The sequence below is a fragment of the Heloderma suspectum genome, chromosome 4 (genome assembly GCF_057233095.1).
Source record: "Heloderma suspectum isolate Gila_16-S chromosome 4, 16-S_ref, whole genome shotgun sequence".
NCBI classification, from domain to species: Eukaryota; Metazoa; Chordata; class Lepidosauria; order Squamata; family Helodermatidae; genus Heloderma; species Heloderma suspectum.
This window is the reverse complement of record NC_139461.1, coordinates 39,942,942-40,069,545: the sequence shown is the minus strand read 5'-3', so window position 1 is coordinate 40,069,545 and position 126,604 is coordinate 39,942,942. Positions and strand designations below refer to the sequence as shown.

The window sequence follows — 126,604 nt, the reverse complement described above, 5'->3', positions numbered from 1 at the left end:
GGACTCACCACTTGCACAATAGCAATTTAGTGCTTCCCAAAGGAAGCCCTGAACTGAGTGGAAACACTCGTTTCTTGACTGGGGCAGGGTGGGGGAGCTCCTTTATGTGAGCTCTACTGACCTGCCTCATTCCAGAAACAAGCTTTCTCACTCCTTTCTGGTTGCCCTGGAAGCACTAAATCTTCCTTCCACAAGTGGTAGGTCCTGCTTGCAGACAAGAATTGGTGGCACGTAAGGGAATTAGCAGAGGCCTAAGTATCCTGTTGGTTCCCACCCTTTAACTTCCATCAGCATAGCAGTATGGCCAATGCTGGAAGATAATGTAAAAAACATCTGAAGGGCCCCATTTTGGGAAAAGCTGCATTATATAGAGTGATATCCATTATCTTAGTAGTAGGGAATTACTTTCTGGCTTGGACAATTGCTATTATATTTACATATTCCTAACTATATCATGGGTTGGATCCAGGATCTGCCTTCCAAAGACAGAAGGGGTCCACCATTCACAGAAGTGCCTCCCCAGTTTTGGGGAATCCGCTGCACCAGAGCTCACCCCATTCAGCAGGCTCCCCTGGCCCTCTGTGCAGCATTTTCCGGGGGGGGGGGGGCTCTGGAGGGGCTTCTGTGGGGAGGAGGGGGCAGGGAAATCCACTTCCACCAACCCAATTCGACGCACCTAAATCTAGATCCAACTTCTTTCCTGTACTATTGTGCATATTGTCCAAGTCTAACCATTACATCACACAGGCTCTATTTAGCCATATAGTTTGCATATTATGAGCCACCCCGAGAACTCATAGGGTGGCCTATAAATGCTGTACAGAAGTAAAATGCAATCTACATGACTAGAGACTGTGTGGTATAGTGCTTAATGCACTAGGTATCATTTCCATATGCTAGAGGTGGGGATTAGCACTGGAAGCAGCCCATATATATATTTTAGGAGTACAGGAAGAGAGTGCTCGAGTCTTATTACTTACCTGACTCTGCCAGTGGTTCAGAATGCTGGTGACAGGGAAGGCAGTTTTGGCCATGATTTTCTAGATGCAATTATATAATTTTATTTTTAAAGTATTTTAGAACTGTTAATCCAATGTTCAAATAATGTTTTAATAGTTGTCATTGACCCTGAGCTTGGTTCACAGCTCACCCATGAATACAAATTTGTTCAAATCAGGAGCAATGTTCCTTCATTATCTTTCGCTGATTGGTTACCAGGCAAGGCACCAAAGTGCTGTTTTGCCTGGAATGCTAATATGTTTACATTGAAATGGTTCTATAGCTCTTCATTTAGAACTAGAGTGTAATTTTAGCTTTCTCATCCCTTGATCTCTTGTTCATTTCCATCATAAACTGAATTAACCTCAGTCTTGTAGTCTGATACTCAAGATGTGATGTTCAATGAACATAGACATACACTTTCGTGGGATTTGTATTTCATGCACAAAGATGAATACCTTTTCTAGAAAAACAGTTATGGTACCTTAAAGACCAACACATTTATTAAGGCATAAATGTCACAGGATTCTACAAGATTCTTCTTTGTTTTTGCTGCAACAGATTAAATTGTCTGCCCCTCTGGAAATTATTCTGAAACAAACATGTATTCATAAAATATTTTCCCTAAAAAGACTCTCTCCAAGAAAGCATTCAAGAAGTAACCCAACTCTATTTCATTACAGTGTTTTCTTCCAACACAATGGGGATACAGAGGAGAATTAAAGGAAAAATACTGTTTCCCTTCACTCAGCAACTCATAATGACTTGCAACATAAGAGGAGCTGTGCTGGCTCAGACCAAAGGCCTATGTTGTCCAGCATTCTTTTCCTAGTGGCCGGATACCTGTGGAAAGCCCATGAGCACAATAGCACCCTCCACTCATTCTCCAGGAACTGGTATACAGAGGCAAACTGCCCCCAGTACTGGAGGCAATATAGCACCATAATTACTAGTAGCCATTGATAGCCTTATTCTTTATGCATTTATCTAATCCCTTTTGGTGGTGATCACTACATCTTGTGGTAGAGAATTCCACAGTTTAACTGCATGCTGTATGAAGTACAACTCTATGTTACATCTCACTGGACTAACAAACATCAGGATGACATTTAAACACTATCCTAGAGCTTGCTCAAGACTGGGCACTGAGCTGTCTAATCTCAGTATCAGAATGTTTGCAAAGTATGTAATGGCTAGCACATTCGAATACTGATTTTTATCTACTAAAACAGAATGAGAGCTGTTGCACGTTACAAAACCCTGTATGATGTGTAGGAATTCATGTATATATTGTCAGATGTACTAGTCTATTTATCATGACTATGTTGTTTATACATGCAGCACTTAACAGATATGCTATATAGAAACTGGGAGCTGCAACAAAATGCTGTATATCCTCACCTCCCAATAGGAGTGTTTCATTTAAAAATGTTTCTAGTCCTTATACCAACACAGAAAAACATCAAAACTTTCACACAGTGCTCAGTGAAGTCTCAGAGGAGGTTGTTTCAGATAAAAGTTACTAATACTCCAAGGTACAACGTAGTTCATTGTCTCATGCCTTGAGCTAATATTTTCTGTCCCCACATTACTACTAGTCGCTCTATCCTTCCACCAAATACAAAAATAGAAAAGAAATGCACACTTGCAGAGCTTGGCTGATTCTGTCAACATGTTTGGATGCCCTGAGAGTATATACACATCCTTGTTCCTAGAACTATTCTGTTCCACCTAGGTAGCTGACTGTAGCCCTGTGTATTTACTTCTAGCATAGATATTGCAGTATAGCCCAACCACCTCGCTGAATACTGCAGAGACTCGGCTATCTTTCTAGTTCAGGTGGGGCTAGCAGCATGTCCTTTCATTTGGCTAATGCTACTGACTGGCAGAAGGTAGCTTTGGGGAGAAGGCAGCAAACTATTATGCTTTTAAGAAAAGGGGAAAAATAGAAATGAACTGTTCAAACACAGCATAAAGGGAGGCATAGTTCTCAGAATCCCAGGCTATGTAAATGAACTCTAGATTATACAGTCCTACTAGTTCAAGAAGGATTTCTCAAAACAGTAGTTTTAATTGTACAGCTATGAAAAGCAAGTGATGGAAAATACTAAGCTTTCATTATGACTAAAAGAATCCAGATCAAGAATGGCAAGACTCAAAATTGGCACACTCCAAAGGAAATTCCATGACTCCTTACATTTAGTCAGGTGTGGAGTATGAAGAGCGTGCATGAGCTTTTTCCTATCTTGACAGCAGCTTCTTTCCTATCCTGGATCCTGCAGTCACATAAAAGTTTGAGTGAGTAAACAAGATTGTGGAATTTAAAAAAAACACCTGCGCATTATGAAGCTTCTTGTATAAAGAGTTTCTTTCTCTTTAACTGTTCAAGAAGTCAATTTTATAATATGTGGAAGCTGTGATCTTACAAAACAGCACTGTCAGATCAGACTAAAAGATGGCTTCCAGCAGTGGCCAACTAGATGCTTACAAGCATAGCAACAATTCTCATTGTGGCTAATGTTCAGAAGTATGCTACTTCTGAACAGAGATTTTGTTTAGTTATCTTGATTAATTTGTCTACACCCCACTCCCTTCAATGTCTTAACTCTCACACTGAAATCAATGGGAGTCAAAACTGCTCAACTTTGGCTAGATTATACCCATAGTTATGTTGTTCACTGTTGATGTTTATCTGAAAATATCAAAGTAATATCTAACATTTAACTTTAGCTAAACCTGGCAAACCAATAAAAAGTAATTTTTATAGTTCAGAATACTAAGTCAATGCATCACTATGATACAGAAATGAGACCACAGCTCTTTTAATTATCCTTTATTGGGCAAGGAGTTACAGGGTTTCGGTTGTAGCCTTTGGTTCTCTTTTATGCAATGTATTCTCACAAACTAGATTAGTGAAGGCAGAGTCTGAAAGCCAGAAAAGGAGAGACTGAAGAACTATTACTACATACTCAACTGGATATAGATATAGATCTGACAAACAAAGTAGTGTATAAATATGAAATAAGTGTTCAAATGTTGAACCACTGATAATTAACCATTTCTGCTGAATAATTCAAAGTGACAGCTGCAGATTACATCCCCAAATATTTAGATTAACAGTGCTTTTGCTATTACGAATGATACAGAATTATTGCCCAATGTGCTCTAGAGCTTTGTTCCCATCACTGGGAACAAACATCACTGTCAATACATTGAGGCTAAGAGAAGTCATTGTGTTAGCTACAGTCAACCATTTACCACATGGTTGCTGCTTGTAAATTTGCTGCAATGTGTACACAACTATATGGGAAGCTGGTTGTTTCTAGTAACTACATACACAGTAAGGCAATCTTTACAGCAACCCCCTTCTCTAGATCTCTGATTTGCAGAAAACTGGCAGCCATGTGGTAAAAGTTTATGTTCCAAAGTAGTTAACATAATGTGCAAATTAAAGGGTCTTGCATGTCCAGCTGGAGCTTGCTTTTAAGTTCTCTCTGTAATAGCTCCCAAACCCTAAAAGGCAATTCACTGCAGTTTACAAAGCAGCTTGTCACTTTGGGTGTGGGAGCCACTGCAGAGGAATCTCTAAATAAGTCTGGATTGTGTCCACAGAGTTGCATAAAAATTACTTCCAACAGCAGTCTAACATGTAGAGATGCAAGATATACCATTGGTTCTAAACAATTACAGGATTGCTGTATTACAATTACAGGATCCATAGTTATTGTTCCTCAGGTTTTATCTAAACTAAGTTAAAAATTACTCAATGACTAGTATACCTAAGAAAAATAAATTTGCATTTCATCCCCTAGCTTGCATTTATGTCATAAATTCATAGGTTGCCTTCTGTAAGTGGTACAGTATTTTAAACCATCTTTTTATTGAAGCTAACAACTTCTCACATTAATGAAATGTCAAAAATTGACTTGGATTTCCATTTCTTTCTTTTTTACATAGCTGCTCCAATGCATGCAATAATATAATAATGTTGTTGTTCTCTTCTACAAGCACAAATGGAGTAATACCCTTCATAGAACAGAACAGGAAGCCCCTGCAGAAAACTACTGGGGATTGTGCATTTTGTGCACACAATACCTCTACAGTCTCATTTATTCATCCTCACAAGTAAAAAAAAAACTACTTTTCCACTGATAAATGCTTATGGATGTAATCATTCATCCATATCATCAGGCAACGAAGAGCACCACGCAAGCCATGGAAATCTGAACATTTTATTTAAAGGTAGGAACATGGGAACTTGTTTGTCTAACTTGTTAACAAATCAAAATGATCAATAAGATAGCTGTGACAGACAGACAGTCATTGCAGACATTACTGCATACGAGTATTTTAATCCAACAACATACTTAATGGAAATAAGAAAAAATAAAAAGTAAAAACTTTTTGGGTAGGATCCAGAGTTGCATGGAGCAGAAGTCTGCCTCTCTCTGCTTCCTCATGCAGGAGCGCCCAGTTAATAATCTTTGCTGATTCCTCCTGAAATCTAGCTCCAAGGGGTTGGAGGACCCTGTGGAACAGCATGGGAGGTAGCACTGGAAAAGGGGGAAACCAGCGAAGATCATCTTCCTGCAACAGGAACTTCCATTGGATCAAAGTCCCTTCCACAGAGAGAAGAAGCCCTTATAAGTGACCTATTAATCTTTTAAACAGAAATTCTTAGAAATGTATTGTGAACTGTGAACATGAGAAACTGCCTTATACCACATCAGACTATGGTACTGGCGACACTGACTGGCAAGAGGATTTCACCTACTATGGGATTATTTTTGACTGGAGAGGATATTGAACCTGGGACCTTCTGCATGCAAAGCGTGTATGGGGTCCATGGCTGATCTAGGGTCCTTCCCTTGTTTTCATCATCATGAAAAACTTTCTTACCAGGGCTGACTCCCCCACTCCATCAAACACATGCTCACGCACCTTAACTGAGAGCTGAGAGACCACCTAGAATATATTGCAGGGTTTTTTTTTTCCTTTTAAAAAACAAGCAGGAAGAATGCCGTCATCCCTAACAATTTCAAACCGACCTTATGGAAAAGCTTAATTTGGCAGAAGGGAGGGAAAAAATTCAAGATATACTACTTTCAGGTACCATCTTTTGAAACAGCCTTTCACACATAACAGAGAAGTGAGCTCAGCATGCTGCCAAACAAAATTAAAGTCTTCAATGATTATTTGTATTGTTAATAAAGACTCTTTGTTCAATGGAACAAATGGAAGAGGACAAATAAAATAGTACTCAGACATTTATTTTAGGTATGCAGTTTACACACATCACTGAGCAAATTAAAATAGCAAATATACAAATATCATAACAAGTGTTACCAAATAAAGTATCTGGCACTAGTGTTATAAGCTGATTAAAGAAAAAAGTGAGGGGAAGCCACTGAAGAGGACTGCCACTCATGGCAGCCTTCTTCTCATACACCAAAATTTCAGTAGCACCATAATGGCAATACTTACCAAAAAAAGAAAGAACACAAAACAAAAATATTGGAGGCTGTTATGCCAAGATCCACATCTCTTTCTTTTGCGGGAGGGGCAGAGGGCACACATTATTATGAATTGTGTAGCAAACATCGAACAGTGCAGGTGCTGAGAGAGTTTCAGCTTGTGTTTAGCTGAACAACTTCCATAAGCAGGACAACTGGGAAACTCCCCAAATGCCAGCCATACTTGGAGCCCGTTGTTTGAATATGTGCAGGCCCTGCACTGTGCTTTATTTCTGTGCACATGACTCGCAAAGGGATGTCAGAAAAGTTATCCACTAAAAGCCTGAGTGAGTCTTTGGTAGGCTAATACTTCAGTATTATGATACCCATTAATCTACCACAGTCAGTTGATTTCCTGCAGTTTTCCTTTAGATTCCAAAAGTGTGACAAAAGAGGACATTCTGGAAAACTTTACAGCAAAATCATCAGACCAGGCACTTAAAACCCCATTCTCCAAAGGCACCAAGAATTAAACAGCATAACTGAAATCACCTAGTGAAAGGCGACTGTATCAGCTTCTCTACAATGATTACAAATTAAAATGATTTTAAATTTTACAAAAACTTTATACAGCATATCAGTTGCAAGTATAATTACCCCCACTTTCTTGATAAGGAGACGTCACCTTGCTACCTATCATATATCAAGTACCAGGTTTTTGTATTTAAAGGTATGCTAAATGCCATAACCTTGCTCAAAGAATGTATGCCTCAGCATTACTTAAACCAAATTACATTCTGCTCCAGACAAAATTGTCAGTGCTGATACATATTTGGTAGAGTTACAGCAACTCATTTTTACTAGACACTGTTTACCCCCAGCATGGTTAAGTTACTGCTGTGTGCTTGAAATCCACTTACTGTTCACATCACACTTATAATAAATAGCCACTTTAGCATTTAACGTGAGCCAGATTTTCCCCCTATCCAAGTACATCGAATACAGACCTTCAGCAAAGTTATGGCAAGAATACAAAACATGAACATATTGTTTCATTGTAATGCACTTGTTAAAACCTTCATGTCACTTCACATAGTTCTGCAACAGAGTTCCACGCAAGCCTTAATAGAGACATATATAAAATGTAAATTGCATCGAAGCGTTGCTTCTGCTGGCCACTGAAAGTTACCTGACAAGGTTCTTTAGTGGTAAGTACATTTCTGCAGCACTTAACAGGTTTAAATCTCAGTCTGAATTGCAGTGTTTAACGCCACAGCATGCTGTGAATGGTTGTTGTTTGTTTCTTTCAGTGTTTCACCAGTACCCCCATCTGCACCACTGGAAGTCCCATTATATACACATTCTTCAGCAATATAACTCAGCTGTGGAATCTCTGAGTTTGGAGCAGCTGGAACAAGCAAAGAATTGCCACTTTGGTGTGGAGAGTTTTCTAAACGGTCATTTTCTACCTCTGGGAGAATGCTAACTGTAGTAAAGCGAGTATGGTAATCGCTGGAACCATGGCTACATGAGGTTTTCATACTCTCCATATCAGAGCAACTAAACTCAGAAAAATGACTTGAGTGGGAATCAGCTACAGATGGGATACTGTCACTGAGAGAGGGAGAGTCAAATTCACTGGAGTTTGTGCTTTGCTGCTCCAACAACTGAGCATCCATGTCCTCTCTCGTCTCATTTATCTTCATGCTACTCTTTTTTCTTAGTTTACCTTTGCATTTTTTCCCTGCTGATGCATCTTTGGACCACTTGGTGGCACTAGATTTATTTTCCGACAAGCAGGCTGAAGAACAACCAGCGTTACTTCGACCTGCAGCACTACCATCATCAAAACTACTGCTTCCACTATTGTGTCTGAATTTTGCAGGCTTCGATTCAATGTCTACTTGCACCTCCATACTGCTCCCATCTCTAGATAGGAAAAAGGGGACAAAATTCCATATTTAAGAATGTAATAAATTGTGAACTTAACTTGGCTAAATTCAAAGTTGGAAGCAATTTAAATGTATCTTTAAACCAAATGAATTAAAGGTTAAAAAAGACCATGCAACCTGCTGATTCATTCTGCCAATCTTATACTTAATACAATTATATAATACAACACAAATCGTGCGAATTTCACACGATGAAATATTGCTTACAAATATACCCTCATGTGGTGCTGGCATTTATCACATCAGGATCTTTTAGTTATCAATTTCCCCTACCCCATAACGTTGTAAATACCAGCTATCACCACGAAGGGGCATGTTTATAAGAAATTTTTACGTGTAAAAATTGTGGTGTATTTTCTGTTTCATGTTTTCCCATGTGAATTCATAACTCTGGGATGATTGGAACAGTTCACAGAGATTTTTATTAATTGTGTGAACAAGCCTCACAACCACTATCAGCCTTGCAAGTTACTAGCCCACTTTTTTTTTTTTAGTTGCCTGCTTGCTCATGAGTACCAGTGTATTTGGGGCACACTGACAGCCTGGGGGGAAACTGTCAAGTACATCTCTACCCACCTCTGCCCCATCCCATTCACCTCTTCAACACTCCTTTAAAGAAAAATAAGCCAGTATTACTCAAATATAATGTATATTCTTAGAACAGCAAATGCAAAGTCTTGTTAAAACTTTGATTGATTGATGTATGTGTTTGTCCTCTACTTTCATAAAGTAACTCCCTAAATCAAATTTCCAGCTGGACCTATGTACATTATCCAAAATCTTCAGTGTCCAATTCCTGGATGATATTGAAGGAGGGACTTGCCTTGGAAAGCTCTTGTCCCAATACATTTTAGGCCACAGGGACCACAGGGCTTTTTGCTGGTTTTGGTACACACATGGCTACTCTTCCAAACAGCACGTTACAAGAATTCCTTCCTAATTTCAATGTGGCACAGATGCATAAGCACACATGTCAGAGGCCCACAAGCTGGTTTTAGGACAGCCAGAAGGAAAAACATACATGCTTTACCAAGCTAAACAGCCTGGGAGCAGGGGGATAAGGAAAACTCACACCAGCCTGGTCAAGCAAGACAAAGGTTTTTTTTATTTATTATTCTCAAGCCAGAGAGAAACGTGGATGCATCATATGAAGCCAGGAAAAATAAGAGATACACCAATTTGTTTTAACCAAAAAGAAGAGAAAAAGAATGCCCCCTCCCACTAGGTGCTGAAACTACAAAAGGAGGGGGGGAAAATACTTCTTTGCAATCAAGCCATTCAGTCATCGAAAACAAGATACCCCAAGGCAATGAAATTTAAGTAGCAGAGAGAAACAGAATCTCCCTCCAGAAAGTCAGAAAGAAACAAAAATTAGAAACCCATTTAATAATTTATAATCCAAAAATTCTGCCTATAAGAGTCAGAAATGCGAAGAATAAGGCGCCTCTCAGCATATATGCAATATAAAATATACCTTCCCTTCATCGATGGGTAGCTACAGCCCATCACCACAAACCTAGATTTAGGTTGCTGGGTCTTAAAGGTCAATAGCTAGTTTCCACACAGGCTAGATCCACAGCAACTTTTTTTTTTTAAGATATAGAACTCTAAAATGAAAAGGAAGGCACCACTCATCTCCCTGGTCTGTCAGAGTATGGGACTTTCAGGCAGGCTTGAGCCTTGCCATGTAGTGGGTGTCTTTTAAATAGCGGAAGAGCTTTGGACATGAATAACAGAATAGAAGCCACAGGTAAAGTTGCCATTTATTAGCCTGACTATAATCATACCAGAGATATTTCAATGCAGAGGGATTCACTAATCCTATCGTGCCTTCACTAACAATTCCAGGGCTTGCATATAGAATACTTTTGCATTAACCAGGTTCTGCTGGTTCACCAATTATGGCCTCTCCTGGACAGGGTTAGCTTGGCCACAGTGGTACAGGCGCTGGTAACTTCAAGGCTGGATTACTGCAATGTGTTCTATGTGGGGCTGCCCTTAAGACTGGTCTGGAATCTGGAGCTAGTGCAGAATGCAACAGCTTGGCTGTTGGCAGGAGCTGCCCTTTCTCAGCATGCAACTCCTCTCCTGGGGGAACTGCACTGGCTGCCCTTTTGCTACAAGGCCAGGTTTAAGGTTTTCGTACTAGCATACAAAGCCCTAAACAACTTGGGAACAGGATACCTGAGAGAGCATATTCTCCCTTATCAACCGGACTAGTCAATGAGGTCATGCTCCTGGTGGTTCCACATGGACCTATGGCCCGACTGGAGTCCACCAGGAGAAGAGCCGTCAGTGTGGTGGCCCCCTTTCTTTGGAACTCCCTGTTCCTGGAGGTCAGGCAGGCAGGCGCCAACACTGTTGCTTCTGCGCCTCCTGAAAACAGTTCTGTTCCAGGAAGCATTCCTTAAAATGACCAGCCACTGCTTTTATTGGCATTTTTAAAAATAGTTTTAGTATCATGTTTTAATATTTTTTCTTTTTTACTATTGTATTTCTTGTGTTCAACGCTCTGGAATCTGTTTTGGATGGGGAGTGGTATACAAATGTTGTAAATAAATAAATAAATAAATATCACTCAAGTTGAATGAGATGTGTGTGTCCCCCCCACATTTCCACTGCTCCAGTTTTACCTGTCCAACGGGATGTAGGAATTTATAATGGATCCAGCCATTGCTTTGGTACTGGCATTGTCACTAACTGTTCCTAAACTAACGGTGCCCGATTCTCCACTCAAACTACATCTCTCCTTCTGTACATCTGCTTGGACTTCCAACCTTGGGGAGAAATTCAGTATTAGTTCAATAATTATATTTCCGTTTTCATACCACTTTGGAATTAGAGCCTTTTAAAAGTTTACCAACCAGTTTCATAGAAATGACATATTTGGGGGCTTCATTCCTCTTGCTCCTATTTCTATAGCAAGAGAATATAATCAATCCCATAATAAGCTAAGAGATGCCTCCCACCACATGGTAAATGCGAAGAATACTCAAAATGAAGGACCATGAGAAATTGCCAGAGTTATACTTCTTTCCCCTCCAATAATCTAGAGATGACAAATGTTCTCCTATTACTGTAGTATTTCAAAGCTTCCCTGCTACAAGAATCCATGTTCAGACCATTTTTATGGTTCCCCTACGTTTTAAGCCCACCATACATGGGCAAAAAGGCAGAATTCCTTATGCTATCTTTCCACATTATCCACTGTAGTTGAGGGCCACAGAAATCAGAGTTCTCCTTCAATCCAAGTAAATGCTGTCAATGTTTTTTTAGAGTGTACACATACCAAGTTATGATCAAAAGACATAGGTATTATAGCATCAGAATGTACAACGTGCAGGTTCAAGAATATAGAAGTTCATACTCCCAGTGCTAATTGCAGACTATGTACAAAACCAGAAATTAGGGATTAACACTGGGAAGAGATTATTTTACCTGTTAAAGCAGTTGACCATTGCACTTCCCGACAGACTCCCTGTTATACTAGCTCCAGCCAAGGCCATGGTGCTGGCTGTTTCACTCAGGTTGTCTCGAATGGCTCCTATTCTGTCCATGTGGCTGCCACTTGCACTCAGGCTTCCTGTCAATCCTCCAACACTTTCTTCCCCTATGCTAGGGTTATGACGTGCCTCTGCCACTGATGTAGTATCTAAATTTGAAAAGGAAAACATATTTTATTGAACCTCCTTCAATGTAGAGGACATTACTCTTGAAGAAGCTGCAGTAATAGTGACTGTGCTAAGATTGCTGTAAGCTTTTTCATCTCTCCCAAGAACTGCGAGTGGGGTGTTGGTCCCAGACTGATATAACTGAAATGACTGCAGGGAGGAGAGAGCATGTACTCATCTAGTGACTCTTGGTAAGGTTTGGAGAAATTGGAAAAAGGATGAAACAGTCCCGAATTGCATTAAAAGGAGCAGGTATAGTCCCACTCCAAGGATCCTTAATTTTTTCCTTGAAAAGAAAAAGGAAGGGAGAATGAGAACACAACTACTCCCACAACATATGGTCCTAACCTTACTGGTATTCTGGGATTAATGCTGGGAGGAAGCAAAGGTGCCTCTCCAGATCTGGGCTACAAATAAGACTGATCCTAGCTGCTGCTCCAGAAAGCGACAGATAACTAGCTAGTCTCATGTTAGCATTTTTATATTTAAGATTTCTTTACAACCTTTCTAAACTAAGAGAGAAAGTCAGTTAGGAGAAGGACAGGGACAGTTAGAGAGGTCAAGGAAGGGGGGGTGGAGTTTGGATGGCGAGATAGTGAGAGCAATTAGGTGCCAAAATTAGGGCACAACTAACTCTGAAAAATGTCCTACAACTCCCAGCATTTGGCTGGGGAATGCTGGGAGTTGTAGGACTTCTTTCTGTCTAAACATGCATAGGTTTGCACCCTTAGTGTATTTAGTCAGTGTCTAGAAAAAGAGACAGGTTGTAAATGAAGAGAGAGATAAGCCACTGAAAGCAGATGTGATGCTAGGTTTTTAGAACCATTATTACTATTAATTATCAGTTATTATTTGTTCTGAACATTGACCTATTAAATAAATATATGTTTATACTTTTAAACACCTAAGTTCTGGTCTGGGTGAATTTGAAGATTAGTATTATCTCACCTATGTGCTAAGGATATAAAGAGGAAAGTCCTACTGCTCTCTATAAATTAGTAGGCAGCTGGTGTTTTTGAGGAGTCCTGGGAAAAGTCTAGTCTCAGTAGCCTCTAGGGGCCAGGGACTTATAGGGGGGCCCTAGATACATCACACATAGCAATACATTGTCAGGTATCACCGAACAATTTCCCTACTGGAGTCAGAAATCTAGAGTCATGGCAGTTATTTGTAGTTAAGATATCCTCAATAGAGAAGGGGCACATCAATCAGTCTGCAGTTAAGGCTGCTGCTAAATTAAGTGGCTTCAAGAAGCAGAGAACACAACTACTTATCTACTGACTGGGGGGGAATCACCCTGGGTCATGGAACACCTTGGATAGGGAAGAAAAATCTTCTTTCATGTCTGGAGATGACTTCTAATTGCCAAGCAATGAAGACTGTGTATGCACATTATGAACCCCACAAGCCTATAACTGACAACTCCGGGAGCTACCATATATATATATATATATTTAAAGTAACCTCCCTTACCTACTGCTGCATTTGTTCCACCAACAGTTATATCATTTTCATCATCAAATTCTATTCTGACACCCTTTCCATTGCCAGCAGATACACCGCAACCTCCACTTCGACAGAGGGAGATGGGAACTACTCCATACACATAAGCCAACATGATAGGGACACCTATACCTGCAAGGAAATGTAGGACACTACAATCAGTACAGATTGAGCATGTTTTTTTAATGATCACTGTATATTTCCTAGTTATACAATTCAACAGGCTTTATTTAACTAACAAAACAAAGGTAAGGAAAAATGCAAAGTTCCTATCATGAATACAAAAAAGCACTCATGCCAATCCTGCAGACTCCTGCAGAGCAAGAGTTCTTATTTGACATGAAGATCCTCTGCTAGCAATGCCTTCCCCATTCATTAAATTGATGAAGCAGTCCTGCAAGTATACTCCTTTGTACTTATGGATCTGGTTCTTCCATTGACATTCATGGGTCTGTACACGCAGGAGGCCTGCATACAAATCTGAGCTCACACACATTTTGAACTGATCCTAGAAAAACTATTTTTGAAAAAGTAACTGGGAGGAGCACAAGGAAGAGGAATTACGTGTCAGCTTCTTATACTGTTAAACTAGTCATACATCCTTCAAAATATTAGGTTCTTTGCTAGAACCTGGACTGCTAGCAACATTAATATATATTTTGATCCCCACAATTAATTATAATAGCTTATTCAGAAAAATATTTTTCCTGACCTATTTTCCCAGCAACTTTACTTACCTACAGTGACTGCAGCTACAACTGGTGAAACAATTACAGACAAGGTTACACCACCTGCAATGGCTAAGTTTCTCTTATGCTTTGAAATGTCCTTGCCTTCATAGCGATTGTGAATCTAAACAAGAAAGAACAATGAGGATATTTTAGAGCACATTGCACACCACAGCTGAAGTGTTCGAAAACTCAGAAGTTATCTCTACAACAGATTTATCTTTGCTTTTACCATTTTTAAATGAATGCTTTTAAAATATCTTTGGTGAGATGCTGAAAAGTGTCTTAAATAAAGGCTCCAGTACTTCTACCTGGTTTGTATATGGAGAATCTCTCAAGATGTTTTGGAGCCTCTATTTCATGGCAAGTTAACATGTAAACATTATTTTAACAATATGCCACTTTTATTCCCTCCTGTCAAATTTCTGGCATATTTTGTTCAACTACCCTGGCTAATTCTCACCTGTCCTGCCTAAAAAAGCGATTTTCTTCTACCGAGTGCTTCCTGCATGCTAAAAATGTGGAATACCATTAACTGCATATTAACCTGGACCCACCTCTCCCATCCTTACTATTGTTTAACCAATCCTCATTGACCTATTACTTAGATTGAAAGCCCACTGGGCATAAAACATGTCATAGGCAGGAAGTGAGGACAAAGCCACAGATCAACAAGATTACCTGTAAATCAGGCAGGTACCAACACTGCGTTGTTTCCGGTGCTTCCTGAAAACAGCACTCTTCCACGAGTCATTCTTTAATTGACCAGTTACGGTTCTTATCGGCATTGTGTTTTTAAACAAGTGTAATTTTAATGTGGTGTTTTAATATTTCATGCTCTTACTATTTTATCTTTTGTGTTCACCGCTCCAAAATCTGTTCTAGATATGGAGCAGTATATAAATATTGTAAATAAAATAAAATAAAAACAAACAAACAAACAAACCATCCAGAAAACACTCGTTCCTGGGTGGTCCCTAAATGTAATCCATAAATAACTAAATTACAAACCTTCAACAGAAGGGCCACAGGTAGCTACCATATCAAATGAATCCCTAAAAAAGTACTATTTTCTTTTGGATGAGCATACTTGAAACTTCTATCAATCACCTACAGTGGCACTGCTGGGTTCAGAACTGAGATTTAGTCAGTTTCTCTGCTGCAATGGTTGCAGTAGATAACAAGGAACACCACACATGGATTAAAGGGGGAAATGTTATTGAAAAGAAATCATGGTTCAGCTAGAAAAAATATCACAAGATATGAACTGAAGAGATTTTTTTTACTTCTGGTTTATTTTTTTATTTTTGAGATTTTTGCCCTGCGTCTCAGAAATGCTCCCAAACCATAAGACCCCAATGCAATAAAACTTGCTGGAACACACACTATTATACAACATATAGGAGCAGCAACAGCAGGAATCATAAAACAAACAATTGATAATTATTACAAACTCAGCACCAGATCAAGGAAAATCCAGAAGGCAGAAAAGCCTTCCTGACTGGCATAGCCTTCACCATCCTTCAGAATAGCAATGCGTTGACAATATGACCTTCCCTAAGTAAGGAGCTGTAGAGGCACAGAGCCACCACTAAAAAAAGATCTGTCCCTGGTCATCACCAGTCCAATAGTGTTAGGACCTTCAACAGAACTTCTTCAGCTTATCTTGGACTGGGGTGGGGAGATCTGTCTGTCTGTCTGTCTATCTATCTGATGAAGGCGGTCATTTACGGCTTTAAATGTCAAAACGTGAACTTTGAATTGTGCTTGGAAACTAAACTGAGGACTAGGGCAGCTCTTTTAGGGCTGGTGCAATATACTTTGGCTAGTTTTATTAACCCCCTTCATGGACCGCTGCCTTGTTGTGGCGAAGGGGCTTGCGTAACTCAGTGAAGCCATAAGCTATGCCGTGCAGGGCCACCCAAGACGGACAGGTCATGGCAGAGAGTTCTGACAAAATGTGGTCCACTGGAGAAGGAAATGGCAACCCACTCCAGTATTCTTGCCAAGAAAACCCCATGGAACGTATCACAAGGCTAAAAGAGATGACGCTGGAAGATGAGCCCCTCAGGTCGGAAGGTGTCCAATATACTACTGGGGAAGAGCAGAGGGTATTTCCAAGTAGCGCCAGAAAGAGTGAAGCGGCTGGGCCAAAGCCGAAAGGACACTCAGCTGTGGATGTGTCTGGTGGTGAAAAGAAAATCCGATGCTGTAAAGAACAATATTGTTTAGGAACCTGGAATGTCAGATCAATGAATCAAGGTAAGCTGGAGGTGGTCAAACATGAGATGGCGAGACTGAACATTGACATCTTGGGAATCAGCGAACTAAAATGGACAGGCATGGGCGAATTTAATTCAGGTGACCATCGTATCTACTACTGTGGGCAAGAATCCCTTAGAAGAAATGGAGTAGCACTCATAGTCAACAAAAGGGTGAGAAAAGCAGTACTGGGGTACAATCTTAAAAACAATAGAATGATCTCAGTACGAATCCAAGGCAAACCATTCAACATCACAGTAATTCAAGTCTATGCCCCAACCACTGATGCCGAAGAAGCTGAGGTTGATTGGTTCTATGAAGACCTCCAACACCTTCTAGAACTAACACCAAAAAAAGATGTCCTCTTCATCATAGGGTATTGGAATGCTAAAGTAGGAAGTCAAGAAATCACCGGGATAACAGGCAGGCATGGCCTTGGTGTACAAAATGAAGCAGGACAAAGGCTAATAGAGTTTTGCCAAGAGAACGCGCTGATCATAGCAAACACTCTTTTCCAACAGCACAAGAGGCGACTTTACACATGGACATCACCAGATGGTCAATATCGAAATCAAATTGATTATGTACTTTGCAGCCAAAGATGGAGAAGCTCTATACAGTCAGTAAAAACAAGACCTGGAGCTGACTGTGGCTCAGATCATGAGCTGCTTCTTGCAAAATTTCAGCTTAAATTGAAGAACGTAGGGAAAACCACTAAACCGTTCAGGTATGACCTAAATCATATCCCTGATGAATATACAGTGGAGCTGAGGAATAGATTTAAGGGATTAGACCTGATAGACAGAGTGCCTGAGGAACTATGGACGGAGGTCCGTAACATTATTCAGGAGGCAGCAACGAAATCCATCCCAAAGAAAAAGAAATGCAAGAAAGCAAAGTGGCTGTCTGATGAGGCTTTACAAGTAGCTGATGAAAGAAGGAAAGTGAAAAGCAAGGGAGAAAGGGGAAGATATATCCAACTGAATGCAGAGTTCCAGAGAATAGCAAGGAGAGACAAGAAGGCCTTCTTAAATGAACAATGCAAGGAAATCGAGGAAAACAACAGAATGGGAAAGACTAGAGATCTCTTCAAGAAAACTGGAGATCTCAAGGGAACGTTTTGTGCAAAGACGGGCATGATAAAGGACAAAGAAGGCAGGGACCTAACAGAAGCAGATGAGATTAAGAAGAGGTGGAAAGAATACACAGAAGAACTATACAGAAAAGATCTTAATGTCCCTGATAGCCATGATAGTGCGGTCACTGAACTTGAGCCGGACATCCTAGAGAGTGAAGTCAAGTGGGCCTTAGGAAGCATTACTAACAACAAACCTAGCGGAGATGACAGTATTCCAGCTGAGCTATTTAAAATCCTAAAAGATGATGCTGTTAAAGTGCTGCATTCAATATGCCAGCAAATTTGGAACACTCAACAATGGCCGCAAGACTGGAAAAGGTCAGTTTACATTCCAATTCCAAAGAAGGGCAATGCCAAAGAGTGTTCAAACTACCGCACAATTGCGCTCATTTCACATGCCAGCAAGGTGATGCTCAAAATCCTACAAGCTAGGCTTCAGCAGTATGCGAACCGAGAACTACCGGAAGTACAAGCTGGGTTTCGAAGAGGCAGAGGAACTAGAGATCAAATCGCCAACATTCGCTGCGTCATGGAGAAAGCAAGAGAATTCCAGAAAAACGTCTATTTCTGCTTCATTGACTACGCTAAAGCCTTTGATTGTGTGGATCACAACAAACTCTGGCAAATTCTTAAAGTGATGGGAGTACCAGACCACCTTACCTGTCTCCTGAGAAACCTGTACCAGGGTCAAGAAGCAACAGTAAGAACCAGACATGGAACAACCGAGTGGTTCAAAATTGGGAAAGGAGTACGACAAGGCTGCATATTGTCACCTTGCTTATTTAACTTATATGCAGAGTACATCATGAGAAACGCTGGGTTGGATGAATCACAGGTCGGAATTAAGATTGCCGGGAGAATTATCAACAACCTCCGATATTCAGACGATACCACCCTAATGGCAGAAAGCGAAGAGGATCTAAACAGCCTCTTGTTGAGGGTGAAAGAGGAGAGTGCAAAAGCTGGTTTGAAACTCAACATTAAAAAAACTAAGATCATGTCATCTGGCCCCATCACTTCCTGGCATATAGAAGGGGAAGAAATGGAAGCAGTGACAGATTTTACTTTCTTGGGCTCCAAGATCACCGCAGACGGTGACTGTAGCCATGAAATTAAAAGACGCTTGCTCCTTGGGAGGAAAGCTATGGCAAACCTAGACAGCATAGTAAGAAGCAGAGACATCACCTTGCCGACAAAGGTCCGTCTAATCAAAGCTATGGTTTTCCCAGTAGTAATGTATGGCTGTGAGAGCTGGACTATAAGTAAGGCTGAGCGCGGAAGAATTGATGCTTTCAAGCTGTGGTGCCGGAGAAGACTCTTACAGGTCCCCTGGACTGCAAGGAGGTCAAATCAGTCAATCCTAGAGGAAATAAACCCTGAGTGCTCATTGGAAGGACAGATACTGAAGCTGAAGCGCCAATATTTTGGCCACCTAATGCAAAGAGAAAAGTCTCTGGAAAAGACCCTGATGCTGGGAAAGACTGAAGGCAAAAGGAGAAGGGGACAACAGAGGATGAGATGGCTAGATAGCATCACCGATGCAATGAATATGAACTTGAGCACACTCCGGGAGAGAGCGCAGGACAGGAAGGCCTGGCGTGCTATGGTCCATGGGGTCACGAAGAATCGGACATGACTGAACGACTGAACAACAAAGTTTTATTAACAACCCTGGCCACTGCACTCAAGCTTATATCTGCTGCAGCCAAGAGAGGCAAACACTGGAGTGGAAAGATAATACATTTAAGAAGAAGAAATAGGTGAACATAGGCCTGGGGGTGGGTGGAGCGAAACACTCTTAACAAATACAACATATAATACTGTGTGAACAAGCCCTACATGTGTTTTAAGAGCATCTGAACAGTGCCTAATTAGACTACATGTTAATATTAACACAGCTTACCTTACGCCCCACATATACAGGGATTCCAATAATCATAGCTGGAATAGCAATACCTGCTATTAAGGCAATTCCTACAGGCGCACCCACAAGTGTTCCCAGCTGCCACAGTATTTTCTTCTTCCGACTCCATGGTTTTTTACCCCAGAATGTACAACCTGATGGACTATGAGAGAAGTTTTCCATAAGTAAGGCCAGCCAATGACTCAAGAGTGAACAGTCCCAAAAAACCATCAGACTTAATTAAATTCTTCTCTAACACAGACAAGTCATGTGGCCATTAGTAACCCATTTTCTAAAGTTTGAAACTCCAACTTACATCTTGATAAATGTGTTATCAGAAAATAAATTTGGGAGTGAGAGAAACTTTGTTTAAGATAAAATAAATACAAGCACAAGATATATATCTATTCCTCTCTTTTTTGTGGTATCAGGTCATGTATCTTTTCAGGGCTTGAGCTAAAACGAGAGGGGGAGAATTTAACAACTCAGAACTGAAAAAAAGTTGTTCTATATGTTTTATTAATTTTTAAAGGTTTATCAGTCTACATTTTAAGTGAGCCTCCTTAAGCCTATTGTGGAGGGATATTTGACCCTCCTCAAATTTAACTAACGTACTTTTGGCAAGTTGTGTTGTTTTGCTCTAGACCTGAGAACATGTAGGCCAAAAGAAAAGGGAGGAAGCAGGACAGCATACATATTCCACATTCTTTAATCATTCCTAGGCCAAAGCTCCAAGGCGAATGAGACGGTATGGAGGGAAGATGCCCCAGTGGTCTCTAACACTTGCACACACCAGAACAAACAAAATGTCCAGTCTGCGGGCGATTTCAAAAAACCAGGACAGGAGGGTGAGAGGGCAACTGCTGTGACAGATTTCCCTGCAGGAAATGATTTGCCTATGACCCACAATAAACAAACAAACCTTGGGCTTTCCTGCATTAGTTTATCAGAGTCTGGAGAGTACTTTAGTATGGACAAAACCACAAAAAGCAGAGCACTTCTTGCAGTAAACACCGATGTGAAAGAGAAGCCTGCCTTGTCTAACATCAGAAAGGTTCACCTCTCAAATAGTTTTAAACAAATTCAACTTGGTATGAAAATAGAATGCCATGCCAAATTAGAATATACATTATCAAGAAAAAAAGCACTTTCACAACCATTTACTTTGGAATTTTTTCCCATACATACCTTAAATAATGCAAATCTGAGATCTCCTTCATACATAGCCAGCAGAATTCACAACCACAGACAGCACATGTCATGTGATTGCAGCTTCCATCATTCATCTTTATTATATATGCAGCACAGCGTGGGCATGGCTTTATGTCATCAGCTGTGAAAGGAAGGAAGGAAGGAAGGAAGGAAGGAAGGAAGGAAGGAAGAAAGCTAATGGCTATACTGTTTCCAAGAACAAATAAAACTAAACCAAACATAGTCTGGAAATGTTTGTGTGTGTTAACTGAAGAACAGCATTTCTAAACTATCACAGTACAGTATAAATATCACTGAATCCAACAGTTGTATGTATGCTTAGTTTACTCCATGTACTGAAGTAAATAGAACTATACAAGTTCTGCAGAACAAAGTCCTTAATATGAATGACAGAATGTGCTTTAAAAATTCTTATCAGTAGTTTATGACCATTTGGATTTTCAGTTACAGACAAAAAAAAGTCCACACCCACAAATGAGCATGTGCCGTTTAAATCATCTGTAACTTGAGATACTCAAATTCTTCTGAATGCAACTGAAGCACACATTTAAATATTATAGATTAACCAAATATGTTTACAAGACATATACCAGCCAGTGCCTATTCTGTCCTCCCCTTAGTTCTCTTGTGACTTAGGGCCTGACTACATGTTACACACAAACATGTAACAATGGACTAATGGGCATTTTTTATGCAAGAAAGGCAGATTCAGGAAGAAGTGATTTTGAGCAGAGAAGGAGGGGGCAGAAAAAGTAAAGTACGCTCCCTCCCACACTTACTTGTTTGCTCTATGTCACGCCCTCCCAAACTGGCTTTACCTGAGAAAACTGGCAGGAGTAGCATTACATAAGTTTTCATGTAATGTATAGTCAGGCCCTTAGCTGTGGCATCCTCCAATACAGATAGCCATTTTGTGTACCCACTTTAAGCCTTTGTGACAGGAAGAAGCCCGAGCAGATGTATATTATTTCACATTTACGCTAGATCCAAAGGGCCCTTTGCGGAATACTACATGTGCACTGGAGCTTTTCTGCACCCTTCCCACACAACCCCTTAGTGCCCAAAACTGCTCACAAAAGCCAGAGGACTCATGGGATTCAATGCAGCACAATGGGATACCACCAGATCAAAGTCAACATTATGCTTTCATGCATACATTGAAGTGCTTCTCGTTCATGCACCTGGAGGAAGTAAGGGTGGTGCTAGATCCTAACTTTAATGTTGCTCTGCTCCAGGACTGGGGAACCTTCTTCCACCCAAAAGCCAAATTGGTTCTGGGCAAGCAAGTCGGGGGCGGCATTCAGCTGCAACGTGATGGTCGAGACCCCATTCACTCACATACAGTCATACAGAAACATACACATACCACCCCTCTCCCACTGCAATAGGACTTTTTTTAAGCACCTTTTAAAACCTCGTTGCAGCAGGGGACGGGTGATTTTTGAAGGGGTTGCAGCTTTGGGGAAGGCAGGGCCAGCAATGACCCCCCCCCCCATGCATGCTGCACACATGCTGCAATTAGACTTTTTTAAAGCCTCCATTGGCACCATTGGAGTGATTTTTCAGGGGTATATGTTGCTGCACTGGGGAGGGTTAGCTCTTCCCTTCCCAGCAGTGACCCCCCCAAATGCCGCCCCCCCCAGCTGCAATTATATTTTTAAAGCCTCATTGCAGCAGGAGAGTAAGGAAGGGAAATCCCTTATCTCTGATCATTGACTGGAGATAAGAGAAGCTGGTGGGCCAGAGGTTCCCAATCCCTGCTCTAGTTCCAACATCAACGGAACAAAGACTACCAAAGCCCTGCTAACTAAATAGAAATCCAGGGCAAAGAGTATAGAGCTTCGGCTATTGGGTGGTATAGAAATGAAATGAAATGAAATAAATAAATATACAGTGAAGTTTTTCACTCTATCAACAGAGGGTTTGTTTTTTTTGCTGTCCAATGTGAAGAAACTTCACTGGCAAATCAAGACATCACATGCAGATAGATACTCCTCTTGCACAGGTAACAATGCACATGTTATCATGGATGAATCAAAAGAGGTTGACAAGCATGGTTATCAGCTGCAGAAGTATTACCACCAGGTTTTGTTATTTTAAAATCTTAAAAGCTCTGCCCTTCACGTTCTACTTAAACCAGTGCTTCTATAATTTGAAGTTCTCTGAAAGAAATAATCACAGAAAGTGTGCAGTCCATATCTTGAAGCTTTAAACCAAGAGTTTTATCAGCAGATAAAGCCATGAAAATTTAGTTTTACTAGTTTTACCTTCTCTATCCTCCACTAATGTCAGACATCAGTAGCAGCAGCAGCCTGTCTCAGGATATTCTGTATTTTTAAAAAACTTGTACCATGTATCATGTTTACTTATTTATTTTAAATATTTCTTGGCCACCTTTCAGGGCAGGAGCCCTCCCAAGGCGGCTTACAATAAAATACATAACAGTTAAAATATTTAAAATGATAAAAACATAAAGACAATAAAAGCCAACAATTAAAGCAATTAAAACCAACAATAAAACCAACAATGATGTTAACAGCAGCAGTAGCGGTCATATTAATAGAAGGCCAAGGTAAAAATAATGTTTTCAAGGCCTTCTTAAAAGTCTGCAGTGACGGGGCAGGGCAGATCTCAGACAGCAGCTTGTTCCAAAGATGTGGGGCCACTGCAGAGAAGGCCTTCTCACGTATGTTCACCCACCTGACTGCTCTCACAGGTGGACAAATGAGAAGGGCCTCTCTTTCTGATCATAAAGTGAGGGCAGGCTGATATGGGTGTAGGCGGTCCTTCAAGTAACTTGGTCACAAACTGTTTAAGGCTTTAAAGGTCAAAACCAGCACTTTTAATTGGGCTCAGAAACACACCAGTAACCAGGGCAGCTGGCGCAGTATAGGTGTTATATGATAGAGTCAAATCGTCCCCACCAATACTCAGGCAGCTGCATTCTGCACAAGCTGGAGTTTCTGAACCATCTTCAAAGGCAGCCCCACGTATAGCGCATTACAGTAGTTGAGCCTGGATGTGACTAGTGCGTGGATAACTGAGGCAAGGTCTGTCCTCTCCAGATAGGGCCGCAGCTGGCGTTCCAGCCTAAGCTGGTAAAAAGTACTCCTGGACACCACAGCCACCTGGGCTTCCCCAGTTAGCTCAGAGTCCAGGAGGACTCCCAGACTGCACACTTGGTCTTTCAGGGGGAGTGCAACCCCATCTAAGACTAGTTGTAAATCTCCATCTGAAGTAGTTGGTTTTCTCACCCACAGTACCTCCGTCTTGTCTGGATTAAGGTTCTGCTTGTTCACCCTCATCCATCCCAAAACAGCCTCCAGACACTGGTTCAAGAGTTCCACAGCCTCCCTGGGATGTGCAGATGGAAACTAGAGGTAGAGCTGAGTATCATCCACATACTGATGACATTTCAGCCCAAGCTTCCTGATGCCTTCCCCCAGAAGTTTCATGTAGATGTTAAAAAGCATGGGGGACACGATAGAACCTTGTGGCACCCCACAGGATAATGGCCATGGGGTGGAACCGAAGTCTCCCAGCACCACCTTCTGAGACCGCTCCTCCAGAAAGGACCGGAACCACTTTAAAACTGTGCCTCCCAAACCTAATCCAGATAAACGATCCAGAAGGATACCATGGTCAATGGAATCGAAAGCCGCTGAGAGATCCAGAAGAACCAACAGGGTAGCACTCCCCCCACCCATTCCCTAGCGTAAGTCATCAACCAGGGCAACCAAGGCTGTTTCCATCCCATAACCATGCCTGAAACCTGAATGGAATCTAAATAATCAGTTTCATCCAAAACTGCTTGGAGTTGTGAGGCCACCACACGCTCCAGCACCTTGCCCAAGAAAATGGTAAATTTGACACAGGGCGGTAATTATCTGGAACCATGGGATCTAAATTTGGTTTCTTCAGCAAGGGCCTCACCACACCTTCTTTCAAAGCTGCGGGGACCTTGCTGTCCCTCAAGGATGTGTTTACCACCTCCGAGGTCCAGATATCCAGCCCAGCTCTGGCAGATTTCACAAGCCAAGATGGGCAAGGATCTAAAGGGCAAGTAGTAGGCCTCAGTCCTCCAAGGAGTTTGTCCACATCCTCAGGTTGCACAAGCCGAAAGGTATCCATAACATGACTAGATGGTGCACCAGCCCCGTCCATATCAGACTCTTGTCAAAACAATGTCATCCAAGTCAGCGTGAATACGAGCGATTTTATCTGCAAAGTGTCTGGCAAATTGTTCACAGCGGACCTTTGAGGTTTTGAGTTCTTGTGTTCCAAGGCCTACACCCAAGAGGCCTTTAACCACATGAAAGAGCTCCACTGGATGACACGGAGCAGATGCAATGGTGGCGGAGAAGTAGGATTTCTTCACCGCCATCACCACCACAGAATAAGATCGCAAATGGATTCTTACCTGTGTTCGAGCGTATTCATTCTGAGTCTTCTGCCATTTGCGCTCTAATCGTCGACATAGTTGTTTCATTGCCCTCAGCTCCTCAGAATACCAAGGAGCTGACATGGTTCTATGACTAGGTTGAGGACGTTTGGGAACGATCATATCAATAGCCCGGGTCATATCCTCATTCCAAGCGGTGACCAGGACCTTGGCAGGACTGCTGTCTAAGCCTGCAGGAAAATCCCCAAGAGACCTCAAAAATCCATCCAGATTCATCAGTCTCCAGGGGTGGACCATCAAATTTGGTCCCCCACCCTGCAGAGCTTACAGGTGGCCTGAAGGTCAAAACTGATCAGATAATGATCTGTCCAAGCCAAAGGTGTCACCACTGGCTCCGCCACCTGCAGATTATTTTCTCCCAATCCAGCACAGAAAACCAGGTCCAAAGTGTGTCCTGCCACATGTGTTGGGCAAGATATTATTTGAGACAGGCCCATGGTTGATATGGCAGCCATGAAATCCTGAGCCGCTCCTGAGAAAGTAGCCTCAGCATGAATATTAAAGTCCCCCAAGACCATAAGCTTTGGGGTCTTCAACATCACACTCAAGCCCACCTCAGTCAGCTCAGGCAGGGAGACTGTTGGGCAGTGGGGTGGGCAGTACACCAACAGAATCCCTATCCTTACGTTGAAATAAGTGCAACTGGATCATATCTTTTTTCTTTATAAAAATCAATAATCGGTGAACAGTCACCTAAGCAGCTATGTAAAAATGTTTTAAGCCAACTAGTATTTCAGATCATAAATACCTGCAGCTCCAGACTCCTGGCTGTAGCTTATGGACGAAGAACGAATTGTTCGCAGCCGCAGACTCTGAGCTCTCTCCTGGCGAGCAGCATCACAGGTCTGGTTGGGATGCCAAATTTGTTTACAATGGTAACAGAATTCAGTTCCGCACCCTTCGCGTCCACACATAAGTTTAGGACAGCTTGCGCAGCCAAAAGCAATCACAGCATACCTTAGATGTTCAAGAATAGGAGGAAGATACTTTATTCTCAGTACTGCACAGTGCCAATTAAAACAGTTGACTTTGGGGAGAAATTAAGTAACACCCTTCTTTATATAACTGGAAACAAAGCAACATTTACAAAGATCTAGTTAAGACACACAGTACAACACTCTCGTCGAGGCCCTTTATTATTCCACAGCCTGTTGCGAGTTATAGTCCAAAACATCTAGAGGGCTCTAGATTGGGTAAGACTACTGTAGTGTATGCTCTATGGGGTCCAAGTCACAAGCTTCACAATGAGACAGTGAGTCCTACATTCTCACATTTTTTAATGCTTGGGGTCCACCTCAAGCCATCTACCGTTATTTTTTAAAGTCTCTTTTGAAGAAGCACACATTTTAGCTGTTGGGAATTAACACAAACAGAATATATAACTGCCACACTGCAACTTGCAGTGCCAGCATTCAATGAAGCCCCATGTTGACTACCAAAGACAAATGTAATCAATAGGTCTGCTCTATGTTCCCAGCACACCTCATTGTGCCAAGACTGGAGATGTTAAATTTCTGGTAATTTTGAAGCCATGGGAAAAAACCATCCCCCCACCCCGTTTTTTGAGGGGTATGTGTGGAAATTTTGGGAAAAATATGCAATACTTATTTTTTAAGCACTCTTTACAGGTCTAAAGCCACTCTGTTGCTTTAGGACAGCCTTCCCCAACCTGGTGCCCTCCAGATATTTTGGATTTCAGCTCCTATCAGTCTCAGGGAGGATGGCCAATGGTCAGGAATGCTGGCCATTCTATCCCAAAACATCTCTAGCGCACCAGTTTGAGGAAAGCTGCTTTAGGAATGTAAAGCAGCCTTTATGTTCCTAAGGTTATATTATGCATAACGTGGTTTGCTCATAAAATTATCATTATATCTGAACACTTTAAAAAGTGAATTTAGCAATTCAGTTATTAAATTTATAATTATTGTCTGAATAAACTATACGCTTTAAAATTTAATATACCATGCATTAATTTTATGAACAAACCAAGTTATACATAACATAGTTTAGATTCCTAGTTTATGTCTGACCTGAGGGAATTTCACCAAGTAGTCCCTGAAAAATCTGAATCAGCCTAGAAGTCAAAAGAAGCAGGAAGAACTGGAGGGAGAAGAAGACAAGTCCGGAAAGACAAGACTCTGTAGAAAAAAACCCAAACTGTCAAGAACATACTTTTTCTTCCATATTATGATATGGTGACTCTGTTCACATGTTGGGAAACTGAGCATGGACCTGGAGCATCTCAAAATGTATATCAGTAAAAGATACACTGGACCAATAATTTTAATATTAACATGATCCTGGACGAGGGTGCAGACCTGGCATGTATTACAGAGACCTGGCTGGCCGAGGCTGCTGCTCCAATTCTTGTCCAGCTGGATTTTCGTAATCACAGCAGCCGAGGGCTGGGGATTGGGGAGGGGGAGTGGCTGTTATCTACCGAGAGTCTTTGGTCTTCACCAGACCCCCTCTCTGGGAGACCAAGGTTGCTGAGTGCATGTACTGGAGGGTGGGCCCGAAGGGCAGTGTGGGGATTCTGCTCGTGTACCGTCCACCCCGCTGCATGACTGACTCCCTGGCCAAGGTGCTTGAGGTGGTCTCTGATGTGCGTGTGCAGTCCCCTAACTTATTGGTGTTGGGGGACTTCAACGTACATTCGGAGGCCATCTGGGGACTTCATGGAGATCATGGCTTCCTGGGAGCTGCACCATATTCTAACTGGGCCCACCCATGTAGCCAGTCATGCACTAGAACTTGTGTTTGTTTCTGGAGAAGCGGGGAGTGATCTGGAAGTCGGGGGTATATCCACCACCCCCTTGTCATGGTCAGATCACTATCTGGTGACATTAGACTTCTCCGTTCCACAACCCCTCCGCAGGGGTGGAGGACCCATTAAAATGGTCCGCCCCAGGCGTCTTACAGATCTGAATGGATTCCTGAATGCGCTTGGGGATTCTCTGGAGCATGCCAACGGCCACTCGGTCGAGACCCTGGTGGGTGGGTGGAAAGCCGCAATCACTGGGGCATTAGATCGGGTGGCTCCGAAACGCCCTCTCCCCCTGAACAGGGCTCGGACTGCACCATGGTTCAATCCACGGTTACAAGCTCTGAAACAGGAGGTGAGATGGCTAGAGCGCCGGTGGCGGAAGTCTCGCTCCAAAGACGATCAGACACGGGCTAGAGCTGTATCTTCAGCCTATCACGTGGCGGTGAAGGCAGCAAAAAAGGAATATTATGCTGCCTCTACTGCGTCTGCAGAGTGCTGTCCCAGGAGGCTGTTCCAAGTGGTCTGGAGCCTGGTCGGTCCTGTGGCTCCAGAACCACTGAAGCATTCTAAGGCCTCCGGTGAGGGCTTCACAAGGCACTTTGCAGATAAAATTGATCAGATAAGGAGTGTTACTCTGCACGCTGTAGATACAGTTAGTGAGCAAGAGGCGGCCTGTGGCAAACCGGTTTTGTGGGATCGGTTCCAGCTTCTTCCTTCTGATGAAGTGGACAAGGTGCTTTCATCTGTAAGGCCAACCACCTGCTTACTTGATACTTGCCCATCTTGGCTCATTATGGGCTGCAGAGAGAGACTGGGTGAGGGGATCAGGGTGGTAGTGAACGCCTCCCTTGAGGAGGGAGTGATGCCATCAGCCCTCAAGGAGGCAGTGATAAGACCGCTCTTAAAGAAGCCCTCCTTGGATCCTCAAGTTCTGAACAACTTTCGCCCAGTCTCAAATCTGCCATTTTGGGGCAAGGTGATTGAGCGGGTGGTGGCGATGCAGTTGAAGGCATACTTGGAAGAAACCGATTATCTAGACCCATTTCAGTCAGGCTTCAGGCTTGGGCATGGGACAGAAACGGCCTTGGTCGCCTTGGTGGATGATATGAGGAGGGCTCTGGACAGGGGTAAATGCTCCTTCCTTGTTCTCCTTGACCTCTCAGCAGCTTTTGATACCGTTGACCACGGTATCCTCCTGGACCGCCTGGAGGGGTTGGGCATTGGAGACACCGTATTGCGGTGGTTCCGGTCCTTCCTCTCCGGCAGGTACCAGAGAGTAGCACTGGGAGAGGGGGTTTCGGACCCGTGGCCACTCACTTGTGGGGTGCCACAGGGTTCCATCCTCTCCCCGATGCTATTTAACATCTATGTGAAGCCACTGGGGGCTATCATCAGGAGGTTTGGGGTGCGGTGTCATCAGTATGTGGATGACACGCAGCTCTACCTCTCGTTCAAATCTTCACCAAGGTTGGCCATAGAATCCCTGTCCAAATGTCTGGAGACAGTGAGTGGCTGGATGGGGAGGAATAAGCTGAAGCTGAACCCTGACAAGACCGAGGTACTTTTGGTGGGAGACAAGGCTGGGGAGTGTTGACCTGGTGTTGAATGGGGTACAGCTACCCTTGAAAGACCAGGTCCGCAGCCTGGGGATCATTTTGGACTCCCAGCTGTCCATGGAGGCTCAGGTGTCAGCTGTGAGCCGGACAGCGCTGTATCAACTCCATCTGATACGGCGGCTGCGCCCCTTCCTTCCTGACCATCTGCTCCCATCGGTAGTACATGCCCTGGTCTCCTCTCATCTAGACTACTGTAATGCGCTCTACGTGGGGTTACCCTTGAAGATGGTTCGGAAGCTGCAGCTGGTACAGAACGCGGTGGCTCGCCTGATTAAAGGCAGCCGCCGGCAAGATCACATCACTCCCGTGCTGAAGGAGTTGCACTGGTTACCAGTTGTTTTCTGGGCCAAATTCAAGGTGTTGGTTTTGACCTTTAAAACCCTGTATGGTTCCAGCCCAGCCTATCTTAAGGAGCGCCTCCAGCAGCACCAGACAGGCCGCTCAACAAGATCAGCCTCGGATGGCCTTCTCTCTGTCCCATCAGCCAGGACAGCTAGGCTGGTGAGGACGAGGGAGAGGGCCTTTTCTGTGGTGGCCCCCACTCTGTGGAACTCCCTCCCTAAGGAACTCCGTCATGCCCCCTCTTTAATGAGCTCCCGCCATGCATTAAAAACGTGGTTGTTCAGGCAGGCATTTGGGGTGGGTTAGGGTATTTTAGAAAACGTTTTTATTGTAGAATTTTGTTTTAAACTGTTTTATTATATGCTGTACATCGCCCAGAGTGGTGGGTGACCAGCAAGATGGGCGATTAATAAATAAATAAATAGAAATGGAAGAAATAACTATGCTGAGAATCTTACAGGGGGAATTAAACATTCTTCCCCATGGCTTCACACTTTTTCCAGACATTTTACATCTCTAGTCTTCCTATAAAACTGTTCTTTTATAGTTTTTAGTAGAGATGTGAAGGCCCAGAAAAAAAAACAAAAAAATTCAGAAAAAAACATTTTTCCATTTTTTCCCCCCCAAGGACCGTTTCAGTGTTTTCTGAAAAATTGGAAAAAATTGAACAGTTTTGGATTACGAAATATTTTCTTTTAGAATTTAGGACAAAATATTTATATATTGTTACCCAGTCTTTTACTTGCCCCAAAATGATTTCTAAAAACTATGGAATAAGAACACTTTTATAGAAAAAGTGATGAAGCCACTGGTGGAAAATACTTTTAATCCTCTCTGTAAGAGGATCAAAGATATAATTTAAAATTAATCTCACCTAACTTGAAAGATAAGCCTTTTTTGTTTGCTTTAATCTCACAGTTAACACTGTGAGCCCAAAAATGTATGGGACAGTAGATAATGTTAACAAAATAATACTGTAGAAAATATATAAATATGCTCTGATATTGTGAGCATATTAGCTTCTTAACAACTAGAACTCACCAGGCGTACATATCTGTCTCCTGAACAGCCTATTCAAACCTGAATAGGAAACTTGGTAGTTAAATGACAGATCTCCTTTTAAGCTATTAGGACTAGAAGTCTAAAAACAAGAAAAGTTTAGAAAATACTATTTCCTGTTAAGCTATTAAAATATTGAAATCTTTAGCAATGCTCTCCTTTATAATCATAAGAAATGTTTTTTAATTTTATTTTATGCAAATTATATTTTGATGTGATATTATAAGTATATATTTTTAACAAAAATGAAAAATGAATTAAAAGATTTTGTATCAGTTTTGGTACAAAACCAAAATTGAATCCATCTTAGAACTATTTTTGGTGCTTGCTTTGTTTGAAGTTTATTAATTAGCTATAGATGGTTAACTGGTAGGCAAACGTTTCCTAAATACTGGAACAATAACAGATTGATAACAGTAAAGGCCAAATCCATAACAACGCAATTAGTAGCCAAGATAGCTAAACAGGTTTGCTGTTCAGAGAATCCCTATAAACCCGTGTTTAGACAAGGCATGCCATTTTAAGAAGATACAACACTATGCTTTATTCTAGGTGTCTGCTTTGAGTGCAGCAACAAAGTGGCTTGCTGTGCTACAACTAGTACAGCAGATCCCTGGCAGGCAGCAAACTGATCCCTGGAAATCTATCCAGAGACAGCTATCTCAGCCAGGGAGGCCCACACAATAAGATCCCTTCATACAGTTTGGACTACAGTTTTTTTCAACCAAGAAACCTTTTGACTATTACAACCATGCACAGCAGGACTGTGACTGTCGTTCTCCAAGCACCTGTGTAAACTGTCCCAACGGTTACTACCAAGTCCCCAGTAGGGTTAAGGCTACGTACGGTACAGTGCTGGCACATGTTATGCCTTCATGCTGGCACCAAAACTCTTCAGTCCAAGCCTATGCTGCTACAGCAGCCCACAGAATTAAGCTATTATTAGGCTGAGATGCTGTGCACAGTTAGCATAGGATTAATTCAAACTATAGCCCACAAAATGGACATTGTAGTGATACAAAGAACTACGGACTCAAAAATTACAAATTAAGAGTTTCACAATGAGATGCGCTGGGAACACAGAGCAGACCTATTGATTACATTTGGGACAACTCTGTTTCTTCAATTCCAGCATTTTCCTTTTTGTCCTTCCTAATCCATAATAAATAGAACTACTGTATTACAGCTGCTCTAAAATATTTCAAACATATGAAATATCTGTTTCCAGGAAACCCATGGTATGTGTGAATGTTTTACCAATTGTTAACTATGTCTCCTGGTTGTGTCCCCTCTCTGCCCCCAGGGGAATCCATTCCTCCTTCATTTAAGTCAAAAGGTTTTACAGTTAACATGTAGACAAGGGATGCTATATAGGTCCTTCCCCAGAGCAGTGAACACAAGTGCGAAAGAGGGATTAGACCAGCCTCAAAAGATGGCTTTCCCATGGGTGCAGCTGATTAAATAAGCTCTAGCCCAGTCTTTCCCAACCTGTGTCCCACCAGATAATATTCAACTTAGGGCGCAATCCTATGGCCGCTAGACAGCAGCTAGACGGCCATAGAATTGTTTGGTTTCCGGGAACCGACCTCAGAGCCCGTGCTCCGAAGTTTCCAGAAACCCACCCCCTCCCCTGCTGCCTTGTGGGTGGTGTGGATTGTCCCCGGGGTCCGTGTTCGGATCAGCAGCACAAAGTGCAGCAAAAGGGGGCGTTCCCGGGGGCAGGGAATGCGGAAGTGCCAGTACAATTCTTCCTATGTGTCGTCCAGCCTCCCTCTCCCCGCTCCAAAGTCCTGTGGCTAGATAGTCAAAAGCAGCCATCTAGCCGCAAGTGCAGGTCAGCCAGAGCGTGGAGCCCTCCGCACTTCGCTCACCCTGCACTGGATAGGCAGTCACCTCTGAGTTTGGAGGTGGCTGCCTATCCCGATAGGATTGTTCCCACCAGCCCTAGTTAGAATCCCTGTCCAAATGTCTGGAGACGGTGAGTGGCTGGATGGGGAGGAATAAGCTGAAGCTGAACCCTGACAAGATCAAGGTACTTTTGGTGGGAGACAAGAGGAGGCTGGGGGATGTTGACCTGGTGTTGAATGGGGTATGGCTACCCTTGAAAGACCAGGTCCGCAGCCTGGGGGTCATTTTGGACTCCCTGCTGTCCATGGAGGCTCAAGTGTCAGCTGTGAGCCAGACAGCGCTGTATCAACTCCATCTGATATGGCGGCTGCACCCCTTCCTTCCTGACCATCTGCTCCCATCGGTAGTACATGCCCTGGTCTCCTCTCGTTTAGACTACTGTAATGTGCTCTACGTGGGGTTACCCTTGAAGACGGTTCGGAAACTGCAGCTGGTACAGAACGCGGCGGCTCGCCTGATTAAAGGCAGCCACTGGCGAGATCACATCACTCCAGTGCTGAAGGAGTTGCACTGGTTACCAGTTGTTTTCTGGGCCAAATTCAAGGTGTTGGTTTTGACCTTTAAAACCCTATGTGGTTCCGGCCCAGCCTATCTTAAGGAGCGCCTCCAGCAGCACCAGACAGGCCGCTTAACAAGATCAGCCTCAGGTGGCCTTCTCTCTGTCCCATCAGCCAGGACAGCTAGGCTGGTGGGGACGAGGGAGAGGGCCTTTTCTGTGGTGGCCCCCACTCTGTGGAACTCTCTCCCTAGGGAACTCCGCCATGCCCCCTCCTTAATGAGCTTCCGTCGTGCATTAAAAACGTGGTTGTTCAGGCAGGCATTTGGGGTGGGTTAGGGTATTTTAGAAAATGTTTTTATTGTAGAATTTTATTGTTTTAAACTGTTTTATTAGATGTTGTACATCGCCCAGAGTGGCTGGGTGACCAGCCAGATGGGCGATTAATAAATTTAATAATAAATAAATAGTTAGCATAGCCAAGGATCAGGAGTGATGGGGGCTGCAGGCTAAAACATCTGGAGGGACACAAGTTGGGGAAGGATGCTCTAGCTTGTTCTTTGAAGGCTATCTGGCCCACCTCCTTTGTTTGCTCCGGTACTGTTTCCTTATGCAGCAACCAAATGGGAAATTAAGCATCACTTATCTGGCCTAAGGTTCATGCATACAGATCCACAGGGCTAAAGCATCCTGCCCTTTGTCTCATAATTTAAGGAAATACTGACCAACTCAGGCAAAGGAACATTCCCTCACTCCCCCAATTCTTCTGTTTCAAGGAAATACCAAAAAAAAGAGCAATAAATGGAAATGGAAAACACCTACATGCATTTTAGAGTCCAAGAATGAATAAATGTAAATGTATGAAACAAAGACTTTCATTATTTCTCCCCAAAGAGGGTGTGTCTATCACACTTAGAACTTTTTTTTGGAACATTAGACAAATCTGCCCTATACCTATTGCTTCATGAGTTTATGTATAAGATAATGCACAAGATAACTTTCAGCAGTGTTACAAGTCACTTTCAATAGCCCAGGGGAATTGTTTTACTTGAACCTGCTTTTTGAGAACTGCAGTCTAGCATACTATTATTGTCAAGCACTCAATGCAATGTAGAGAAGGCTAGTTCAAAGATTTGATACAGAACCAACCCATCAGTGTAATATCCATCATGAGTGTAAAGGAAAAGGGCAGACTGTAAAGAGCCCTAGACTAATGTTGCATACCTTGGCTTTAGCTCATAGCTCAATCTTTTTGGTTTTTAACACGATTGCTGGCAAGTTATGATCTTTAGAGAAGATAGAATTCTAAGGCAAAGATAACATCTGAGAAACAAAACCTCTGGTTGTAAGCAAATGTTTTGAAGATGAAGGATAAATCAACATAGCTGCTAAAACATGCTGTCAGTAAAAGAGTACTGAATAATTTTAGTGCAGTTCTGGGTGCAAACGGTTTATATTCTTGTTGATTTATTTAGACCTAGCACTTTCTGTTTTTAATGTATTGAGCCCTTTGCAAACAGCCTTTACTAGAGTGGAATATGATTCAGCAACAGGAAAGCAAGTCCCTCACCTGTTAACACATGAATAAAATATCTAACAGAACAATCTTATGAATGTTTATTCAGAAGTAAGTCCCACTGTGTTCGATGGAGCTTACTCTCCCAGAACTATATGCAGAGTACTGCAGCCCAAATCTAGGAAACACAAATGTGCCATTCACAAAGCTTAACCCAGACAATACACAAATAGGAAGCTAAGCTACTATCAATTATGTTTGGTCCTGGACTCAGTAGATCAAAGGAAACTGGTGAGATCAGAGCAACATGAGGTCCCATGAACACACACAAATAGCCCTATAAAACAGTCAGTCAAATAAATCTACAGCACTATGAATTAATAGAAAGGCAATGCAACCCTCCCCTCCAAACCCACCATTTTTGCACTGCACCGACTGACAGGCCATGAAGGAATTTGCTGTCACCCCAGCAACTGTCTGCACCTCCCAATGGAGGTTATGCCTGACGCTGAGAATAACTGAACTGAGGGACTTCTATTAACAAAAAGTGTTCACTGACTTTACTCCATGACAACACCATTATTAGTACTTAACTTATAATTTGCCAGCAAGCCAGCATGTACTCTGATCTATGAATTTCTTTTAAACTTTGAAAATTAAGCTTCTTGTTCTAATTCCTTATCTTCTGTGCTCTTCAGAACTCTGACCTTTTCTTATCCAGTTCTGTGCCCACCTGATTCCACGTTAGTTTATTTATAACATCCCTACACTTGTCCTCACCAGCCACTCATTTCCAGCTACGCTCACTTCCTACTGGTTAATGTGATAATGTGGCATTTAAGGTCTTACTGTGTGCTTTTAAAATAAGAAGTGCTTCGTTTATCAGGATTCATGATACAAATGTGTCTGCAGGGTAAATGCATAAGTGGTATGCTTGTAAACTGAAGCAACCATCTTGGTGAAGATTAAAAACATCTGAGAAATCAACACAGGAGGTCGCAAACCTGTTTGGTCTTAATGATGACAATCAGAATGTGTTTAATATTTAAACAAAGCATTTAAAATTTAGGGACAATTATTATGGCATTAAGCAACAACAAATTGGTTTATGATCTCTTACACTGCATTCCTGCTGGGAGTCAGCAGCCGGCCTTTCCAACATCAAAATAGCTGCTGCCAGAAAGTGTAATTAAAGAATTGTTTATACTAACTTTCACAATTACATCCAGAAAATTGCTAAATTCATTTTTTTTAAAGACCTAATATGTTAAACATTAAAACAGCCTTGTATTCAAATACTAGCCTAGTAGGCATAGGCAATCAGGAATTCTATGCAGGTGAGTGAGTGGGCTGGCAGAGAAGGATGGGCTGTTCTGACACACCTCTGTGCCCAGCATAGAAACTAAGTGGGCTGCTCTAGGAGGGAAGCTCCATCCCCTGCACACAATGTAAAACTGCAGTTTTCCTTCCCTTCTCTGCCAGCTACCAGTAGTCTAGGAAAAATGTGGTAGCTAGTAACTTTAAACCATGTGAAGTTGATTGTAAAGAAACAAAAGCCACCCCTTCATAGACTGAGGAGCATAAAGCAAGAGCATTTTACAGAACAAATCTGCCTCTCTGCTCTCTTACTGTGTTTATTTATGTTATTTAAAGACTAGTTGCTAGCTTAGAAAGACTAACTTTCTAGTTGTTTGTGTAGAAAGACAAGTTGCTACTTACTGAGTGGTACTGGGAAGAAACAAATGCTAAAATAAAAATGCTTACCACATTAGAGAACATTTCAATCAACTGGAAAGAAATAAGGCCTGGATAATACATTTCAGGAAAACAAATACATTCATGTATTTCATAGGTGGGAACTGGGAAAAGGGAAAAAAGATAACCACTTACCCACAATCTGGAGCAGGACACCACCTACAATCAGGATCTGCAACAAGCCATCGTCTAAGCATAAATTCTTCATATTTTTCCATCAAGATGTCATCATTTAATATCAATCGAATATCATGGGGATTAAATCGCTCGGAGCACTCTGGACAGCTGATATTAACTCTGCTCTCAGAAATTTCTATCCGGAGATACTGACGTAAGCAATCTACACAAGATCTGTGGTGACAAGTCATTATTTCCGGAAACCTCTCCTTAGAGTGCCGCAAAAGGCACAAGGGGCACTCCATGAAGTCTCCGCTCTGTTTGCTGCAGATCGTTGTTCCATTATCAGAAGACATATAGGCAGAGAAAATAGAGTTCTTGTCTGTACACATTTCTGAGTGTATAGTTTCAATACTTGCAATCCCATCCACACCTCCATTTATATCTCTGGATTTACGTTTTGTATCCCTTTTTCTTCGAAACAGAGACCCCAGTGAAAGTCTTCTTTTCTTCGGTGCCTTTTTAATCGAAGGCAAGCTTACAGAGGAGGCAGAAGATTGCAGGTCTCTATCAGATCCCATTTGCCGATGTAAACTCATGGCTAAAACATTCATCAAAAATGGATCAAATCCTAATCATTTTAATGATAAAATCGCTATTGAGAAGCAGCATGCTTAGGCCATGTTGGGGAGGGGGCTTAAGTCATGTTATGCATGCTCAGGTCAATCTTGTTCACAAACAAAATTCTTCACAAACTCTTCACAGAGATTCTGTAAATGAAGGGAGAGAGACAAGTGAAAAAAGTGGATAGGGAGACATTTTTCTCCCTCTCTCATAATACTAGAACCGGAGGACATTTCAGGAAGCTGATTGGTGGGAGATTCAGGAGAGATAAGAGGAAGTACTTTTTCACACAGTGCATAGTTAAACTATGGAATTCACAAGATGTAGTGATAGTTACCACTTCCGATAGCTTTAAAAGGCGATTGGACAAATTCATGGATGATAAGGCTACCAAAGGCTGCTAGTCCTGATGGGTATATACTACCATTAGTATCAGAGGCAGTATGCCTATGTACACCAGTTGCTGGAGAACTGGGGCGGGAGGGTGCTGTTGCACTCATGTCCTGCTTGTGAGTTTCCCGTGGGGCAGCTGATTGGCCACTGTGTGAATAGAAAGCTGGACTAGACAGACCCTTGGTCTGATCCAGCATGGCTCTTGTGTTCTTATGATACAGACAGATTAGCATCACATATATTCATGTCCTTTGTCATTTTCAAAGGACTTGTATTACTTTGCTTATCATATTACAGCTGTCACATCAACCTAACCTCCACCTTATTTGCTTCAACCACCTGTTGCATTTCTGTAAATTGGCAAGTTAATAACATCAGAGGGCAGGACTCTTTTTATTATACTATGTGGAACCTATATCCCCCTTCATGGATCACTGCCTTGTTGTGGCGAAGGGGCTCGCATAACTCAGTGAAGCCATAAGCTATGCCGTACAGGGCCACCCAAGACGGACAGGTCATGGTGGAGAGTTCTGACAATCTATCTCTTCTGCCTTTGGTTCTGTCCCCTTTATCTTCAGTTCTGCCCACCAATGGAATATGGCCCCCAAGACCTTCTGCAAAATGGACTTTGGCCATCAGACTGAAAGAGGTTCTGTATCTCTGCACTAGCAGAAAGCATCTTCTACTCATGGACAGACTGTTTCCAACTTCAAGGAAGACTGGTGTATAAAGAAAAGGATCCAGATAAATTTTTCCATTTGTGAACGCTCTTGTGTAGACATTTCCACAAGTTTTCTCTCAAGATCTTTTTTATGGCCCACTAGAGCATGGGTACACAATCTTTTTGATCTTGAGTGCTGCACTGGGTGCCTACTGGGGTGGGAGGATGCACATATACCTCATACAACATACAATTCACTCACTCAAATCCAGTCACTCCCCAAGAGCATTTCACAGGCCTGGCATCTGCTTTGATCAGATAAAAACAAACACTCTTCACAGAAACCTCAGTTCTCAAACCACCCAGCCATACAGGAATGCTAGGTCCTACCCCTTCTTCTCCCTCCTCTTATCCACTCTCTTGCTGAAGGATCCTGACATTTCACACACTGTTACCTGGAACATTTTCAGAAAAAGGGAAAACACAATGTAGGAACAGGCTTTATTGTTTCTGCCACATAAGCCCTGTTCCCAGAACATCCTAGCAGGCAGGTAGGAGCCTTCAAGCACTGCTTCCTAGGATGCTCTAGGAACAAGATTTCTATGGGAGGAACCACAGAGGCCATTCTTAAGAGCATTTCCCCTGGGTTTTTCCTGGGAGACTGCCAAACAGTTGGGGGGGGAGGAGCCATTTACACCCCTGCACAAGAGTTTATATGCTACATTTTTCTCATAGTGTAACACAGAGGTGTGTAACACATAGCTTGCTACAGCCACTTCTGCGCCTCCCCAGTCACCATATCACCAAAATCCTGTTTGGCAGGCTGTTGGGAGCTGTTCTGTTCCCCATACACCCTATTTCCCAGCAGGACTGCTGTTTCGCTGGGCTTCTAACCACTGCCCACCAGGCTTTTGGCTGTACAATTCTGCTGGGACTCCAGTGGGACAGATACTTCTGGTGGCGCAGGAAGTGTGTGGCCTCCACAAGATTTGGGGGGGGGGGAATGCACCACCCAACCCACCAGAGTTGTGCATCCCTTGTGTAACATATTGTGTTGCTGCTATGTCACAGAATAAATAGGGGTCATTGGTACTACATAACAGGAGCCAGGGAAATTGAATGTTGGGGAGCAACAATAGCTAGGGAAATGGAAGATGAAGAGAAAGGCCATTAGAAAAGAGCAGATGAAGAAGCGAGAGGAGAGAAGAAGTTCTCTCTCTCTCTCTCTCTCTCTGAGGAGGCAGTACCATCTTCATCACAGCCGAAAGGCTGGACTAGGAACCAATCTGATCGAGGGACAGGACTTCTGTGAGAAGCAGGTGGGTGAGCAGGAGGCCTGCTATGTGAAAATCATTAGAGAAGCAAGCAGTTGCATTATACTGTCATCTTATTCCAGCTGGAACACAGTGGCCACATTTGGATGTCACTTTGAGCCATGGTGGCTTAATAAACCACTCACAGTAGCTTATTTTTGAAATAATCCACGATGCTCCGCCACACAAGCAGGCTAATAAACTATTGTGTGTAATCTGAGTCATCCCCCTGCTCCCTGTCCTGCTTCAGGCCTCCTGCCTGAGCAGTGGCGCTATTTTACCCACTGACAAAGGGGCAAAAATCCTGGGTGCACCAAAAAAAAAAAGGGGGGGACAGCTATAAAGCCTTGGAGGTTTATAGGATTGGAACCAAACTTCATACATAGCCTCCTCTAGTCAGGAGGCACCCAATCCACCATCCAAGCCCAGCATGATCACTCACAAAGGAGATAAAAACTCGTGTGCATAAAAAAGGAGGTGGTGGCTATGAAACCTTGGGAGGTTGAAGGACTGGGACCAAACCTCTCTCTCACACACACACACTGCTGGCAGAACTACTTCTGTTCACTATAGTGGTAAAGCAATATAGCGCATCAGCTCTAAAGCAAAATTGCCAAAGGGCCCCCCCCCCATACCCACTGCTGGCAAAGCCTCTGTCTCAAAATCACAGTGGAGTTGCACATTTGAACCCCTCCTCGCTCCACTACTGCCAGAGCTGCTTCTGTTTGCTATAGCACTTGAGTGCTAATGCAACATTTCGTAAAACCAAAATTGTGCATCCCCCCTAGCTATTTTGCTTCTTCATGGAAAAGTGTGCATAATAGCAAAAAGGGGGTGGGAGCTATAACTCCCGGACAGTTTGCTGGAATAGGGCAAACTGCACAGGTGGGGTGCCTTCAGGGGGAGCTTCCAGATGCTGCAGTTTATTATTGCGGAACTGCCCTTCTTCATGGAAAAGGGAGCAGTTATTTCCCTATCCCTCAAGTTGGGCAGTTTCAAAGTAGTGATCAGGGAAGCCTGTCATTGTGTAACTTTGCTGTAGCGAGGTAGCACGAGGCTGTCATTGTACACGGGGAAAGTTGTCCTTTTGTAACTGTTGCACATTATTAGGGAAGGCTGTGCTTGTTAAGCTGCAGTTGTCTGTCAGCTGCTTGTTAGATCTCAGAGAAAGCGCTCTGCAGGCTCGAGCAGAGTGGCTACAACAGTTTTGACTGCTCTTGCCAGGCGACTCTGTCGAAGATCGGAATAACCCACGCTGAGCACCAGAGGACAGGACAGCCCACAGTGGATTAAATAACCTTTAGTGCAGACCGAGGGTTATCGGAGTGGCTTACTTTGGCCAAATAAGCCATCGTGGATTTAAAAATTCCCAACAGGTGACAAGATAACCAACCATGGGTTAAATAAGCCACCATGGCTTATCGTGTCATCCAAACCCAGTCAGTGTGTGCACACAGCAACTGGAATCAAGGAATAACAAGGAACAAAGGGTGCTGCAATTATTAAAGTGAAGGGGGAGAGGGGTGTGTATTGTTATTGGATTTCAAATAGATAAAGCCTTGTTGATCATTCAGGTGCTTGACTGGATCGTTTAATCCCTATTTCAGATCTCTGTTTAAATTAGCAGTGGGCAACTTGTGGCCCTCCAGATGTTTTGGCCTACAACTCACACCAGAATAGCCAATGATGAGGGATGATGGGAGTTGTAGGCCAAAACATCTGGAGGGCCACAAGTTGCCCACCCCTGGTTTAAATGAACCCATGACCTCAGCTATCACATAGCACTCTGAACGGTTTTCCACTAGCTTGCACAAAATTTCACAAAAGAGCACTAATACATTTTCTGCTTCTGCTCACCGTTCTTCGGATCCAAGCCAGTGTCAATAAAAAGCAACAATGTACGTGGGGAAAAAAGAGTAGGGCTGACTGGAAACTCGGCCTAATATCCACATCTACAATACCCTTTCCAATAAAGAAAATTCTAAAGGTACTGATTTCTATACACATCCCAAAGTTGTTTTTCACCTGTAGTTCTGAGCCAAGCAAGAGTAAAATGTATACCTTAAGTCTCATATAGATGGTGACTGGAAAGTAGTCCAGAGAACATCAAGAAAAAATAGAATACATTTTAGTCTGAAACAATGAGTATTGCTTACAGATATCAGAATGCCATACAAATTCATACTCTTGTCACACAGAGTATCAGCCCAGTATGGGGTACCACAGAATAATCAAACATATAGGAAGCTGCCTCATTGCGGGTCAACATCAGTATTGTATACTCTAACTGGCAGCAGCTCTCCAGGGACTCAGACAAAGGTCTTTCCCATTACCTGCTACCTGATGCTTTTAACTGGAGATGCCAGAGAATGAATCGGCTGCAAAGCATGGGTAGAGCTACAGCTCCTCCCCACAAAGAAATGGGGCAGCAGTGTAGAGGGCAGGAGGGAACAAGCAGCCATTCAATGGATAACTGCCACTAACTGCTTATCTGATATTTGTGCCAAAGTCTGTGTACAGAACTTTCCATAATCCCAAAGCATTAGGAAGAAAGTTTACATTCTGCTGGAGATAGCACAATAGGATATAAAGTCACTGTGACATAACAGAGGACAATAGGTTAGAGCAGAGACTTCCTTTTCCTCCAGTTTGTGCTTGCAGAAGAGATCGCCTAGGATCTCCTTTTAGGGTAGGGATACATGTCCGTCCACTAAATCTGACAAGCACAATGGAATTTTCCTGTCACCTCCACTGCTCCATTTTCTGACACAGCCAAAATAGGAGCTAATAATCCTTCCAAATTGTATAATTACTTAAAACACATTCTCTCCTCCTACTTTGAATGAAGAAAGGAAATAAGATTGCTTTCCTTCCACAACAGTCACTAAGGAGCTGAAGAGAAATAGTAGACATTTGTCAGCCATCACTAATTATGCAGCAACTTCACAACTACCTGAGAGATTTCTCATCCCCAGGTGATGCAGAGGAATTTTCTTAAAGCTGAAGCAAGACTTCCAAACAGCTCATTAAGTAGCTACATACATTCAAAGACTGTCTCATTTGATTCTTCTGTAGCTATAAGCACCCGTAAAGCAGGGGTGTACAATATGCAACCCACCAGCACATTTGTGAAGCCTGTGCAGGACTATGGACACCCTCAAGCAGCTGATGATCCAGCCTTCTTTGCCTCTTCTCCTCAGTGCCCAGCATGAACATGGAGCAAGGGGATGGAGCTACCACAATTCCCTGCCAGCACACTGTGTGTGCATGGTGGGCACTGAAAGGTGGACGTATTTCATCCTCAACACCTGGCATAAATTGCAGCCCTCAGGGCTATCTGAGTTGTGCATAATGTTTGTAATGAGACATATAGTGCTTCATATTTATAGAAAGGTATAAACACTAATCCCAAAAAATTACAATAAAAAGCGACATGCTTGGTTAGCCAGTTACACTAGTACCAACCAAATACATTTGGATTTTAACAATCCATAAGCTTCCAACTATTCCAACAATACAGAAGTTTCCAACTTAAAGTATCACTTTTTCTTATATTCCGAAACATTCTGATGTTCAGATTAAAGTGTACAAACATATTTAAATAGATGTCCTGAATGTGTTCTCTCCTCCATACATAAACAGAATTAACTGCAAAAGGAGGCTGAAGATGCCTTATGACATTAAAGATTTACTAATCACTGAAGCCATTTCTCAGGAATAGCATATAATTTATTTATTTATTTATTTATTTATTTCATTTCTATACCGCCCAATAGCCGAAGCTCTCTGCATAACAACATAATTCTAATAAAATAGTTCCTTTCAGCTATCTTTTAAAAAATTAACTAAGCGTGCGATCTTATGCATGTTTAGACAGAAAAAACTTTTTTTTGTCTAAACATTCATAGGACTGCACCCTTAAAAAATAAGAAGCTTTTAAATTAAGAGGTACTTTAATTTATTTTCTGTTTAGAATAGTCTTTCTATAGAATTTAGCTTTCCATTTCAAAACCTTTTGCCTTTTATTACAACTCCCCCATATTCAGTGGAGCTGAAACAAATAAACATGGCTATTTTATTTAGAGAGCAATCCTAAGGCTACTAGACACTGTCTAGACAGCCATAGGATTTTTTGGTTTCTGGGAATTGAGCTCAGAACCAGTGCTCCAAGCGCAGTTCTCAGAAACTGTGCTCCCCACTGCCTCGTGGAAGTGTGGTTCTTGCCGATCTCTATGCTCAGAAACAGAGTGTGGAGAGGGTGAAAAGGGGGGCATTCCCAGCGGTGGGGAGGGGAGAAGACCGCAGACGTTTCGTTACAAAGCTGCCTATGCACCGTGCAGCCTTCCCCCATTCCGCTCCAAAGCGCACCAGCTAGACAGCCAAAATTGGCTGTCTAGCCACAAAAGCATGTTGGGCAGAGTGTGGGGGAGAGGAACCCCTCCATGCTCCACCCACCCTGTGCAGGATAGTTGGCTGCCTCTGACTTCAGTGGCGGCTGACTATCTCAAAAGGACTGTGCCATTAGTTGGACTTATAAGTGACATGGTGACGTAGAATGTAGAATTTAATGTAGAATTTTATTGTTTTAAACTGTTTCTATTATTGTACATTGCCCAGAGTGGCTGGGTGACCAGCCAGATGGGCGATTAATAAATTTAATTAATAAATAAATTAGTTTAAAAGGTGTATGTAGCAGAGTTACAGTTGGAATCAGAATTACTGTGGGTACAGCATTTGTTTTGACAGTTGATGCTTCAGCAAAACACAACAAAAGTTTGACAACCTATGCAAATTTTAAACATGGAATCACATGAATCGTGATTAACAATCCTTCAAGGCACGTAACAGAGTACATTACAGAATTCCTTGTTTCATGCACAGTCAATGAGCTACTTTTAATATCTGTTACATTAGTAGTTGAACTTTATTTGCTACTTCACACAATATAGCACACACTGGTACATATTAAAATTTAATTTGTATCTATTTCTACTATATAAAAAATGAAAAGTTAATTCTCTCCCAATCTCTTGTACCCTGCAGGCACATACTGCTGATTCCAAACCTCAAGGCTATTGAATACTACCCAACACCACTGCCACAGAAGAATCATGTCTCCTTAAACTAACACATTTACTGTGGCTTAAGCTTTTGCAAGTTACGTCCCACTTCAGCAGATGTAGGAGTCTCTGAAGCTGGCAAATATACCTGAGTACAAATAAGGAAAGACCAGAGCACACTTTTTACAGTGTTTTACGCAGTGGTGAAAAGGCCAAGAAAAGGTAAGAGATAGCAGTAGATAAGTCATAATCCTGTGCGAATGACAACAAATTAATTCAGGAATCAAATTAGAGCAGATATGACCATGCCCACTAACAGGCAAAGAGTGAAGTACACCGAGGTATTGACCACTTGTTTTCAGTCTACTAACAAGACGAATTATTACCCTTCCAGAAGCCAAATGTAGTAAACTGTCCCCTCTCTGATTAAACACAGATGCCATCTACTAAAGTATCATTTAGAATCCCTTCATACATTACACTTTTAGTGTGGACTTGTATCACACACGCTAAAAATCTTTACATTTAGCATTTTATGTCAAATATTTTATATAGGTACACGATGCAGGAAACTCCTGCACCCATACAACAAGAAGCAAGGTATTGTATGGCACAGTGGGATGCTATGACAAAGAATTCTTCCTTGAATTCTTAGTAGGCTAAGTTAAAAACAGAATCTGCATTAAATATAGCAGTTATTACAAGTACACAAGACTCACAGCGTAATGCTAACAAAAGTAATTATATATTGCCTTTTCTGCAAAGGTTGTTAGAGAATATTTGCTGCAAATTATCAATCATTTCAAAAAGCAAAAAAAAATTCTGCACCTTCATACTCTCCTTCCCAACTTCAAAATCCATAATTATGATTTGCATCTAATGAGCTGTGAAAAAACACCTCAGCTGACCAATAACATCACGGCAGTTACAAGCACATCTCTTAACTGGGGTAAAAGGAACCAAGTATGGGCCTTGAGACAGTCCCTCACCTCTTGTATGCAAATTCTCTCACTCCACAAAGGTTGAGGGAAGTATCCAAAGCCAATTTCAAACCCTGGCCAACAGCAAATTTCTGTAAGCAATAAGCATAGTCAATGTAAGTGTTAAATCCAACCCAGCTCCAGGTTTTGGGGTGTTCTGGGCAGGCTGCCTTTGTTGCCCCTCACCAGTGCCTGCCACATCTTGGGCACCCGGCTGGCAGCACTGCTGCAGCTGCTAGTCTGAGTGGGACTACTCACCACAAGCGGGATTACCCAGCAACAGCCTTGTCATGGATCAGGAGGCAAGCACCTCCTCAGCTCCAATTAGAAGCTAGTGGCTGCCATATTTTATCTCTCACAGCAACATGGCAGATAAAATACCACGGCTACCAGGCACTGATTGGAGCTGGGCTGCTGCTCAGCTCTCAGTCTGTTACAGTGCCACCACTACGTAAGTCCGCTCAGGCATGGGGGGGAGTTGGCAGCTGCCTCAACGCCATGCATTGGAGGGCAGAAAAGACTTCCATTCCAGTGGGCCATGGTAAATAACATGCTCATATAACATGTCCCATTCTTCGTCATCCCGACTCAAGCATGTTCCCTCCCTTTCTAATGCTAACTGTTGTTAACATAACATCGTACTAAGATGAACACTAAGCAGAGTTTATAACTATGGTTTGCATCCAACTCTGTGCAGATGTAATATTATCCATAGTTAGTACTGAAAAGGGAGAAATTTGAGTAGAGGCATGCAAGATACTTAAGAGAGCTCCCAGTCTATTAGCCTTGCAACTACACTGAGCCATAATGATGAAGCTGATTAAATCCAATTATTCCCAGATAGGCTTACATGCTAAAGACACAACACAAAAGGAAAAGGGATTGAGAGAGAGGAGGAAAAATGTAACTCAGGCACTAAATTCTTAGTTATAAAGTTCAGCAAACAGTAATTCAGCAAGTCATGGAGCTGTATCTAAGCACAACATAATGGCTTCTGTGCCTCTGGGGACATCAATGATGACAGCTGGTAGCTAGCGAGCGCAGAGTTCTCAGTTGGAATTGTATCCTGGCATGATGATGGAGGTGCCTGACTTCTGCTACCTCTGCTGGGATCAGCAACAGCAGTTGGTAGCTGGAAGGAGGGGAACTCTCAAGGCCAAAGCAGAGAGGGTAGGTAAATTCATGTGGGCTGGCTCATTAAAGAACAGATAGCCAGCTATCAGATACTGATATTGAGAATCTAAAGGAGGGCTGAGGTGCAAATAAGCTGAGGTCAGACAAAGCATAGATGCTGGATTTAGACTGTGTGTTCTTATGAAATACTATTAAAATTTAAAGTTACTTATGTTCTAAGGGACTGCATTTATTTTAGGTATAGATTTGAGTATGATTATATTTTCTAGTTCAAATTTAGTTGTGCTTGGTAACAAAGGAAAAGGAAAGGTTCCTCCTGTGCAAGCACTGAGTCATTGCTGACTCCTAGAGGGATGCCGCTTGCGCTGGCATTTTCATGGCAGACTATAGCAGGGTGGTTTCCCATTGCCTTCCCCAGTCGTGACTACCTTTCCCCCAGCAAGCTGGGTACTCATTTTACCAACCTCGGAAGGATGGAAGGCTGAGTCGACCTGAGCCGGCTACATGGGACGCAGCTTCCACTGGGATCGAACTCAGGTCGTAGGGAGAGTTTCAGTTGCAATACTGCCACCTACCACTCTGTGCCACATGAGGCTCGCTTGGTAACGAATTTAAGCCAAAATTAAATTAAAAATAAACTCTTAAAAAATTTTAAACTTCTCACAGCATATTGCGCCCGTTTGTTTCTCTGTACATACGAGATTGTATATGAACCATTTTAATTGTATAAATGCAAACAAGTCTGACAAGACAACAGATAATAAGGAAGAGACAAACAATAAATGAGGTCAGAGTACAAGTCCAACACACAAGTACAAAATAATCAGCCTTGCCAATTTCAGCATCTCCATATTCCAGACAGGAAACTATGACTCCAAGCCAATTTAAGCATCAGGAAATGAAAAAACATAGGAGACAAAAAGCCATTACACTATCCAACTCAATACAGAAAGCCAGGAGAAAATGTTGCAATAAAAACACAGAAAGGAGGAGAGAAACTGACAGGACAGTCCCATCATCTAGTTTACAAATGACTACAAATTTGCAAAATAGTCATTTTTAAAGGAAGGGATGGTCAAGATATGCATAAAAGAATGCCTCACTGATATTTAACAGAACTTCATAGTCCATATCGTGTACTAGCTGGTTTGATGAATTGTTTAAACGTGCATTTTGCAGTACTAGAAACTGCCCTTTTCATATTGGGAACACAAGTTCCCAATATGAAAGGCTTTGAACTATGTTATCAGATGGTCCCCATAAATGTTATGACATATTTGAAGCAGTGAGTAATCAAATCAATTGGCTTGCATTTTTTGTCTTGATGTTTGCTAGGTTTGAAAATACCCTTAACTGTATTTTACAGAGACTAATGCAGGAGCAATAAACCTAGAGAAGGGTTTTCAATTTAAACATTGAAAACTGTGTGTGTGTGTGTGTGTGTGTGTGTGAGAGAGAGGGGGGGGGGAGTCTTGTGGCATATTAAAGAAAGAAGAGAGGATTTCAAGCAGTGCCCATCTACTCTCATTGGGCTTCTTTGTATATGACCAAAGACTGAACACTGCAAATGTTGGGTTGGATCCAGACTAAATTAGTCATGCTTTAATCCCAAAGATATCAATGGGACAAGTTAGTCATGATTAACTTTTAACGGGCCTGAAGTATGACTAACTTGGTCTGGATCCAGCCTGTTGTCTGGTAATCTATACAACTATGGTAATAATTACTGTGGGTAGTATACAACTTATATGTTAAGAACAGTTAACTACAATTATAGCATACCACTAACAGAGTTAAGTCTTCCTTCAATAAGGAAATGCCTTTATGGCAAGTCTCTCTCATACTGAAAACCACACAAGAGGGTGACACATACCAGCATGGGCAAGAGACACAAAAAACAATCTTGCACATCTTACTAGAAACAGACCTATACAATCAAACTGTCCTAGGTCACATAATTATTGAGACTAAAAGGGAGGAGGAGTTTGTGGGCCCCTTAGTTCAGAGGTCCAAGTTACCTAGATCTGAGAAAGGGTAATCAGGAGCCAGGGAAGAGGGGACAGGGTATAAGTAAATAATGGACAGAAAATACAATATACATACAACACATGAGCTAGGTGGGAATAATGAGGCTTCTAGTTTAGGGTGGGTGGTTGCAGAAGACCTAATAAATTTAGGAGAGTTAAAGCATGAAGTTCAAGTTAATATGCTAATAATTTATACACTAATAATAATGAAGAGAATAAAGCTCTGTTTAAAGGGACTGAAGAATTTGGTTTTATTGCAATTACTTTTATTCCCATTACATAAATACCATAATCTCTATCCTTTGGTTATGCTGTTCTATTAGTGAGCAAACCCAGAAAGGTGAAGTACAAAGGTTTTTAAATATAAGTAGTATCCCTTAGACCAGGGGTGATAATCTCCAGAGGTCAGGGGGCCACACTGCCCCATTGACCCCACCAGGGACTGCAACCCTGCTGAACTGGCCACCAAAATTTGTTGGCACAGCAGCAGCAAAAAGACCCAGCATTTTTTCTTGAAAATAAGGCACATGGGAAATGCACACCTTGTTTGAAAGAAAAAGTGCACTCCCCAGAGGCTTCCACGAGCATGATTCTGCTTCCAAACAAGGTGCATGCTTCTCGCATGCCTTATTTAAAGTAAAATGCTGCATTTGTTGCATCTGCCACCACAGCTGCAGATCTGGCAGCAGCAGGGGGCAATGGGAGTTGCAAAAAAGCCAGGAAGGGCTGCCTGCAGCCTGTGCATTGCTCAACCTACTTTAAAGGTAAAGGTGTCCCCAACCAGTCGTGTCCGACTCTAGGGTGCGGTGCTCATCCCCGTTTCTAAGCCGAAGAGCCAGCGCTGTCCGAAGACGCTTCCATGGTCATGTGGCCGGCATGACTGAACACCAAGGTGCACGGAACGCTGTTACCTTTCCCGCCGAGGCGGTACCTATTTATCTACTTGCAATTTCTTGCTTTCAAACTGCTAGGTTGGCAGGAGCTGGGACTGAAGACGGGAGCTCACTCCGTCACGCAGCACTCGGGTCTCGAACTGCTGACCTGCCGACCTTCCAGTCTGCAGTTCAGTGTCTTAACCACTAAGCCACCGCGGCCCAGTAACCTACTTTAGACATGTACTAATCCTCAGTATGCAGTCAAGTACCCTGTGCACTCATTCTCAAGATAAGCACCAGTAATTGTGTAAAGGAAACATGTAAGCTTGCAGGTTAATACTGAATCCTTAATGACTTCGTGGTTGCATGTGTTCCATTATGCAGTGTAATATATACCTCTTTCCACAAACACAATGGATCTGTGAATAAGAGTTGTCCCTTTCCTGAAAAAATAGTTTTAACACAGCACCAGTAAATACCAGGATTTCCTGGTATGCAGGAAGGAAATTTTTCTCTGACCTTTAATGGTATTCGACTTTTTTTGACTGCTGCTGAGAAAGCCTGCTTTCATTCATTTTTAAATTATGGGCTTGCAGTCATACAACCTGACACTTAAAGATGGCACCTATAACCCATCTGTCTTGGATGATATTCTCCACTCTTGAGAGAACCAAGACCGCTTTCCCTTTTACTGGGGTCTATAGAAGGTAGGTGGGCCTCAAGTCAGCTAAATTTCTTCTGGAAGCACTGACATTGTTGGGAGTAGTCTACAGGACAGGGGTGGGCAACCGCAGGGGGTCCAGCAGCCACTTTTGACCACCCTCCCCTCCAGCCACACTCCTGCCACTGAGCCAAGTTCAGCAGCAACAAACACACTGGCGGTTTGCCACTGAATTTCAGCAACAAACTGCTATGGAGAGGTAAAAAGGACAAATTTATCTTGTCCTCAAGCTAAATTTGTCCTTTTCACCCCTCCATAGCGGTTTGTTGCCAAAATTTGGTGGCAAACCACCAGTGATGAAGTGGCACGGGCCACAACAGGGGGGCAGCAGGGGCTGCTGTGGCCCACAGGCCACATGTTGCACACCCCTGTCCTAGGATCTCCTCCTTAGAACCTTTACCCCCTTTTGGATGGTGTTATGGTTGGACTTTATAATGTCGATTTGGCTGGGAACCTCTAGGTCTGTAAAATCAGTTTTCTAGATGTTTTCTGCTGGGGTGAAAATTTGACTTCGGCATGATCACCCCACCCCACTCCCAAATCCACTTCTAGGTCTATAAAGAGTTTATCAAACGAGAGACATCTTCCTTCATAAGGTAGGCCTATCAAGTGAGGGATTCAGGATGAATGTCTGGAAGAATCAAGTCTGGCATCTGCAAGATATGCTGGTGATAGCATCATTTTGCTGAGTATAGGTCCAGTTTCTTATTTACTTGCACCTGATCCTTAATTTCATCTATTCAGGATTATATGGCTCTGGAAAAACAAGAGTTTGCCAAGGAAGTCTCCTGGGGAGAATATGTTGTCACAGTATTTCTCTAACTTGCATTTGTGGAATCCTGTTCTTGAACACCTTCCTGCTGGGGGAGGCACAGCTGTAGCATACACCTTTGGTGCAGAGAACACGCCTTGTCTATCCCGTGAGAAGAGAGATGTCTGAATTGTCCAAATAACTCCCATACACCTAACTAAGTCTCCCTGTTCACCCTGTAATCTGTCCCAAAGAAACATCTAGAAGTAACACTCATTCATGCTTGTTAGATGCCAACATTTATATGTGACGGGGGAACAGCTGTTGAGACAGAGGCTTAGTGCTGAGAGAATACCCAGGCCTAGGATCTTAACACTGCTAACATTCTATATAGCATATGAAAGGACGGCAGAAGGAGAAATTATTGTATCTCTTCTAGAGATTTATCTGATCCTAAGAGGTCTCCTTCATCTATAAAAGGAGAGCAAAGTTCTTCAGACTTCTAAAGAAAGCAAACTCAATCCTTCAGAAGCTGAAGCAGAGGGGCTGTGGTGATCTTAGCAGGGACTTTTCCCTTGAGGGTTCTGGCCTGGACTAGAAGAAGACTTCAGATAGGAGACTGTCCTCTTTTCTACTTCCTGTCTTTAGAGAAGGGTGCATTCTGCTTATCTCCCTAGTAATCTTTCATTTTAGAGTTCCCTTCACAGGCGGGATCTGTGGCCTGCAAGGCTTCAAGTCATGTGGAGTCTGCCATTCTATAGAATCCCGCTCCAAATTTTGGGGGGAACTGCTAAGGCCTGATCATGTGCTAATATTACTGAGCGCCCTATGTAACCACTGACTGCAGCAAGATTATATGGAAAGCATCTGATCAAAGGTGGGATATATCACACAAAGATGAATTCTGAGACTCTTTCAGGAATGTTCAACAATAAGTTCATACTGACTTTCTGTCTCCTGCCTTTTTTAAATAAAAGAAACTAGTTTTCTGAAGTGCAGGAATAGACTCACTGATTGATACAGCTTCAAAAAAAAAAGATTAGAAAGGAAAGCCTGTTCTCCCAACACATGAGTATTTAAAACTTTGTCAACTTGTCTGAAATGGGAATTAGGGAATTATTTAAAATGTACAGTTAAAGCAATGTTCCACACTTACAATTTCGTCTTTGATTTTCAGATCAGCTATGCTGGTGTTGCTGCATCCCCTTTTACAGCAGCAATCCTACTGGGCAACCATTCTGTACAACGACATGCATATTGTTATTCCCCTGCTCTTAAATTGAGCCTTCCTAAATGTGCCTGTAAATGGATCATGGATCACTGCCTTGTTGTGGCGAAGGGGCTTGCGTAACTCAGTGAAGCCATAAGCTATGCCGTGCAGGGCCACCCAAGACGGACAGGTCATGGCAGAGAGTTCTGACAAAATGTGGTCCACTGGAGAAGGAAAAAGCAAGGGAGAAAGGGGAAGATGTATCCATCTGAATCCAGAGTTCCAGAGAATAGCAAGGAGAGACAAGAAGGCCTTCTTAAATGAACAATGCAAGGAAATCGAGGAAAACAACAGAATGGGAAAGACTAGAGATCTCTTCAAGAAAATTGGAGATCTCAAGGGAACGTTTATACAGGAAAGATCTGAATGTCCCTGATAGCCATGATAGTGCGGTCACTGAACTTGAGCCGGACATCCTCAAGAGTGAAGTCAAGTGGGCCTTAGGAAGCATTAGTAACAACAAAGCTAGCGGAGATGACAGTATTCCAGCTGAGCTATTTAAAATCCTAAAAGATGATGCTGTTAAAGTGCTGCATTCAATATGCCAACAAATTTGGAACACTCAACAATGACCGCAAGACTGGAAAAGGTCAGTTTACATTCCAATTCCAAAGAAGGGAAACGCCAAAGAGTGTTCAAACTACCGCACAATTGCGCTCATTTCACATGCCAGCAAGGTGATGCTCAAAATCCTACAAGCTAGGCTTCAGCAGTATGTGAACCGAGAACTACCGGAAGTACAAGCTGGGTTTCGAAGAGGCAGAGGAACTAGAGATCAAATCGCCAACATTCGCTGCGTCATGGAGAAAGAAGAGAATTCCAGAAAAACGTCTATTTCTGCTTCATTGACTACGCTAAAGCCTTTGATTGTGTGGATCACAACAAACTCTGGCAAATACTTAAAGTGATGGGAGTACCAGACCACCTTACCTGTCTCCTGAGAAACCTGTACCAGGGTCAAGAAGCAACAGTAAGAACCGGACATGGAACAACCGAGTGGTTCAAAATTGGGAAAGGAGTACGACAAGGCTGCATATTGTCACCTTGCTTATTTAACTTATATGCAGAGTACATCATGAGAAATGCCGGGTTGGATGAATCACAGGTCGGAATTAAGATTGCTGGGAGAATTATCAACAACCTCAGATATGCAGACGATACCACCCTAATGGCAGAAAGCGAAGAGGATCTAAAGAGCCTCTTGTTGAGGGTGAAAGAGGAGAGTGCAAAAGCTGGTTTGAAACTCCACATTAAAAAAACGAAGATCATGGCATCTGGCCCCATCACTTCCTGGCATATAGAAGGGGAAGAAATGGAAGCAGTGACAGATTTCACTTTCTTGGGCCCCAAGATCACCGTAGACGGTGACTGTAGCCATGAAATTAAAAGACGCTTTCTCCTTGGGAGGAAAGCTATGGCAAACCTAGACAGCATAGTAAGAAGCAGAGACATCACCTTGCCGACAAAGGTCCGTCTAATCAAAGCTATGGTTTTCCCAGTAGTAATGTATGGCTGTGAGAGCTGGACTATAAGGAAGGCTGAGCGCCAAAGAATTGATGCTTTCGAACTGTGGTGCTGGAGAAGACTCTTACGAGTCCCCTGGACTGCAAGGAGGTCAAATCAGTCAATCCTAAAGGAAATCAACCCTGAGTGCTCATTGGACGGACAGATACTGAAGCTGAAGCTCCAATATTTTGGCCACCTAATGCGAAGAGAAAAGTCTCTGGAAAAGACCCTGATGCTGGGAAAGACTGAAGGCAAAAGGAGAAGGGGACGACAGAGGATGAGATGGCTAGATAGCATCACTGATGCAATGAATATGAACCTGAACACACTCCGGGAGAGTGCGCAGGACAGGAAGGCCTGGCGTGCTATGGTCCATGGAGTCACGAAGAATCGGACACGACTGAACGACTGAACAACAAATGTGCCTGTACCCAAGGGGTCTTTGAAGACTATGTCTGGTGCAAAGTTTACAGTTGAGACCTTCATATTTATTTCAAAGTGGAAAAGATGGTGAGTCAGCAACTAGAAGGCCAATCCTTTCATTTTCTGTTAATCTGAACTCTCCCCACATTTCCAGAAAGATGCCAAGCGCCTAACAGCTTTTAAAGTCTTGGCAGAACCTGAATTATTTGTGTTTGAAAGTTACTGCAAGCCTGTCTTAGAAGAAGGGAAGATTCATTTGTTATTTAACAGTTACTTCCAGTAAGGAAGTAAAACATGCCACAAAAGCAGCCTTCAGAACTGTTGGCATTAAATAAAACTAGCTTGAATAGAAGTGAAAAGTAACAAACAAGCATAAACCAGTAAAAAAGAAAATCAAACACAGTTTAAAAAAAAAGAGGGAAAAAGGTAACATATAATTTGAAAAATGGTAAGAACATGTACAGGCAGGTCTATCCTATGGTCCCTCATAGGGTTCCCGGGGACCATAGAATATGGTCGCTTCCCCCCTCCCAACGCTGTAGACACTGCTACGACCTTGGGAGGGGGAATCTGAGATTGGACTGTTCCCCCCCCACGACATGGCTAAGGAATGCAGTGCGGTGGCTGAGACATCGAAAGAGCTTGAGGAGAGGGAAGGATAGTGAGCCGAGGGAGGAAGAGAAGCCAGGATTCTAAAACTTTGCCATGGCCTGTCGTACTCACAACCAGGTAAGTCAGCTAAATGAACCAAGAGGCTCATCTAGCTAAAACTGTTCAGAAAAGGAGGACTGGGAGGATTTTTGCCTCCATCTTCCTCCTACCCTATCTGGCTCCTGCTGGCAGGGCACAGGATAGAGAGAGGGCTCCAATTTCTTAGGATGGCACTCTAAGACATCTTACTAATAAAGAGCAAAAGAGAACCCAACAGGAAAAAAAATCCAACTAGTTGCTAAGAACTCACTTCTTCACAGCTTGAATGTCCTGTTGTGTATACACTACAGACAAGGCACGATTTTCCTAACACCGTGAAATTAGGAAAAACCCCAGAGTTGTAGATTAAAAAATGGATATTATGCATCTTACTTGGTGAGCTCAAATAGTTAAAGCAACATGGACACATTTCTGAAAAACAGTTTGCCTTTTGAAACCAAGTCCAACATCATGCAAGCAGAATAGGACTTCCCCTTCCTCTTCTCCCTACCCCCATCTACTCTCTACCCCATTTCCTTCCTCTCTCACCCTCCGGAGCAGATTTTGGGTGTGCGCAAGAGGCCACAAGGGGACGGGGAATCCATTCCGTCAGCAGTGTCCATTCCATTGGTGGACAGACACTGTTGAATTTCACCTGGTACATTTTGTATAGTAAGAATATTTTATCTTTATTTTTTTAATTTAAAACATTTTTATCCCACCTTTCCTTAAAGGTCCAAGGCACCTAACTAACTACTTGTATGTGTAAATCTAAAAGATTTAAGTTGCATTAAAGACTTGATTTTTTTTAAACTGTTCACCCCAGATTTTAAATGACTAATGGAAAAATCCTTTCAGCAATTCAACTAAATAATGATTACACCCAACACTAAAAGGGTACCTGATTAAACAAACTTAGGTGGTCGCAGGCAGTTGATTACTATTGCTGGCTATGTATCTGATTATATAGTACAGGCCACAGAAACTGGTTAACATCTCAGCATAGTGCATTTAAACGTTTATCACATGACTATGGCTGACACAATATCAGGCTATTTAATGTTAATATATTCTTATTTTACACTGAATTATAGGAAATGTGACAGTGTTCTTGCAAAGAGCATTATTGTGCATTGCTTTGAAGGCCCTGGTGAGCAAAAGGCAACACACAAATACTTTAAATAAATAAAACAAAATAAAAAATATGAAAAGCTAGTAGCATCTTTAGAATATTTTAAGCTATTATGTTCTTATATTTTCCTGTTCATGGCTTTAAGAAGTGGTAATTGAGATCCTGTTCTACTCCCAGTGTGAGACTACTCCTTGAATCTGCAGATCCTCTCAGGCAATAAATAGCAGACTGTATGCACACATGCATAGTAAGGATCTTTGCATTATCATCATCTGTGGATAGATTCCAGATGATAGCATAAACTATTCAATTTCTTTGGATTCTAAATTCTGAGAAACACTGCTACAGAACAAACAAGGCAGACATGTATACTCATCCATTTCATTCTACTTTTCAGTGTGCTAATTCAGAATCCCAATATATCCCATTCCGGCCAGCATTGGAAAATCGGAAAACAAAAAAGTTTTAGAAATTTTGTTCACAATTAACAGCCCTTTGTAAATAATTGTAAGGTCTTAAAATGGCTGGTTTCTGCTTTTGGCAGTGTAACAGCTGAAAAACAGGAAATGGCTCAGACTACAACAACTGTTAAAGTTAAAACACATGCACTGGAAAGCATGTGATCAGCCATGAAAAGAAATGATTATTTTATTAAGGGAAGTGCTATAAATTTCATTTCTGATTGATCATTAAAAAGAATGTCAGCAAGTGATCTATGTATGTCAATGGAGCAAAGTTACTTACCCAGTCAAGTACTGCTAAGCCAACAACCAGAAACTTCTCATGGATAATATCAAGAAGCTGACAAGGCAGGTCAACATCCCAGTATAGGTTTGTTCCAGTCTTAACTTTAAACCACTTGCTTGGGCACAACTGATGACCAGGAATTCCACACAAGCAAAGGCATGGAATTCCCTTCAGGTGAGTAGTCTAGTGAAAAAGGAACAGAGCAATCAACTCCATCCATTAGAAGCTCACTCATCTTCCATGCTGGCTGCAGAGAAGGTGAACTCCCTTCCTCCACATCCAGTACAGAAGCTGACTGGGCTGGTGAAGCAGGGATACTGTCTCTCCTTCATAGCCTGATAAGGTTCTGTACTGGCTCTGGAGGAAGGGGTTTCATAGAATCATAGAATAGTAGGGTTGGAAGGGCCTACAAGGCCATCGAGTCCAACCCCCTGTTCAATGCAGGTATCCAAGTCAGAGCATCCCTGACAGATGGCTGTCCAGCCTCGTCTTGAATGCCTCCAGTGTGGGAGAGCCCACTACCTCCCTAGGTCATTGGTTCCATTGTCGTATTGCTCTAACAGTCAGGAAGTTTTTCCTGATGTTCAACCGGAATCTGGCTTCCTGTAACTTGAGCCCATTATTCCATGTCCTGCACTCTGGGATGATCGAGAAGAGATCCTGGCCTTCCTCTCTGTGACAACCTTTCAAGTACTTGAAGAGCACTATCATATCTCCCTTCAGTCTTCTCTTCTCAAGGATAAACATGCTCAGTTCTTTCAGTCTCTCTTCGTAGGGCTTTGTTTCCGGTCCCCTGATCATCTTTGTTGCCCTCCTCTGAACCCTCTCCAGTTTGTCTGCATCCTTCTGAAAATGTGGTGCCCAGAACTGGACACAGTACTCCAGATGAGGCCTAACCAGTGCTGAGTAAAGGGGAACTAGTACTTCCCAGGATTTGGAAGCTATGCTTCTATTAATGCAGCCACATTAATAATAGCATTTCCTTTTGCAGCCACATCACATTGTTGGCTCATATTCAGCTTGTGATCTACAACAATTTCAAGATCCTTCTCGCTTGTAGTGTGGTTGAGCCACATATCCCCCATCTTGTAACTGTGCAGTTGTTTCTTTTTCCTAAGAGCAGAACTTGGCATTTATCCCTATTAAATGTCATTCTGTTGTTTTCTGCCCAGCGCTCCAGTCTATCAAGATCACTTTGAATTTTGTTTGTCTTCCAAAGTATTAGCTATCCCTCCCAATTTTGTGTCATCTGCAGATTTGATCAGTATTCCATGTACCTCCTCATCCAAGTCATTAATAAAAATGTTGAAGAGCACTGGGCCCAGGACTGAGCCCTGCGGTACCCCGCTCGTTACCTCTCCCCAGTTTGAGAAGATCCCATTGATAAGTACTCCTGGAGTCCAATTCTGTAACCACCTGTGGATCCATCGGATCGTTGTTTCATCTAGCCCACTTTCAGCTAGTTTGCTCATCAGGATATCATGGGGCACTTTGTCGAAAGCTTTGCTGAAGTCGAGGTATATGATGTCCACAGCATTCCCACAGTACACAAGGGAGGTTACTTGATCAAAAAATGAGATCAGATTCATCTGGCAGGATTTGTTCTTGACAAATCCATATTGGCTTCAAGTCATCACTGCATTGTTTTCAAGATGCTTACAGATGGATTGCTTTATAATCTGCTCCAGAATTTTCCCAGGGATGGATGTCAGACTGACTGGTCTGTAGTTCCCAGGTTCCTCCTTTTTACCCTTTTTGAAGATAGGGACAACATTAGCCCTCCTCCAGTCATCTGGCACTTCACCCATCCTCCATGATTGCTCAAAGAGAATAGACAGCGGTTCTGAGAGTTCTTCTGCCAGTTGCTTTATTACTTTAGGATGCAGTTCATCTGGCCCTGGAGATTTGAACTCATTCAAAGTAATTAGGTGTTCCTTGACCATATGCCTATCGATCTCAGGCTGCAATCCTGCCCCTTCAGCCTGTACTTCGCCTTTGCCAGGGGGGTCATAGACCCTCTTTTGGGAGAAGACTGAGCCAAAGTAGGAATTGAGCACCTCTGCCTTTTCTTTGTCATCGGTTATCATTTTGCCATCTTTATTTAATAGCTGAACCACCATTTCTTTCCTCTATCTTTTACTATGCACGTAGCTGAAGAAAGCCTTTTTGTTGCTTTTAGCATCCTTCACTAACCTCAGCTCGTTCTCAGCTTTAGCCTTCCTGACGCCATCCCTGCAATTCTGTGCTACCTGCCTGTACTCTTCCTTTGTAGCTTGGCCTTCCTTCCACTTTCTATATGTGTCCTTTTTTGTTTTCAGGTCATCTCTAAGATTTTTGTGAAGCCACATTGGCTTCTTCTGTTGTCTTCCACCTTTTCTTCTTGTTGGAATTGTTTGTAATTGTGCCTTGAGAATTTACTTTTTTAAAAGCTCCCACCCATCGTGGACTCCTTTTCTCGTTAGAGTCACTTGCCATGGGACCTTACTGATCATTGTTCTGAGTTTATTAAAATCAGCTTTTCTAAAATCCAGGGTACAGGTTTGACTACATTCGGCTTTTGCTTCCCTTAGAACTAAGAACTCAAGTATAACATGGTCGCTTTTCCCCAGAGTTCCTGTAAGTGCTACTTCATCCACTAAGTCATCTCTGTTAGTTAGGATCAAGGCAAGGATAGCCAATCCTCCAGTTCCTCCTACAGAAAGTAGAGGAAGGAAGTTATCTGCCACACAACTCAGGAATTTCCTGGAGGGGAATTTTGCAGAATTTGTCTCCCAACAAATATCGGGGAAATTGAAGTCCCCCATTACTACATCATGCTTCCTTGAAACATTGGCTATGCGCTTTTCAAGAGTTTCATCCTCGTCTTCTCCTTGATTGGGTGCCCGGTAGTAGACTCCGACCACCAGGTTCCTTTTATTCTTTGCTCCATTTATTTTGATCCAGATGCTCTTGATGGGGCTACCAAACTCATCCTCCTGTATTTCTGTGCAGAGATCTGTGTTTTTCACATACAGTGCAACCCCACCTCCCTTTCGGTTCCTCCTGTTCTTTTTGAACAAGTTATATCGTTCAATTGCTGTATTCGTCATGAGAGTCATCCGACCAAGTCTCAGTTATACCTATCAGGTCATAATTTCCCTCTTGTATTAAGAGTTCAAGTTCGTTCTGTTTGTTTCCCATACTCTGGGCATTAGTATATAGACATCGAAGACCATGTGCTTCATAGTCTGGCTTTCTTCCTACATGTTTGTGAAGACTATTATTGGGCGCTATTAGAGCTGTTCTCTCTGTTGCGGTGCATGAGCCTTCGTCCATTGTCACCCCCAACTTTACATCTCCCTTCCCTGTAGGATTCAGTTTAAAGCCTTCCTGATGGAAGTTCTTCATGCTGGGCCAAACGCATTCTTCCCATCCTTTGTGAGGTGCAACCCATCCCTTGCCAACAGCCCGTCTTCCAGGAAGTATAGCCCGAGGTCCTAGAATCCAAATCTCTCATGCCAGGACCACCTTCGTAGCCAGTCATTCACCCAGAGAATTTTTCTTTCCTTTTCTACCCCTCTTCTAACTACTGGATGGCTGGATGAGAAAACTATCTGGGCCCCAAAGTTCTTGAGTTTCCTTCCCAAAGCTTCAAAGTCTGACGTAATTTCTTCACAGCTCTGCTTGCCCGTATCATTTGTTCCCACATGGATGAGAAGGGATATCTGTCAGTGGGCTTTATGAGTGCAGCAACCTTTCAGTCACGTCTCTAATCCGTCCTCCCGGGAGACAACATACCTGGCGAGTCCATGGGTCTTCGCAACATACTTGGGTCTTGATCCCACGCAGCAAGGAGTCTCCCACTACTACTACTCTTCTCGTCTTGTTGTAGGTCTGGTTTTCATTGCCCCTGCTTGACTGACCTTCAGCCTCTTGCTCACTCCAGTTCCCCTGTAATTCTTCCTCTGCAGTCTGTCCTCCAGTCTCATCCTCAAGTACCTGGAATTGGTTCCACAGCTCTACTGCTTCCACTGGTGCAGAGTGGCATCTATTTCTTCTTCTCTTGTCACCCTTTTCCAAGGAGTATCCTCTACTGCATTTTTCCTCACCTCAGCATTTCCCACTTCTGCCTCAGCTTGCTGTTGCTCTTCAAGCTTCTAGTCTTCACTTTGCTGCTGTAGTTCTTCACTTTGCTGCTGTAGTTTCACCTGATTTGTGCCCAGTATGGAAGGTGATCAGACTGGTACAGCAGGAGCTGGCACAGCACCATGGCTTCTATGGAGGATAGACTGTAGGCAAAGCCCCTTCCTGTAAATCCAACATAAAAAGCAAGCAGGCTGGCAGAAGAAGGGAGTGATTCATGCCTCCTGCACCAACCCCATTTCTATGTTGGATGAGCAGGAGGGAGCTTTACCACTTCCATGTCCAGCACAGAAACACAGCAGGCTGGAGACATGGATCATTCCTTGTCTCCACCAGCTCACTGACCGAGAAGGAAGGGGCCTCAAAAATCTTATAAGTAAAAAGCAGGTAGTTTTTTTTTCAGGCTAGTAACTTTTGGTGGCTTAGAAACAAGACTGGGTTTGTCCAAGTGTTTTTTTTGTTAAGCTTTGTCTGTTTTCTGTTAATATGAGGTAGATGCTCTTTATATTTCCTTCTGACATTCTTAGCTGACAAGTTAATCCTTTAAAAAAAAGAAATGTTCCCCCAACCCCACATTTACCTGCACACAACCGGTGCCAATCTGTGAAGCCCTACAGAACAGGAAGCAAATGCCATCCACCAGTTGATACAAAGTGCTCTTACCTTTTAAGTTGTGCAAACCGAGTTATGTTTCATAAAAGAACTTTGAACACTATTATGGTCTCCAATTAAATCATCTCACATATAATAATACTCATAATTAAGGTGAATTATTGACAGTGTGAAGGAGTGCTGTTGAGGCATTTAATGACTGGCAGTCCATGGCTCCATGAACACAGAAATGTTCATAACATGGCAACAAGTAGGGCCAAGGAAGCTATAAAAACACACAGGATTCCCGAGAATGCTGGAATGGCTGGCCTACAACTTCACTCATATGTATTACTGAGATTTCTATTCTAATAGAGAGAGAGAGAAACTCCCAAAGCACCTATGCAGGCTGCACAGCCGCTAGCCTTCTAGTTACCAGATACAGAGAGAGATAGTGACTAAAGGCTCAAAAGAGCAGTATGGAGGGAAATGAGACACTAAATAGTTCAGAGTGCAAAGCCTCAAGGCATGTGGGAGTCTGAAGCCCTGAAATCTCTCAGTAAGAATTATGGAGCACTACATTTTCCATTACTATTTTTCCCATGAAAAATGTTTCAATTGTAAAGACACATTATTTCATAAAATTCTCTTTTAATCAAATGAAGACATACAATACCAGTCAAATTGAGCAATTTCAAAGTTGCAATTAACTTTTTCAGGTGAAATCCCCCTAACCCCCAGTCTATTTATTTGTTACTCAACTATGTGTAATAGCCTCAAACTAAAAATGCACATAATCCAAACATGCTAGATCAGATCGCAATCTATTTAGGGCATTAGAAAATGTTCTGATTAAAAGGTTTGCAAAACATACACCGATAGGTAATATTCAGAAGGAGTAAAGAATTTTGCAGCTTTCCCCCAGGGCAACAGCAATCACTTGCTATACCTGGAAGGCTAAGCTCCTGCTACAGTTACATATTTTATTCATTATGTACATAATGGGCTTTGAGGAACTCTTGTACAGCCTCCTGGGTTTGATACCATAAAATGGAGGACTGAACACTGAAAAAAATAAGCTTTTCATTGAACAGACTTTAAAAATAACCAACTGAGAAAGAATATTCATGAAAACCTAAAATATTTAGAATCAGTAAGTAAAAAGTGACGTTTGGAACTCTATTTCCAAAACCTTTAAGCATATGGCATCAAATAATATAAAGCACAATAATAAGCTTTCAGTGGATTACAACGGGCAACAGAGCCAGACTAGCACATACACAAATGAGTTAGATCATTGCATTGTAAGTTTCCTATTGAATCCAGGAACTAGCAATTAAAACTTTTCTACAGCCTCCTGGGTTTATACCATAAATCACAGGACAGAACACTAAAAAAATGGTTTTCATTCAACAGACTTTAAAAATAGTCCTCAGAAAGAGTATTCATGAAAACCCAAAATATTTAGAATCAGTAAGCCTTTACAAAGTGAAGTTTGGAACTCTATTTCCAAAGTCTTTAAGCATATGGCATCAAATAATGTATAGCACAGGAATAATCTTTCAGTGGACTACAATGGGCAGCAGATCCAGACTAGCACATACACATATGAGTTAGATCACTGTATTGCACTATTATTGCGGGCTTCCTATTGAACCCAGGAATTAATCACAGGCACCGAGATCTAGGGGATACCATCCATCTATCTCCAGAATCATGCATGGAACTACAATATTATAATAATCATATTATAAATAAAATAAACATTCCTATTTTATGTCTTCCAGCTAGTTGAGTTCTGTATTGTGTTCAGTTCTTGAGTCTAGTAACCAATGAATGAACATTTACTTTTCATCTTATGGAGAAACAGTATTATAATTTGCTTATGAAAGGTTCTGGCCACAGCTGTCAACTAAGTGATCTGCCTTAGTACTCTTGCACAGAGAGAACAAAACAGTAATCTGTTTGCTTCTTGTTTGTTGTTCAGTCGTTCAGTCGTGTCCGACTCTTCGTGACCCCATGGACCATAGCACGCCAGGCCTTCCTGTCCTGCGCACTCTCCCGGAGTGTGCTCAAGTTCATATTCATTGCATCCGTGATGCTATCTAGCCATCTCATCCTCTGTCGTCCCCTTCTCCTTTTGCCTTCAGTCTTTCCCAGCATCAGGGTCTTTTCCAGAGACTTTTCTCTTCGCATTAGGTGGCCAAAATACTGGAGATTCAGCTTCAGTATCTGTCCTTCCAATGAGCAGTCAGGGTTGATTTCCTTTAGGATTGACTGATTTGACCTCCTTGCAGTCCAGGGGACTCGTAAGAGTCTTCTCCAGCACCACAGTTCGAAGGCATCAATTCTTCGGCGCTCAGCCTTCCTTATAGTCCAGCTCTCACAGCCATACATTACTACTGGGAAAACCATAGCTTTGATTAGACGGACCTTTGTCGGCAAGGTGATGTCTCTGCTTCTTACTATGCTGTCTAGGTTGGCCATAGCTTTCCTCCCAAGGAGAAAGCGTCTTTTAATTTCATGGCTACAGTCACCGTCTACGGTGATCTTGGGGCCCAAGAAAGTAAAATCTGTCACTGCTTCCATTTCTTCCCCTTCTATATGCCAGGAAGTGATGGGGCCAGATGCCATGATCTTAGTTTTTTTAATGTGGAGTTTCAAACCAGCTTTTGCACTCTCCTCTTTCACCCTCAACAAGAGGCTCTTTAGATCCTCTTCACTTTCTGCCATTAGGGTGGTATCGTCTGCATATCTGAGGTTGTTGATAATTCTCCCGGCAATCTTAATTCCGACCTGTGATTCATCCAACCCGGCGTTTCTCATGATGTACTCTGCATATAAGTTAAATAAGCAGGGTGACAATATGCAGCCTTGTCGTACTCCTTTCCCAATTTTGAACCACTCGGTTGTTCCATGTCTGGTTCTTACTGTTGCTTCTTGACCCTCGTACAGGTTTCTCAGGAGACAGGTAAGGTGGTCTGGTACTCCCATCACTTTAAGAATTTGCCACAGTATGTTGTGATCCACACAATCAAAGGCTTTAGCGTAGTCAATGAAGCAGAAATAGACGTTTTTCTGGAATTCTCTTGCTTTCTCCATGATCCAGCGAACGTTGGCGATTTGATCTCTAGTTCCTCTGCCTCTTCGAAACCCAGCTTGTACTTCCAGTAGTTCTCGGTTCGCATACTGCTGAAGCCTAGCTTGTAGGATTTTGAGCATCACCTTGCTGGCATGCGAAATGAGCGCAATTGTGCGGTAGTTTGAACACGCTTTGGCGTTGCCCTTCTTTGGAACTGGAATGTAAACTGACCTTTTCCAGTCTTGCGGCCATTGCTGAGTGTTCCAAATTTGTTGGCATATTGAATGCAGCACTTTAACAGCATCATCTTTTAGGATTTTAAATAGCTCAGCTGGAATACTGTCATCTTCGCTAGCTTTGTTGTTACTAATGCTTCCTAGGGCCCACTTGACTTCACTCTTGAGGATGTCCGGCTCAAGTTCAGTGACCGCACTATCATGGCTATCAGGGACATTCAGATCTTTCCTGTGGAGTTCTTCTGTGTATTCTTGCCACCTCTTCTTAATCTCATCTGCTTCTGTTAGGTCCCTGCCTTCTTTGTCCTTTATCATACCTGTCTTTGCACAAAACGTTCCCTTGAGATCTCCATTTTTCTTGAAGAGATCTCTAGTCTTTCCCATTCTGTTGTTTTCCTTGTTTTCTTTCCATTGTTCATTTAAGAAGGCCTTCTTGTCTCTCCTTGCTATTCTCTGGAACTCTGCATTCAGTTGGATATATCTTCCCCTTTCTTCCTTGCTTTTCACTTCCCTTCTTTCGTGAGCTACTTGTAAAGCCACATCAGACAGCCACTTGGGTTTCTTGCATTTCTTTTTCTTTGGGATGGATTTCGTTGCTGCCTCCTGAACACTGTTACGGACCTCCGTCCATAGTTCCTCAGGCACTCTGTCTATCAGGTCTAATCCCTGAAATCTATTCCTCACCTCCACTGTATATTCATAAGGGATATGATTTAGGTCATACCTGAACGGTTTAGTGGTTTTCTTCTACGAAATTTTGCAACAAGAACTCATGATCTGAGCCACAGTCAGCTCCAGGTCTTGTTTTTACTGACTGTATAGAGCTTCTCCATCTTTGACTGCCAAGTACATAATCAATCTGATTTCAATATTGACCATCTGGTGATGTCCATGTGTAGAGTCGCCTCTTGTGCTGTTGGAAAAGAGTGTTTGCTATGATCAGCGTGTTCTCTTGGCAAAACTCTTATTAGCTTTTGTCCTGCTTCATTTTGTACACCAAGGCCATGCCTGCCTGTTATCCCGGTGATTTCTTGACTTCCTACTTTAGCATTCCAATCCCCTATGATGAAGAGGACATCTTTTTTTGGTGTTAGTTCTAGAAGGTGTTGGAGGTCTTCAAAGAACCGATCAACCTCAGCTTCTTCGGCATCAGTGGCTGGGGCATAGACTTGAATTACTGTGATGTTGAATGGTTTGCCTTGGATTCGTACTGAGATCATTCTATCGTTTTTAAGATTGTACCCCAGTACTGCTTTTCCCACCCTTTTGTTGACTATGAGTGCTACTCCATTTCTTCTAAGGGATTCTTGCCCACAGTAGTAGATACGATGGTCACCTGAATTAAATTCGCCCATGCCTGTCCATTTTAGTTCGCTGATTCCCAAGATGTCAATGTTCAGTCTCGCCATCTCATGTTTGACCACCTCCAGTTTACCTTGATTCATTGATCTGACATTCCAGGTTCCTAAACAATATTGTTCTTTACAGCATCGGATTTTCTTTTCACCACCAGACACATCCATAGCTGAGTGTCCTTTCGGCTTTGGCCCAGCCGCTTCACTCTTTCTGGCGCTACTTGGAAATACCCTCTGCTCTTCCCCAGTAGTATATTGGACACCTTCCGACCTGAGGGGCTCATCTTCCGGTGTCATCTCTTTTAGCCTTGTGATACGTTCCATGGGGTTTTCTTGGCAAGAATACTGGAGTGGGTTGCCATTTCCTTCTCCAGCGGACCACATTTTGTCAGAACTCTCTGCCATGACCTGTCCATCTTGGGTGGCCCTGCACGGCATAGCTTATGGCTTCACTGAGTTACGCAAGCCCCTTCGCCACAACAAGGCAGATAATTCTTCAGCGTATATGAACTGCATGATCAAAGGTTTCAGATTATGCTCCTAGTTTGTATGAAGATAATTTATTTAGAAATCAATATTTATTTGGAAATTAATATGTTTTAATTGTTATAGCAACAAGTTAGTAAGCATGCTTATTTAGGAAAAAAATCAAAATGGAAAACTTGATGTAAAATCAATTCACCCTAATGGACTTGGGAAGTGACCATCATGTCCCATTTAGCTGATGTGTTGGCTCCTCCCAAAGTCAATTCTTTGGCTGATGTGTTGGCTCCTGATGTGTTGGCTCCTCCCAAAGTCGATTCCTCCCTCCAAGAGATACAGCAGAGTACAGAAGACAATACTCACATGGACATTAGAAGCAAATAGCTATTTCACATGAGCAGCATCACTGCAATTTATTACACGGTCATTAGAGAGTTTAACATTTGAATTCTAAGGTACCTGATTATCTTCTCTCAAATTAAACCCCTGTATCTCCTACATTACACCAAGGGCTTTCAAATGACCCCTTGTTGGTATAAATCTGCCAAGCAGCTTTATAATGTAATTCTACACCTGTCTATTGAGAAGTAAGATCCACTGAATTCAATAGGGCTTACTGCCAAGTATGTGGGTATAGGACTGCACCATTAAAGTCTCTCTAGAAATTGAACAATTGCTACTTATGCAGATTCTATTTTTGATAAAAGCAAAAAACTATTTTACAGGACTACTGCAGTTTGTATGTAAATACAACCATAATAAAAATAAATGCTATAAGAACATCTTAATTCTTGTGGGTGGGGAAATACAATGATTCCCAGAGCATGGGAAATTAAATAAGAAGCCATTTTTAGCGCAAGAGTCTTGATAATAAAACCCAGTCAGGTATACTTTGGACTTTCATAATCATGATGCAGTTTTTTTAAAAAAAAAATTAGCAGCTAATCTATGAGCATCCACTTAAGGTATATAAATGCTTTGGTGAATTATGAGAGGAAATTATAGCCATTTCCCCCAATAACATCAGTCTTTTCTAGGAACTTGTAATATACACAGCACACACTTTACTCCAGTAAGAACCTATAGAATCTATAGAACAGATTAAAATAGATGGGGAGAAATAGACATTCCAATCCATACCTATCCAATCCATAGTTCAATCTTAAGAAGATACATACACAATTATAGCATCTATCTTCTTCTTTTGCTCCTTCACGAATAATGCTTATAGCAACTCAGGATTTTAATATTTATATATCACCAATGAACATAGTTTAAAGAAAACGTATGGACCTTAGAATCTAAAGTTCAACAGTGAGGAGAATAATGCAAAGTCAGAAAGATAAGTAACAAGTGATGAATAGAGGCAAATGCAATTGCATGTACTTGGGCTTTGTTTCGGTGCAGGATGAGGATCAATAGTTAAGCCATGAATCCATGAAAAAGGTGGGTTTTAACAACGACTTTATAAAGTCAATACAAACCTCTTCCCAAACAGCACAAGTTTTAAGTAGACAAGAAACTTGGGGAACAAATCAAAAACATAAAGGGAAGTAAGGGGCAAGAATATGTAGAACCTGAAAAATTACACACATTTAAATAGTACATACAGTTAGAAACCATCGTTTCACAAAGGTCATAGTTTCTGCTCAGGACATCCAGCAAAACAGGCATTTTTATGTAGGTGTCATAAGCATAACATAGGTGTATAAAAGAAATATTGAAAGTCACTTAAATTTAACTTTTACTGAAAAGCTGGTGCAGTTTCAATGTGACCCTTAAAAGCTGAACAGTGACTATTCCTGTATTAATACTTAAACAAAATAAGAGTACCATGTAGATGCTCTTTTTGTATTCTGTATAGTATTTCAGTAGAAATACACACAAAAGCACATATTCTATACCTATTAGTGTACTTCTCTGGGGGTTCAAGGCATTAAAACAAAAGCATGACTCAATGACCAAATGTTCTACTGGCATACCACCAATTAATTCAATAATATTATGCCAACAGAAAACATTGTAGCCTTATTCAGTTAATTCCTTAATCACACAAACACTCTCAGCATATGTAATGTTGCCAAACAATTTGAAAAGAAATTATTTTGTAGCTAGGTGGCTAGGGTTTACTGTTGTCTTGTTTTTGTTAAAGCATGTTAAAAGCAAAGTCAAGTACTTCAAAAATAGAGGAGTATTATGTAACACTACCTAATGTGTTTTGGTTATCAAATGATATACATAGAAAGACAGTTATGAAAGTTTCATTTGATACCGAAAAATCAAAAGGTAGCCAAACAACTCAAGTTCAAATAGCCTTATCCAAACTAGGGTGCCCTGGGCAAGTTAAGAATTGCCTCCAGGGAATCAAACAAAGGAGCTAGTTAAAAATTATTTCTTAGCCACAAGTGATTGACAGCAAATGTGTGGCAGGCAAGCTATTAACTTTTTGTGGATGTATTTAAGGTTACCTTTATCCTATGTTCTGCACCAAGTTGCTTATTTCACCAGCAATACAGCCAAAAAGAATGTATAGAATTAGGTTAACTTCCATCTTTTACATATCCTCATTAAAAATTAGTATAACCACTGTTAAACATTAAGTTATTTCCATCACTGCATGACAATTCTGAAGGTTGTATTAACTGCTTTGTAGGAATACACCCCGCACTTCATCCTCCATTTTTTTAAGTGGCTAAAAGTAGTCCATTATGTTATCATGAGATTGCCCCTTAACAATTCAGGCAGAGATAGTCAACCTGATGCAATCCAGATATTTTGGACTACAACAGCCCTCAGCTCCAGCCATCTTGGGATCAGAGATTATGTGAGTTGTAATCCAAAGCATCTGGAGGGCACTGGATTGCCTACCCCTGAATTAAGGAATCAGTTGTTGTTGTTCAGTCGTTCAGTCGTGTCCGACTCTTCGTGACCCCATGGACCATAGCACGCCAGGCCTTCCTGTCCTGCGCACTCTCCCGGAGTGTGCTCAAGTTCATATTCATTGCATCCGTGATGCTATCTAGCCATCTCATCCTCTGTCGTCCCCTTCTCCTTTTGCCTTCAGTCTTTCCCAGCATCAGGGTCTTTTCCAGAGACTTTTCTCTTCGCATTAGGTGGCCAAAATACTGGAGATTCAGCTTCAGTATCTGTCCTTCCAATGAGCAGTCAGGGTTGATTTCCTTTAGGATTGACTGATTTGACCTCCTTGCAGTCCAGGGGACTCGTAAGAGTCTTCTCCAGCACCACAGTTCGAAGGCATCAATTCTTCGGCGCTCAGCCTTCCTTATAGTCCAGCTCTCACAGCCATACATTACTACTGGGAAAACCATAGCTTTGATTAGACGGACCTTTGTCGGCAAGGTGATGTCTCTGCTTCTTACTATGCTGTCTAGGTTGGCCATAGCTTTCCTCCCAAGGAGAAAGCGTCTTTTAATTTCATGGCTACAGTCACCGTCTACGGTGATCTTGGGGCCCAAGAAAGTAAAATCTGTCACTGCTTCCATTTCTTCCCCTTCTATATGCCAGGAAGTGATGGGGCCAGATGCCATGATCTTAGTTTTTTTAATGTGGAGTTTCAAACCAGCTTTTGCACTCTCCTCTTTCACCCTCAACAAGAGGCTCTTTAGATCCTCTTCACTTTCTGCCATTAGGGTGGTATCGTCTGCATATCTGAGGTTGTTGATAATTCTCCCGGCAATCTTAATTCCGACCTGTGATTCATCCAACCCGGCGTTTCTCATGATGTACTCTGCATATAAGTTAAATAAGCAGGGTGACAATATGCAGCCTTGTCGTACTCCTTTCCCAATTTTGAACCACTCGGTTGTTCCATGTCTGGTTCTTACTGTTGCTTCTTGACCCTCGTACAGGTTTCTCAGGAGACAGGTAAGGTGGTCTGGTACTCCCATCACTTTAAGAATTTGCCACAGTATGTTGTGATCCACACAATCAAAGGCTTTAGCGTAGTCAATGAAGCAGAAATAGACGTTTTTCTGGAATTCTCTTGCTTTCTCCATGATCCAGCGAACGTTGGCGATTTGATCTCTAGTTCCTCTGCCTCTTCGAAACCCAGCTTGTACTTCCAGTAGTTCTCGGTTCGCATACTGCTGAAGCCTAGCTTGTAGGATTTTGAGCATCACCTTGCTGGCATGCGAAATGAGCGCAATTGTGCGGTAGTTTGAACACGCTTTGGCGTTGCCCTTCTTTGGAACTGGAATGTAAACTGACCTTTTCCAGTCTTGCGGCCATTGCTGAGTGTTCCAAATTTGTTGGCATATTGAATGCAGCACTTTAACAGCATCATCTTTTAGGATTTTAAATAGCTCAGCTGGAATACTGTCATCTTCGCTAGCTTTGTTGTTACTAATGCTTCCTAGGGCCCACTTGACTTCACTCTTGAGGATGTCCGGCTCAAGTTCAGTGACCGCACTATCATGGCTATCAGGGACATTCAGATCTTTCCTGTGGAGTTCTTCTGTGTATTCTTGCCACCTCTTCTTAATCTCATCTGCTTCTGTTAGGTCCCTGCCTTCTTTGTCCTTTATCATACCTGTCTTTGCACAAAACGTTCCCTTGAGATCTCCATTTTTCTTGAAGAGATCTCTAGTCTTTCCCATTCTGTTGTTTTCCTTGTTTTCTTTCCATTGTTCATTTAAGAAGGCCTTCTTGTCTCTCCTTGCTATTCTCTGGAACTCTGCATTCAGTTGGATATATCTTCCCCTTTCTTCCTTGCTTTTCACTTCCCTTCTTTCGTGAGCTACTTGTAAAGCCACATCAGACAGCCACTTGGGTTTCTTGCATTTCTTTTTCTTTGGGATGGATTTCGTTGCTGCCTCCTGAACACTGTTACGGACCTCCGTCCATAGTTCCTCAGGCACTCTGTCTATCAGGTCTAATCCCTGAAATCTATTCCTCACCTCCACTGTATATTCATAAGGGATATGATTTAGGTCATACCTGAACGGTTTAGTGGTTTTCTTCTACGAAATTTTGCAACAAGAACTCATGATCTGAGCCACAGTCAGCTCCAGGTCTTGTTTTTACTGACTGTATAGAGCTTCTCCATCTTTGACTGCCAAGTACATAATCAATCTGATTTCAATATTGACCATCTGGTGATGTCCATGTGTAGAGTCGCCTCTTGTGCTGTTGGAAAAGAGTGTTTGCTATGATCAGCGTGTTCTCTTGGCAAAACTCTTATTAGCTTTTGTCCTGCTTCATTTTGTACACCAAGGCCATGCCTGCCTGTTATCCCGGTGATTTCTTGACTTCCTACTTTAGCATTCCAATCCCCTATGATGAAGAGGACATCTTTTTTTGGTGTTAGTTCTAGAAGGTGTTGGAGGTCTTCAAAGAACCGATCAACCTCAGCTTCTTCGGCATCAGTGGCTGGGGCATAGACTTGAATTACTGTGATGTTGAATGGTTTGCCTTGGATTCGTACTGAGATCATTCTATCGTTTTTAAGATTGTACCCCAGTACTGCTTTTCCCACCCTTTTGTTGACTATGAGTGCTACTCCATTTCTTCTAAGGGATTCTTGCCCACAGTAGTAGATACGATGGTCACCTGAATTAAATTCGCCCATGCCTGTCCATTTTAGTTCGCTGATTCCCAAGATGTCAATGTTCAGTCTCGCCATCTCATGTTTGACCACCTCCAGTTTACCTTGATTCATTGATCTGACATTCCAGGTTCCTAAACAATATTGTTCTTTACAGCATCGGATTTTCTTTTCACCACCAGACACATCCATAGCTGAGTGTCCTTTCGGCTTTGGCCCAGCCGCTTCACTCTTTCTGGCGCTACTTGGAAATACCCTCTGCTCTTCCCCAGTAGTATATTGGACACCTTCCGACCTGAGGGGCTCATCTTCCGGTGTCATCTCTTTTAGCCTTGTGATACGTTCCATGGGGTTTTCTTGGCAAGAATACTGGAGTGGGTTGCCATTTCCTTCTCCAGCGGACCACATTTTGTCAGAACTCTCTGCCATGACCTGTCCATCTTGGGTGGCCCTGCACGGCATAGCTTATGGCTTCACTGAGTTACGCAAGCCCCTTCGCCACAACAAGGCAGATAATTCTTCAGCGTATATGAACTGCATGATCAAAGGTTTCAGATTATGCTCCTAGTTTGTATGAAGATAATTTATTTAGAAATCAATATTTATTTGGAAATTAATATGTTTTAATTGTTATAGCAACAAGTTAGTAAGCATGCTTATTTAGGAAAAAAATCAAAATGGAAAACTTGATGTAAAATCAATTCACCCTAATGGACTTGGGAAGTGACCATCATGTCCCATTTAGCTGATGTGTTGGCTCCTCCCAAAGTCAATTCTTTGGCTGATGTGTTGGCTCCTGATGTGTTGGCTCCTCCCAAAGTCGATTCCTCCCTCCAAGAGATACAGCAGAGTACAGAAGACAATACTCACATGGACATTAGAAGCAAATAGCTATTTCACATGAGCAGCATCACTGCAATTTATTACACGGTCATTAGAGAGTTTAACATTTGAATTCTAAGGTACCTGATTATCTTCTCTCAAATTAAACCCCTGTATCTCCTACATTACACCAAGGGCTTTCAAATGACCCCTTGTTGGTATAAATCTGCCAAGCAGCTTTATAATGTAATTCTACACCTGTCTATTGAGAAGTAAGATCCACTGAATTCAATAGGGCTTACTGCCAAGTATGTGGGTATAGGACTGCACCATTAAAGTCTCTCTAGAAATTGAACAATTGCTACTTATGCAGATTCTATTTTTGATAAAAGCAAAAAACTATTTTACAGGACTACTGCAGTTTGTATGTAAATACAACCATAATAAAAATAAATGCTATAAGAACATCTTAATTCTTGTGGGTGGGGAAATACAATGATTCCCAGAGCATGGGAAATTAAATAAGAAGCCATTTTTAGCGCAAGAGTCTTGATAATAAAACCCAGTCAGGTATACTTTGGACTTTCATAATCATGATGCAGTTTTTTTAAAAAAAAAATTAGCAGCTAATCTATGAGCATCCACTTAAGGTATATAAATGCTTTGGTGAATTATGAGAGGAAATTATAGCCATTTCCCCCAATAACATCAGTCTTTTCTAGGAACTTGTAATATACACAGCACACACTTTACTCCAGTAAGAACCTATAGAATCTATAGAACAGATTAAAATAGATGGGGAGAAATAGACATTCCAATCCATACCTATCCAATCCATAGTTCAATCTTAAGAAGATACATACACAATTATAGCATCTATCTTCTTCTTTTGCTCCTTCACGAATAATGCTTATAGCAACTCAGGATTTTAATATTTATATATCACCAATGAACATAGTTTAAAGAAAACGTATGGACCTTAGAATCTAAAGTTCAACAGTGAGGAGAATAATGCAAAGTCAGAAAGATAAGTAACAAGTGATGAATAGAGGCAAATGCAATTGCATGTACTTGGGCTTTGTTTCGGTGCAGGATGAGGATCAATAGTTAAGCCATGAATCCATGAAAAAGGTGGGTTTTAACAACGACTTTATAAAGTCAATACAAACCTCTTCCCAAACAGCACAAGTTTTAAGTAGACAAGAAACTTGGGGAACAAATCAAAAACATAAAGGGAAGTAAGGGGCAAGAATATGTAGAACCTGAAAAATTACACACATTTAAATAGTACATACAGTTAGAAACCATCGTTTCACAAAGGTCATAGTTTCTGCTCAGGACATCCAGCAAAACAGGCATTTTTATGTAGGTGTCATAAGCATAACATAGGTGTATAAAAGAAATATTGAAAGTCACTTAAATTTAACTTTTACTGAAAAGCTGGTGCAGTTTCAATGTGACCCTTAAAAGCTGAACAGTGACTATTCCTGTATTAATACTTAAACAAAATAAGAGTACCATGTAGATGCTCTTTTTGTATTCTGTATAGTATTTCAGTAGAAATACACACAAAAGCACATATTCTATACCTATTAGTGTACTTCTCTGGGGGTTCAAGGCATTAAAACAAAAGCATGACTCAATGACCAAATGTTCTACTGGCATACCACCAATTAATTCAATAATATTATGCCAACAGAAAACATTGTAGCCTTATTCAGTTAATTCCTTAATCACACAAACACTCTCAGCATATGTAATGTTGCCAAACAATTTGAAAAGAAATTATTTTGTAGCTAGGTGGCTAGGGTTTACTGTTGTCTTGTTTTTGTTAAAGCATGTTAAAAGCAAAGTCAAGTACTTCAAAAATAGAGGAGTATTATGTAACACTACCTAATGTGTTTTGGTTATCAAATGATATACATAGAAAGACAGTTATGAAAGTTTCATTTGATACCGAAAAATCAAAAGGTAGCCAAACAACTCAAGTTCAAATAGCCTTATCCAAACTAGGGTGCCCTGGGCAAGTTAAGAATTGCCTCCAGGGAATCAAACAAAGGAGCTAGTTAAAAATTATTTCTTAGCCACAAGTGATTGACAGCAAATGTGTGGCAGGCAAGCTATTAACTTTTTGTGGATGTATTTAAGGTTACCTTTATCCTATGTTCTGCACCAAGTTGCTTATTTCACCAGCAATACAGCCAAAAAGAATGTATAGAATTAGGTTAACTTCCATCTTTTACATATCCTCATTAAAAATTAGTATAACCACTGTTAAACATTAAGTTATTTCCATCACTGCATGACAATTCTGAAGGTTGTATTAACTGCTTTGTAGGAATACACCCCGCACTTCATCCTCCATTTTTTTAAGTGGCTAAAAGTAGTCCATTATGTTATCATGAGATTGCCCCTTAACAATTCAGGCAGAGATAGTCAACCTGATGCAATCCAGATATTTTGGACTACAACAGCCCTCAGCTCCAGCCATCTTGGGATCAGAGATTATGTGAGTTGTAATCCAAAGCATCTGGAGGGCACTGGATTGCCTACCCCTGAATTAAGGAATCAGTTGTTGTTGTTCAGTCGTTCAGTCGTGTCCGACTCTTCGTGACCCCATGGACCATAGCACGCCAGGCCTTCCTGTCCTGCGCACTCTCCCGGAGTGTGCTCAAGTTCATATTCATTGCATCCGTGATGCTATCTAGCCATCTCATCCTCTGTCGTCCCCTTCTCCTTTTGCCTTCAGTCTTTCCCAGCATCAGGGTCTTTTCCAGAGACTTTTCTCTTCGCATTAGGTGGCCAAAATACTGGAGATTCAGCTTCAGTATCTGTCCTTCCAATGAGCAGTCAGGGTTGATTTCCTTTAGGATTGACTGATTTGACCTCCTTGCAGTCCAGGGGACTCGTAAGAGTCTTCTCCAGCACCACAGTTCGAAGGCATCAATTCTTCGGCGCTCAGCCTTCCTTATAGTCCAGCTCTCACAGCCATACATTACTACTGGGAAAACCATAGCTTTGATTAGACGGACCTTTGTCGGCAAGGTGATGTCTCTGCTTCTTACTATGCTGTCTAGGTTGGCCATAGCTTTCCTCCCAAGGAGAAAGCGTCTTTTAATTTCATGGCTACAGTCACCGTCTACGGTGATCTTGGGGCCCAAGAAAGTAAAATCTGTCACTGCTTCCATTTCTTCCCCTTCTATATGCCAGGAAGTGATGGGGCCAGATGCCATGATCTTAGTTTTTTTAATGTGGAGTTTCAAACCAGCTTTTGCACTCTCCTCTTTCACCCTCAACAAGAGGCTCTTTAGATCCTCTTCACTTTCTGCCATTAGGGTGGTATCGTCTGCATATCTGAGGTTGTTGATAATTCTCCCGGCAATCTTAATTCCGACCTGTGATTCATCCAACCCGGCGTTTCTCATGATGTACTCTGCATATAAGTTAAATAAGCAGGGTGACAATATGCAGCCTTGTCGTACTCCTTTCCCAATTTTGAACCACTCGGTTGTTCCATGTCTGGTTCTTACTGTTGCTTCTTGACCCTCGTACAGGTTTCTCAGGAGACAGGTAAGGTGGTCTGGTACTCCCATCACTTTAAGAATTTGCCACAGTATGTTGTGATCCACACAATCAAAGGCTTTAGCGTAGTCAATGAAGCAGAAATAGACGTTTTTCTGGAATTCTCTTGCTTTCTCCATGATCCAGCGAACGTTGGCGATTTGATCTCTAGTTCCTCTGCCTCTTCGAAACCCAGCTTGTACTTCCAGTAGTTCTCGGTTCGCATACTGCTGAAGCCTAGCTTGTAGGATTTTGAGCATCACCTTGCTGGCATGCGAAATGAGCGCAATTGTGCGGTAGTTTGAACACGCTTTGGCGTTGCCCTTCTTTGGAACTGGAATGTAAACTGACCTTTTCCAGTCTTGCGGCCATTGCTGAGTGTTCCAAATTTGTTGGCATATTGAATGCAGCACTTTAACAGCATCATCTTTTAGGATTTTAAATAGCTCAGCTGGAATACTGTCATCTTCGCTAGCTTTGTTGTTACTAATGCTTCCTAGGGCCCACTTGACTTCACTCTTGAGGATGTCCGGCTCAAGTTCAGTGACCGCACTATCATGGCTATCAGGGACATTCAGATCTTTCCTGTGGAGTTCTTCTGTGTATTCTTGCCACCTCTTCTTAATCTCATCTGCTTCTGTTAGGTCCCTGCCTTCTTTGTCCTTTATCATACCTGTCTTTGCACAAAACGTTCCCTTGAGATCTCCATTTTTCTTGAAGAGATCTCTAGTCTTTCCCATTCTGTTGTTTTCCTTGTTTTCTTTCCATTGTTCATTTAAGAAGGCCTTCTTGTCTCTCCTTGCTATTCTCTGGAACTCTGCATTCAGTTGGATATATCTTCCCCTTTCTTCCTTGCTTTTCACTTCCCTTCTTTCGTGAGCTACTTGTAAAGCCACATCAGACAGCCACTTGGGTTTCTTGCATTTCTTTTTCTTTGGGATGGATTTCGTTGCTGCCTCCTGAACACTGTTACGGACCTCCGTCCATAGTTCCTCAGGCACTCTGTCTATCAGGTCTAATCCCTGAAATCTATTCCTCACCTCCACTGTATATTCATAAGGGATATGATTTAGGTCATACCTGAACGGTTTAGTGGTTTTCTTCTACGAAATTTTGCAACAAGAACTCATGATCTGAGCCACAGTCAGCTCCAGGTCTTGTTTTTACTGACTGTATAGAGCTTCTCCATCTTTGACTGCCAAGTACATAATCAATCTGATTTCAATATTGACCATCTGGTGATGTCCATGTGTAGAGTCGCCTCTTGTGCTGTTGGAAAAGAGTGTTTGCTATGATCAGCGTGTTCTCTTGGCAAAACTCTTATTAGCTTTTGTCCTGCTTCATTTTGTACACCAAGGCCATGCCTGCCTGTTATCCCGGTGATTTCTTGACTTCCTACTTTAGCATTCCAATCCCCTATGATGAAGAGGACATCTTTTTTTGGTGTTAGTTCTAGAAGGTGTTGGAGGTCTTCAAAGAACCGATCAACCTCAGCTTCTTCGGCATCAGTGGCTGGGGCATAGACTTGAATTACTGTGATGTTGAATGGTTTGCCTTGGATTCGTACTGAGATCATTCTATCGTTTTTAAGATTGTACCCCAGTACTGCTTTTCCCACCCTTTTGTTGACTATGAGTGCTACTCCATTTCTTCTAAGGGATTCTTGCCCACAGTAGTAGATACGATGGTCACCTGAATTAAATTCGCCCATGCCTGTCCATTTTAGTTCGCTGATTCCCAAGATGTCAATGTTCAGTCTCGCCATCTCATGTTTGACCACCTCCAGTTTACCTTGATTCATTGATCTGACATTCCAGGTTCCTAAACAATATTGTTCTTTACAGCATCGGATTTTCTTTTCACCACCAGACACATCCATAGCTGAGTGTCCTTTCGGCTTTGGCCCAGCCGCTTCACTCTTTCTGGCGCTACTTGGAAATACCCTCTGCTCTTCCCCAGTAGTATATTGGACACCTTCCGACCTGAGGGGCTCATCTTCCGGTGTCATCTCTTTTAGCCTTGTGATACGTTCCATGGGGTTTTCTTGGCAAGAATACTGGAGTGGGTTGCCATTTCCTTCTCCAGCGGACCACATTTTGTCAGAACTCTCTGCCATGACCTGTCCATCTTGGGTGGCCCTGCACGGCATAGCTTATGGCTTCACTGAGTTACGCAAGCCCCTTCGCCACAACAAGGCAGATAATTCTTCAGCGTATATGAACTGCATGATCAAAGGTTTCAGATTATGCTCCTAGTTTGTATGAAGATAATTTATTTAGAAATCAATATTTATTTGGAAATTAATATGTTTTAATTGTTATAGCAACAAGTTAGTAAGCATGCTTATTTAGGAAAAAAATCAAAATGGAAAACTTGATGTAAAATCAATTCACCCTAATGGACTTGGGAAGTGACCATCATGTCCCATTTAGCTGATGTGTTGGCTCCTCCCAAAGTCAATTCTTTGGCTGATGTGTTGGCTCCTGATGTGTTGGCTCCTCCCAAAGTCGATTCCTCCCTCCAAGAGATACAGCAGAGTACAGAAGACAATACTCACATGGACATTAGAAGCAAATAGCTATTTCACATGAGCAGCATCACTGCAATTTATTACACGGTCATTAGAGAGTTTAACATTTGAATTCTAAGGTACCTGATTATCTTCTCTCAAATTAAACCCCTGTATCTCCTACATTACACCAAGGGCTTTCAAATGACCCCTTGTTGGTATAAATCTGCCAAGCAGCTTTATAATGTAATTCTACACCTGTCTATTGAGAAGTAAGATCCACTGAATTCAATAGGGCTTACTGCCAAGTATGTGGGTATAGGACTGCACCATTAAAGTCTCTCTAGAAATTGAACAATTGCTACTTATGCAGATTCTATTTTTGATAAAAGCAAAAAACTATTTTACAGGACTACTGCAGTTTGTATGTAAATACAACCATAATAAAAATAAATGCTATAAGAACATCTTAATTCTTGTGGGTGGGGAAATACAATGATTCCCAGAGCATGGGAAATTAAATAAGAAGCCATTTTTAGCGCAAGAGTCTTGATAATAAAACCCAGTCAGGTATACTTTGGACTTTCATAATCATGATGCAGTTTTTTTAAAAAAAAAATTAGCAGCTAATCTATGAGCATCCACTTAAGGTATATAAATGCTTTGGTGAATTATGAGAGGAAATTATAGCCATTTCCCCCAATAACATCAGTCTTTTCTAGGAACTTGTAATATACACAGCACACACTTTACTCCAGTAAGAACCTATAGAATCTATAGAACAGATTAAAATAGATGGGGAGAAATAGACATTCCAATCCATACCTATCCAATCCATAGTTCAATCTTAAGAAGATACATACACAATTATAGCATCTATCTTCTTCTTTTGCTCCTTCACGAATAATGCTTATAGCAACTCAGGATTTTAATATTTATATATCACCAATGAACATAGTTTAAAGAAAACGTATGGACCTTAGAATCTAAAGTTCAACAGTGAGGAGAATAATGCAAAGTCAGAAAGATAAGTAACAAGTGATGAATAGAGGCAAATGCAATTGCATGTACTTGGGCTTTGTTTCGGTGCAGGATGAGGATCAATAGTTAAGCCATGAATCCATGAAAAAGGTGGGTTTTAACAACGACTTTATAAAGTCAATACAAACCTCTTCCCAAACAGCACAAGTTTTAAGTAGACAAGAAACTTGGGGAACAAATCAAAAACATAAAGGGAAGTAAGGGGCAAGAATATGTAGAACCTGAAAAATTACACACATTTAAATAGTACATACAGTTAGAAACCATCGTTTCACAAAGGTCATAGTTTCTGCTCAGGACATCCAGCAAAACAGGCATTTTTATGTAGGTGTCATAAGCATAACATAGGTGTATAAAAGAAATATTGAAAGTCACTTAAATTTAACTTTTACTGAAAAGCTGGTGCAGTTTCAATGTGACCCTTAAAAGCTGAACAGTGACTATTCCTGTATTAATACTTAAACAAAATAAGAGTACCATGTAGATGCTCTTTTTGTATTCTGTATAGTATTTCAGTAGAAATACACACAAAAGCACATATTCTATACCTATTAGTGTACTTCTCTGGGGGTTCAAGGCATTAAAACAAAAGCATGACTCAATGACCAAATGTTCTACTGGCATACCACCAATTAATTCAATAATATTATGCCAACAGAAAACATTGTAGCCTTATTCAGTTAATTCCTTAATCACACAAACACTCTCAGCATATGTAATGTTGCCAAACAATTTGAAAAGAAATTATTTTGTAGCTAGGTGGCTAGGGTTTACTGTTGTCTTGTTTTTGTTAAAGCATGTTAAAAGCAAAGTCAAGTACTTCAAAAATAGAGGAGTATTATGTAACACTACCTAATGTGTTTTGGTTATCAAATGATATACATAGAAAGACAGTTATGAAAGTTTCATTTGATACCGAAAAATCAAAAGGTAGCCAAACAACTCAAGTTCAAATAGCCTTATCCAAACTAGGGTGCCCTGGGCAAGTTAAGAATTGCCTCCAGGGAATCAAACAAAGGAGCTAGTTAAAAATTATTTCTTAGCCACAAGTGATTGACAGCAAATGTGTGGCAGGCAAGCTATTAACTTTTTGTGGATGTATTTAAGGTTACCTTTATCCTATGTTCTGCACCAAGTTGCTTATTTCACCAGCAATACAGCCAAAAAGAATGTATAGAATTAGGTTAACTTCCATCTTTTACATATCCTCATTAAAAATTAGTATAACCACTGTTAAACATTAAGTTATTTCCATCACTGCATGACAATTCTGAAGGTTGTATTAACTGCTTTGTAGGAATACACCCCGCACTTCATCCTCCATTTTTTTAAGTGGCTAAAAGTAGTCCATTATGTTATCATGAGATTGCCCCTTAACAATTCAGGCAGAGATAGTCAACCTGATGCAATCCAGATATTTTGGACTACAACAGCCCTCAGCTCCAGCCATCTTGGGATCAGAGATTATGTGAGTTGTAATCCAAAGCATCTGGAGGGCACTGGATTGCCTACCCCTGAATTAAGGAATCAGTTGTTGTTGTTCAGTCGTTCAGTCGTGTCCGACTCTTCGTGACCCCATGGACCATAGCATGCCAGGCCTTCCTGTCCTGCGCTCTCTCCCGGAGCGTGCTCAAGTTCATATTCATTGCATCCGTGATGCTATCTAGCCATCTCATCCTCTGCCGTCCCCTTCTCCTTTTGCCTTCAGTCTTTCCCAGCATCAAGGTCTTTTCCAGGGAGTTTTCTCTTCGCATTAGGTGGCCAAAATATTGGAGATTCAGCTTCAGTATCTGTCCTTCCAATGAGCAGTCAGGGTTGATTTCCTTTAGGATGGACTGATTTGACCTCCTTGCAGTCCAGGGGACTCGTAAGAGTCTTCTCCAGCACCACAGTTCGAAAGCATCAATTCTTCGGCGCTCAGCCTTCCTTATAGTCCAGCTCTCACAGCCATACATTACTACTGGGAAAACCATAGCTTTGATTAGACGGACCTTTGTCGGCAAGGTGATGTCTCTGCTTCTTACTATGCTGTCTAGGTTGGCCATAGCTTTCCTCCCAAGGAGCAAGCGTCTTTTAATTTCATGGCTACAGTCACCGTCTGCGGTGATCTTGGAGCGCAAGAAAGTAAAATCTGTCACTGCTTCCATTTCTTCCCCTTCTATATGCCAGGAAGTGATGGGGCCAGATGCCATGATCTTCGTTTTTTTAATGTTGAGTTTCAAACCAGCTTTTGCACTCTCCTCTTTCACCCTCAACAAGAGGCTCTTGAGATCCTCTTTGCTTTCTGCCATTAGGGTGGTATCGTCTGCATATCGGAGGTTGTTGATAATTCTCCCAGCAATCTTAATTCCGACCTCTGATTCATCCAACCCAGCATTTCTCATGAAGGAATCAGTACCTCTGGTCTTATTTAAACCTGTTATACTTTCTGCTACTCCTACCCAAGAAAGAGCCTTACAATAAGATGACTGTGGACACAACATGGATGTTCCTGCTTCTATGTACCATTAGACATGTGAATCTCCCTGCACTTCAAACATGATCTGGAAGGATGAGTAACTCCCACTTCTGCTCATGCCATGCCAGAAGCTATCCAGTGTCACATCACGAAGCAGCTGGAAAAATTAACTGATAAGCCATCAGGTAACACTAAAAAAATAACAACTGGACTCATCAAGTGTATATTTCAGAAGGCAAAGGAGGAGAAAAGATAGGACTGTATCCAACAGAGTTCTGCCAATGGAAGGGAACCACTGGGTTTTCCCTTCCTCCCCAAAATCTGCTCTGGAGGGTTGGGGGAACCCTCTGGGGTGGAATTGGGGCACACATGGGGCTGTGGAGGAGCGGGGAGAGATGGGAGGGAAGTCCGATTGCACAATCAGCCTTGCACTTGCATGAGGGTTTGATCCAACCCATAGGAAGCAAGAACAATCCATCAGATCCCCCTACACTTTTCATCCAATACAGATTAGCTTTTGAGAAATGTTTGCACTTTTTGTTCAAGTATAGACTTAACCTGCTTTTGACAACATGCCGTTATAGCATGTTAATATAATTCAGAATTTAATGGTAAAAATAAAAAGTGGTTTATAAGATGTCAAAACACAAAACACAAGACATTCACATCCCCAATCCTTAGCACTTCTAGCTATAATATTAAAATTTACTATTAATTCTTAGTCTTAAGAATAAGAATTCTTATTCTTTAAATTTTATTATAAGAACTGTTAGTGGATTTTAATGTAATAGTGGTATGAGATGTTTGTATGCCTATTTAAATTGTGATTTTTACAATGCATTAATTACCTATTTTGAAATTACTACTACTATTATTATATTATTATTATTGTCATTATCTTATCCTGCTGTTTTGTTGTGGACCTCTTGGGAATGCTTCATTATGAAAAAGCGGCAGGCAAATGAAATGCTGCTGCTAAATTCTACTGCAATCAATGGAACATACTTTCAGGTTGGCACATATATATCATAAGATCATCATCAGCACATACAAAAATGAAGACAGGAATAGCAAGGGATCAGGGTAACTTTTAAGAAGTCAAAATATATGTGGATAATCTAGATGCGCACAGCCATAGAGTGATTATAGTCATCTAAAAACCTTGAACATGTTTTGCTAAAGAGTCTCAGAAACACTATGTTCGTATATTTGCGACTCAGCCTTTCTCCAAACAGCTCAGTGCAGCTTACATAAAGTTATCCTATTTTATCCCCACAACTACCCAGTTTGGTTGTTTACTAAGATAGTGAGAGTATATTTAAAACCATGTGCAGTATCCAATACTGCCACTGCACCTCCACTTATTCTGTTCCAACCATGGGGACCAACTGCCACTGCAACAGGAAACTAGCATTTCCTTAAGCTACCGCAGGAGGAAACTAGCACTTCCTAAAACAACCACGGAAATTAGCCAAAAAGCTAGTTTCCAGAATGAGACAGGTCAATGGAGATCCCTTCTGTGAGCTCTGCTGATATACCCCATCCCAGAAACAAGTGTTTCAGCTCACTTCCAGTTGTTTTAGGAACAACTAGCTTACTATTGGACTAGCAGTGGGTAGTCCAATTGCACCATATCTCCCCAATCCAAGTCCAATGGGCTATGCCAGCTTTCTCCAACCTGGTGCCCTCTAAGATTTCAATTTGGTTCAGCCCCAGCTAGTATGGCCAATGCTCAAAAATCCTAGGAGTTGTAATCCAAAACATCTGCAGAGCAACACGTTGAAGAACACTGGACTATGCACTACATACCACACTGGCTCTTTCAGAATGTATGAAGAACCCGCCTAATTCAAGAAGAATGCAGGACAGCAGGTGTAGTGGCCTGTCCTAAGCATAGAAATAATATTTACTGTCTTCATTAGTTATTGAATGAAGGAGCAGACAGGGCAAGCAGTTGAGCAATGAAAGCCAGTTTGGGAAGGTTGAACAATCTCATCTTTGAGTTTTTCACAAAGTTGGAAGACAAGCAAGATACAAGATGTTAGAAGGTTTGCACGTAACAGCAGCAAATAACAGGTTAATTAACCTACAATTTGTCAGGGTCACATGCTGCCACCACTTTGAACATCCAACCTCCAATCAGAGGTTATTCCATGACTGCGAACCCAGGCACTATGGGTTAATTGTGGGTTAAACAACCCACAGTTAACCTAGAGTTAGTCCTTAGGCTAGCTGTGGGTTGTTTAATCCACAATTTAACCCATAGTATCTGGGTTCGCACATCATGGAATAACCTCCGATGGGGCCAATCAGAAGTTGCATATTCAAAATGGCAGTGGCCATTAATTAACCCATGATTTGCCACAATGATATGCAAATGGGGCCATAGTCTTTGGGCAACAGGGTTGGCTTGGAATAGTAAGGGAGCAATCCTATACAGAGAGGCGGCCGCCTCCAAACTTGGAAGTGACCACTTATCCAATGCATGGCAGGACGAGCATGGAGGGGATCGTCTCAAGCCACCCTGCATTCGCAGCTAGATGGCCAACTGGCTGTCTAGCCGCGAGACATCGGAGCGTGGGGTGGGGAGGCCGGACGCCACATAGGAAGTGTCATGCCGACACTTACGAACTCCCCAACCTGCCCCCGGGAACACCCCCTTTCCCCTGCTCCATGCTGCTCTTCCGAGTGTGGAGCATGGGGACGATCCACACCGCCTACAAGGCGGGGGGGGGGTTCTCCAGGAACCGACCAATCCTATGACCGTCTAGCCACTGTCTAGCGGCCATAGGATTGCACCTCAAATAACGATTAGTTCCCTTATATCTTGCTCTATAACTGTAACTTGCTCTGTAACTCTATAACTACATAACTTTCTCTACAATTGTAAAATGAATATATTTTTCATTTCATATCATTCAGAGCAACTGACTAATATGATGCAAAACACAGACAAATTTGTAATAGGAATCTGAAATAACTACAATCATGTTGAAAAGCAACGAACGGGCATACACTAAATATCTACAAGACCACTAGAAATTACCAAATTAAAATGCTTTCAACAGGCTATACTGCACTCAGTTTGTTTCCTTTGTACAGAAGAAATACAGCTATGATGTTACACAGTAATCTTCAACTGTTATAGTAGTACTTCCATGCTCCACTGCCAGATCTCCCAGGATGTGTGCATATAGGGAACAGAGAAGGGGAAGAAGATAGAACCATATTTCTAGAGATATATTTTTCAGGCTCCTTAGCAATTTAACAACTTTCATTATACTTTTACAGAGCCAGAGAAGTCTACATAGAAACCTAAGCAGCCAGCACTTAGTTTAGCACACTGATACTTCCTCATACTGCTGTTTGGCTATACATCAGTTTTTAAAAACTTGTTAAGCTTATGCTTATATGCATCTCACCTCTGTTATCTTGGGCATGGCTGAGAATCATGATCACCCTCTTTCCTGTATTTAAGAGAAACTAAATTATATATTATACAGAGCACAGTTATTTTATGAGACAAATCTAAGACTAATATGGAATTCTGTCACTGCAGTGTTTGCATATTAAGTCAACCAGTGATATGTCTTTCCTTCATCAAAATTTTGCTACATCTTCTTTCCTGATGCACAACACACTTTACGGACACTCCCTGTGAGTTTCTCAGCTTTTTCTTCCTTTCATCTATCTATAAGTCTAACATTAACAAAACTCTGTACATAGAAGGGTCGCCTGATTATTCAAATATAACCTCAAATATTTTGACACAGTAAAACTTCAGGTTCCCCTGATACAAAAGCAGGGAAACAGCAGATGATTCAGTGCAGTGTTTAAAATGAAAAGCAAAGCTACATAACGCACACTATCCTGCAACAAAAAACAGCCACAGTGTAAAGAATATTGGCTATAAAAATGATTTCCAGTCATCTGCATACATTCAACAGAAATCTTTACAGCTGACAGACAAGTTAGATGCATCAGCTATAAAATTTACAGAGGGATAACTAAATAAACTCTTAGTAGGAAGAACTGCTTCAAGTCTGGATCATGTCTAGCGTATCCATTATTCAAGTAGAAACAACAGTACTTTGTTCTCAAAACAAAACGATAATCCTGAGCCAAAATAAAAGTCCATGTCTGTAAGACAGACAATTTTGCTTATAAGAATCCAAATATTAGGCTAGGATACATTTTTTTTAAAACTGAAAGCTTCATAGTGGTTTCTGATTTAAAAGAAATTGCATGACTTCAATTGGGACAGAAACGGCCTTGGTCACCTTGGTGGATGATTTGAGGAGGGATTTGGATTGGGGTAATGCTGCTTCCTTGTTCTCCTCGACCTCTCAGCGGCTTCTGATACCATTGACCACGGTATCCTCCTGGACCGCCTGGAGGGGTTGGGCACTGGAGACACCGTATCGCGATGGTTCCGGTCCTTCCTCTCTGGCAGGTACCAGAGAGTAGCACTGGGAGAGGAGGTTTCAGACCCGTGGCCACTCACGTGTGGGGCGCCACAAGGTTCCATCCTCTCACCGATGCTATTTAACATCTATGTGAAGCCACTGGGAGCTATCATCAGGAGGTTTGGGATGAGGTTTGGGATGAGGTTTGGGATGAGGTGTCATCAATATGCAGACGGCACGCAGCTCTACCTCTCATTCAAATCTTCACCAAGGTTGGCCATAGAATTCCTGTCCAAATGTCTGGAGACGGTGCGTGGTTGGATGGGGAGGAATAAGCTGAAGCTGAACCCTGAAAAAACTGAGGTACTTTTGGTGGGAGACAAGAGGTTGGGGGATGTTGACCTGGTGTTGAATGGGGTACAGCTACCCTTGAAAGACCAGGTCCGCAGCCTGGGGGTCATTTTAGACTCCCAGCTGTCCATGGAGGCTCAGGTGTCAGCTGTGAGCCAGACAGCGCTGTACCAACTCCATCTGATACGGTGGCTGCACCCCTACCTTCCTGACCATCTGCTCCCATCGGTAGTACACTGCTCCCATCGGTAGACCAGTGACCTGGTCTCCTCTCATCTAGAATACTGTAATGTGCTCTACGTGGGGTTACCCTTGAAGACGGCTCGGAAGCTACAGCTGGTGCAGAACACGGCGGCTCGCCTGATTAAAGGCAGCCGCTGGCATGATCACATCACTCCGGTGCTGAAGGAGTTGCACTGCTTACTTGTTGTTTTCCGGGCCAAATTCAAGGTGTTGGTTTTGACCTTTAAAACCCTATATGATTCCAGCCCAGCACCTCCAGCAACACCAGACAGGCCATTCAACAAGATCAGCCTCGGATGGCCTTCTCTCTGTCCCATCAGCCAGGACAGTTAGACTGGTGAGGGAGAGGGAGAGGGCCTTCTCTGTGGTGGCCCCCACTCTGTGGAGCTCCCTCCCTAGGGAACTCTGCCATGCCCCCTCTTTAATGAGCTTCCGCCACGCGTTGAAAACTTGGTTGTTCAGGCAGGCATTTAGGGTGGGCTAGGGAAATTTTAGGAAATGTTTTAATGTGTAATTTTATTGTTTTTAAACTGTTTGTATTATTGTACATTGCCCGGAGTGGCCAGGTGACCGGCCAGATGGGCGATTAAGACATTAATTAATTAATTGAAATTGGTGTGAAAAGATGGAGGTGGCAATTTATCTCAATTTATGCAGATGCATCAGGCAAATATGTTACTATCACAGTTCCTCCGTTGACTTATGCAGCTTTTGCTGTGTAATGATATCAAGCCTGTTTTTTTCCTTTCTGAAACAGCCTTCAGGGCACAGCCCGGTTTATCCTCAAAAATGCACTAGGATTGAAGGGATGGAACAGGAGCTTTAGTTTTAAAACAAGCGACTTCTCCAATGAGTCTGACTACCCTAAGGGCTAATAGCAAGGTGGCCATAATACTGGAAGGTGGTTTTCAAAAAGAAAGGCTCTAGTTATGTTACACCAGTAAGAATTAGGAGAATAGCTTCTGTACTATTTAGATAAACCAGAAGTCACCCAGGAATTTTCACTAGGGAAATGAACAGGAAAGCTAAGTATGATCAGCTGAGCTGCTGCTAGTTCCCAATTCCTAAGAGACCCCCTCCAACCTTCTTCTTGAGGATGTCCTCAGCACAACAGCTTCTCTCTAAAGGAAGAACATTAAGCAACATAAGAAGCTAACATGTACACTAGATGAAGAAGCATTTTTGTTAAATCCTCTGCTAAGTTAGACCGTATTTTAGATCTATTTTCAAAATAAGGCAACTTTCAAGAAGGAACTATTCTCTGTAAAAAGTTGCATATATATCTTAACCTGTTGTGGTTTTTTTTTAAATCAATCTGCTTTGCAAATATCTTGCTGCTTCTGTGTTGTGGCTACACAAGGGCAAAAGTTAGTTACAACACTGACCTTCATAGGAATACCTTTAGAAGTATTCACACTAAATATAAAGAATATATAAGCCACATCTGATATGTTTCCTTTTTTCCAGAAAATGAACTAGGCATATCTGATATTTCAAGGGAAAGAAACCTCCTCCCCACCCCATTAATACTCCATCTATTTCAATAACTATTTTGATAACCTCACAGAGAGATGTACCTTGTAAGCTCAACTACTATATGGCTAGAAGTTACTAGATTGATCTCTATACCATTGCTAAGGTACTGAGATTTTGCTGGTTGACTGTCATAGGCTGGGTTTACACAATCGCAGGGGGAAACAACCCAGTATGGGTTGTTTCCCCTGCCCCTACACATGCTCTCGCATAACTGGCATTTACCTAATTACCCGCACCACATCACAGGTTGCCATGTCATCTGAACCCAGTGTACGGCATAGCGGGGGTGGCTTCTAACCCTCCCCACAACCCATAGCCTGTTGTAGGGGTTGTAGGGTGGGTTAGAAGCCACCCCCACCATACTGCATTCAGACAACATGGAAACTTGTGATGTGGGTAATTAGGTAAATGCCAGTCACAAGAACAGCACGTGCAGAGGCAGGGGAAACAACCCATACTGCATAGTTGCTCCCTGCAATTGTGCAAACCAGGCCATTGTTTATATCAGGGGAGGGCAACCTCTGGTCCACAGGCCTAATCCAGCTATGTGCTGTTGCCCAATTTGGCTCGGGGAAGGTTGAGCACCCTCCACAGCCCATCCAACTGCCCTCCCCAAGCCCCATCCTCTGCAGACAAGCGGCACAAAGGGGAATCCATTTGTTATTTCCAATCACAGATCAGAGATAAGCTGGAGATTCCCCTGCACCACTTCCCACGCCACTTGTACCCCTAACAATACATGAACAGCTCGGGAAGAAGGAGCCTGACTCAGCCTGCGCTTGCAGAAGCTGGCCCCTGAAAGTCCCATCTGAATAACCATACAACTGTCCTTATTGCTTCCAGACTAAAAGGAAGGAAGAGGCTGCCTCTATGGACATTGGACAACCACACATAATTCCACCTGTTTCTCCTTCCATTAAGTTAATTCTCTCAGCATGACGATAGCAGGGAAGCTCTACTGCTGCCATCATCAGCTCTACTGCCTCTCAAAGAGCTGTGGCAGCAGGAACACCAGCAACAACTTCAGCAAACCCCATCACTACAAGTAGACTTGTGAGGGTGCTTCTAGGATTCCAAGAAAAAAGTGACATGGGGTGGCTCAACAAACTTGTTCCAGGACTTGTTTGGTACAGTGGCCAAGTGTATTCATTTATGGAATAGACCAAATTTCAATGAGTGTTGAAAAAGGATAGAAATATGAGCAAAAGCAGATTCAAGGGAGATGTTATTTAAGAATACAAAACACCTAAATCAGATATGGGAGTAGGGGAACTTAGTTCCATTGTCATGAATAGATCACTGTCTGGTTGGGTTTAGGCTCAGCAGCTCCTCAGAGCTGTGCAGGGGTAGAGGACCTATTATGATGGTCCACCCCAAGCGGCTGACAGATCCAAATGGTTGACCTCTGGAATGGGGAAAATGGCCCAGGCAGCTGACATGAATGCTCCTGAATGTCCTCCCACTAGACGCCAAGTTACCTCCTTGGTGGTCTGATGAGCTGACAAAAATGAAGTGGAAGAGAAGGTGAGAGTGACAGTAGCGGAAAACTCATGACAAATATGATCAAACACAAGTTAGATCTCATATTAGAGCCTACTCTGTGGCAGCGATAGAGGCAAAGAAGTGTTCTTTTTCCTCCATCACTGCATACACTCAAAGCTGGCCAGCACAGCTGCTCCAAGTAGTTAAAGCTCTTTTACATGTTGGCTCACAGGGTGGAAGACAGATCAGCAGGCCACCATGACCAATTTGTGAGGCACACTGCTGACGGTCGGAACAGATATGAGTGACTTAGATACTACAGTTACAGCTATACCAGTAGATGTAACTTTGGTACCTGCTTATCCAAATAAATTCGATGTGTTTCAATTTGTGGAGCCTGAGGATGTGGACACATGAGGGCAACTACATATGTACTCAACCTTTGCCCATCCTAGCTAATAAGAGCAGCTAGAGGTGGAAAGGCCGAATGGGTGGTGGGAGTAGTAAATACTTAATTCTGGGAAGGGGTAATTCCTGAATGTTTGAAAGAGACTGTGGTAAGACCAATATGGGGGCGGGGGAACCTCCGTTAGTCCTACTGTATTGGAGAATTTCTGGACAGTCTCTAATATTCAGTTCTTGGGCAAGGTGCTCAAATTTGTGATGGTTGATAAGCTCCAGATTTTTCTGGATAAAATGGATTGTCTAGATCCATTTAAATCTGTCTTTAGGGTCTTTTCAGTGGTTGCATGTAGGTTCTAGAACTCCCAAGGGAGGACTGTCTCACTTCCTCATTAACAACCTTCCAGATGTTGGTGAAGATCTTCCTGGTTATGAAATCCTTCAGTGTCTAATTTTAACCTGCTGTTTTAATCCGTTTCTAATTTTTAATATATATTTAAAATATTGCTGTGCTTTGTGTCTTTCTGTTGCTGTTCTTGTATTTTCTGTTATGGAGGGATGCTTTTAATTGTTACATTAATTATTTGTTGTGAGCCACAAAGAACTCTTTGGAGATAAGGCAGGATATAAATATTTTAAAAGAAATAAATATTGGAGGGATTTTGTCTTGGAAAATTAAAAGTGAAAGAAAGTAGAAGAAAAAGCTTGAAAAAGATCCAACTGCAGATAGATTTAAAAAGTAAAAAAATAGTTACAACTTAGATGAATCATACTTGTCAAGATGCAGTTGAAAAAGAAGTTTGCCATTTACTCAACAGAGCTCCCATATTTTCAATATAGAAAATAGACATACAAATTCATGGACAAATAATCATAATTACTGCAGTGAAACTCAAGTCTTATTACCTTCTTGGAGGAAGTCAACCTCCATGTGCTAGTCAGCAAAGGAACCTCAAAGATCATGCTCAGTCTTGTAACTGACAAATTCAACAGATGGCTGAATTACATCTTTGCCAACTAACGTGAAAGTGAAACTTGGAGCTGAAATGCAGACAAAAGAAAGAGAAAGCAATAGTAGCTCCATTAGGAACATGTCAGCATAAACATGAACAATAGAAGCAGTCCTCTAACAATATGCAAGAAGTGTTTGGATCGTCTGAGTTAAAGTAAAAGACTGCAAAGAAAGTTACTAGTTTTAGTAAAGACTTCCCAACCATTATAGAACACAAGTTGTGACCTCAAATTTACAGGGCTGCACGGGCATAGGATCTGTACTCACTTGACTTTTCTCCTTGGTCTTCTCCGGAAGAATGGAAATGTCAAATTATGTTTTTAAATAATCATGAATTTCCACAGGATTGGTAATGTCCTGCCCATCCCCACCACCAAATAACCTAGAAAGCAAACTCTTACTTACAGAAATACTGCAGAATTCAGATAGACTATGCCATAAACACAGATATGGGGAGAGGATCAAAAGCCAAACATACCTATCAGACATATCAGTAAAAAAAAATCTCAACTTCTCACTCAAGGACTTCTACATCACTCCCTATTCATGCATTCATCAGTCAGTCAGTCAATGAGGATGTGGAGCAGAGGGAGAGAAGAGAAGCAAGGCTCTTCCACTGCCTCTGCTGAGAGACTGCTGCCTTTGCCACTCTCTTCAACTGTCACCTAGCAGCAGACATTCCATTAGGCTACCTGAACTGTTCTGATTCCAACCGGTTGTTATAATAACTGTAATTTAAGAACTGGTGCCTACAATGGCTTCCCCCCACCTCCCAAACCATTTTCCCCTGTTGTCCAGACAGAGGGGAGGGACTGTCATACTACTGATCTTCGTAAGCCACTCTAGGAGCCTTTCTGGCCAAAGAGTGAGGCAAAAACTGCTTTAAACCAAAAAAAAACCCAGACACAAGTAAGATTAGAACATATTCTGCAAATTTAAAATAAACCTTCCCCCAGAACTAGGTAACACATGCTCCTCAAGTCACTGATTCAGTCCTCAATTCATGCAGCCACATGATTTCAAAAATCGAATGTTCATTTTTTTTAATGAGCATTTTACTAGTGTAGATGAGGAGACATGATTCAAAAGATGAATTCAAGTAAGCACTGCACAGATGTCCAACCATTTTAAGTCATACACAGTTATGTGGGGACCATTTGACCAGGAATTTAATTCCATCTTCACTAGGTTGAGAATTTCTACCACACCACTAACTTAACTCAAGGTAAAATTATTAAGGGCAACCACTCTAAGGTGAATAATTCATTGTATTATAATTATGGTTATTCTGATTAAGTTTAAATCAGTTATTGTTGGGAGACTAGGACAAGCCAAAACAGCCATCTGGTTTTATAATCTGGAGTGCAGGAGTGGAAAGCAGTACAGTAAGTGTAAATAAACTTAATCCTGGGTATTGTAATAGAAATATGTAAGGATACAAGTTGCCATTCCATAAGAAAACAGGATGAAGGGACTGTGAAAACGTGGCCTCAGCTGTCCTGGTGTTCTTGCCTCACACGAGTCACTGTCATACCTTGACTCTAAACTAATCAGACATTCCTGTTTAAAATGTAACCCAATAAATATTCAATTCAGTAAATCTGCCCTTTTCCACACACACCCTTTTATCTCATACTTCATCTCAACATGCTACTTACTAACAGAATGGGAATCAGATCTTCCTTTTAACAGAAGCTTAAAAATACAAGTAATTCCGAATACAGAAAGCACATAGTCATAATTATATTTTACAATAGTAAACACAAATGTCAGCCAGGTATTAGATTACAGATCATTTAAAAATATCAACCTCGCCCCCAATATTTACACTGGAATATATATATATATATATATATATACACACACACACACACACTCCAGTGTAAATAACTGTGAGATATATATATATATATATATATATATATGCAAAACCTCCCCCACAATCAAGATTTCCTTCTGATCTAACATCCATTATTCTTAATCTCAGAAATCCAATTATTTTCATTAAGCATTATACAAATTTTCTTGATCTTCAACTATGTTATTAACATTTCTGCAAGTTTACCCTACATGTCAGATTAAAGAGAGGAAGATGGACCAGAGCATATGTTCACTGTTTTCACTAAATTTCAGAACTCAGAATTTAGTACATTTGGACCTCTGAACTAAGCCTATGTTAGGTAAAACAGGTTTACTAAAATAGTGAATGAGAACACTTTGTTCTCCTGCCATAGTGAGTAAAGTGAGAAGGATCCAAATACCAGGCCTTCCAGTTGCACTTTTAGTGTTCTTGAAATGTGTTATTTTAAACCAAGACTGATAGGAAGAAAACAAGCTATATATATTTAGCATTCAGTCCTATAACTCCACCAACCCTTCCACAAACACCCTCTGACCTTTTCACAGCTCTCTTTTCGGTGACTATGACCATATGTTGCAGAACTGACATAACGCACCAATGCATACAAGAAGTTTTACAGCAGCAAAAGCTGCTAGGTCCACCAAGTGGAAATAAAGGCAAATTGTGGTGGAATATACTATTGTCAATCCTCCTACCCCAGCACAAGCACTTTCCTTCCTTCATGAAGAGCAGCATTCCAGCCTGGTCACTGAAGGCACTTCCTTAATTTTTGGTTTCTAATTGAGAAACCAACAAAAGGTCCCTCAAGTAGTACAGCCAAGGCTGCTTGTTCATGAAATATGAAGGGAAAATTCCACATTACTTCATGCTGACCTCCCATGCAATTCATTTGGGCTCTTTTATTAGACGTAAGCTTGATGCCTATGTATCTCTCAGGGATTAACGGTAAGGCTCCCACGCTATCTCTACTTGTATGAGAAGTCTCTCACTTCTGCACTTACAACCTGTGCTAGCCTGTGTTCATTAGGAACTTTTCAGCCACTATTATCACTTAGACTCACAACAGTTCCAGGCAACAGAACAGGAAAATGCCACCTACTACCCCACAGGACTGACTGTATTTTTCTTTTCAAGACTTAAAAAAAATCAATTATTCGTCCACTGAAAATTACTGTACAATCCAAGGAAATATTAAAATATTTCTACCTGCCCTTTGGATACGAGTTTCTTCAATGGGATTACAATTGAGGCTCCATTACTAATGCAATCTCCCCAAAACGAAGGAGGGGGAGATATATTAAAATTCTCTTTCAGGAGTTGTAGCTTGAGGGGGAGGGGAAAATATGCTACTACAGCCTTTTGAGAAGATTGCTACAGTCTCGCCCCAAATCAAGATTTGTGGTGGACATGGAAAGTTTTCCCCTTTTCCCCTGGGAGCGGACTTCCTTTTAATTCGGGCTGCGTATCTAAAATGTTATACGAAGCCCCATTTCCATTTTAAAAAGAACAGCGCTATACAATTACTCGGAAGGGGGCCCTTTTTGTTTGTTTGAAGTTATCGTCGATTTTTCAGATTGTCCCCCCGTTTTACAAGAGGGAAGCGAATTACAAAAACTCCGACGGGGCTGTTGAAGGGAAAGGAGGGTGGTGACCGAAAGGGCCTTTAGAAGTCCTCCCCCCAGAAAACTTAGGTGCGGAAAAGACAAACGGAGTGTATTTTTGTGCCCCGAGTTTCTCCTCACAGACTTTCTTCTTCGTCGTCTTCCTTCCCCTAGGGTGGGAGAGTAGGTTTTAAGTCTCTTCAAGACTGTCTGGGGGAATTCACCCGGCGGCTACGGAGAGCAAGACGGGCCCCACGGTTCGCTGCTGGTCTCCCCGCTCTGGCGGCCCAGGCGGGGAACTAAGGGGAGACAATGGCCACGATGACTTCACCCTCCAGCAATGTGAGGAGCACTACAGCCGCCGCCTAATCCCCTCTTAGCGCCCGGCGGCGGCGGCGGACACCGAGGAAAGGGCGGGAAGGAGGGCCCCCCGATGGAAGCCCTCTCCCCTCAATCACCACTGCCACTTCGCTCGAGGGGCCCCAGCCGCCTTCGCCTCCCCGACGACGGGCGGCCTCTTCGGGGGCTCCCCCCACCCGACTCCCTCCACCCGAAGGCGGCTGCTCTTCGCCGCCCGCGGGGGCGCAGCGTAGGCCCTCCAAACCTCCCCTGCCCTTCCTCAGTACCTTGGGCTCCTCAGTGTGAGGAGGAGCAGCAGCAGCAGCAGCAACCCAGCTCCACCCGACTGGGCCCTACCCGGCCTCGCGCAGGAAGTGCCTGTGAGGGGGAAAGAAAGCGAGCGTGGGAGGCGGGTGGGCGAAGAGGAGAGCGGGGAAGAGAAGCGACCAGGCCCCGGGCTGGGCTGGGCTGGGCTGGGCTGGGCTTTGCCCGGCCAGGGGGAGGTTTCCCTTCCTCCTCTCTTTCTCCCCCCGCTGAGATCACAGACGAGGCGGGGCCGCCTGGTGGTTGAGCCCGGCGTCCGTCCCGCGGAGGAGGAGGGGGGAAGCCTCGCGGATGTCGGAAAAGGGAGGCGGCGTTTTGTCTGTGTACTGAAGTGGCCGGTGCCTGCCCTTATTCCTTCTCAGCCGACGCCGTCCGCACCTGACGGGTTGCCGTGTCAGTGGCAAACACATCCCAAAAAGAGGCTTGTGGCACCTCGAGGACTGACGGCCGCGATCCTCTGCACGCTGATCTGGGAATGAGCCCCCGTTGACGGCAGTGGGGTTTTCTTTCGAGTAAACATGCTTAGGATTTTGCTCTAAGGCCGCAATCCTATGTACACGTCAGAGGATAGAATCCAGCTGAAGCCCTACTTAGAGTAAATCCGTTGAAATGAATGGGACTTAAGGTAGCCATGACTAACGAGTTAAGACCAAAGGCGTATTTGAACCTGCATCCCGTTGCCCACAGTAGCCAACAGATGCTCCAATAGGAAGCCCACAAGCGTGACACGAGGGTAGCCCGATCCCGGCAGCTAGTATTCAGAGGCATACTGCCTCTGATTCTGGAGGTACAACTAGGTAGCCATCATGACTGTAGCATCCATGGATTTGTCTGTAAGAAAAATCCGGGAATAAGCCCCATTCAGCTCAATGTAATTTATTATTTCTGATTAGGATTGCTCTATAAGAGATGCAATCCTATGCATGTTTAGACGAAAAAGTCCTACAACTCCCAGCATTTCCCAGCCAGCCATGCATAGGATTGCACCCTTCTTCTCACATACCCTTTCTTGTACTATTATCCACTTATGCCACAAGGAATCCTATCTGTCAGTCTTTAATTTTAAGATATTTCTTTTAAATCATTTAATACCTGTTCTTATTTATATTTTATACCCTTCAACTTTTGTCAGCTGAAATTTAGTGGGGTAGGGAGTGGGGTTGTGGGTTTTTTGTTTTGTTTTACATAATAGCACAATCCTAAGCATGTGTGTTCAGAATGAAACATGTTCCCTAAAAATGTGTTCCCTAAAAACTGCCAGGAAACATTTGTTATTGGATTCTACAGTATTTATAAACTGGGTCATACAGCTTCTGGATATACCCAGGGGTATTTTTTCTACAACTGCTGAGGCTATACTGGAAATACTGGTATGTATGAGCTCATCATGTCCAACTTCCTTCCAAAGACATATATAGTTTGAAAAAATTCTCTTTTCCTTCTCACCCACACAACTGTAATTAATTCCTCTTCCCAGGGTTGTACGCATCCATGTGGGTGAGACCAAAAAGAAAACTGAGTAGGTTTTCATTAAACCACCTCCTCACACCCACACTCACTGAAGAACTGCATTTTAATTAGTTTTTTTTAAAAAAAATCTATTGTGTTTATTATTGGTTCTCACATATAATTTCTTTGTAAATCTCAGAAAATTTTTCTTCTATAGACCTCTTCCAAAAGGACATAATACTTCACACCCACACACAAATTGTGCCTTCAGAGGTGTTTTTTTTAAGGTTATCCCACATTAATTTTGAACAAAATCTCTTTCCCGCCCACCCCAACATTTTCTTACTAAAAACTTGGTGGTGAACCTCCATTATGAATTTAAGTCTGAACTCTCAATACTGGGGACTGAAGATTAAAATTGTAAAACTATCAACACACACATCAGTCTGATTTTTGAACAAATAATTCTATAAAAGACACCTAACAGACTGACCCTATGAACACTTATAAGTCCCACTGAAGCAGGACTTATCTCTGAGTAAACATGCATAGGATCAACCTTCCCATTGCTTTTTGTAGTTCCTGTATTGGGGCAATGTCATCACATTGTGACCCTGTTTAGTGCATGTCCAAATGTTAATGTTTTTACTCATTTTCTCTATCATTTTCTCATTCAGGAAAAGTTACACTTCTACGCTATAATAAGGTTGGAAGGGGCCTACAAGACCATTGAGTCCAACCCCCTGCTCAATGCAGGAATCCAGGTCAGAGCATCCCTGACAGATGGCTGTCCAGCCTCGACTTGAATGCCTCCAGTGTGGGGGAGCCCACCACCTCCCTGGGTATTTGGTTCCATTGTCGTATTGCTCTCACAGTCAGGAAGTTTTTCCTGATGTTTAGCCGGAATCTGGCTTCCTGTAACTTGAGCCCATTATTCCATGTCCTGCACTCTGGGATGATCGAGAAGAGATCCTGGCCTTCCTCTCTGTGACAACCTTTCAAGTATTTGAAGAGCGCTATCATATCTCCCCTCAGTCTTCTCTTCTCAAGGCTAAACATGCCCAGTTCTTTCAGTCTGTCTTCGTAGGGCTTTGTTTCCAGTCCCCTGATCATCTTTGTTGCCCTCCTCTGAACCCTCTCCAAAGGGTTCAGATGATGTATGACTGATAATGGACATCTTTAATAACTGTTTCATAGGAACAGTTCATTGAATTAAATAGTCACATTCCTTGGGACTGTCATTTGAATTAAAAATTACTTTCCCTTGTTACATGCTGCATTAACTCTTATGTTCAAACTGAAAACATAGGTCTTTCGGTATACCTTATAAAAGTGCCATAAATTGCATAGAGGGATCCCAATCCAGACATGGCTGTATGCAATACAGCATCAAACAATGCTTGGCAATACACAGTCCCACTGTATAGTCTAAACCAGGAGCTGCATATCAATGCCTCATATGTGAGTATGTATAAAAATTACCTTTTTCTTGTATCTCCACTTTTCAAGGATTTTGGATCCAATTTATAGCTTATTAGTTTAGAGATATATCACACACAGCTTGCATTCCAGGGCGCAATCTGTTCTCCAAAGGTTTCCCATCTGACCCCTAGCACAGCTCCTGGTCCTCCCAACAGCCATTCCTTCCCATAATGGACCTGTAATGCTTTGTTTAGCATGGGCCAAGACACAGGCATAGGGCTCTTTATACATTATTGTCCCGGCCTCAAGTTAAATAATAATTGAGAATGTCAGAATTCTCACTTTATTGACCTCAACTATTCACTTCCATTTGCCTGTGTCATGGCTTGAACCTGGGAATTAGGAGCAGAGATGTGTAATAGAGGGCTCAGCTGAAGTCTCTGTTGCTATTTGTACTATGAAAGATGGGGTTGCCCTTTTGTTCATGCCTCAGCCAGCGTTACTGGTCCTTCAACCCTAGCTAGGGTGGCCATGTGTCCTACTTTATGCAGGACAGTCCTCTGTTTGAAGGACTGTCAGAGGACAGTCCTCTATTTGAAAGCATCCTCTATTTGAAGGTCCATCCAGTTCAAGGCCAGTTTGAAGATAAAGAACCATAAGAAGGAAGAGCAGAGGCCTTGAAGTTACCCATCAACAGTTAGCAGACTGAGCAGGCACACAGGTCACCTAGTCACAGTCTTCCCCCCTATGGTGAGATGTATTATATTTCTATTCAAATTCCAGAAATATTATTTTCATCTATACATATAAATTAGCATATGAAAATCTAAGTCTTCCTTTGTCCTCTTTTTTGGCAATGCATTTTCTCTTTTGATGATATGTAAGTGGCCACTCTAATGCTGGTTCACTTAAAAGATGACCCCACTTGAAAATTATTTGCCAACTAGTGGGTAGTATCCAATGTTAGTCCTAAGTAGTGTAGACCAATTGAAATGAATGGGACAAGTCAGTCATGACTAACTTAAGTCTCATTCATTTCAGTGGGTCTACTCTATGTAGGACTAACATTGGATACTACCCAATGACATAGACAATGAACCAAGCACAATCCAGCTGTGGATGTTGTTTTTTATGAGATGGGATGTTGTAATAGAAGCAATACACCATTTTTCCACCACAACAGAGAAAGCTGTTTTGGATAGGGATGGCGGAGAATTCCATCACGGATTTCAGTGAGGCCGAATGCACTGGCATTCCCCCCCCCCAAAACCCGTGGCGGAACGGCTCCCTGCCACCCCGCGGAATCCCCCCCCAGGATGAAGCTTACCTGGGGTGGATGTTCCGCCAGTGGCGGCAGCAGCTGGTCTCTCGGCCGGCTGCTGCAGCTGCAAATGGCGGCCGCCATAGCGGCCACCATTTGCGTCCTGCCAGGCTGCCGTGATAGGCTGCATAAGTATTTACGTAGCCTACCATGGAAAGAGCAGTGGTGCAAACAGCGTAGCAGCCACCGTTTGCACCCCTGTTCTTTGCCGTGATAGGCTACGTAAATACCTACGTAGCCTATCACAGCAGCCTGCCAGGATGCAAATGGCGGCCGCAGCAGCTGGCCGTGGCCAGAACTCCGGTTGCGGATGGCCCTGGCTGGCGGCGCCGCAGAGCAGAGCCGGCCCAGGGAGGATTCCGGTGGGAGGGACGGAACGCCTCCCCCCCACCGTGAATCAAAGCTGTGAAAAGGTAAGTGACTTTTGTACATCCCTAGTTTTGCAATTATAGCCATAGCATATATTTCATCTTGTGCAAACCAGCCTAGAGCTAATTTATAGAACCCATAGGCTGCATTTTGGGTCTTTTTCTATTTACATAATTCAAACTAAATAAAGGGAATTATTTTACTCCTGAGCTCTCCCCCCACATCACTGCCCCTGCCCCCACTGTCCATAGGTCCTTCGGGGGATTTGGGGAAATATGGATATAAAGTTATTTAAGCATTTAACTCACTTCCAAAATGCATGGTCAGGAATTCCACAATATTGCCAGAAATAGCAGCAGCAAAGTAGTTACTGACTATGTTCACTACTGAATCGTAAAAATACAGAAGGAGGATTAGGGTGCAATCCTATGCATGTTTAGACAGAAAAAAATCTGGCTGGGAAATGCTGGCAGTTGTATGACTTTTTTCGATCTAAACATACATACATAGGATTGTGCCCTTAACTACTGAAATATTTCAGTGGGGCAATGATGTTATGTACTTGAGAACTTGCTAAAAAAAAATGCCACAGTCTGATTATATACCGAAACACCTACCATTTCTCTTAGTTTTGATTCCTCACATTTTTGCTTCACAGGTAAGCAGATCATGCTGTAAAATATATTGTGACAAAGTGTTCCTCTGTATTTCTACTTGGGCATGGTGTAATACAGAATCGAATTGGATTGCTTGGTAAGAACCAATTCTGATGAAAGATTTTTTTCCCAAAGGGGAACACCCATGAAATAATATGCATGAGAATCAAATGTCCAATAGTTTTGCATGCCAGCACATTTGATTTTGTGGTTATACCTTGTACTGAACTGGGATTCTTTTATATAAGTGTAATAGTAGTGTTACTGGACCCTTAATGTCTTAACTACAGGAAGTATCTTTTTAAAAAGACTATAAGGGAGCAATCCTATGGCCACTAGTCAGCAGCTAGACGGCCACAGGATATGTGGTTTTCTGGGAACTGACCTCAGAGCCCGCCCTTCCCTTTCCGCGCTGCCTTGCAGGCAGCACAGAACAGCCCCGCGCTCCATGCTCAGAAGAGGGGCGCAGAGTGGCCAAAATGAGGCATTCCAGGGCAGGGAAGGCAGAAATGTTGGTGCAACACATCCTACATGTCATCCGGCAGCCTCCTCCCCTGCTCCGTCTTCCCGCAGCTAGACAACCGAAATTGGCTGTCTAGCCACAAATGCAGGGCTGGAGAAGCGCGGAGGCAACAATCCCCTCGGTGCTTCTCCTGCCCTGCATTGGATAGGTGATTGCCTCTGAGTTCGGAGGTGGCCGCCTATCCCCATAGGACTGTGACCTAAATATAGGAAATACTTGATTCAGTTAATATCTACAATTTTAGAAGTGGAGGTGGGGAGAGGGGTGATATCAGGAAATAACTCCAAGGCAGTTGCCAGTAAGCAGCATGAAAACAATCAAGAATGCATGAACACACTTCAGTATCACCAGCTTATCCAGTCAAAGGGCATTTCTCATATGATAGCAGGGATTAAAGCAATCTCAAAGAATACCAGCATGGCTAAGCACCAACGTAAAGTGAGTTCTTGAAGCAAAAACAACTGCTTTTAAAAGCTTTTTTTTTTTTTTTAAACCAAAGGACAACATACATTATGTAAAACAACGACAGAGGACGCTGTGTTGATCCATTAGGAAAAATCAAAATTCACAGTTGGGGAATACCTTTATTAGGACCAATCAAAATGCCACAGAAGAGTAAGGAAGCTCTCAAGTTCATAGAACTCTTCATGAGGTTGAGTTTGTTTATTTATTTATTTATTATAAGTATATTCCACCTTTCAAGATGGAAATCTTTCCAAGGTGGCTTACAATTAGATGTATTAATAAAATCACTATAAACAATTCAAAACAATAACAACTCATAAGGATCCATTCCACAGAGAAGCTGATAGGAGAAGGCCCTGTGGAGGAAAGGACAGACAGTCCAGCCAGAGCATAGGCCTGGGGTGGTTTTTGCTTGCTCTGCCTGCCTGCCTGCCTTGGAAGTCTTCCCACAGGGCAGCTGGTAGTAATGGCCCTGTGCAGGATGGGGTGTGTGTGTAAAATTGGCGAGAGGTTGAAGCCACAAAGTCTGCATTTAGTCAGACTCTTATGCATAGGAGGAGATTATGTACTTAGGATGGGCATAAACACCATTGAACTCCATAGAACTTACTTCTAGATAGACATGTATAGAATTGCATTGTTATAGCACAATCCTATACACGTCTAATCAAAAGTAAATTTCACTGAATTCAATGGGGTGTACTCCCAGGTAAACAGATTAGGCTGTACTACAGGAGTGATCAACTTGTGGCCCTCCAGATGTTTTGGCCTATTATTATTATATTTATATCCCGCCTTTTTCCAAATACTGGGACTCAAGACAGCTTTACAACGTTAAAAAATTGTACAGTTAAAACATATAAATAGAAATATACAAAAGTTAAAAGTATAATTAAATCATCAATAGTATTAAAATTGTATAAAATATCAAAATTTTAAAAGACAACAACAATACCAATAATAATATCAATCCATCATATTTTTACAGGTCCAGACTATCCCCAAAGGCCTGCCAGAACAAAAAAGTTTTTACCTGCCTGCGTAAACATACCAAGGAGGGTTCCACTCTCACCTCTGCCTACAACTCTAATCAGCCCTAGCTAGGATAGCCAATGGTGAGAGATCATGGGAGTTGTAGTTAAAAACATCTGGAGGGCCACAAGTTGCCTACTTCTGCTCTACTAGGTGCTATGCAGGTGTTACGTTGCACCTAGAGCTACTGGTCAAAGAAGCAAGTAATGGCTAAGCCTATCTTTCTGAAGATATAAAACCCAGCAATTTTTCAAATCTGTCTTCAGTCCTAAGTGAAATTTTGTGTGGTTGCAAACAAAAATCAAGAGAAATATGGCAGTTTAATCTCCACTGTTGCTAATATATTTTCTTTATTGTTGGTCGTCTTGTTAAAAAAAGAAACATTCAAATGTTCAAAGAAAATGTGAATGTTAGTTTTTGAAGTAACAGGAATGCGAACTTCCATTGGGGAGGAAGCAGAGGTCAGGACTCCCAATTTTCCTTGTCTGGGCAGGTATACCTCCAGAACTCTTGATAATTCAGATATTCAGCTCTTAAAAAAAAAAAAAAAAAAGTATCCAGCTTTCACGGTGGCATAGAAAATGTTGTTAATGCAGCTTCAATATATACTTTAAAACTTGAGAGCAAATACAACCAATAGATTTTATTAACACATTCAAAAAACACACAGCTATATATTTTATATGCCTAATACGATATTCAGGCATTTTAGGATATGCAGCTCAAAATTTAAGGGGTCTTCTTCGCACCTGATTGCAACACCAAGCTCACTTCATTCTGGCAACAAATAAATAGTGTAGCAACTGTTGACACACCACTCTCCTGAGTTTGTTGCTTCATTGTTGTGGACTGGTTGGAGGAAGAGCAAATTACAAATGAAACAAATAATTTAGTTCAGTAAATAGCACTGATCAGATCTACCTGAAACAGAGGGAAGCACGACATATTTATTAGATGCGTGGGTTTTTTGTGAGCTGCCCAAAGACCTTTGGCTATTGGGCAGTATAGAAATGTACAAAATGTTTACTTTTAAACTTTTAGAGAGCAATCCTGTGGTCCCTGGGAAAGCATCTTGAGGACCATAGGAGTGCTCAGAAAAACCCTTCCAAGGTCAGAGACAGCACTTCCAAGGTTGGAAGCTGGAGATCCTACCGCCTCCCCTACGCAGCTGTCACAGACAGAAGTGCACCAGCTGCCCTCTGAGGTCAGAAAAGTGACCTTGGGGGAGGAAAAGGGCTGTTCTGGTGGGCAGGGAGGGAGGAGACTGGAGAGGCTAGGTTATGAGATATCCTGAGCCTCCTCCAGACTCCTTCCCTCCCCCTCCAAAACACACTTGCTAGACATGCTGAAATGCCCGACCAGCAAAAATTGCCAAAGATGGAGGACAAGGAGGCAAAGATCGCTTCTGCCACTCCTCCCGCCTTCAGCCTGTCAGATCTTGGAAGCTGCCAAGTTCAGAGGCCTCTGAGCAGCAAGAGTGCAATTGATAGGATTGTGTCCTTAAAGCCTGCCAAGTCTGTTTACATGATCAGTCACGACGTGCTGAAATCAAATGACTTGACAAAAGGAAAAAATAAACTGGATTTCATATCACACAATACATGGTATATTTACTCTTTACATGCCTGCCAGGCATTCCACATTAATTCTGTAGCAGTCAAGAGGGTTGTATCCAATGTTAGTTTAACAGTAACTTAAGTCCCACTAATTTCAATGCGTCTATTCAAAGTAGGACTAACATTGGATACAACCCAGAAATACCATTATCTTTCAAGCATACAATCTTGGGGTCCAAGACATTGCTATATCTGCTACTGCTTCCTGGCCTAGCATCTACATTGGCATGATCAGGCAAATGCTAGGGTGCCGGTGGGACCCAGAGGGCCTACTAGAGCTGATGCTGGTTGCTGGCATCCTTTTTCTTTATTTCTTTTGCTTTTAGCTACTGTGGTGGGTTCAGTATAAAGTGTTGTGCCAGCTGAGGCTGTAGCCACTTGCCATTTTCTTTTCCCAGGATGCCTCTGGGCCCAGCTATCCAAATGTGAATCCACATGCTCTTAATGCCTTATATTGTTGTTTTTTAACCACTGAAGTCAGAATGAGCTCTGGCTATTGTCTCAAATCTAACAGTGGATAACAGCTAAATTGCTCATTTCCCCCCTCAGTTCTATAGGCCACATGTCATATAACATGTCATATGTTATATGTCATTTATTGTCATTTATTGTCATATAACAATAAATATTCATCATATTTGTCATTCAGGTCCACAAATTTGTGTTGTAATAAATAAACAGAAAAATAAGTAACTCACAAGAATTCAGATCTGTAATTATCTGGGATTTCATCCTTCCGGATGCCCTTTAGGAAAGCTCCTAAAATAGTGATTTCTAGATTCATTCATCTATCTTATTGAAGGCACAAAACAAAGAAATCTTGGAGAATCTTGAAGGGTGACTCATGCCCAGCAAAGGCAGTAAAGCTTGTTTGAAGCTTCCATGAATTATGAAAGCATATTTTGGCCACAAATATGCAATTCTAAAGAGAGAAATAGAAGATTTATATTGCCAGGATTTACTCTCCACAACCTTAGATACCTAAGTACTACGTTCCCACTATTAATACAAAGTGGACTCCAGCTGGGAGGGTGAATCTTCTTCTAAGAACTTGCAAAAAATAAGCATAGCAGTAGTCAAAATTGCGGCACTAAGTCCTCTTCTCATATTATTGTTTAGGGAGGGCAGATTGTTCCGGTGGCTTCTCTATAAAAGGTGACAATTGTTCCTATACAGAGAGTTTACAGAATATATTAACATTGATTCCCAAATAGTAGGTTGATCCTCACAGTGAGTCACACAGGAATTGGAAGGTTGCTGACAGTAAATGTTTTAGATTATTGGTCTTCACTGGTGGGTCAGGACCTACTACTGGGTTGCAGCCAGTCCTAAGGTGGGTTACAACAGCAGTACAACTGCTTCTTCTGTTACTCTACATACATGCATACACACCTTCTTCAAATTCTGACGGTTTTTACATTCCGAAGAGGTCTCAATCTGATGAAGAGTTCTGGAGAACTTGAAAGCTTGAACACTCTTGTGACATTTTGGTTGGTCCTAATAAAAGTATTATCCAACTGTGAATTTTTTTTTTTTTTTCGCATGGACCAGCATGAGTATCTTTGCTTTTTATGTACCTTGGAGAATATTGCATTTATTTAGCCATTCAGGATGAAATCTACTACCAGAGGAAGAAGATTTTCTACCACCTGAAGAGGGACTTTGCATTGTAAGGGTTCCGTTCCCCTCACTACTAAGTCAGAGGTGGGGAACATGTGTGCTCTAGTTGAGTGGACAAGAACACCTAAAAGGGATAGGCTCTTCCACAGAAGTTCTGTGGGTGACAATACCAGGCTCCAAAACTAATTTAGTACTAGGAACATGCTATCATCCCCCAGACCAGAATGGTCAGAGTGAGATGGAAAACAAAATCAGGGAGGCCTCCAAACGAGGAAGTGTTGTAATAATGGGCAACTTCAATTACCCCCACATTGATTGGATAAATGCATGTTCCAACCACAAGAAACAGGTTAAATTTCTAGTTGCCCTAAATGATTGTGCCCTAGAACAGTTGGTCATGGAACCAACCAGAGGGGAGGCGACCTTGGATTTAATCCTAAGTGGTGTTGCCCAGGACCTAGTACGAGATGTAAATGTTGTTGAACCAGTTGGAAACAGTGATCACAGTACTATCAGACTGAAGATATATTTAAGTGGAAAATTGCCCAGGAAGTCCAACACAGTCACATTTGACTTCAAAAGAGGAAACTGCTCTAAAATGAAGGAACTGGTGAAACAGAAGCTAAAAGGGGGAGTCAAAAGGATTAAATCCCTTCGAAGTGCTTGGGGATTACTCAAAACCACGATAATAGAAGCCCAGCTAAAATGTATACCACAGGTTAGGAAAGGTAGCACCAAGTCCAAGAGATCACCGGCATGGTTAACGAGCAGTGTTAAGGGAGCTATTAGAGAAAAGAGAGCTTCTTTCAGAAAATGGAACTCTTGCCCAAGTGAGGAAAACAAAAGGGAGCACAAGTTTGCACAAAGATAATGCAAGCAGACAATAAGAGAGGCAAAAAAGCATTTTGAAGAGCATATTGCTAACAACATCAAGGCCAACAATAAAGAATTCTTTAAATACATCAGAAGCAGAAAACCACCTAGGGAGGCAGTTTGACCATTGGATGACAATGGAGTTAAAGGGGTACTGAAGGAGGACAAGGGCATTGCAGAGAAGCTGAATGAATTCTTTTCATCCATCTTCACTGCAGAAGATATAGGACAGATACCTGTGCCTGAACTGATGTTTTCAGGAAGGGAGTCTGAGGAACTGAGGCAAATAGTGGTGACAAAAGATGAAGTTCTCAACCTTATTGATAAATTGAAAGCAAGTAAATCACCAGGCCCTGATGGTATCCATCCGAGAGTTCTCAAAGAACTCAACTTTGAAATTGCTGATCTTCTAACCAAAATATGTAACATGTCCCTAAGATCATACTCTATACCAGAGGACTGGAAGTTGGCCAATGTAACACCAATTTTCAAAAAGGGATCCAGGGGGGATCCGGGAAATTACAGGCTGGTTAGCTTAACGCCTGTTCTGGGCAAATTGGTTGAAGGCATTATTAAAGATAAAATTAGTAAGCATATAGAAGGACAAGCCCTGCTGAAAAAGAATAAACACGGCTTCTGCAAAGGTAAGTCCTGTCTCACTAACTATTTAGAGTTCTTTGAGAGTGTCAATTAACATGTAGACAGGGGTGATCCAGTAGACATTGTTTGCTTGCACTTCCAAAAGACTTTTGACAAAGGCTCTCACCAAAGGCTCCTGAGCAAACTTAACAGGCATGGAATAAGAGGACAGGTCCTCTTATGGATCAGTAACTGATTAAAGAACAGAAAGCGGAGAGTAGGAATAAGTGATAAATTTTCCCAATGGAGGGAAGTAAATATTGGGGTCACACAGGGATCTGTATTAGGACCAATGTTTTTCACCCTGTTCAAAAATTATCTGGAATTAGGAGTGAGCAGTGAAGTGGCCAAGTTTGCCGATGACACCAGATTATTTAGGGAGGTTAAAACACAAAGGGATTGTGAAGAGCTCCAAAAGGATCTCTCCAAACTGGGAGAATGGGCATATAAATGGCAAGTGCGGTTTAATGTAAGCAAGTGTAAAGTGATGCACGTTGGGGCAAAAAATCCCAACTTCAAGTATAGCCTGATGGGATCTGAGCTAGCGGTGACTGACCATGAAAGGGATCTTGGGGTTGTGGTGGACAGCGCAATGAAGATGTCAACCCAGTGTGCAGCCGCTGTAAAAAAAAAAAAAGCAAACTCCATGTAGGCATAATTAGAAAAGGAATTGAGAATAAAACTGCCAACATCATACTGCCCCTATACAAATCTATGGTGTGACCACACTTGGAATACTCTGTACAGTTCTGGTCACCACACCTAAAAAAAGATATGTAGAGCTGGAAAAGGTGCTGAAAAGGACAACTAAAATGATCAAAGAGTTGGAGCAACTCCACTATGAGAGGAAGTTATAACAGCTGGGATTGTTTAGCTTGGAAAAAAGGAGGATAAGGGGAGACATGATAGAGGTCTACGAAATTATGCATGGTGTGGAGAATGTGGATAGGTAGACATTTTTCTCCCTCTCTCAAAATACTAGAACTTAGTGGGGTCATTCCATGAAGCTGATTGGTGAGAGATTCAGGACAGATAAAAGGAAGTACTTCTTGACACAGCACACACCTCCAGTACCAGAGGCAGTGAGTCTATATAAACCAGTTGCTGGGGAACATGGGTGGGAGGGTGCTGTTGCGCTTACGCCCTGCTTGTGGGTCCCTGGTGACAGCTGGTTGGTTGCTGTGTGAACAGAATGCTGGACTAGATGGACCCTTGGTCTGATCCAGCATGGCTCTCCTTATGTTCTTATGTGGCCTTCCAGATGTTGTTAGACTGCAGCTCCTATCTCCTAGCAAGGATAGCCCATGGTGAAGGATGATGGTAGCTGCAGTCCATTGACATCTGGAGGGCCACACATTCCTCATCCCTGCACTTATACTACACAATTGGAGTGCATTTACATTTTAACCTAGTGCTCCATCTAAAATTAATATCTGGCCTTGCTAATATAGAGTGTCATGTTTCTCTTTACTCTCTGCCTACCCAGGAACCTCTGTGTTTCACCCAAGGCAAGAGACAGATCTGAGGTTCAGGAGACCTTTATGATTTCTGAAATGGAGATCAGCTATTGCTTCTTTGTCCCAGAATGCATTGCTAGGTGTAATCCAATACCTGCAACACCTACCAAAGACTAATTCATTCAGGGTGAAATCTGATGCATATTTAGACAGAGAAAAGTCCTACAGCTCCCAGCATTCCCCAGCCAGCCATGCTGAGAGGGTTTTTTTTAATTAGATTTATTAGCCGCCCATCTGGCCAGCTACCCGGTCACTCTAGGCGGCATACAATACAAATAACAGCACAAAATACAACAAATGTACATAATCAACTAACAAAACAACATTGCTCTAAAAAAAAAACAACCCACCCCAATTGCCCACTGGAACAGCTAGGTTTTCAAAGCCCGGCAGAAGCTCATCAAAGAGGGGGCATGGCAGAGGTCACTAGGGAGGGAATTCCACAGAGGGGGGGCCACCACAGAAAAGGCTCTCTCCCTAGTCCTCACCAACCTAGCTGTTCTGGCTGATGGGACAGACAGAATGCCTTCTGAGGCTGATTTCATTGAGCAGCATCCCTGGTGTTGCTGGAGGTGCTCCTTAAGATAGGCTAGGCTGGAACCATATAGGCTTTTAAAGGTCAATACCAACACCTTGAATTGGGCCCAGAAAACAACTGGTAGCCAGTGAAACTCCTTCAGCACTGGAGTGATATGGTCTTGCTGATGGCTGCCTTTAATCAGGCGGGACCCCACATTCTGCACCAGCTGCAACTTCTAAACTGTCTTCAAGGGTAACCCCACATAGAGCACATTACAGTAGTCTAGGTGAGAAGAGACCAGGGCATGAACTACTGATGGGTGCAGGTGGTTACAGAGGTAGGGGCGCAGCCACCATATCAGATGGTACAGCACCGCCTGGCTCATGGCCGATACCTGAGCCTCCATGGATAGCTGGGAGTCTAAAATTACTCCCAGGCTACAGGCCTGGTCCTTCAGGGGCAGCTACACCCCATTCAACACAGGTCAACATCCCCTAGCCTCCCCTTGTCTCCCACCAAAAGTACCTCGATTTTGTCGGGGTTCAGTTTCAGCTTATTCCTTCCCATCCAGCCACTCAGGGACTCCAGACACTTGGACAGGGTTTCTACAGCCAACCTTGGTGAGGATTTAAATGAGAGCTGGAGTTGCATGTCATCTGCATATTGGTAACACTGCATCCCAAACCTCCTGATGATGACCCCCCAGCAGCTTCTCATAGATGTTAAATAACATTGGGGAGAGAATAGAGCCCTGTGGAACCCCACAAGTGAGCAGCCAAGGGTCTGAAGTCTCCTCCCCCAGAGCTACCCCAGTCTCCTCCCCCAGAGCTACTGGTACCTGCCAGAAAGGAAGGAACGCAACCACCGTAATACAGTGTCCGCTATGCCCAACCCCTCCAGGCGGTTCAGGAGGATACCGTGGTCAATACTGAAAGATGGAGGAGAACAAGGAAGGAGCATTCACCCCTATCCAGAGCCCTCCTCATATCATCCACCAAGGCAACCAAGGCCATTTCTGTCCCATGCTCAGGCCTGAGGCCCAACTGAAATGGATCCAGATACCTGGCTTCTTCCAAGTGTGCCTGCAACTACAGCAGCACCACCTGCTCAATCACCTTGCCCCCAAACAACAGATTCAGGACCCGGCAAAAGTTGTTCAAGTGTTGGGGATCCAAGGAGGGCTTTTTTATGGTCTTATCACCGCCTCCTTGAGGGCTGATGGCATCACTCCCTCCTCCAGGGAGGCATTCACCACTGCCTTGATCCCCTCCCTGAGTCCCTCCCTGCAGCTCATAATGAGCCAAGATGGGCAAGGATCAAGTAAGCAGGTGGTCGGCCTTAAAGATTAAAGCACCTTGTCCACTTCCTCAGAAGAAAGAAATTGGAACATATCCCACACAACTGATCTGCCACTGGCCACCCCTCACTCACTAACTGTATCCACAGCACATGGAACAGCCCTCCCAATCCAGTTGATTTTATCTGCACAGTGGTTTGCAAACTCATCACAGGAGGCCTTAGAACTCCATTGGTTCTGGACCAACCACTTGGAACAGCCTCCTGAGACAGCACTCTGCGGATGCAATAGAGGCAGCATAAAAATCCTTTTTTGCTGCTCTTATCACCACGTGGTAGGCTGAAGCTATAGCTCTAACCTGTGTCCGATCGTCTTTGGAGCAAGATTTCCACCACCGGTACTCTAGCCATTTCACCTCCTGCTTCCAAGCTCGCAACCATGGGGTGAACCATGGTGCAGTCTGATCTTTGTTCATGGGAGTGGGTGTTTCAGAGCCACCCAGTCTAATGCTCCAGTGATTGCAGAATTCCAGCCATCCACCGGGGTCTCGACCAAGTGGCCATTTGCATGCTCCAAAGAATCCCCAAGAGCAGTCAGGAATCCATTTGGATCCATAAGATGTATGGCTTTTTTCTGTCTAAATATGCATAGGATTGCACTCTCAGTCTGTCATCTCCATCTTGAGACTGAGTCTAAACTACAGACCTCATGGCCACAATATCTGGTCTCTTTGTACTTTTTTGTTGTCTCCCCCCCTGCCCTCCCCTTTGTACCATAGCCTGATTAAAGGTTCTGGAGAATTCAAATCCTTACACACTCCTTTGTGGTATTTAGGTTGGCCCTAATAAAAAAGATTTGCACTGGTTGCCAATTTGCTACTGAGCCAAGTTTTTTTTTTAATTACTGTGAATTTTTATTGTGAATTTTTACAAAACAAAACAAACTAAAAACATTACAAAACCTAAAAAAAAGAACGAAGTAGAAATAAAAGTACAACAACATGTTCAAAATCCTCAGTTTCCAACATTACAATATTCGAGAAAAAAAAAGGGGGGGGGAAGGTTACACATAAACTTCAGTAAAAGCAGACCAAATATCTGCATATAAGTCCATTTGCAAGTTACGCCTATATACCACTCTTTCAAATGTCGCTAGTGTTGTTAAGTCTTCAGTCCATTGCGTTATAGGTGGTGAGCTTTTATCCTTCCAATATCGTAGTATCAGTCTTTTAGCAACCAAAAGGGCACAAAAAATCCATTTATTATTATTATTATTATTAAATTTATTAATCGCCCATCTGGCTGGTCACCCAGCCACTCTGGGCGATGTACAACATTTACACTGACCATGTGTTACATTCCAAAAAGCAGGTAAGTAGTTTAAAAGAAATTTACATCAGTAAATATTAAAGAGCAATACAAAATGTATCCATACAATAACTTCCTCCCAGAAGGAGGTGGCCATTGGGCATTTCCAAAACATATGAATAAAAGAAGCATTGACTGCATTACACCTCCAACAATTAGCTGAATTTGACAAGCCTTTACTAAAAAGATGTTATAGTATCCAATAGACCCGAAACAAGAGCTTTTGCTGAATAAGGTGTAACCAAAGATCCATTGAAATGTCCGATACAGACACCAAAATGGCAGTCCACTGATTGAGCAAAATAGGACGTTCCAATTCCCTGTTCCATTCCTGCTGTAAACCACTTGTGTCATATTTATTCATTGATAATATTTATAAACATGAATTGTAGGTCGATACTTCAGATTAGCTTCAAAAAGTATTTCCAATAGCGAAGGAGACTCCAAGGCAGTAAAAGCAGCAGGACTGAATCTAGATACCAACAAATGTTTCAATCGCAAGTACTGCCATTCCGCTGAAGCTGGCAGATCAAATTGATCTCGCAAAGTTGAAAATACCAACAACTCATCATCAGCCCCTACTAATTGATCTAAAGTAAAGATAATCTTATCTATCCAGGTCCGCTATAAAAACATTTTCTTGCCATTTCTTAAATCTGGATTTCCCCATAAAGTCAATTTAGCATAGGAAAATGGATCAAACTATAATTGATGTGACATTATATGCCAAACTTCCCTAACCGCCAAAATTGTGGGAGGAGCTCTGTCTACCTTAATATTCTGAGAACCTAATGCCATCCATTTAAAGAGAGGCTCCAGACAAGAAGATTCCATTATCATTATTATTATTATTATTATTAATATCCCGCCTTTTTCCCAATACTGGGACTCAAGGCGGCCTTACAATGTTAAAACTGCTACAGTTAAAACCTATAAATGCAAATATAAATACAACTGTATAAAAGTTAAAAATATAATTAAATCATCAATATTAAAATTGTAAAGATATTAAAACATTAAAAGACAACCAGAACAACAAAAATGGTATCCATACGTCGCATTTTCCCAGGTCCAGACTAGTTATCCCCAAAGGCCTGCTGGAACAAAAAAGTTTTTGCATGCCTGCGAAAACATATCAAGGAGGGTGCCACTCTCGCCTCCCTGGGAAGGGAGTTCCAGAGCCTTGGGGCAGCCACCGAGAAGGCCCTCTCCTGCGTTCCCACCAGGCGTGCCTGTGATGATGGCAGGATGGCGAGAAGGGCTTCCTCTGTAGATTAGGGCTTCCCCAATACTGACCATGGAGGAAAATCTAATTTGAGTGGAAAAGGCCAAAATTTAGTAGAGGTCAGCAAATAGGCCTGATGGTACATATCTAGATCCCACCTTCATTAATTGGAAGTTGCATTCTTTTAAAAGATATTCTTTGTGGAGAGGAGCCCCCAAAGAATTTACGAAACAAATCACTGAGTTTTTGGAAATATTTGCCAGGTATAAGTATAGGGATCCCACATATAACATAAATAATTTGGGGCATGGTATTCATCTTAAGTGTATTGACCTTACCCCATAAACTCAACTTTAAAGATGTCCATCTATCTATATCTTGTGAAATCTCATTGATAACTCATTTAAATTTAAACTAATAATTGAGATATATCTCCAGGAATAATTATTTCCAAATAAGTAATAAACCCTGGCCACCATTGAAATTGCCAATTGGCTAATATACTAGAGTAAATCCCATGTCCAATCGGCATTATTTCCGACATTGACCAATTAACTGAATAGCCGGACAATTCACCAAAAGTATTAATCAATTTCATCAAAGCTGGAACCGACAACTGGAGTCTCGAGATAAACAACAAAAGATCATCAGCATAAAGACTAATTTTAAATTCTAATCCAAAATGGACAAATCCATGAATACTATTATTTCATCTAATAGCACATGCCAGGAGTTCCAAACATAAATTGAATATCAATGGGGAAAGTGGACAACCTTGTCTGGTGCCCCACCTTGGTAAAAAAAAGAAGAAGCTGAGAATAAACCATTGGTCATTACTCTCACTCTAGGAGCTGAGTATAAATTTTAACCCATTTCAAACATTCTATGTTGTTGTTGTTTATTTGGTCAGTCGCTTCCGACTCTTCGTGACTTCATGGACCAGCCCACGCCAAAGCTTCCTGTCGGCCGTCGCCACCCCCAGCTCCCCCAAGGCTGAGTCCATCACCTCCAGAATATCATCCATCCATCTTGCCCTTGGTCAGCCCCTCTTCCTTTTGCCTTCCACTTCCCCTAGCATCAGCATCTTCTCCAGGCTATCCTGTCTTCTCATTATGTGGCCAAAGTTCTTCAGTTTTGTCTTTAATATCATTCCCTCAAGTCAGCAGTCTGGCTTTATTTCCTGGAGTATGGACTGGTTTGATCTTCTTGCAGTCCAAAGCACTCTCAGAATTTTCCTCCAGCACCACAGTTCAAAAGCATCTATCTTCCTTCGCTCAGCCTTCCTTATGGTCCAGCTCTCGCAGCCATAGGTTACTATGGGGAATACCATTGCTTGAACTATGCGGACCTTTGTTGTCAGTGTGATGTCTCTGCTCTTCACTATTTTATCAAGATTTGTCATTGCTGTCCTCCCAAGAAGTAAACGTCTTCTGATTTCCTGGCTGCAGTCAGCGTCCGCAGTAATCTTTGCGCCTAGAAATACAAAGTCTGTCACTGCCTCCACATTTTCTCCCTCTGTTTGCCAGTTATCAATCAAGCTGGTTGCCATAATCTTGGGTTTTTTTATGTTTAACTGCAAGCCAGCTTTTGCACTTTCTTCTTTCACCTTCGTCATAAGGTTCTTCAGCTCCTCCTCGCTTTCAGCCATCAAAGTGGTATCATCTGCATATCTGAGATTGTTAATGTTTCTTCCAGCGCTTTTAACTCCAGCCTTGGATTCATCAAGCCCAGCACATCGCATGATGTATTCTGCGTACAGGTGGAATAGGTAGGGTGAGAGTATACAACCCTGCCATACTCCTTTCCCAATCTTAAACCAGTCCGTTGTTCCATGGTCTGATCTTACCGTTGCTACTTGGTCATTATACAGATTCCGCAGGAGTAGGCTAAACATATGTACCATTTTAAACGGGACAGTACCGTTTTTTTCATATTCCCCAACCATCCTGTCATTTTTATATGATTTTATATGACAATTTTGTCCCATTTTTAATTTTTTGTAAAAAAAACTGAACACGTTTATCATAAGGCTGTATGCTAATCAATGTGTGCAGTAAAACTACTAGTGTGATGAAAGAGGAAGTTCCAATTACTTTATCCAGTCAGGGCCAGGCTTCTTGAGCTAGCGACGATCAGACGCCGCCCCCTTGCTTGTCTGCAGTGATGGGGAATTCAAGAGGCGGTCACTAAGCCCCATTCAGCATGTGTGAGCCAGGAGGGTGAGTCTTACTGTTATTTCTACCATCATTCCACCCATAGAGATTCTTTCTCTAATAAAACTTTTGTTATCATCTTAACTTTTTCATGAATACAGAATATTACATAACCCCGTCCCATTTTTGTCATCCCAATATCCTGTTTTTGCCTCAAGGAAATATGGTCAGCCTACTCAGGAGGCATACAAGATGACTTGGTATCCCCATACCACCAAGAACTTGCCACAATTTGTTATGATCCATACAGTCAAAGACTTTAGAATAGTCAATAAAACAGAAATAGATGTTTTTCTGAAACTCCCTGGCTATCTCCATTATTGGAGATAATTGGCAATTTGGTCTCTAGTTCCTCTGCCTTTTCTAAACCCAGCTTGTACATCTGGCAATTCTCGTTCCATGAATTGCTGGAGTCTACCTCGCAAGATCTTGAGCATTACCTTACTGGCATGTGAAATAAGTGCCACTGTTCGATAGTTTGAACATTCTTTGGTGCTACCCTTTTTTGGTATGGGAATATAGGTTGATTTTTTCCAATCTGTTGGCCATTCTTGTGTTTTCCAAATTTGCTGGCATATGGCATGCATCACCTTGACAGTATCATCATCTTGCAAGATTTTAAACAGTTCAGCTGGGATACCGTCATCTCCTGCTGCCTTGTTATTAGCAATGCTTCTTAAGGCCCATTCAACCTCACTCTTCAGGATGTCTGGCTCTAGCTCACTGACCACACTGTCAAATCTATCTCCGATATTATTATCCTTCCTATACAGATCTTCCGTATATTCTTGCCACCTTTTCTTGATCTCTTCTGCCTCTGTTAGGTCCTTGCCATCTTGGATTTTGATCATACCCATTTTTGCCTGGAATTTACCTCCGATGTTTCTAATTTTCTGGAAGAGGTCTCTTGTCCTTCCTATTCTATGATCTTCTTCCACTTCCGTGTATTGCTTGTTTAAAAATAATTCCTTATCTCTTCTGGCTAACCTCTGGAATTTTGCATTTAATTGGGCATATCTCCCCCTATCACTGTTGCCTTTTGCTTTCCTTCTTTCTTGGGCTACTTCCAGTATCTCAGCAGACAGCCATCTTGCCTTCTTGGTTTTCTTTTTCTTTGGGACGTTTTTTGTTGCCGCCTCCTGAACAATGTTGCGAACTTTTGTCCATAGTTCTTCCGGGACCCTATCTACTAAATCTTGTCCCTTAAATCTATTCTTCACCTCCACTACATATTCATTAGGAATATTAGTGAGCTCATATCTAACTGATCTGTGGGTCTTCCCTATTCTCTTTAGTCTGATTCTAAATTGTGTGATAAGAAGTTCGTGATCTGAACTACAATCAGCTCCAGGTCTTGTTTTTACCAACTGCATAGACGTCCGCCACCTTTGGCTACAAAGGATGTAGTCAACCTGATTTCGGTGTCAACCGTCTGGTGAAGTCCATGTATAAAGTTGTCTCTTAGGTAATTGGAAGAGAGTGTTTGTTATGCACAGTGAGTTGTCTTAGCAAAATTCTATCAGCCTATGTCCCGCTTCATTTTGTTCCCCCAGACCATGCTTGCCTATAATTCCAGGTGTCGTTTGACTACCCACCTTAGCATTCCAGTCTCCTGTAATGAAAATAACATCTCTTTTTGGCGTATTATCCAGTAGGTGCTGCAGATCCTCATAGAACTGATCTACTTCTGCTTCAGCATCTGTGGTTGGGGCGTATATTTGGATCACTGATGTTAAATGGCTTACCCTGAATCCAAATTGAGATAATTCTATTGTTTTTTGGGTTGTATCCAAGCACTGCTTTAGCCACTTTATTATTAATTATGAAGGCTGCTCCATTTCTTCTGTGGTCCTCTTGTCCACAGTAGTAGATCTGGTGGTCATCTGATGTGAAGTGGCCCATTCCAGTCCATTTCAGTTCACATCTCCCCAATAGCTACATCCAATTTACCCCAGCTCCTGGATCTTACATTCCAGGTTCCTATGGTGTGTTGATCTTTAGAACATCAGATTCGTCGTTCACCACCAGCACCATCAGCTGCTAGCCGTCCTTTCAGTTTTGAGCTAGCTGCGCCATCACATCTGGGGCTAGTTGAACTTATCCTCTGTTTTTCCCCAGTAGCATTTTGACCATCTTCCGACCTGGGAGTCCCATCGTCCGATGGTATACCGACATATCTGTGGTTGTACTGATCCATTCAGTTTTCATGGCATACTGGGGTGGGTTGCCATTTCCTTCCCCAGGGATCGTATTTAGTCTGACCTCTCTGCCATGACCTTCCCATCTTGGGTGTCCCTTCACAGTTTAGCTCATGGTGTCATTGGGGTGCTCAAGCTCCAGCACCACGACAAGGTAACAATCTCCTTTGCTGGAGAAACCTTACACTTGGCTTCTATATTCTGTAGGAAAATTCTAAATTCTATAGGAAAACTAAAATTAGTCAATGTAGTAAAAATAAAATACCAGTGAATTTTGTTGAAGGCCTTTTCTGCATCCAAGGACATGATGGCCGCCTGATCAGTTCTTTCAGAGTTTAAAGCCAAGTGTAAGGTTTTGGTATTAACCTATAAAGCCCTAAGCAACTTGGGGCTGGGATACCTGAGATGATGCCTTCTCCTCTACAGAGCTGCTCCGCTGCTGCGATCATCATCAGAGGCCTTCCTTGTTGTGTTGCTTCCTGCAAATGTCCATCTGTTGACTACCAAGAAGAAAGCCTTCTGTGACTACACCCACTCTCTGGAACACCTTCTCCCCAGAAATAAAACATGCACCAAATCCGATGCAGGTCAGGCACATATCAAAGACTTCTTTATTTGCCTCGGCTTTTGATGATTTGTAATGCCTATCATTTTGATTTCCTGTTCCAGTGGTCACTGGTTATGTTTGAGTACGTTTTAGTTATATGTATACTTTCATATTATGGTTTTAATTTTGTATACTGCCTAGATATGTTTTACATGACAGGTGGAACAGAAATATTTTTAAATAAATAAATATTGCCCAACTGTGGATTTTGCATCTCAGCTCCTATTAAGGAAACACCCTCTAGCCACTCTTGCTGATTAGCATGCAGTCTCCCTATCAAAGGAAAGTTGTATAATTACTGTAACATTATATGTGTTTGGATGTGCTACAAGATTTGTGATTCATCTACTTTCTATATTCTATCTAAAATAACTGGTATAGTTTGCATTTCTTAAGAAATCTTGCTCTTTATGGTTGTTCAGTTACCTTGCCACTCTATCTGATCAAATCTGTGCATTGCAAGAGATTGTATTCTCTCACCACTGGAAGTTTGGTCCCATAAAACAATAACCTGACTTATGCAGTAGCTCTCAGGTATTATCTCCTTGTTCTGGAATTTTCTGTCCTCCATAAAAATGGCTCCAGAGCAAGAGTTTCTCTTCAGTTGTTCTTTCAAGCAACTGCATTCTCAATATGCCACTTACAGCTACAGCAGGAACTGCAGGCCTGGGGACCAAATCTGGCTATCCAGGGTTCCAAAGTCAAAAAAGAAACAGCTGCACCACCAATTTAATTCCCAGTGTGTTTCGACACTTGGTGTCAAGGGAAAAACTCATGGAGATTCTTTTGGAGGATTCCCTCTCCCTTGTTTTTTGCAAAGAACACCAAGTGTCAAAATGCATTGGGAATTAAATTGGTGCAGCTGTTTCTTTTTTGACTTTGGTTTCCAGCCTTACAGCTGTTTTTTCTGGTCCCTATTGGCACTGTTGCTATCCAGGGTTCCTCAGATGGCCATGCCCCTTCCCTAGCCATGCCCCCTTTCCCCCAGCCACCAATCATTGCATGGTTTCTCAGTTTTTGTGCAGTTTCCCCCCTTTTTAAAAAAGGTTGAAATGCCTCTCCTAAGGCAGTAAGAGCTTTAAGATAACAATATGCTGATATTTTTGTCTTTTTGGCTCCACCCTTTGCCTTTGGTCCTGCCCCATTTGTCTTTGGCCTCTCCCACCACTGGAATGTGGCCCTCAAGAACTTCTCTAAAATGGAATTTGGCCCTAGTGATCAAAGCAGTTTCCCACCCCTGTACTATAGTGACATGTTGAGAACCACTGTTTCACTCTTCAAATCATCATCCATATTGATGGTGATATATAAATAATAACTAGCAATAACAGTGCGGTGGAGCAGCTGTCATGTTGTACCTAAATTGGAGAGACCTAGTTTCAAATCCCTGTTCAGCCACAAAACTTAGAATGGGGTGAGCTGGGCCAATTGCCCTCTGTGAGGGTAACCTACATCACAGGACTTTTGTGAGGACAAACCACTTTGAAGTGCTAAAATTGAAAATTGTTTTCTTTTTTGTTGTGAACCATCCTGAGAACTCTGTTACGGGGCAGCCCTTAAATATGGTAAGCAAGCAAGCAATGGGGGGAGCAATCCTATGGCTGCAAGTCAGCAGCTAGATGGCCATAGGATATGTGGCTTTCTGGGAACTGACCTTGGAGCCCGCGCTGTGAGGTTGGTTCCCGGAGAACCAACCTCCCCCCACCCTTCTGCACTGCCTTGCAGGCAGTGTGGAACAGCCCTGTATTCCATGCTCAGAAGAGGAAAATGGAGCAGCCAAAACAGGGCATTCCAGGGGGGCCTTCCGGGGCGGGGAAGGCAGAAATGCCGGTACGACACATCCTATATGGTGTCCAGCAGCTTCCTCCCCCACTCCGCCTTCCACAGAAATTGGCTGTCTAGCAGCAAATGCAGGGCAGGAGAAGCACAGAGGGAATGATCCCTTCCATGCTTCTCCTGCCCTGCATTGGATAGGTGGTTGCCTCCAAGGCAGCCACCTATCCCCAGAAGATTGTGCCCTAAATGAATATAAAAGGGGGAGTATGTATATTGCCCTGAGCTCCTTAGAGGAAGGTTAGGATAATAATTGTTTTTGCAAGGTATTTTTCTCCATCTGTCTACCCACTTCCCTTCTTGTGAATCCAAAGAGCTTCTATCACAGATAGGGTGGCCTCCTACCCATCGCAAAAAAAGAGGAAAAGCATCACCAAAACCAAAAGAAAGAAAAGGACAAAAGAAGACAGATTTGTATAATGTTGCACATTCTAATTTATATGTATAAATGTAAATTTGGAAATATTTCTATAATTTAAATAGAAATATAATATATCCCACCATAGTGGGGAAGACTATGACCAGGTGACCCGTGTGCCTGCACAGTCTGCTGTCCAGCTGTCAACTGTTGATGGGCAACTTCAAGACTACTCCTGGTCTTCCCTCCTTAGGGTTCTTTATCTTTAAGCCAGAGCTGAACAGGATGGACCTACAAGAAGAGGACACCTTCAATTAGAGGACTGTCTTCTTTCAAGTAGGACACATAGCCACTCTAGTTTCTAGGATGGAAAAGGAAAATATCAGGATAATTCTTCCAACAGCTTTAGGCTCCAGCTTTAGGCCCTCTTCTGCCAGTGATTTCATAACCTAAATGTCCTGAACAACATTCAGGGCATCAGGTATATGTATGTTTGCTTTGCAAAGAGTAACACACAACTACTACTACTACTACTACTTCCTAATTAGAAGAAGCTAAGGTTCACATGCAAGAGTTTTAAAACCTGGCATCAGAAACAATCCACTGAAACAATTAACATTTCCCCTCTGTTCAGTAAATCATGGAACTCTGAAATTCATTGGAAAATAGGTTTTTGAAGTGTATAAAAAGGGCAATGAAAATAATGAAATGAAGAAGAAAAATCACACTGAAGTACACTTCGTACCATCTGCTTTTTTCAGTCTATCAGGAGTTGCCAGGGGTGGAGTGAGCCTTAAGTGTGCTTAATGCATGACTGAATTGCTTATTGGGATGCCCAATGCTTCTGACCCAGACATTCAAGAATGTAGGTCAGTCTGTTAAATCCAATCACTGAATGGTGCTTAAAGCAGATTCTGCCTCAGTGGATATCTTTTTGCAGCCCGATTTTTTTGTTTCCACATTGAGACACCATGGCTAGTCCAATGATAAATTTGGCTTTCCCCATCCTGTTCCTTTCAAACGCATTTTAAACAAATTCCTTCTATTGCGAGAAAAGGCCAAAACAAACCCCGGTAGAAAAGATTAAGGACCTATTCTTCTAGCAAAAATAGCACAAAAGGGGAAGTAGGGAGGGAAACATCACTGAAGGTAACGGTAAATTTGGTGACAGGGCTGTATTTAAAAGAGCGAAGAACTATAACGTCCTGCTGCGGGGGGGGGGGGGATTCTGTAGGAAGTGAGAGACCTTGGGTGGTGACAGCTTTGACGGTCCTCTACAACAGCTCTTGCTGTGAACAACATGGATTAGTGCTCTTGGGCTGTCTCTGCCCGCTTTATATGTTGGAACTGTCAAGTACTGGCTGAATGCCAGCGCTTAAGCCAACCCTTGTAATCTGCACCACATCATGAGACGGTTGTGCACTGGCTATGTACCGCCGTGCTGCTACACCAAAACATCTAGATCAGTCTACCTACCCCAGCTTGTTCCCTCCTGATGTTTTGGACTGCTGGCTGGGGGATGCTGGGAGTTGTACTCCAATCCATTGGGAGAGCTTCAGGTTGGGAAAGCCTGAGCTAGAAAGATGAGCTTTATAATGCAATTGTGCCACTGAGGCCCAATGGATTTACTCTGCAGGATGGTTGGCTACCGAAAACACAATGGCTGCTAAGCCTAATGGCTATATAATACCTCCAGGATCAGAGGAAGCAGCATGCTTCTGAATAGCTGTTGCCGGGGTCAACAGTAGGGGGAGACTATCCCCTTCCTGTCCAGCTTGTGGCTTTCCCATAGCAATCTGTTTGGTCACTGTGGGAAATAGGATGCTTGTAACATATGCCCGTAATACTAAAGTATGTGTTTGCATTGTTGAATGTGACCCAGGTAATATAGGGATAATAGAGTGTTAAGAGAGTGAGTGAAAGGTGGGAGGTGCGTGCATGCAGATTCTGAGGTTATAAAAGGAATAAACTGAGAGTTAGAAGATAGACAGGGCCTTAGGGATGGAGGAAGCTACATCTAGTGAGTGGGGTTTGGGGAATAGGATTTAAAAGGGGTAGAGTACGTAGGTAGGTTAGGACCATGCATAGTTTGATTAATAATATATAACTCTTCTTGTATTAAATATTTTTAAATTTGTTTTATTATAACTACAAAATCCTACATGTTGGTTTGTCTTATTGCACTATCATTAGAAAAATGTATTTCCTTGTTACTTCTCCTCTATTGGGTAGAGGGAACCAATTAGTCATATTGTGGGTCTCTTTGAACCAGAAGAGGCAGACATCCTGAGGGAGTTTTCTTCCCAGTTTCATCAGGTGGAAGCTGGAGAAGGTAGAACCCAGGGAAGGAACGTCACAGTGCTGAACTAGATAGGGCCTCCAGGGATGGGCAACTTGTGGCCCTCCAGATGTTCTGGTCTACAACTCCCATCTTCTCTCACCATTGGCTATGTGTATTGCCCCGGCCATGGGCTTCGAACTCTTAATTTAGAGGTGCCAAGATAGTGATAAATCAGACCCAGGTTTACTTACAAGGAGTACTTTATTGAGTAACTTACAGCACACAGGCGTACCCAATGGTTGGCTCAGACAGCTTCTCTGAACCCAGAGCCATGGGGTACAATGGGTTTCATACCATACATGTTAGCAATGAGGCAGCATAACAGCAGCAAGCGCCCCCCAGCATTCATTCCCAGCATGGACTAATAGCGTTTGGTTCTCAGCACAGCCACCTGCAGCTTTGCATAAACACATTTCACTTTCCAGGCTCATCTTGATTAGTATAAAATGTGCTAGGCCGCGGTATCGGCCCTTTGACTCATCTTCACATGCTCAGAGGCTTTTGAGGGAATTGCACCCATAATGAACTTAAGCAAGGCCTTATGGATCTCTAGGCCACTCTAACAGTACAGGTGGCTTGGTTACACTCCTGGGGCCAATACATTCCACCCCTAGAGAATCAAAGGACAATAGCAGTCTATGCGTCACAATCTCTTCTTACCCAGAGGGTCGGATTTTCTTTGCCCTGCTGTTTGCTCACAAGGGGGTTAACATCTACTTAAATGTATACTTTAAAATGAGACAGCCATATGAGCAAGCACACAAAGCTATAAAGCTGCCAATAACAGTCAGAATTATTTCAACTACTCGCTTCCACCCCCCACCCCCCGATTCTTTGAAACCAGTCTGAAATCAGTTCGAAGAGGAACTCCCCTTCTAGGTGCTGTACTTTCTCACTTTGCAGATACAAAGCCTTTACACTGTGTCATCTGTATCTCAATGGCTTCTAGTGCCTCAGCAGTGTTGTTCAATACTGTTTCTATTGCCTTTCTAAAAACATTCACCTTGTACATTATTGTGGCTACTCCACCTCCAGGTAATAGGCTCCAGGCATAATCAGCCAAACTGAAGATGTCTCGTTGCCATCTCACCTTTTAAGCCCTGTAATTGCCTACTGCAGGGCTCTTCTAGGTATTCACAAACTCATAGGGACCCCACAGCAGTCCCAGGGAGCATTTTCCAATCTACCTTGGGGGCAACCACGGCTACGCTTTCTCTCTTTCTTGGTCTTTCTCTTTGTCCTCTTCTGTTCCCTTCAAGTGTTTATCTTTCTCTTTGCCTTTTTCCTTCTCCTTCTCCCTCTCTTTGCCTTTTCCCCCTTCTCTGTCAGTCTGCCACTTTCTCCTTCTTTCTTTACACTTTCTTTGTCCTTACCTCTGCCTTTTTCTCTGTCCTGATCCTTCTCTGTTTTTAATTCTGAAGGCTCTGTCCTGGGGGGCACTAACATTAAGCCACATTGGGAACTACCCTCAGTGTCATTCAGAGCTGCAACTGACAGTAAAGACGTTTGCAAATATTACATAATATTTAAGAAATCATAAAATGCACACAACAAACTTTCATTGAATTCTAACACCATGACTGGAAAACACTTCTTGCAAGGTGAGGCATGATGGAGCAGATCTAGCAATCATACTGCTCCTCTAGGCTGCATGGGCAGGGCCCATCAAGATCAAGGGAAGGGCATACTCACACATGCAAAGAGTTCTAGGCCACCGCTTTTGCATCAGCAACTCCACGCTGCATGAGTTCTGGCAGAGGGAACTCCAAAAGTCATAGATCAAACTCAGCCTGCCATACACTGAGCTGACTACAAGCACAAACACACAATCTACAACAATGAGAGTTCAAGTCCATGAAAAGCCTCACAGTACTTTTCATGGCAAGTCTTTGACAATCCAAAGTTCCAGTCCATATGCAGAGTGTCTCTAAAAAATCCAAACAATGATGAGATCCAACAGAGGAGGCTTTGGGCAATGAAGACGAGATGTCTGCAGCAAAGGCTCCCCGCCTGTGACTGTACGCCCCTTCCAGATCCCTTGACAGACAAGGGCTTTTAGCCTTTCAGTAAGGCTTCTGTCCAAACAGAGTGGCACCTCTGTTTTCCAGCTGTAATGCTTCAACCTGGGCAACCTTTCTTTAAGTCTCACTCTGCCTCTGTCATGTTCTCACAGACATCTTCCAGCCTCCCTGCCTGCCAAGGCTAAACCAGTGGGTGGCCAGGGAGTTGGGTGACTCTCCCTGGCTCCACTCTGAGAACACTGACAGAGATAAGCTCACACAGACTCTGACATTCTAAAAACTGAATAGACCTAAACTCTTTCAGGCTACTTCTAATCAAATATTGGCTATAACTAACAAGGCCTCACTGCATTACTGAAACTAGGCCTTGACATTATCTTTGCTCTCATAACACTTCTTTACTTTAAAAATTTACTCCCCTCCCCCCACGCTGTCTCAGCTTGGTTGCTCAGAGATTGGTGAGGGGAAGCAACTGTCTAACTAGGGAGCTTGCAAAAACATTACCAGTGCTTCTGAGCTTTTAATGGGTCTAGTTGGAGATCTAAATCTAAGTTATTTCAAACACATTAAAAACAA

General features: G+C 42.3%; 1 protein-coding gene across 3 annotated transcripts; it reads right to left on the bottom strand.

Annotated features, from left to right (window-relative positions):
• Window positions 1-4,956: 4,956 nt before the first annotated feature.
• RNF19A (ring finger protein 19A, RBR E3 ubiquitin protein ligase) lies at window positions 4,957-96,807 on the bottom strand. 3 transcript variants are annotated; one of them, XM_084849017.1, is made up of 12 exons: window positions 96,510-96,763; window positions 92,316-92,450; window positions 86,412-86,456; window positions 36,878-37,629; window positions 26,032-26,240; window positions 20,798-20,942; window positions 19,610-19,772; window positions 14,316-14,430; window positions 13,549-13,710; window positions 11,843-12,056; window positions 11,038-11,181; window positions 4,957-8,381 (listed from the first exon to the last, which is right to left on the bottom strand). In XM_084849017.1, exons 4-12 carry the CDS (start codon window positions 37,471-37,473, stop codon window positions 7,691-7,693), a joined length of 2,439 nt encoding a protein of 812 aa, XP_084705143.1. In that variant the 5' UTR covers window positions 37,474-37,629; window positions 86,412-86,456; window positions 92,316-92,450; window positions 96,510-96,763; the 3' UTR covers window positions 4,957-7,690. The 3 variants fall into 3 exon arrangements, with proteins under 3 accessions (XP_084705143.1, XP_084705142.1, XP_084705144.1); XM_084849016.1 differs by lacking the exon at window positions 86,412-86,456 and having other exon boundaries at window positions 96,510-96,807; XM_084849018.1 differs by lacking the exons at window positions 86,412-86,456; window positions 92,316-92,450.
• Between the last annotated feature and the right edge of the window lie 29,797 nt (window positions 96,808-126,604).

Excerpts from the sequence above, each read along its gene's own strand:
- RNF19A (XM_084849016.1), bottom strand. The coding sequence starts at position 37,473 with ATGAATGTTTTAGCCATGAGTTTACATCGGCAAATGGGATCTGATAGA. Across the intron at positions 20,943-26,031 it reads CCAGGAGTCTGGAGCTGCAG|CTGATGACATAAAGCCATGC; the intron begins GTATTTATGATC and ends TTCCTTTCACAG. Across the intron at positions 11,182-11,842 it reads ATGGTCAACTGCTTTAACAG|GTTGGAAGTCCAAGCAGATG; the intron begins GTAAAATAATCT and ends TTTCTCCCCAAG.